The following is a 122,854-nucleotide window of genomic DNA, read 5'->3' on the forward strand; positions in this document are numbered from 1 at the left end:
CATCTAAATTAATATTGTTTTGGTTATATATGGTATATTGGGTATTTTGTTGACAACTTGATTTTGTAAAACTATAGACTGTATGTAAAGGATGAATGTTGCCACCTTTGCATTACTTAGCCTTTTGTGAACTCCAGTTTGGAAGCCTTTAAATTAAGCATCTCCAGAAGTGGATATATTAGGCCAAGAGAGCAGATAATGAAGTTAAAAGCTAATATTAGCCACCTTGTTTATCAACAAGATTTCTTGAACAAGTTCTTAGCGCAAACTAATGCACAGTAAGCCATATTATTTGTGAGACGAGTGCATTAAAATGCTCCCAAAGGTAAAACGCACAATAAAACATGTTCAAAAGGCCCAATTCAATGACTGGATTTAGCAAAAGTGACTACTAGCATTCAGTTAGCGACCTAGTCTGTACTTACCGTGTGCTTAATGCAAAAACCTTTCACTGCCTAAATGGACAACAACACATTTCTCACCTCTAGCGTCTGTTTGGCCCTTTTCCTCCCCCAGCACTGAATGCCAATACTTGCACTCAACCCGAGTGTGTTTGGAGTTCCTTCCACAGATGTCCCGGCCTCCATGTGGACTACAGAGAAGCTTCTAGCTCAACCCTGTGGCTCCCTTCCTCCACTTCAGACTTAGCTCAAACTAAACACAGTGCTTGATGACTTCCAGATTAGGCACATGACAAATAGTGCAATCTGAAGAGCGCAGCAGAAAGTCAGGCCTGCTTTGCTGCCACAGGCTTTTACTTTTCGCTTCTCATTTTCCTTTTGAGTCAGGAAAAAAAAAAACTTAAAGAAAAGAGCCAGAACTTGTGAGCTTTGTTTCCTTTCAAACCAGGAAGAGGAAAATTTCAGTCTCACATGTTGATAAGTCATGTTAGAGAGGGACTTACACATGATTGTATGAGAATCTGGTTCAAATTTAAAACTGAAAAAGCCTGGACTGATGTCAGATTTTACCTTGACACACACAAAAAACTGTTTTTATATTGATAATTGTTCCTGTCCCTATATGTAATGTTAATAAGGGTGGTTTGTAACGAGAAACCTCCCTCACTGCTGCTTTACTCAGATCCAAGAAGCTAATTAGTGACGTTCTGCTCATTGTTTTAATATTTTGGAAATAATAACGCAACTGTAATCATCCAGGGGCAGCTGACAGTCAGAGGAAGCCCATGTGACAGCACGGACAGAGCAGCCAACAGCACATTGGGTTTTCACACACTCCTAGAAAATGTTTCAAATGCATTAAAGAATGGCTGTTATTTCTCCTCTGTGCCCCTTCCTGTTGGCAGTGAGTCTGGTCTGCTAAAAGTTTCCTCCTTTGCGAGAGTGTCGTCCTGCTTTATTTCACGCAGATCTGTTTCAGACTCAGCAACTTGTCGCTGATGTTGGAGGACATCTTCAACTTCATAAAAGCGTTCAAGGGACTGGATGGAGATAATTTCAGCTAGTTTTTCTTTGAAAATTGTTGTTTAAAATCATCATTATAAGAATTAAAAGACTTACAGGTGGATATATTTTTTAATTAAAGTGGTCAGCAACAATATTCAGGTAGGCTGTGGTTTACAGCAGGTCATCTTAACCAGGTCTAAATGCCTATATGCACTGCGTTGTTGCCATGTGGTCTAATGAAGTGGCCACTTGAGCAGCTAGCTGTCAGCCAGACCTATGTCAGTGCGAATTAGCATCTCAGTCTTTACTGAAGCTGAAGCAGAGGCGCAAATGTTACTTACATTTTTACACGTAGCAAAGGGACTTATTTTGTCAATCACATAACAATGAACTGGTTTCCAGCAAACATTTAAAGACTCACAGATGAGCCATGTACACACAAAACCCAATTATTCTTTTTAATAATTATTATATTATTATAAACCCACTTTCTGTTGGGTCCAATTCTTTTATAAAGGTCAGAATTGTTTCAAATGTCTTTGTTTAGTAGACATATTTCTGCCCGTCTTTCAGTATATGTCGTTCATTGTAGTAAAACATTTGATATGATTTGTCTTCCCCATTGTTTCACTTTTGATATACGAGTTTCCTTTTTATTTTCACAAAACATGTTATTAGATTTTCAGCATTTAAAAAGTTGAAACTTTGATCTCTGTCCGGAATGTTTTATTAATCCTAAATTGTTAAACAAAGTGAAACATTGTTCCTTTAGCCTCTTCATATTTAGTACTACACTGAGTGTTGTTATTTTATTGATAATCTTACAGTCTTTCTCAGATGTGGCCCCTTTCTTCTGCCTACCTACAGTTTGAACCTCTTAAATGAACTCAGATTAATTTTCTTGTAAAACAAAATCTGATGCTGTTGGCTGGAAGTCACTCTAGCCATATTTACTCTGAGGTGACTCTGATCTTTACATCCTTTGATAAATACTGACCTCATCTGGTTTTCGACAGATAGTGCAAGCTCATTTCCCCCCCTGCTTTTTTCCCAGCTTCAAGTCTTATTCTTGGAATCTGCTGAATAGTTTTGCTTGACTGAGGGTTAAAAATATCTAAACTTATCCCGGGCTTTTGTGCAACTTTAATGCAATGTTGTTGTTGTTTTTTTTAATCCAAAAAACATTTAAAGCTGTTGTTAGCTGGAGTGGATTTCAGTGGGGATGAATCCATCACTTGTCTCTTCGTGAGATTATTTTTTTTTTTTGTGTGTGAAATTCACAAACAGCTGACAAAAACAGGAAAAATTTTGAATTTTTGGAAGACTTTATTTATAATCCACAATCTGCATACTTGTGGTTCACCATAAGCAGCAAGGTGGTGAAATGTTAACCTGCAGGATAAACCATTCACTTAAAGTCCCACTCAGGAAAACTAATAACCCACCTCCTCTCCTTTTATGGCATCATTCTCTTCTCTTTGGTTCTCTCTCAGTAACAAAAGGTTTGTGGGTGGGTGGGGAGTCTGTACTCGTAGCCAGTGCTCATGCTGTGCTTGAGTTGACCATGTACTTAATGACATCATGCAACGTTTTTAAGGAAGTTTGGTACTTTTGGCTCACAGCTAATACTTTTAGCCAGTAGTTAATACTCATTTGAAAATTTGGTCATGCTTAATATATTAAGACATACTCTTCTTAGATGAGACCACATTTTTAGCACCTATGAAATTTGAAGTTTTTCATAATTTTTTTTTTTAAACAGTGCAAAGGATTTTCAACATAGCTTTTCTAAATTCGTTTTCATTAGAAATCATAAATTAACAGAACTGACTACGAGAATTAAATTACTAGGGTCAATATTATTAGCCTCCTGAGAAATGGCTCTTTTATTGAGCCACAGCACAAACCACTGCTGTGCAATGATGAATTTTAACTTTGCAATGCTCAAAGCTGGTAAAACCAAGTTAAAACTGAGGGTTACCTTCCAATTTACACACAGTATAAAAACTTCAGCGAGGGTGTGAGCTGTCACTTGTCATCATGCCAAAAACAAAAGAAATGACTTTAGACTTCAGTTTAGAGAAAAAAATTCGTTGATGCTCGCAAAGCAAGAGATGGATGTACAAAGCTATCACAGCATTTCAAAGTGTCAAGAACTGAAGGGAGAAATTTCATCAAGAATCAAGAAAGAGTCGCACAGTACAGAACAAGTCTCGCAGAAGTAGGAAGCCAAAGATTTGAAAGACTTGGGAAAGAAAACTCATGAGAGATGAGTCTAAAGACCCCAGAACAACTGCTAAGACACGAGCGAATGACTTAGCCAAGTTGGGAATTACAGCCTCAAAAAAGATAGTCACTTAAACCCTGCACAGTAATGAACTGTGAGCTTACAGACCAAGAAACACTCCACTTCTGAAGAAACAATGGAGAGGTGTAGAACCCAAAGTCACCATCATCACAGGGGTGAGAGTGTCATTGCTGTCAGGAAGGACTCATGAAGAAATTAAAGGCATGAGAAGATTCTGAAAGAAAACCGATCAGCATCAAAACTTGATCTGGGCCATTGCTGTGTCTTCCAACATAATAACGACCCAAAACATACGTTGGTCCTTGTGAGGAACTACCTCCAGAAGACCATTAAATCTGGAGAAGCTTGAGAGAATTACCAAAGATTGGACTGGGATTGACAAGACAATATAAGAAGGCAATAAAAAAATCCAAAATAAATTTAGGATGTTTGGAAAGGCTGTCTAATAATAATAATAATAATAATAATAATAATAATAATTCCTTGCTCTGTTTAACAGCATGGAAATTCTTACATTTTCATCTATATGTCTGTGTGTGACACAGAAGATAAGTATAATGGGTACCTTTTAACGTTTTTCTCTACAATGCAAATATGAGCATAATTTCATACAAAGAGAAGCCATGAAACATATAGAAGAAGAATTTTATTCAGCGTTAATACAATAAATATACAAAACTCAAACTACTGGTCATGCGATTATAGGTGAAACCTTAAAATTGCACAAACATTTAGAGCAGATAGTCTACCATTTGTAAACTGCACAAAACATACACACATCCCTTCATATTTCATCTCAAAAACATTGATATATATTAATATATATAAAATTTAAGAGATGTGGATCAGCATTTTAATTTTCATTGTTTTTATACCACAATTCATGACTCTAAAGCACAGCTTGAAGCCACAGTCGGTCTACAGTACAACGCACAGTTCACATTGCATTGCAGCTTCATGTTTATATTAAAACTAACAGCAAAACCTGGAAGTGTAATTCAGCCTGATGCTTTTTAACTACTGTACTGGCCCAAATTAAGCCAGTGTGTAGGGAGAAAACAACTTAAAGAAATACAGAAAAGGCAAGAAGGAACCCACAGCCAGACTGTCCTGCACACACATTAAAAATTAAAGACCCAACTCCCTCCGTCCACACCCACCCACCCACACACACACACACGCACACAAAATGCAAAATCAAGGAAAGTGCTTTGCAGTTTGAATAACACATAGAAAGACAGATTCAAAGACATTTTAGCAGGTGGAATTGTATTGTTAAATCTGATCACAAAAACGAGAGAGTAAAAGAACAGATGTGGTTGTAGTTTTGCTTGACTTCCAAAAAATTAAGAATACACAAGTGTCACAACACAACATCAATGTACTGGCCCCTTTTGTCAAATTTAAGTCACTTTTATTGTGATTACAACATACTGATACTGATTTACAAGACATACTTAAAACCAGAGGCCTGTCAAATTTTGTACAATCTTGTATAATATTTAACCTCGTCATGCAAGCGGAGAGCATCCTGAGTAAAGCTGAGGTAAATCTCCAGCACTGAAGGGAAGCTAGAGACGAATTACACTTTCCTTGCTGATAAATCGTGCAGCTGTGTGTATGGAGTAGTGGCTCTCTTTAGCAAAGGACACAAAATGGTAGGCTTCAGGTGAAAATCAAGCTGACTCAGCTAATGCAATAAAAAAGCAAGTTAAGCATCTAGACTACTGAGCAGGAAGGCCTGAGGGCACTGTTAGAAGTATCTGTACTGACTGCCAACGTCAGAGAAAGAACCCCAAGTCCAGATTTAAAATGCGACTTGCTGAGATATGCAGATCAATAGAAGCAGAAGATTTCAGTCAAATAAATACTTGACAATTACCTTTAAAGTGATACTCTAATATCAGACACTGCTTGTGGATTGTAGCTTTTGCAGAATGACAATTGTTGTCTGCTTAGATGGCAAAACAGTGCCATCAATCTGTGATCACAATCTACTTCTGTCCATCCCTGTACTAACGACGCAGACTATAAACGATGGCGTAGCCACTGTGATGTTGCCCACTGCTTTGTCAACTCTGAGTTTTGAAACTTGATTGTTAGCACTTCCACAGCGCCAAAGCTGGATTTGGAGCCAAAAGTGACCATATTTGGATGAAAGGGTGGAGTGGCTGATGTTAGCGAGCAAGTAAAGTTGTCGCGGCTCAACCCGTTTCTTGTTTAAAGCTACAAACACGTTAATCTAATGGCTACACTTGGAGATTTTACATTGGGAATCTATGGGGGCTGACTCGCCTTTGGAGCGTTTTTGGCACTTCGGTGTGTTTCGGCCCCGGAAGTTGCCGTTTGCCTAAAATTGAAGGGTTAATTATATTATTTTATTTCTTGCTTCATTCTAATTGTAATATTTCATTAATGACAGAAATATCTTCCTTCTGTTATTCACCAGTCTCCACCGGTGAGTGCTGATACTTGGGTAGGTAAGATTTTAGATGAGATATCACTTTAAGGAATTTCAGGCTAAATACTTTTTACATACCCAATTCTAAGTTGAGCGAAGAGAGTAGAAAGCAAAGCAGCGGAGTGGAATGCACAGCATTCATCTTCAGCAGTATAAATTTCCTCCATTGGGGGTCAGCAGTGTTAAGCCATACACTCATGAAAGAAGAAAGCACCGAAACAGATCAAATAATGCTGCTTTAACTCAAAGATAACTTCCTTTTGCCAGATAAATAAATAAATTCAGAAAGAGAAAGTGGTGATTAGGTTGATAAACACACAGAAAGCAAGCATCTGTTCATGGTGAGAAATGCCCAGGTAACTTCAAACAGTCGGTTCAGCTACATTAGAATCTGCCTGAAGACGAGCAGGCCTCGAGGACAGCAACAACATTTAAAAAAAGGCACACAAACCTTCATTTAATTGGCCATACATCCACACAAACCCTGAAATCCACACAGAGACAAGAAAGTTGAGCACTCTAGTTAAAGGACTCCTAGAGTGCACGGTGTTGCAGGAGCAGGTAGACTGGGACAAGAGAGCCTGTTTGAAGGTTGAGAGGCTAAAGATTGTAGATGAGTGGATGTTCAGCTGTAGCACCCCCACAAAAACCCCTTCAGTAGTGTCAGAAAGATGGGGAGGGGGGCGTAACTTGTTCAAACAAGGCAGTTATAAGTGGAAGCTGGATACAGAGGAGGGTCAGATGAGCGAGCTCTCTGCTTCAGACTTGCTCCTTGAAGGCTCCTTGTGCAGCCCTGGAAGCAGCATTAGCAGTGGCCGTTTGTACAGTTTTGTTAGACATGACGCCCGTGGCAAATTCCTGCTGTGCCTTCTCAAAACTGGCACCGGTGGTACGGTACATCCCATGGACCTGAGGGGAGAAGGAAAGGCGGAAAAGAGGGTAAAATTAGGGCCTGAAGAGTCTGTAACAGACATCACTCAGATATCTTATAGGCTGACTGTGCATTTACCTTTTTGAACATGATGAGAGACAGGACAGCCAGAGCGGTAAAGAGAGCAGCAACGAGGATCATTATAATGCCCACTGGGATGCTTTTATTCAGGCCAGTCAAAGCTGAGATCCACCCGCTAGGGATAAGAAAATCATTAACACACAACAACGACGTGACAACTAACCAGTCTCACTACCATCTCAATCCTCTGAGAGAACTACTTGTTTAAAATGCTGTAGTTTACTTGGGTGAAGTCACACACCAGGAGCACTCAAACTACAGAGGGTAAAGCAAAGACCCGGCCTCCACACTACCTAGACCTAAAGGATGTGCCACCATAGACACTTACAGTGGCACAACAGGGACCTAGACAGTGTTATCCATGTGGCATGTTGTAGCTGTTCACTGTAAATACTCACTAGACTAAATGTATATTCTAATAAAAATTTTTTTTAAATGGTTCTTAACTAATGCAGGGTTTCCTCCTGCTTTCCTCCTAAAAGCAAAACAAAAACTGCAAGAAAAAAAAAAAAAAAGACAAGTTCAATATCTAATTAACACAAATATAGAAATATTTCAGGCTTGGTCTTAATCATCGCATTATCTGATCAGTTCATGAGATCTACGATATAGAGTACTGATACTTTTCTCAGTATAATACTAAGACCAAAATCTAGACTAAATGCAAAGCCAACCACCTCACTAAGTAACCCCAGATGTGTCTTTGTAACATCTGTCTTACCTAAAAATGTCATAAAAATACAATGCTATGGAAATTTATTTTAAGTCGTGTTATCTTACCTGGCTCCCCAGCCAGCGATGCCAATAGACTGGATGACATAGATGCCAATCTGACAGACGTAAATGAAGAAGAAAATAAAGAACCTGAACGAGCTGTCGATCCTGTAGAAAGATGAAAGTGGAGGATATGAAGAGCACAGTGGGCACAGGAGGGTCATCGTGATTGTTGTACTTGTGGACACAATTTTGGATCATGTTGTTTACCTGAATGCAGCATAAAGCGGTCTGTACCAACAGACAAAAGAACACGGCGTGAAAAGCAGAAGCCAGAGGATCGACAAGCCAAAGTCCACACCTCGGTTTCCATCCACAGCAAACCAGGAGAGGCAGGCGATCAGGTTTGCAAGCAGAGTCCCAGTGTGCACTGAAAGGTCAAGAGAGAGAGAAAAAAAATACAGTAAATATGTGGAGGGGGACTTCGGCTTAAGTGTGACGGTGTGCCAGAACGGCTGTTTAAGTGTACATGCCAAAACATGGAAAATAAGCTGAAGGAGAAGTGTCCAATCAAGTCCTACCAAATCAAGCCTTGGATGGAAGAGGAGGAAACACTGAAACTTAATATTTAAACATGTAACACAGTGCAGGACTGGAAACAACATACGCACACACACGCGCACACAGTTAATAATTCATTACCATTTGCTCTCGAGGGCCTAACAGTGTCTGCAAAGTTAAAGGTATTACACATTCACTGAGTCAGTTTGACTGCAGGGATTTTACAGCACAGTGTGAAATATGACAATAGCCCGCTAGCTGACATAGCAGTGGTACCGAGACCCTTCACCTGAGCTTGAAAAAGATACAGCCGGTTGATTTAAAAATCAAAGTCTTTGTACTTATTAGTAAAAACGACTGAATTCTGTAAACCAGCCTTATAGCAAATCATATGATCAAGCTGCTTCATCAGGTTGCAAGACTGCGGCACGTGCATTTGTCATGTGGCTACTGAATTCTACTTGAAGTCTTGACTCCACCCCCCACATACACCAACAGAGAGTATTTTTCACCATCAGGAGCTATGAGGTTTTGACTCGGGGAGTTGGTGGATTAAACTACTCAGGACTGCTTTAAATGAGTCATCTGAAACAGCAGATTATCAGCTCATTAACAATTTCATTATTTCAGCAGATGTGGTTCTACGTGTTTGCACGTATGAACGTAGTTTAGAATGCAGTTTGCTAAAAAAGTTTGCTAGTATTAGCTGATAATTTAGCACAAATGTTTAATGCAAACAAGGCCACTTCATTGGCAAGTGCAGAATCAATGGGTGATCTCACAGTGTCTAAGTCCATCTTTTAGATACAGTCTGTGGGGAACATGCATAAAACTATGTATGCAAGCAGGAATAAAAATGCAGATGCTATCTTTTTATCAGATACGTAAGTTTATAGTCATTTCGAGTCCTTTCTTTAGTTGTAAATGGATATACACACCCTCTCTTGTCATTTTGCACAAAAAAAAAAAGAAAAAAAGAAAAAAGGAACTAAAGAGCATGAGTAATCTGAGCTGCAGTGGCCGTCCCTGTAAGTACAAGTAGGCCACAGGTGATGCACTACTTATAGCCTAGCTCTGAAATCCAGAGGATAAAAAACTCCAGACTTGGTACAAGACAGCAAATTTCTTCTGTCAATTTTAAGAAAAAGTTTACTTACACATCCAGAGGTAGTACATGATTTTGACTGTCTTCTGAAACTCTACGGGAATGTCTACAGTAATATCGTGGTAGAAACACGGAGCCACAGGAAACCTCTCTGGGAGAGGAGGCCAGTTGTTTTTCCTGCCTACAATAGCAGGAAAAAAAAAAAAAATCAAAGTCAAGCTTGTGAGTTACTTCAACATCTTTTTGAAAGTGTCGCTCAGGTTTTACGTGCTGCTCTTCTGTCAGATGACAGTTAGCAGTTACTGAGTGCAAATACTGATTCCCGCTTATTTTTTGTGTGCATGAGAATTAACATTTAAATTAACATATAGTCATTGCTTGGCATATAATGAGCCATTCTGTGGATTTATAAGCGTCATCATTATCTGTAATGCTTTGCTATGACAGCACTGATCTGTGGCTGTGTTGTGATGACATACTAACCCCCAGATACGTTGATTGACTGCATCTCTCGCTCCCGGCGGTCCAGCTCTGCAGCCTTATTTTCCAGCTCTTCCTGTCTCCTTAGCAGCTCAGCAGCTGCCTGCGACTGCTCCTGCAAACACACACAAACAAATGTCAACACATTGGAAATAGTACACAAACTTTTTGGCCAATTACTTTCCCCCTCCCTGCTCACTAGAAATGCTCCATTTCTACTTTTGGAATAAATCCAATTCTCTGCAGAGACAGCACCAGCAGGAGAACAGACATCATAACAACACATTCCCCAGAGTCTGCTTCACAAACGAGATGCTCAATCTCAAGTTATTTCCTCCACCAACCACGATTTCCCTCTGACTCTGTGTCTACTTCTGCTACAAAGGCCAATCACAGATAGAGGCGGTCTCCCGCAGAGCCACTTTTCTGTCCACAAACTCAGTGTGAAATCAGCCGTGGTGTTAATACATTTTCTCTCAGTCTCTGCTGGTGTTGCTGGACTAAAACAATAGATGCACCACAGTCTGCTTGCTCATGGTGACACGTAATGCTCTCACCTCAGTTCCAATAGCTTTGGTAACTCAATCAGCATTTCTTTGTGTAAAAATAAGAATGCCTTTGTATAATCTGAAAAGAAAGTGGCAGAAACTACAGCAGCAGCTGTAAGCATAGCCAAAAGTTCTACTGAAATAACTGCTGTTATTTGGCTGTATACCATCAACACATATACCTGTGGTTGAGCTTGTGAGTAGGCTGGGGGCTCCTCTGTGGGTTTCATGATGGCTGGCTGAGTGCTGACAGCAGGGCCTGTAGTCTTGGGGGCCATACTTGCAGGTGTCTATAAAGTACACATGGTTAGAGCAAAACTACATGATTCCTATAACTGCTAATGATGTGACCTCACAGTTAATCAGAGGTTTGTATTGCAATACTCAAAACACAACTAAATCTCATATTTTATTAGAGCATTAATAAAGATGCACAGCAAAAAAATAAAAAAAACAAATGAAAGCAACAAACGGTGAAGAGCACATGTATGGAAAAAAAAAAAAAAAACGTACAATACAAATTTGTGAAATTGATGAGGTTGTACTGTAGAGAGAGAGAAGCCTGTGTAAGCTCTTAAGAGAAACAAAAATGTTTGAGCCAAGCTAAGCAGTGATACAATATCCATGCTCAAACATCTAGTGCCCAACCTTTTGCAGCCATATAACAACATCTTTTCAAGGCCATTTCTTCACAAAGCTTCAAAAAGCTAAACTGACCACAATACTTCAGTCTCTTGGCTTCCAAACTTTTTATTGAAACAGTCTTCTTACAGCCCTTTGTCACTGATAAAGTTGCTTCTCAGATGGATTCAGTCAAATAACATTTAGATGGCTGAAAATGATTACACTGATGCAGTCACATATCTTGCGACTGCTGAAAGCGATCTTGAATTCCAAGGTGGGAACCACTGCTCAATGTTAGGATTTAGTCTTATGTAACTGCATGTGTGTATGTGCTAAGATATGTGCAGTTGGAAGGCACAAAACAACAGTGAAGCTGTTGGCAGTGAAGCTATCGAAGAATGGCTGAGCCTGTTGGGCTGCACGGGTAAAGGCTTAATAATCGGGGTCTTGCCAATGGACCCTAACCCAAGGTCTGAAGGATTCCTAGTATTCCTCTCCTGGGGAGGATAACAGAGGTCCCAAGTTTCTTACCCATCGCCATCTTTTGAATACTTTGCTACTGGAGACCCTACCAGGGGCAAGTCAAAACTCCAGCTCAATAAGGTGGCAATTCTTAGAGTGGAAGCTTTCAGGACACATGTCTTGGTGGCTTTAGGAGCTGAGCATGTGAACCACGTGATCACTATGTTCTAGCAGTTGCCTATATATACAGACTGGGCAGCGACTCATAACAAGACGACAGCTACAGACAAGAGAAAGAAACAGAGACAGGGTGAGATTAGTGATTTGGAAGAGGCTCAGAGTCGAACAATACTGGGATGGATATTTCTCAGCATTTAGATAAGGTGTTCTGGCCATGTCTAGCTGAAACAACAGGGCAGTGACATCAGCAACAAAGAGAGGTCCGGTTTGCCTGGTCTGTACCCACGACCAATAACATAGCTAAGTGCATAGAATACATGTCTGAACTATACAAAACTGTAATTGTATATTCCATTATTAGCTTGGGATCCATTAATATGATGAAATATTTTATTTTAAAAAAAACCCAAAACTAAAGCATAAACTGAGACTGAATAATCATCAGCTGCTCTTCTCTGACTGAAGAGTGTGGCATTTTACAGATAAAGCACAACTCTTTGTTGTCACACTTGTCTGCCTTGGCGGACAGATGTGGGATTTATTAGTCTTTTATTCTGCTGAATATAATTTTAAAGGAATGTGATTTTCACATGATGTATTACAAAGCTGGAAAAATAAGTAAAACTTTAGGCTCAAATACCTACTGAGTAATTCTGGTGGACCTACCTGATCTTTAACCTCACTGCTACTAAATGCAAATATCCAAGTACTCACCGATTTGCCATCTGCAAAGGGATTGTACTCCTCTAACCCTGGAGGAGATGTCTGTCTCACTTGTGTCACTGATGGATCCTAAAAAAAAAGGAAGAAAAAAGGATTAAAAGGGAATGCTTTACATGAGATAAATGTAATTGAGTAATACTATAAAGCAATACATTTTGTTTGATCTGTCTTGTCTTTGTGTTTCAACCAGGGATAGCAGTAGAAATCCCTACAGAGTAAAACCCTCCATTATTCTGCTGAGATCCAGGCCAAAGCTCTCTGTATTCAAAATGCAACAGGCCTATAATTCAATACTGGCAAAGACAAGATGATTCCAATAATTTTCACGAGAACGTCATTATAAATAGCCAAGACCACGAGTTTCTTGAGCTGCTCTGGCAGCCAAAGACCGAAATAAAAAGACATACTTTGGTTATGCTTTGTGCTCCTAAACTGCTAAAGCACTCCATGCTTCTTTTAACTACAGTCCTAATTTGCCAGACTGACATATCAAAACTACTTTCAAAATAAAGCAAGCCACTACTTTATATTCTACCTCCATTTGCATGCAAAACTCCTTTTTCCTGTCAGTGTCAGCTAAGCTACACTGTCATACATCTCTTTTGATAATAAGCTCACCATCAGCTGCCGTCAGTCACGCACGAATTTCAAATTGTTGCTCAAGATTAACATCTAATCCGTATAGTCCGAAGTGCTGTCCTTATCCCGTCTCAGTGCAGTCCTCTCCGTCTCCCTGACTCTTAAATTTCCACACACACACACACACACACACACACACACACACACACACACACACACACACACACACACACTCTAAATATTTCAGGGCCTGTCGTGTTTAAAATTTAACGCTGCACTAGTGCGTGGCTGGACAAACACATACTGCAGATTCAACGAAGTCTTCATTTTGAAACCTCCAGCTCTGGAGTTCCTGCTCCAGAACATTAAAAAACAAAAACAAAAAACAAAACAAAACAACAACCCCCCCACCCCCACCCAAAAAACACAAGGAGAATCAGCAAACGTGTGTTCACCATGATCTTGATTAAAGTGCAGGATTCAAAAAAGGTGCACAGTTCAACCACCTGACAACACCATATCTAAGACTTCAACTCTCTGTGGTTTCTACTCATTTCACGTTTGATTAAGCTACAAACCTTACAAAGTGAGCTCTTAGCTGCCTTACAAAGTTTTTTTTATTCGCTAACATAGAGCCTAATGTCTGAGCCCACATCCAGAGAAATAGGCCAAAACAGCCTCAACAATCTGATGTAGGGCTGGGCGATATGACCCAAAATTCATATCTCGATATTTTTTAGCTGGATGGCGATATAAGATATATATCTCGATTTTTTTTTTTAAGCCATAAAGTAAGAACAAAAAGAGAGTTCTTAGTCAAAGCTGTGTCCCAGATGTCACACAGGCACTTTTATTAACATACAGCACAGATGTACATGAAAAATTACTCAAAATTAAATTATGAGAATTCATTAAATAATAATGCTCCATAAATAAAAGAAAACAAGGTTGTTTTTGTGCTAAACAAAGAGCTCACAATTGTGCAGTCAAAATGTAAACTAAAAGACGCTGAGCGTAATAACAAAGACAGATTTCACAGCTGCTCTGTTCCCAAGTTTTACTGTGTGACTGATAGCCTGGAGTTTGAAATCCGCTTCATAACCACCTCTCTTACAGGTGCCATTTATGGTCCTTATACACACACAATACGGTAATATTACGTTGATGCACAGTACGTATCACTCCGCGAAGCTCCTCGGTAGCCGTAATGCGCCGACAATCTATCAAGCGGTGCAGCTCCGTAGCTTACCAAAGTCGTACTCAAACATTTTTGACAGATTGCTGAGCGCCGTGTACCACATAAAATCGGTTCGCGGCCATCAAGCACAACCAGAATTCATACATAAGGCGCGCTATCAACTTTTGAGAGAATGAAAGGATTTTAGGGTTAGCGCTGTTAGCTCATTAGCATGTTTAGCTCGTTAGCACGTTGACGCCGTCCAGCCCCACGCATGGGGCGATGCGCAGTAACTCGTTAACGGAGATTTGCCGTGTCCGTCTTGTCGCTGCCTGCACGTGAAGCGATGGGGGAGGAGGGGGAGTTGTCTTCAGTGAAGGCGAGGCGGAGTAACGTTGCGTAGAGACAAAAGTGGACGAAAGAGAGGCAAACTTGCGGCTCCACAACTATAACGTAACATAGACTATATCGATATAAAGGATATTGTCACATCTTATATCTCGTATAAAAATATATCGATATGTTTTAAAAACTCGATATATCGCCCAGCTCTAATCTGATGCATGACTGCGAGTGATGAAGCTTAGTAGGAAAGGAGCCAACGAGTACCCTGGAACCACATGTCACCATATGATTTCATGAACTATTGAACATAGCTCAGAGAAGGGAAAAAGCTCCCATTATCCTGAGGCAAGGCAGCCAGAGCCAACGCATGACAGAGAAGTGGGAGGACAGCAGGGCTTCAGCACTCGTGTTAGTATGTTAATGAACCCAATTAATTATTCACTCTCCTTGCGTCTGTGTGGTCAGCCTGTACCATCTTCCCATCAACGCTTGGTTCTTTTAAGTCTGTGCAATGAATCAAACCAACTAAAATAGATTTTTTTTAATATAGTATTCTCTGACAAAAACAAACAAAAAACACACATGCTTTCCTTGTACTGTGTAGAACCAAGCAGGCACAGATATATCACAATTAACAAATACATTGTCTGAGGTTAAAGAACCACAGGTCTAATTCTGGATTAGTCTGATTCTGACTCAGAAATTAGATCTGTTATTTATGACAAAAGGCTGATCCATTTAGTTCAGCTGTATACTGCTCTGTTTTATACTGCTAAATATCAGCAGTAGTGTGCTGTGGCTACTGAGAGGAAGTTAACAGCAAACTACCAACAAATGAGATGACCGGTATAAAAAACTTAGATAACTGTGGCTTTGGCTTCTCTTTTTGTTGTTATAACACTTGCAGGGAAGTATTTACTGCATTTACAGTAGAACAAGGTGTTGTCATCTATCAATTACTGCTATTTTACTTCCTGCTTCTTACCAGCAACATAACACGTGTTGTGTGTGGATGTGCACAATATTGACTTTTAGACTGAGCTTAAATTAAGCTTACTGTAAATAAATTACAGGATTACTACAAATACGTGGGTTCAACCACTAGTTTAACATCAAACAGATAACACCATTATGTGCATTTTGTAAATTATCCTCATTTAAAGAGCATAATTTATAATGTTCTTTGAATGAGCAATATTATTTGAGGGCTTCTAGTTTCCAAATATGAAGTTTTACTCATGTTATTTGTTGTGTATGACAAAAAAAGTTGATTTTAAGCTTTTGATGGACATAACAAGCACACTGAAGATGTTACTGCTGAGTTCAAGAAACTCAAAATGACGTCCAGATGAACAGAATCAACTTTTGGAGATCTAAATGACAGTCCATTTATTTATCTTTTAAGCATTTCATAGAAAATACTAAAAACAGCATTAAATGTTTAGATTCCCAATCAACTGCTAAAGACATAAACCCAGTTTGGCTGGTTGATGTTAAACAAACAAACAAACAAACAAACAAACAAACAAACAAACAAACAAACAAACACTTCTTTAGCTTATTCTTAGCATGCTCCAATCAAACAATCAATGTTAAAACAATCAATGTGGTCTTAATGAAACTGAGGGAAGCACCTCGTGATTATTTTAATTATTAAATAGTCTTATGTTTTTGGTCCATTAATGTTAGAAATTTCAGAAAATAGCAAAACTTGATTGTTTTGATGAGTACACCTGATATGAGCAGAGGAGGATAGGCCTGGAAATACCAAGGAGCACATGATCACATGAATGCTTTCATTATGACACAACACTGTGTGAGCGTAAACACAAGACGTCTTCAGTCAGACGCCTAAATAAAGACAACAGCACAATAAAGGCAAGGGAAAGGATGTTTGTCTCTGTTTTTACGTTCCTACACAGCATTACATGATCAGGTGATCAGTTTTTAACATTATCGTCTCCAGGTTGGCAAGTTAAGTCAATCACTCTAACGTAATGTCAAACATAAAAGAAACAATACGCAACATCTGAGCATAAGTTGTTTAACTAGGTCGTAAATGTGAGGAAATATGTCGAGCAGGTGGGAATTTAAAGGGATGGGGGATAATTATAACAGAACCCAGCGACCCAACCTGCTTCAGTTTGAATCAGAGCCAACACCTGGAAGCATAGCCTCATATCTTTTAATGTTATGTCACTTCTGCCAGTCAGAGTGCGGCAACATTAAGTGACAGTTCAACTGAAACCGAGCGGGAGGGTTTTGGCAGCAGCTAATTTAAAGTCGCCTTATCAGAGCAGGTTTATTCAAACCAACCCCATGCCAGTCTTTCCTAGCCACGCAGTCTTAATGTAAAATGATACGGCAGCTAAAGTTAAAGTGGCTAATGTAGGCTGTTAAGGTTACCTGAAACGGGTTGCTGAAGTCCGGGTCCGCGAAGGGGTTGCTGTCGAAATCTGACATTGTCCAAATAGGACGACTTATTCCGCTAAATGTGTCTTAAGGCTAATATTTATAGCCAAAGTCGGCGCAGAGAGTTACAAAAGACCAACTGTTTCGAACAAATTGTAATAGAAAAGACAAGGGCTGAAGTCAAACGTCAGACTGTCCAGGTGGGGGATTGGTCACCAGCAGCGGAACACACGTGACATAACGAGACGTCAGGCGGAAGTAGGGAAACGTAAAAAAAAAAAAAAGATCCAAAAAGTAATTTTTTAAAAAAATAATGTTTTATTTAGAAATAATTTAACGCTTTACTCACACTCATTTTTACATTTTGTCATAGAATTGTGATATTTTATCTGCGATTAAATGTCAGGTCGTACATCGACTTATCTACGTAAAATGAAAGAATTAAAAATATCCCAAAGTTATTTTAAAAAATAATATTATTACTTGGAAAATATTTGATTTATTTTTTTATACCCGCACTCATTTAGACTTTTTGTCATACTTTATTACACTTAAAGTGTAAAAATAAAGTATGACAACAATAGCACAAACTTCAGGAAAACTCACTTTTCTTGAAAATATCCTGGTCTTGACAAAAATGTTGCTGTTTTGACCTTGTGGACTTTATCGTGATACTTTGGCTATTCAACATTGTGGCAACATCTATTTTTTGGCCGAGTCTCTTCTAGTTGCCATAGATCTATGAGCTCTCTGCCTCTGAATCCCTGTCATGTGACGCTCACTTGTCCAACTCACACTTCCGCTACTGCGTGTAAAAAGTTGGGTGATACATTAAAGAAGTTTTTGCAGGAACTTTAGCGTCAACATTAAGTTAACATTATCACCAACTTTATGAACATTTCATAGCTCGTAAGAAAAGGCGAGTAAGTTTTCTTTGTCGGCCGTTTGCCTTAAAGCTCAGCATGTCGACAGGAGTCTCATACAACGACCAAGGAGGAGCGGAGGCTGCGGTGGAAGCGGGTCAAGAAAGCACCCCGACCTCCTCGAGCACCGGAGCTGCCTTCGGACTGTTCAGCGCCGACTTTAAAAAGTAAGCTAGCTCAGCGTGTGTTCCGTTTCTCGTCACGGTGGTTGTTTTTGGCACAGTTGGGTTGTTTTTGTTGAACTCCATATGGCTAACTTCCAGTTTCGTAGTCTTGAAAAGAGGCCAGTAGCATCCACAGGCAGGGCAATGGTGGCAAATGACAGCCCCCTGTCTCTTCTGCAGTAAGCAAAGCTGAGCGATAAAATGGCAAGACATGGCTTGGACGTGTTTGTGATCACTGAGTTTTCCTTTTTCTGGTTGGTTTTTCCAGTTGCTTTGCACCTTTCTGTGTGCTCAGGGTGTACTTGTATTGCCTGTTTTTTGCTGTTGTTTTTTTTCCATCTCGTGGTTGTTTTTCGTATTGTAGTGTACACTTTTTGTCACGTTTTGTCATTTTTGCGATCATTTTTTTTACTATCTCCACCTGATTACTTTGTATTTTACTGTGATTATGAATTTTGGTGGCTCTTTTGTGTATTCATCTCTGTCCGCTTTGTGATTGTTTGGGTTAGTTAGTTCAGTAAGGCTCCAGTCATTGCAATCACTGCACAGGGAGAGCTTGATAAAATATCAACTGCAGTGGCTTCATCACAGAATCTTCGGATACCGGTATTTATTGTGAAACAGCAGAAAGTGCTTGCATGTTTTTAAGCGGATGCTACACACTTCACTGTTAAAAGGGACGCAATCCTCCCCACTGTCGCAAAGTGGGTGGTTATAGTGGAACACCTGATCGTTGGAGTTCTCTTCCAAATCTTTCAAAAGTTTTTACCAGTTTAAAGCACTTTAAGATGAGAGCTGCTGTGAATTTGCTGGCTGTAAATGAACAAGCGCTGGGACACACGTGTAGTCCTGTTCCTGCAGGTGGATTGCGCTGACCCTATTACACAGTGGTCAAAAGGCTTAAAGAAAATGTCGAAAACTTCATTTTTTTATGCTCATTAAAGCTGCTGTTATCCAGCTCTAAGCAAGTAAAGGAATCCTTGGAAAGATAAGTTTGTTGTATTTCTTGTCTGTACTTTATTCACCTCTTTCTGTCTCAACCTTTATAAAACTGTATGAGAATATTTCTATGTTTTATCTACAATTCAGTTTACTGCTGTATTAGCTACTTTTTTTTTTAAACCAATGTTTTTCAAATGTCATACTGGGCCTATTGACTTGTCAACAAGTAAGATGGTGTTTTACTTATATCGTTGATCTTTGTTGCATCAGTTTTGTGCTGCATAACGCTTAGTTTATACTTCTGCTGTAAATCTATCTAGAGCCTATGATGTAGCCCACATAAGTGCCCCATACATTTGCAAGCATTTATACCTGTGCTGAAAGTAAATGATCAAATATGGAATGATGATAAAATGAAAAGTTTCAAAATGTATTTTTTATCATGAGAATTTCTTTGTTTTGCACAATAACTAGCAAAACATAATATACCACCAAAAAAAGGAAATAAATACTGGACCCAGAATTTGACAGTCAGTACATTTCTTTCTAAGACCAGCAAATGGAGAAATGCTATTAAGTTGCCTTCATAAGCTTGTGTTGCTCATGTATTTTAAGTTCCATGTCTGCATTCTACCACTAGAGGGCAGCCAATAACCAGTTTAATCATCTTTTGACTTTGGAAATTTCTTGCAAATTCTGTGACTATGCATCTCAGTTGTTCTAGTGTAACAGTCTGTGTTTGAAGGTACATACACAGGGTACCAGATTCTCTGGTCTAGACTTGACTGCAGTACTTAAAATCTGAGGAGCTCTAACTTGATTTAGACTTATGCATTAAGCCTATGTCCCTGCGACGTAACCGGAAACCCCTCTTAACCATACACTGCATCTACTGTGCTTTAGTAAATTTCCTACTAAAGCATAATTCAGGCCTCAGTCTGTTAGTAAGTTTTATACATTCATAAAAGTTTTGGGTCACAGTTCAGCTTCTGATTTGATTTTAAGCGTTTCCTGCAGGAACCATCCTCATGTATCCTTTTGCTTTTCATCACTGTAGATCTTGGTTTTCTGAAATGTTTCTTATTAAGTTGAAATAAACCTTAACACTGTCTCACATGATCATCTACCCAGTTGGGGGAGGTTTGGTCATGTGTTTGGCCACCTCAGGGCCAAGCTGAGGGACCAGAAGAATATGAAAGGGCTTGAATGATCCTTCTGTTTGTATGTCTGTCTGACACAATTCACAATGACCAAGTCTGTGAATCCAAAATGCATTTTGTGCTAGTGCCATTATCTGTGTCTCATATTAGTGCTGCACGCAAGGCTTGTCAACTTCACCATGTCTGTGCTTGGAGAATACATTGCATATTTGTTCATTAATGTTTTAATAGCTGAGGATATATTTAGAGTCCTTTTAAAATTAGATCAAATTTGGAAGTTTAGTTAAAATTGCTGAATGTGTGTTGCACGTGATGAGAGATGCAACTTTGCTCTAATATGTTCTAGTGTTTAAAGGGCGCTTGTTTCTGTTTGAGAGCTCTGTGCTAGGGTTCAACAAATCATAGAAACATAAGGCTAATTTATTATCTGAGACCAAAGAGATGTCTCACTGTGGCTGAGCAGTTTGGTTGTATCGACTTATTGTATTTCTCTGTGTTGGAAGCAGTCACAAAAAAATAAAAGGAGCGATGGATTTAAATGGAATTATACTATTTTCACTTCCCTAATCTTGGGAAGTGCTGGAAGATTGAATTTTGTATTTGAGGCTGGTTGTGCATGTTAAATGGTTATTTGGTATTTCCAGCCTACTGGCATTAGTCAGGAGTAGAGCAGGGCGATATGGCCAAAAATATTTATCACGATATATATTTGAAAATTTGCGATAACGATATAACCGACGATATAATTGATGCGAGACAAAATACAACTCCACAACATTACTAGCGCAAAAAGACAACCTTCCATTTATTTTCACTTAAACAAGAAGCTGGTTTTTATGTACATTAAAGCTTTATAAAAATGTAACAGTACAAATGCAAATTCCTTGCTGAAAGTTTAACCAAAAGGCATTTCCACTAGAAATGGGCTGACATGTCCTGAGCATAACCATGTATAATATCCACTGAAGTTAAAAAGAGGTGCTTTGCAACATTAAACTGCAGTGTGCAGTACGCATTTTTCGGACCATAAGGTGCACGGGATTATAAGGCACATTAAGCGAAACAAAGCAGTCAGATAAATCAAACTTTATTAAACTCATTCTTCTTGCTTCCTCCATTTCTGTACCATTGATTCCTTAATGTTGAATTCTCTGGCAGCTGCTCTATTCCCATGTTGTTGCAGTATATTAATGACTAACCTCGTATTGTGGATGGATTATCTCAGTTGTTCTCCTGACTGAAGTTTGGTCCGTTTACAGCATCCTGCCATGCGATTGCATTTGTCTCTAACCATGAAGAACCTTCACGTTAACTTTTATAAGTGGAAAAGTGTTAGTGTTCGTCCTCCAGCTTCACTGTTTATGTTATGCTAACATAGCTGTGTCGCTAGCGATCACGTAGCACATCATTATATACCAGCTAGCCCAACTTCAGTAACCCTACAAACGTCACTGCTGTTTAGTTTCCTGTCTTCATTTATGTTGCAAGTGATAGCAGAGGTGTACGTTTGATTTTTTTCAGAAATCTCTCAGTCAGAACATGCAATATCATGCTTAGGTAACTAGCGAAACTAGCGAGCTAACTTCTGCTAGCTTCCTGCTAACTTCTAACTCCGTTAAATGTAATAACTTTTGTTTTCATGGATGCCTGGAAGTTAAACTTTATAGTTACACCTGGTAAAGCAGCAATGCTGATCGTTTTATTAAAGATGAAAGAATTTAGACAGTTTTTAACTCTTAGTGATGCTGCAGTGTTGTTTGACCTGAAGCATACGGAGTTTAGGACCCAGATTACTCCCAGATTTAAGAGCATCTTAGTCCGACAAATACGACAATAACAACGGCCGCTTGCATGTTCTGCAAAAAAATGTGCTTTGTTGTGTATCTGACGGACAAACACCAAACCAGTTCCACATCACGGAAGTTGCACCATTTTTACAAACCAATTCTGGATCATCTGTTTCACTCAACAATGGGCCATGTGCGTATGAAAACAAAGGCACTGCGCATGCGCGTTTTACTCCCATTCTATCGCGATATTTCATTTTCCTATCGTTGCCTAACATTATACCGGTATTACCGTATAATATGGCCCAGCCCTAGTCAGGAGTCATGCAAATTTAGCCTTGCTACTCTTTTTTTTTTTTTTTTTTGTATTGCTGCTGCCAGTTTATCCCTGAATCAGCTGATAATTCCCACTTGCAATTTTTTTTTTTTTTACAGTTATTCTTTTATTACTGCTGTTCCAGTATTGTAGACTAGTCTTGCTTTTCCCAACCTGTTGATAATGTGGATCATAATATTTTAACAACCTTGCATCGTAGATTTAACTTCAGGGTGATTCCACGTAAAATAACCAAATGTGAAAAAAGTTCACATCTGATGTCCTCAGGGTCAGCTGTTTATTCTTCCCAGTAACTTCAGCTCACAGTAGAAAACGGTACCATCATATTATGAATATTTTCCGAGTTGCAGCGCTTAAAGGACATAGAGGTGCAATGAAATTTAGTGCTTTTAAATTTTGCCAGCATTTTTCAGCCCCTTTGACATAAACTATGTTATGTCACATGATATTGATGCTAAAGTTTGGTCATAGCAAAAACAAAACAAAATCATGATTTTGCTTTTAGGATGGGACCATTGGTGTGGGTGTGTAATTGAACTGGTTACAACTGCTGACGACAGATTAAATGTGCTTTACAGGTTTGAAAATTTCACCGGAAGAGCTCCTGTTCTTACGAAGTTATGATGGCTCAAAAATGCTGGAAATGCTGCAAAATTTGGCACCCATTTAGTAACCACCTTTTTTTTTTTTTTTTTTTTTTTAAGATCTGGCACTTCAGACTCTTTTCCATGTTAGTTTAAATTGATGATGATTGAGTGCCAAGAAATATTTTCACCATGAAAATATTTTATTTTCTAATTTTATACAAGTTATTTTCTATACACATCATAAGGTCTGTGTTCAGATTTCTGCAAAAAGGAGAGACTACATAATAAAATGTGTTTGCGTTCACGTATTACAACACAGCATTAAATGAGATGGATACACATGTGGCCTGTTTGTGATAAATATTCATTAGGAGACTGCCATGGGTGTATTATATTCTAATCAATCTCAGCAGTGATGGGGAAAAAAGATTTGAAAAGCTAATAATCAGCCACACGTGATGCAGCTCTTCTTCTTTCTTTTTTTTTAACTATTTGAGTTGTTTAGGTTTTCAGTGTAAACAGAAAAAAATTGGATGCTATGTTTTTTTTTGTTTGCTTTTTTTTTAAAAAGGAAAGAAAATTGGATATTTCTGTCGCTACCAAACACAGATTTGTTCCGCTCATGTGCAAATATGTACTATTGTACTTAGTGCTCACTGAAGCCTGGATTATACTCTGTTGTGGACACATACAGCTGGTGACCCGACAGCCAAGTAGTGATTGCCGTTTTATACTTTTCATGTTCACGGGTCCACTTGGGTCCCTGTGTTGTGAATTTCGTCCACAGAGAATTTATATTACAATGCACCAAGCAAGCATGTGCCCAGGCGGCGGATTACAAAGAACTATAACGGGAATAACTTTTTGGCCGTTAGGTCTCCTGCTGTCTGTGTTCTGCAACAGAGTATATTTAAATGGTTACTATAGATGGTGCAAAGGATCAATTTAGATTAAAGTGTAGCAAGCACACACTTTAATTGTGCATTCTTTTTGTGACCATCGTGTGGTCGTGATACCTGTGTTTGCAAAAAGATGTCTGGTCCCATAAAAGTGTAGGAAGGTTGACTTTGTAAACATTTGTCGATGGGCTCAGTTACTCATTGTAGTTTCTACTAAATTCAGCAGTAAGTTGACTGTGGAAATTATCCACATTATGCTCACTGGCTAACAACCTGTCAATCAGAAGTCCCCAGCCAATGAGAGCGTGATTTCAGTCAGATTCATCCATGGCTTGTTTCAAAACACAGAAGATGGCAACAGTGAAAATGCTCACCTTGAGACTTTAGAACAGGACTTCAACATGGTAGCTATGTCCTTGTCCTTTTTACTTTCTATCATGTTACTCAAGAAAATCTTTTGGAAGAGGGAGCTTTGGATATACCTGCCAAAATAATCCTCTGTCATATTGCGTGTGATGAATGTGATACTGTGTAGAGCAAAAACTTTTCCCAATTTGCGCCAATGTTGCTTACGAAACATTTCAAAGTCGAGTCATTACTCAGTCAGGCCCTCATGTTACTCATCTACTCCGGAATAAAGTCCACATTTCTCCCTCTTCAAAACCCTTTTGTACCATTCACATCTTCAGGAGTATTTCCTGACATTCAGCTCGGTGCTGTTATCTTTGATGTCGGCCTGTCCTGTTGGCATTGTCAGTAAAACTTGGCAGACGCATGTGCTCTAAGTGGTGCCAATTTAAAGTGATTATTGTGCAGTGGTGGTGATGAAAAGTAGCTCAGTGTTTACCCACCAGAGATAAGGCCCTCCTTTTTCCTCTAGAGGGAAGTGACCATAGTCACACAGAGGCAGAGTCACATACACAACCAGGAGCCAGGTGAGACAGCTTTCCATATGAAAGTCAGCATTTTTCAGAATAGAGGAGTAACAGTTTAATATAGTAATGGCTAATTAGCCAAGTAAGTGGTCATTACCCTCAGGCATAAGGATGACTTGCCATTAGTGAGCTGACGGGGCATCTTGTGACTTTTTTTTCCCCCTTTGCCCAACAGAAGAGGAAGGGAGTACCGGTGAATGACAGTGACAAAGCAGTGGAGCCTGTGCTGTTTTTCCACAGTTCCTAGCTTTGACAGTTATGAACTGGACAAGAAGACAGCTGTAAATAAAGCCAAGAGAACTTGGGAGTACACTCTGAAGGAAAGTAATTACCACAGCTCTCTTTGGTCCGTGGAAATTCAGTCAGCCGTGGTTTTGTGGACTCTGTTCTTTAGACAGCTAACACACACGCACAGACACCACTGAATGGACTGCAGCGGTATGGACGCTGGTTTCTCTTCTTTGCGCTCGGAGGCAGCAGGAGCCATGAGGACAGTGTTGGTGTCTGCTGAGAACTTACAGCTTACTCTGAAGCCTGAACTCAGTCAGGAAGAACAGTCACTCACACACACCAACAGTAGCCCTAAGGACTCACACAAAGCCGGGTACTGTAGTAAGACAACACAGGTCATTGTTTTCTTGTAACATCTGACAGCTAAATATATGCGTTTTCCTTTAAATAACACTGAAATCTTTAGATGTAACTAATACAGGTAACAAATTTTTAAAATGATGACTATTTGTGGATGGAAACTGAATTTTCAGATTACCATTACAAATTATTCCTTTAGAATTAAGATTATCATATGAAAAAAAAAGTATGAACAACAGTCATTGACTTGAGTGCAGTCTTTTTAACTTGGCAATGTTTAAAGTGGATTTAAATAAAATACTGAAAACCTATAATGAATTAAAAGTAAAGCTGTTTTCACTCCTGAATGCTAAAAAATGTCACAGGATCAGGTCTAGTTGTGACCAAAGTTGTAGAAGCGTAGATGCTGTTTTCTTTCCCGTCACCTCTGAACTAGGCCGATGGCTTCCCCTCCCTGAGCTCGGTGCTGTCAGAGGTTTCTTTCTGTTAAAAGGGAGTTCTTCCTTCCCAAAGTTGCCCATTCTCACCTTTGGAAAGACTGCTAGGCGTTGGTGAGTTTGATGCCTGGGTGTTACACAGGCGAGTTCAGCATGTCATGGACTTTGTACAAGGGAGCAGTTAAAGACAGTTTAAAGTTTGATCTAAATGTTTGGACAAGTTCACATATCATGGTAGCAGATCTGACATGTCAGTGTTTTTAACGAAATGCTTGTTAACAGCGTAAATTGACAGTTTTTATATCATTTAACAGTGTCACCATTTGTCTATTACAGTAAGATATAAAGTAAAATCAAGGTTGTTGGGAATTTCATTAGTTACGTTTGCTTCTCAGTGGTGTAAACTGACTAAAGTGATACTGAAGTCATACCAAACAATATCAGATATTACAGATTCACATGCAGTGGAGCTTTTTTCAAATTTAGTTCAATCATTTTGAGGCTCTATATAAAATATTGTTAAGGTTTCAAAGATTTAGTTGCTGTCCTACAAAAACTATTTTTTTTGTTTACAGATTAAGAAACTAAAGTTTGACCTTTTTGAGCTTTAGGATATAAAATATAATTGCTCATTTTATCCTATGAGACATCCCATATGGAAAAGAAATAGTAAAAACTTATAAAAGACTTGCATACGATGTGGCCAACTTCATATAGTGAATCATATAAGGCTTATTTGATTTACTCATGAAAGTGGCCACTTTCTCATTACTTTCATATATTGTTTTAGTAAGTATCCAAAACATACAAGTTTCATTTATATCATTTTTCAAGGGATCTTATATCTGTTTTCACTCTTTCATTTGTTTTCATACAAGATTCACACAAGACAGATACAAACTTTGTAAGATTTATATATATCTTTTCCATATGGGATTTGTGTGAAATAATTAGCATGTAAATTCCTGAGTTCGAGATAAAGTCTTGACCCTTGACCTTAGATCACCAAATTGTAATAGGTTTTTGCCTAAATTCAATTTGGAGGTTTGTGTTTTTCAAATTCACTTAATGTTTTTAAGACATCGCTTCCTCACAATGGGCAGACCCAAAGCTCATAAACACAATGCATCTGTGTCAGTGATAAATAATGTCATGCATCTGGATTGCAGCTCAAGCGCCATGTTGTTGAGTCACTACTGCTAAATATTGGCAGATTTGATCTTGTCATTAATTTTGATCATTTTGGATAAGCACCAGGTTATTATATACCTAAAATAAAACAGAACATATCTGCACTCCTTATTTTTGTCTGCAGCTTGCTTTCCATCCTGCACAGCATCTCTGTGGAACAAGCATCCTGTTGTGTGGGTTGTTTTTGAGCAACATTGCCTGGTTGAATTAGTCAAGGAATTAATGTGGTGATCATGTGATTGCTGAGTAGCATCATTGTTATGATGCAGTTGTGTTGTTGTTTAGGACACCATTGTTGCTGCATTGTGAGCAGACACCTCATCCATTTACATATTCTTTTGTATTTGTGCCCATGTTATGTACAAGCATGAGTTATCTTCAAATCTAAAAACTTATAACCCGAAACCCCAGGGGTGTTCCTCCTCTAGCTCAGCAGGTAGAGCAGCTCATCTATTAATTGGAGGGTTGGTGGTTCAATCCCTGGCTGCTCAAAGTGCTTGTCTGCTCTCTAAATAGTGAATCTGTAAAGCACTTTGAGTGCTCAGGTAGAGTAGAAAAGTGCTATATAAGAACCAGTCCATTTACCATTTACGATCTTAACCCGAGGCTGTAACATTCCAGTCTGCGTTGATCCAACATGTAGTTACGTTTTTCTAGAGGTGCACAAACTGTTAGGCGGATGATTACTGCTTAAGTTGCAACCTAGATTTCCCGCTGAATCATAATTCGGACATAAGTAAAGCAACTAACCACTGACTACAATAACACCCAGGATGTCTTCTGTCCTCAGGAATGAAGACCTTAAAGAGATGTTGGAGAGCAACAAGGAGTCGCTCAAACTGGAGGCCATGAAGAGAATTGTCGGGGTGAGTGCATCACAGGAATCCACTAAAGCATTTCTTTTAAGTAACTGAGCTGTTTTGTGCTGGTAATAATTTTTTTTTTTTTTAATTGTTTCTTTCTTCTTTTTTTTTCTCCAGCTCATTGCCAAGGGCAAAAGTGCCTCTGAGTTGTTTCCTGCTGTGGTGAAGAATGTTGCGAGTAAAAATATTGAGGTATGACACGATTGAGAAATAACGCGCACTACTTCATTTATTTTAATGCAGTTCACTGTTATGATTCATTTCGTTCTCACGCAACGCAGCACGTGACTTCCCAAAGCATGACGCCCAAAGGGGGAACTTACAGAACAATAGTTAGATCCACTGAGAATCTTTTTCTTGCTTTAGACGCATGCATGTGCTTGAACATTTAAAGTTAGTGTTTCTACAGAAAGCAAAGCAAGGAAACGGGAAATGGTCGCAGCAGATTGAGATAATATTGTTAAATAGACTCGGTGTAAGAATACAGTCTGTGTTATGGAAATAAATACCTAATACATCTCTTCAGTTGTAAGAAAATGCACCTCTTTGTTAGGTGTATTACATTTCAAGCAAGTTCACAAAGTTGCACTGACTTCTGTGTCTTAGACCGCAAAGTATGATAAAACAGCAGCATTATTATGCAGAGCTAATTAAAATTAGATTATTTCTCAGCCCTACTTTGAGCCATAAATTGGTACAGCAGTAGCAACAGCATAAATATTCTGTAAAGCTGCTGTGAGCTTGCGCCAACATGCCACTGAATCCTGCGAGCCTTGGAAAAACTCAACCACCGCCTATTCCAGTGAATGACCGAACATTAAGCAGCAGCAGCTCAAGAGGCGCTCCCATGCCCAGAGCCTGTGAATATTGATTAGCAGAAGCAGAATAATCAGGTAGCATGAGAGGCAGCATGTAAGCCGGTGTGGAGGGGGGTCCAGCCAGGCCAGGCGCTGTGTGCGAGGCATGCAGCCGAACCAGCTCGTGGCAGGGGTATGGGAGCAGGTGGGTGGATGTAATTGGGGGAAGAGAGCTCCGAGTCACATCTTCTCTCTCCTGCCTCATACACACCAGCTGCTAAGGTAGTGTGAGGTCCTGGTCTGTGCTTTCTCTCTCTTCTCAGTTTCTGCTCAGCTACAGTATGTCGTGCTAAAAATGGCCTCTTATTTCGCTCCCGCCGTCATCCCTTCTACTTCGTGTCATCTCGAGCTGCCCATGAGCCCCAACAATTAGAGCGTGAGCGTAACTGCACAAGAACATGCAGTTTATTGATAGCGTTTCGTGGTTTAATGTTGGTGCTCTTTGTTTTATTTACTGAATTTTACACTGAAATTCAGGGACAAAATAAAATAACACGAGATGGAGCAAGTTTCATCTGTACTGCACGTAATTGCCTATTTAGCAGTTCAAAACGAAGTCCGTTGCATGCTCTGTGGTCACACAAACCCGATCCTTGAGGGCAGATGGGTTTTGTCTCCTTTTTTTTATAGTGAGTAATGCCATTACTTTCAGCAGTAATGGCCTCAATGATGATTGAGAACTGTGCTGTGAAACCACAGGTCAATACTCGTTGCATTAGAAAGCATGGTGCTGATTACCAGCTAAAGCGCTTGGTGATTTGTACCTAAAATGTAACCTTAGACCTGACCTCCAGCTTAAATCAGGTTATAAATTAAAAATAGTTCCTTAGGTAAATCATTTTTCATAACCCTTTCCTCCCAGTTTCATGGTCTCCAACCCAACAGGCTCATAGGAAGAAAATTAGCTCCGTCTATTCTCTCTCGGAATAGCTGATGTGAATCAGCAGGCAAAGCACCTTTGACCTCTAGTTAAACCTGTCAGAATCCAGAACAAATATTATCTCAGGCTTTCCGGTGAGCAAAGAATAGGTGAGGGAGCCAAAGCACAAGACTCGGGAGGGAAATATAAACACATAATACAGCTCCTCTGTCTGAAACCATTCTCTATTGAGAGTGCAGGTTTTGAAATTAAAACAGGAAAGCTTTCCACCTCCATCGACCCGCCCCCAACCGCCAACCCCCAGTCTTTTAAAATAATAAACTCAAATTTTTCCCTTAGAAAAATCAACGTAAAGGAAGCCGATTTTTGTATTGTGTTATATTTTGTACTCTTCTTGTCTGTAAAAAAGCAAAACGGTGTGTCCTCACACAAACCTGCTTAAATTTTCCAACACAGCTGGTTTGCTTGATTAGTTTCATGTCTGCTGCAGTGGTTTTTCTTTTATAGCCGTTTCGTTTTATTGCTGTTTTTGATGTCATTGTTCTTCGCAGCTCAAGAAACTTGTGTACGTGTACCTGGTGAGGTATGCAGAGAAGCAGCAGGACTTGGCATTGCTGTCTATTAGCACATTCCAGCGGGCCCTTAAGGTAACATTCAGTCTCTCTGGATGCGGATAGATGAATGTGTTGATGATCAGAGGATGATAAATGTCTCACTTCTCCCTGCTTTTCTCTTGGTGCTGGGAGGCACTGTTTTTGTTGTGGCACACTGTCTCGCTGACAATTTGTTTCTGTGCCAGGACCCAAACCAGTTCATCCGGGCTAGTGCTCTGAGGGTTTTGTCCAGTATCCGCGTCCCCATTATTGTCCCCATTATGATGCTGGCCATCAAGGAGGCTGCAGCTGACCTGTCCCCATATGTGAGGAAGACTTCAGCACATGCGATCCAAAAGCTGTACAGGTAAAGACATCAATGGTAAAGACTTGTAAGTTTTACTGGCTCGTCTTACTGCCTCAACAGTGAACTGAGCAGTAAATGCAGTGAAGGTTGGGCAATGTTGGCATAAGGGGCTTTGCCCCGCTTTTATCGCTCTCTTATCTTAGTAGTAGGTGCATGTTTGATGATCAGTGATGGTTCTTTAGAAAACCTGGCACAGTTTTGCTATTTATCTGCACTGCTTCTGTCAGATTCTTGAAATTCCTTCATGCTCTATATACCGTAGACCTCTTATGCTTTTCCTTATGTTCTGTTCTATATTGTAGAGACTTGGCAAAAGGCTTTGTGAGTTTATTCCAGTGTACACATAGAAGACAGAAACCGCCCTTACAAAGTGATAAGTTTGGGGTAATAAGTTTACTGTGAGCTGTAGAAGTCCATACATTTGGAAAAAGCTTCAACACATTTTTAAAATGCCTGTCTTCAAACAAAAAACACCTCTAAAATAATCGTTGCTACTTGATTTTGAAGCCTGTATGGCATGGATCAGTCAAAACTTTGCTCTACGTGAGGCTTATCCTATCGTTTTCATGTGCCACTGTCTAGATGTATTGGATTTTTAAAAATGTTTTTATTTTATGATTCCTACGGCAATCGTAGGATATTTAGTGATTCTTTTTGGTATGATAATGTACATTTGGAATTGTGTATATATATTTGCTGTTTGTTACCTGATTTTATGCAACTCGTAGGCTTTGGGGAAGCCTGTTTCACAAAGAACGATCTTATGTTCAGTTTGGAATTTGTATTTTAATTGATTTTTTTTAAATAAAATGAATGAAAACTGAATATAGGGCTACATACTACTACTCATATTAAACATGGCATGCAACCTGTTTGTGTGAGCACAGCAACTTGTGAAGAGCTGCCAATCACAGGTAAGCGGTTTTAGGAGGTAGGGTTGCCTTAAAAGGGGAGGGGCTAAAACAGCTTGTTTCAGACAGAGGATAAACTGAGGGCCTGTATCAAGCTCTGGATTAGTAGTAGTTTCGGGCTACTGGATTTAATTGGTTATGAAAATGTTTCGTGCTGATCTAACTGGTCTCTGTTAATCAAAAGCAGCTACTCTCCTGTCTGCTAACATACCAGCAGTGTAACCTAGAGTGTTTTACAGGTTAAAAATATGGTCAATGATGATGTTTTACAGTAGTCTAAAGTGAAGCAGTGACGGATTGATGCAGGGAGTGGCTTTGGTTAAACACGCACAGACATCTTTGTATTCTGAACGCACAGCAGGGACATGATTTAATTTGTTAGTCTGTATGTGAATAATTGCCATTCTGTAGTTGACAATTAGTTTCCAACCTCTTTGTCTTTTGTCCTCAGCCTCGACCCAGATCAGAAGGAGCAGCTGATCGAAGTGATCGAGAAACTATTGAAAGACAAAAGCACGGTAAGCAGACACAGAGTACCGTAGTGGTTCACAGTACACCTCCCATGTTTGACAACGAAGACCACTGGAGGGCGCCCCAGTCAAGTGATTCTTCTCTTAGCTCTCCATCCCACAGCTCATTCGGCAATGCCACGGTTTGTTAACACCCACTTAAACCCACACATCTTCAGATGCTCCTTGTTAAGTGTCCATTTGGAAGGAATTTTCGCACTGATGCTAGTGTCAGCTTAATTTTCTCAAAGGCCAGCTTCTTCTTTTTTTCAAATTTTCTCCCAAAATGGACCGTAAATGACTTGGATTCTCAAATTCTGCAATTTGGCCAATCACAGACACAATGCAGAAGGTGCATTAGAAGTCAGCAGGCAGCGCATTAATTTGACGAGGTCACAGTGAATACTAAGGGTGCTGAAATGCCAATTTCAAATATGTAGACACTGGCTGGAGGATGCAGTGCGTTGTGTTTGCATGTGCAAATCATGCACAGTTTGTTATAATTATGTATTCATACAGTATGCCTACCATTATATAAACAAAGCAAAGCGGCTTAGGCCAAACGGGAATGGGGGGGGGAGTGGAAGCCCAGTACCAGATGCATAGCATATTTAGCCCCAGACGCTAACGAAGACAGATGACTTCTCCCTGTTGGAGCCCACATTGTGAGGCAGGGGACAGAGAGAGAGGGCACTATCATCACACAGACGCACAAGCACATCAGTCGGTGATGAATGGTGAAAAACCTAAATGCAGTGGATGCTGAATAGCTTTCAAGTGAGGCGATGCATTCGACGATGCCATGTAGAATTTACAAGTCCCACAATAATGTCCAGAGCTGAATCGGTGCCATCAGAGGTTCTTGTTATATTATATGTAATGGAAAGGATTACTCCTGCTACTACATTCAAGTGTTAGTGTACTAGCTGGATGGCTGTTTTGTGCTGCCTTCAAAAACTTTCTAGGATCTTTGTAAGTGTGAAATAAAAACCCTGATGATGACATCAGTTGTTATGTATCAGCTGGATTGATTGCGATTGTGAATATTTGTTATGTAGGTTCTGTTATGAACTCAGCGGTCGTACTTACTTTGGGGTGGCAAAGTATTTTTTAATCCTTGTCTCATATTAAGAAAATATCTCACATTATGACTGCCTTAAGTTTACAAAGGCGAATATCTCACAAAATACGTGTGGTCCAAACAAACAAATGTGCCGATCTATGATCTTCATCCCTGCTGAAATCTAAAAGTGAAAACAAGACTGCAGTTTAAATAAAAGGGAACAGTTTTAACAGGTATGTTAACACTTGAACACTATTTTCATACAGTTTTGCCAAAAATTAACTGTATATGTCCAAATTTCAAATTACAGACAGCATTAGCTCTCAGCATTAGAAATCTGGACTATTTTGCTTGTCTACTAGAGACTGAGTTGATTTATCTCAGCTTTTGCTGGTTTGATTTTCTTCATCAAAATCACATCTGTTGATGTTTGCAGACATGAAATGCTAATTTTCCAGGCTAGCCTCTCGATAATGTTGCTTATAATATTGGAGAAAAAGAAAAGGCATTTGGAGCGGTTGTAAATGACTAAAGATTACATATCTAATTCGTAAAAATAACACAGGCCAGATCGCCATCCTCTGTATGTAATTTTTGCATTTTGTATCATTTTTTTATTTTAATAAAAATATCAGAATGTCATTGCTTATGACTAGTCATAACTAGTTCTGGCTTGGATATATGAACATTGGTTGAATATCACATGAATTTGTCAAAAATCCATCTTCTCCTGCTATAAGTTAAAAATTGCAGTTTAGAAAAGAGGCCAATTCCCCAAACTGTGTTTGTCACAAGGTGACTGGAAAGGTCACTATTACCTCTTTTAATTTCGCACGTTCCCACGAGATCAGGGAAGTTTGCTAAGGAGATGTCCTTGGGTTATTTGTCTTGTTGTCCAGGGTGAAACATAGAGGAGACTGAGCCTTTCGAATAGCTGTTCCTAACCCCCGGTAAACCCCATTCACCAACAAAGACTGTTTTTAAAGACCTGGTTGAAAACTCATTTTAATTCCTTTGCCTGTAAATCAGATCGAGTTTTGATGGGGGTTTTTGTGGATGTTTTTTAACGCTGTATCACACTTTGATCAATGCCAGTTGTTATTAGATGTGCTTATAAATAATTTAATGAGACTTGACTATAAAGGGTATCCATATGCATTCATGCCTAGACATTTAGGTGTGCTAATGTTTAATGTAGACGAGTCAGCATGTACAGCAGGGTTACGGATCTGGTTTTACATAACGAAAAACATATTTTGTATTTATAAAGCTATCGAAATTTCAGTTTTTAACAACAACTCTATTGGAACCTTACGTTTTTCTGGCAGCTTTTCAGTCAGATTTCAATTTGTTGCACAGTTTTTCTTCATACTAAGTTAGCTGTGTGGCTTAAAGCTGTTGAACTGGTATTACAATGGTGTTAGTGGGAGATGGAAGCATTTGGTTATCATTCAGGCTATGGCGTTGTCCAGGCCTGCTGACATTTACCTTTACAGATGTGCCTCTTTGGTTAAATGGCTGTGACACATGTGGTGGTGGGTGGGGGGGCTGCTTATAGGCAGGATGGTTTAAAGAGAAAATGGGAAGGCCTGATGACAGAGACAACACAGGAGTTTGTGCAGCTGTTTTACCGTGATGGATCTATTATCCAGCCATTACAAGATAAATGATCGATCTCTCCCGTCCTCTCCCCCCCTCTCCCCCATGCACCTTCTGCAAAATTGAAATGAGAAGAGAAAGGAGGAGCAGTTGGGGGGAGTGGCAGTGGGGGTACTATGATTAGGGGCTAGGTGAGATGCCCATTAATTTAAGAGAAAAAGGAGAGAGGGAGGGAGGGAGAAAGAAGAGAGTAAGCAGAGGGAGGATAGGCCGACCCCACACCGGGCCATCAATCAAAAAGGCGCGCGTTGTCTCTGACGTGATGACCCAGCACTCTGCCTTCCTGGCACCCTAATTAGAATTCATAGCAAAATAGATGCAAGGAAACGGTTTGAGCCCTTCATAATTTTATAGGAAATTTATTGTTATTAGAAGAACCATTTGCTTAGTGTGATTTTTCCATTACCGGCTTGTCATGCAGGGTAGATAATATGGCCGAGGTAGGGGACGGGGAGGAGGTGTATGAACTCCATAGAGTGGGGTGTCAGTTTTGTTGATGGTGCATGTAGTTTACCTTGGAGCTGTGTCTAATGGGGGAAGTTGGTAGAGAATGCACAAAGCCTTGCTGCAGGATGCACGTGCTAAGGAGTGTTGCTTTTAATAGCCTCAGAGACAGGAGAGGGTCAGAAGAAGACAAAAATACACACGACATACTTAAAAATCCATGTTTTACTAAATGCTTTGACTAAGTTAGTCTGCTGTAAAATGTTATTGACACTGATGCTTAAATGAAGGTTGCTGGAAAGATTTATGCTACCGGTCAGACTCTATGAATAGTTTTCATTGGAACGTCTTTCTATATATTACAGTGGTTGTACAAGTGCTTTAAATTCTTTTTAAATTCTGAAATGATTGGATAGAGGTGTGATGATTCAATTTTTGTGGCTTTAACTAATTATTTTTTCTTAAAGTTCCATTTAGACTCATGATGATGATGATGATGATAGGATATAGTGAAACATGGTTTAGGGTTATACTTTCAAACTGATTTTTGTGTGAACTACAATTAAAAGTAAGTATAATAATTAGTTTTCAGCAGTTGTTGAAGACCAGATTCAGTTAACCCGGTGGGCTGATGACGGCAGAAAGTTTAAGCGGTACAACCTCAAAGGTGTGGTTGCCTCTGTATTTAAAACAGAGTGTGGACCTGATGATTGAACAGGCTGACTACTGGAAAGACTTGTCAACAGTTTTGCTATATATACAGGAGCCTGGCATTATAGAACTTTGTACAGTGTATCCGCAAAGTATTAGAAGTGCGTCACTTATTCCACATTTGATCATGTTTCAGCCTTTTTTCCAAAATTGATTAAATTCATTTTTCACCTTATAATTCTACACAGTGCTGCGAATACTTTCTGGATACACTGATGTAAATAATAACATTTTAAAATTCTCAATTTCACTGAAGCAAGTGAAGCAGTAATAGGGGTGACAGGAGTATGTGTTGTTTTTTGTTGGCAGCCTAACTGCTGCATTCTGGGTTATTTGAAGACATGCAAAGGAGGACTGAGAAATGCACATGAAAAATGAGTTGGAATAATCAAGACAGGAAAAATGAAAGTTAGAATTATGCATGTGTCTGTGTGTGTTACTATTGGCCTTAGTACATTAATCACTGTCCGGAGCGCCGTGTCATTCCTTGAATATACATAAAATTCCTGTGCATATCATGAAATATAACTATATATACAGCACTGCAGTATAGTAAAACATACTTGTTTGTGTGTGATTTCTGTGGGAATCTACAGACGGCAGCTATGCACATGCACATCTCTCACACTCACGCAATCAATGCAGGCTCATGACAGTGCTGATGGGTAAATGCTCTGGGTTCCCACAGGGCCACCAGGGGCCAGAAGGCTTTAATTGGGAAGACTGAATTCTGCTCCCTTTCTCTTCATCTTCACCTGCCTGCGATAATGCTGTTTGCATATTAATACACTGCCGTGTCACTCACTCAGCCTTGCAGTCAGTCAGCGAGGCAGCAGGCAGTTGGGTGATGGTGTGGGTGGGAGTGGGAGGTGAGCAACAGTCAAATGGGTTTTTTCCCTTTACCAATAAAGCATAGTTGATTATTGGATCTCTCAGCTGCTGCTTCCTCCTTGGCTTGCTTTCCACATGAACTGAACACTTATGCTTGAGAAAAACACTCTGACTGATGGGCTTCTCTCAAACACAAAGCAGTAGAAAACTTATGTTTTTAAGTGCAAACAATTTACTTTCAATTATCAACTAACTGCTTACAGGATGAACTGTGTATTTTAATCAAAGCTGTAAATTGCCATTGCTTTTTTGAAAGTGCAATTATAATACTTTGCATCCAGGGTCACGTCTGTTAACCAGTGTTTTATTTCTCTAGAGTTTGTGTATATTGCAGCTTAGCCAATTTGCTTAACTAATCTATACAACCCTCATTAACTCACATGTTAACAGTGGAGTGAAATAAATGGGGGGGGGCATTTTCCTCACGAGTTTGCTTCTCTCTGTTCTTTGTTTTAATTTTGATCCTTTCTATAGCTGGTGGCTGGGAGTGTGGTCATGGCCTTTGAGGAGGTGTGCCCAGATCGCATCGATCTGATCCACAAGAACTACAGAAAACTGTGTAATCTGCTGGTGGATGTGGAGGAGTGGGGCCAGGTGGTCATCATCTCTATGCTGACCCGCTATGCCAGGACACAGTTCACCAGTCCCTGGACGGAGGTAAGGGTTTCATGGGCCAAAAAGCAATAGTGATTCACATTTGTAAAGTACCAGTTACATAGACTGTATGTAAAAGATGTGCAAAGCCAGTGTGACGCCACCTGTTGATTTTTTTTGGACTGCACATTTGTGAAACAGTTGACTGCTGTTATGTTTTTGGAGACAGAAGTTACCATATTAAGACAACAGGGTTGGATTATGCTAAGAAGCTTGGTTAGCACACTGCATCTATAAACTGCATGGGTGCATCACACGGGCACAGGCTATTTAGTGCTATCAAACAGACTAATAACTCTCCTTGTACTTCACACCAAACCACATTACTTGATAGCTATTGCCTTTTTAAGCATTCTCCAAAGTGAACCATGAGCTTAAATGCACTCGAGATCACCAGTTCAGTGACTTAAATTAGAGGAAGTGAGGCCTAGCAGACAGTTGGCCACAGCTGCCTGTGTCAGCACATCTGTCAAAGTGGTCCGTGCCAAAAATGGCAGTTCCTGGAATAGCCACTTAACACCAGCTCCGAAAGAGAGTCAGTCTCTATAAACATCCAGGTTAAAAAGCATAAATTTAGAGCATTAAAACACACGGTTTAATGGAGTTATCTGACAAATAGTACAGTCCACATGTTTGTGCTTCATTTTTTATGACAGTCTTACTTATGAATTAATTGGACATGTACAGTTTATAGATGCATCTCACCAACCAAGCACTCCAACAAGACTTAAAAGGCAGTGTTCCTTCAGCTTGAGGGCTGGGCATTTTTAGTTCACAAGAATCCAATAAAAATCATTAATTGTAATTTTGTTAGAGGGTTATTTTTATTAAAATAGTTTTGTGCATTAGTTTGATGTACTATGCTTGTGTTTCAGGGTGCTGAGTTTGATGAGAATAAAGCCTTCTATGACTCTGACTCTGAGGGAAAAAAAGACCAGACAGAAGCAAAGCCTTACATCATGGATCCAGATCACAGGCTGCTGCTCAGGAACACCAAACCTCTACTGCAGAGCAGGAACACCGCTGTGAGTCACTCAAACGCTGACATGTAGACACAAGTTCAGGTTTAACCCTGGGTTTTCATGGTTACTAATGTGGTTCACATTGCCATGGTAACTCATGCTCCATCAATAAGAATCTGTATCGCTGATTGATTAGCATCAGTGTGAGATGCAGAGAAACAGACTGGTGCAGTCGGGCGGTATCTGCAGAAAGATAGGAGGTAAATTTACTGTTTTAGTTTTTGTTAAAACAGTGTCACTGGTCTATAGTTATATGCCAAGTCTCTATGAAATGAGTTGCAAAAGTTTTATTCATGCAGGCCTGGAGAACAGTCGGTAACAGCTGGTCATTGGGGAAAAGGGTATATTCTGCAACCATTTGATGGGTGGATGCTGAAGGTTGCTGGAAGCATGAAATTGGTGGCAAAGAGGTATACAGTACTGCACCAAAAACCCTCTTTGTGATTGCTGTAGTTGTTAAAATATTGCCACAGCACATATTTTAATTTACTTACTTTACTTTTACTTTGAAGGAGAACATTCTTCGTTTCAAGTTTCAGTATAGCTTGGAGAGAATATAGCGAGTGTTTGCAGTGTGTAGGAATTATAGGTAACTGCAGCAGCCTTCTAGCAGCCAAAATGATCATGCAGTGTTTTTCATCTGGAGACAGTGGGCAACATTCAGCAACAATCATCCCTGATCAGTTGGGAAGTGAGAGACCAGAGGTTGCCTGTCACAGACAGACCTCTAGACCTGTTTGATTCAGACGTCAGGCTAACAAACTGTAACACCATCTGTAGAAGCAGTCCCCTCATAAACAAGTTACAGGCTCCATTCACACATTATTATGGCACTTTTTTTAATGGTATGCAAACATGCATAGACTAATACGACTGTTTTTAGTCGAATGAACACACATCCAAAGTTGATGGACATAGTAGGAAACACAGCGTCTCTTTGTGTCTGTTGCCTACTGAACACATCAGCTAATGCTGTTGTAACCCTGGAAGGACACATTTATGTGCAATAACACATTCACTCAAAGTACTACATACAAAGGACACGCCACACACACAAAGACACGAGAATACCTGTCTTAATGCGCCACACAAGCCTGAATAAAAGCGATAAAAACCAGGGTGAGTGCGGGTCTCCATCATCCGGGAGCCTCAAGGTCTCTGTCGCTATGTAGCAGCGGGAAGGAAAAATGCTCCCAAATGAAAGTGTTGATTAAAATGTGACATGCTGTGTCTTTACTCATGACAACACGGTGACATCCTCAATCTTCATAGACGCCCGAAGCCTCTCATTGTGCCTGCAACGACGGACACACGTCCTCCTGCTATTTAAAGCGCTTCTGAAAAATGACTTTTAGAGTCTCTTTGAGAGTGCCAGTGTAGAGCCTGAGCAAATCCATGTGAAGGAAGACGATTTTAGTGTGAGCAGACAGAAAGTAACAAGTTTGTTTTAATAAGATGCTGTGAGATAATCTACTTATTATCTTATTGGGTTGATATTTTTAGGTAGTGATGGCTGTTGCTCAGCTTTACTGGCATCTGGCTCCTAAACATGAAGTCAGTATTGTCACCAAGTCACTGGTTCGACTCCTGAGAAGCCACAGGTAAATAATAATAACAATAATAATAATAATAATAATAATAATAATGATAATACATATATATGTGTGTGTATATTTATACAGCATTTGCGTATTTGCTGCTAGTGACTATGTCCATGTGTGAATGTGCTGTCTTCTTGCTGTTGTGTGCAGAGAAGTGCAGTACATTGTGCTTCAGAACATCGCCACGATGTCTATACAGAGAAAGGTGAGTGCTCATGGATAGCAGAGGGATGAGAGTGTGTTGGGTTGATGCAGCCTGTGTAGTAACACGAGTTCTCTTCAAACAGGGGATGTTTGAGCCCTTCATTAAGAGTTTCTATGTGAGATCGACAGATGCCACGCATATCAAAACACTAAAGGTAGCCCCTGTTTTATTTTCTGCATTATGTACATGTAAGCTCAAATAAGAATACTGAGCTTAGTATTATGTGTAATAGTATAATATTATGTACAAGCTTGACACATTTAAATACTGCCATATTGGCTTTTGAGCCTCTTTGACCTTTTCGTGAACCTAACAACAGTCACCTTTCTGTTTATGATTTTTCCAGTTGGAGATCCTGACCAATCTAGCTAATGAAGCTAACATCTCCACAATTCTGAGAGAATTCCAGGTTTGTTGTTTTCTTTGTGTGATTAGATGTGTTACCTACTTTCCAGTTGGGGTATTACACTGAGTACATCTGATCTTTCTTTTTATTTATTTATTTTTTCCAAGACCTACGTGAAGAGTCAGGACAAGGCGTTCGCAGCAGCTACCATCCAGGCCATCGGCAGGTGCGCCACCAACATCTCTGAGGTGACGGACACATGCCTCAACGGTCTGGTGTTGCTGCTTTCTAATAGAGACGGTAAAAAGCCCTCACTGAATAGTTACCTGAATCCATATTTGCACTTTGAGCTCGTCATTAGAGATGTCGGCTCTGTCCAGTTTTGTGAAGACTTGTTTCGGTTCTCCAGAGACCGTGGTGGCCGAGAGCATCGTGGTCATCAAGAAGCTGCTTCAGACTCAACCCACTCAGCACGGTGACATCATCAAACACATGGCCAAGCTCTTCGATAACGTCACTGTACGGTTCATGATTGTGCTGCTCGTGAAAGTTATCACTGGAGCATTGTGTCTGAAATAACACTGTGACAGGTGCTGCTCTTTGTCTCTGATATGTCACCCTCAACTGCAGGTTCCCATGGCCCGAGCCAGCATCCTGTGGCTGATGGGAGAGTACTGCGAGAAGGTGCCAAAGATTGCGCCCGATGTACTGCGCAAGATGGCAAAGACGTTCACAGCAGAGGAGGACATCGTCAAGCTGCAGACTGTCAATCTAGCTGCAAAGCTCTACCTGACCAACTCTAAGCAGGTGCAAAATAAGACATGCAGAGAAAAATCGTGTGTGTGTGTGTGTGTGTGTGTGTGTGTGTGTGTGTGTGTGTGTGTGTGTGTGTGTGTGTGTAACTGTTTACAGAGCTTTATGTGCGAATAGTTGCAACTCATTGCTAAATACCCATTTCAAGTATAGAGCTGTGAAGCAGTTTTAATGTAATGCATCTTCTAGAGCCACTTGGTGTCTGCAGACCCATTGAGTCAGATGAGGTAAAATTGGTGTGTGAGCTGATTTTATGAGCCCAGACGCTGCCTTCTCAAAGCACATTATCACACCTCTTGCTCCTTGTAATGACAATTCAGTAAAAGATTGGGGCGATAATGCTGCTGTCACGACAGGAGCAGATTTTGTTTTTATGTCTACCTAAATCATTTATGTTGGTGCAAGTGCTCTGTCTCCCTGTGCTTGGGTGAGACGGGGGTTTTGAAGTAAGGACTCTAGCCTTGTGGAGAAGGAGATGCCTGTTGATGAGCGACACTCACATTTGCTCCTGGCTCAGTTCAGCTGGTTGTACACCAGGTTTGCAGGCATCACTGAAAGAGTTCATTGATTTCTAAAGTGTTAGTTGGATGTTATGCAAACGTGTCTGCTTTATGCTTCCACAGCTCTGTCCAAAACAGCACCTCTAATGATATATTTTTAATTATTTTATTTATTTATTTTTAACTGGTTTCATCTTCCTCTTAAATACTTGAATTGTTTCCTTGACATTTTTTGTTGTGCTTGACTTTTTCAAATATTCACAACCTAATGGTCTGTCTTGGGTTGGTCTCCTTTCAAGTTTCTAATCTCGTGGGGACCTGCTGGTTAAGTACATAAAGCATTGAAACACCCACACTTTTGTCCCCAGACCAAGCTGCTGACCCAGTACATCCTGAACCTCGGCAAATACGACCAGAACTACGACATCAGAGACCGAACACGATTCATACGGCAGCTGATAGTGCCCAACGAGAAGAGCGGCGCGCTCAGCAAGTACGCTCGACGCATCTTACTGGCCCCCAAACCGGCTCCAGGGCTCGAGTCTGCCTTCAAAGGTACTTTTAAATACCTTTTCCATTTTCAGATTAAATTTCATTCCTCTCCCGCATCACTGAATACATATTAGCTGCTCATCTATTTCAAACCTAGTGGCTCTATTTCCTGCAGTATGCAAAGTTGATTCAGGCTGAGGTTTTATTATTCTGCTGTGTGTGTGTGTCTCTCTGAAGGGCAGTTAGGTCAGAAACCTTTACCTCACACTAATGAGATGGGTAAATTATTGCGCTCATGCTAACCTTTTTTCCGGCTTTCTCATTTAGCTGTCTTTTCTTTCTCTCCCCCACTTGACACCAGAGAAAAGCTGCCTTCTACAACATTAACATTCCAGCTCAGTTTGCACTTACTGGATGTTTATGAATGTGTTAACGGCCTCTGTCATTCTTAATATTCAGAAGTAGTCCTTTTTTGTGGTTGGCAAATCACACCTCCCAGAGCACACGCACTGATTGTCTTCTTGTGCCGCCATTTGGGAAGGCAGAGCAGGGAGTGTGATCACGTGTTATCATAGACAGAGAGGTGACGGTGCTTGGTGGAGAAGATGCCACTATAAGCTGTTTCCTTCATTTAGAACACAGTGAGGTCATTGCTGCCCCATCCCATTTCTCCACCACTTATTAAACTTTTTTTTAAAAACTTTTTTATTTTTTCCCCATAATTTTTCTTCTTGATACTTTCAGATCGAGACCGTTACCAGCTGGGCACTCTCTCCCACAGTCTTAACCTTAAAGCCACTGGGTACCAGGAGCTCCCAGACTGGCCTGCTGTTGCTCCCGACCAGTCTGTGAGAAACGTGGAGATTGTTGAACCAGTAAGAAATCCACCTTCCTAAACGTCTTTACACACCAGATGTGTAAAATTCAGGAGACTATTTTACGCATTAAAAATGTTTTTTTGGACTCACTTATATTTAATGCGGTCACTTTTTGTTGTTGTGTTTTTCACAGTGGGTTTTTTGAATACACATTTTCTGCAAAAACACAACACACTGAGTGTGTGTATATGTTACATGACAAGTTCAGATGTGTTGCTTTTTTGCCTTTTACACACTCCTCATCATATTTGCAGTATTCAAGATGTGTAAAGAAAAACGTGAGCCAAATCAGACATTCAAAACTAGCTCAAATGTGAGGAAACTCATGCCCTTAGGGGAGGAAAGAGAATGCACCACATCTCAGTCCTGATTCTAGAAGTCATAGGCTCTCTGTTAACATTATGAAGCATTTGTCAGGAAAAAATGAGAAGATCATTGGATTTACCTCCAACTATTACTTGGCTGACTGGAGGGGAACTCCAAACTGACTGTTTTTAAAGGTGACAAGTTTTCCTAATTTCCAGCTGCAAATCTTTATTCTTGTTTTCAAATTACACTTCAAAGTAGTTCTCATTTGCTGCATACTTGGCCTTTGTGCAGCACCTTAGATTATTCTGTGAGGATTTATGAAGTGGTGCATTTTTCTCATTTTTCCCACATTTTATCAGTCAACCAATGACTGAGCAACACAGAAAATATAGAAAAGAAAACGTAGAAAAGATTTATTTATATTTTAAGCATGATCATTTACAACCTTTATAGAATTATTCTTGTGTTTAGTTTAGTTTTTATTTTGTGAGGGACATTATTGCTTTAGCATTTTCTCTCAGGTTTATCACTGTTACTTTGTGTGTCTCCTGATACAACAATAAGCAGCAATAAAGCGGTGGTGTCAACAAACTTAAGTCTGAGCTTTAGCAGAAACATATTTGGGGATTTGGTGGTGACGACATACTGCTAAAAACTCCTTTAATTGAAAAAGCCACTGCTGGTTTTGCTTAATTGAGTACATTTAGGAAGCCTGTGTGGAGTGACCAGCAGCTACACAACGTGCAAAATGTGAACATGCCTCTGTTACGTGTTAGGAATCAGATTTTTATAGATTCTAACTCATGCTTAAATTGCATGAGTTAGAATCTGAGTTGAGTTGGATTCTGTAGTTTAACCGGTCCATCTTCCCTCTGCTGTGTCCGTTTAGCTGAGAGAGTCGGCACTAATAGTTGGGAAGACCAAACAGCCTAAATCTGACAAGTTCTACTCAGATGATGAAGATGAGAAAGAGGAGGAAGGATCCGACAGCAGCGGCAGTGGAAGTGAAGACAGCAGCAGCAGCAGCAGCGAAGGTTTGTTTCTATCTGTCCGATTTAAAGTTTCCCCTTTTATGAGGCCTAGTTAATGTTGTTGGTTATTAGCATAACCAACATTAGCATGACTGGTTGATTTAGTGACACACTCATTATTTGAGGCCATGATCCGACTATCCTGCACGGGGCAAAGCATATCAAAGTTTGGTATCTTGTTTAGAAGCTGGAGGTGTAAAGCACAGCAAAATTTTCACTGCGTTAAAACTTCCTGTGTGTATGGTTCTCGATCCATGCATCCATTTTTATTTTTATTTTTTTTACCATTTATCAAATCAAATCTGAGATGCAGGATCAGCAGTGTTGTAGACACAAGCAAAATAGAACACACAACATTTTACTAAGCATAATAACATTAAACTATACAGATTTGTTAATGTGTTTTTCATTTTGATGTGTTTTCAAAAGTGTTTGATTTTAGAAATGTGTCTCTAATTTTATCCTTCCGTCTATTTTTCTGATGTTTATCCAGGTCTGGCTAACTGATCATTTTGAGAATTTACAAATTTGAGCTGAACAACATTTGATGTTGTTGTGCTTTTGGTTTGGAATATATTAGTGTTGAGCAGCAGTCATTTCAGAGTCCTGATGATTGACAAGCTGTTAGCCAGTGAAGTTTTAGATCCATCCCTCATTCATCACGTGCAGTTGCAAAACAACCAACTAAAACTTAAAGAGGGGCCTTCAGAAATAAGTAGTAGCTGCAGCACAGATCAGAGTCAGCAGCAAACAGTGAGGCTGGTAATTGATAAATAAAATGACAAAAATCGTTTGTATTTGATATACAGGTGGAAATGGTGCCCCCCCCCCCCCCCCCCCCAAAAAAAAAAAAAAAAGCTATAAATGCATACTATAAGGTGCTAATTGACTGTCAGTACATTTAGTGGCTGTTGCTGAAGAAATTAAGATCATAAGTAATATGAAAGGAAATTTCAGCAAAGAATAAAGTCTGATTTGTTTTGGGTTTAATATGTACAGTGTCCATGTGTCTGTACAGAATCGGGCAGTGAGAGCGAGGAGGAAAGCAGTGAGGATTCAGAGAAGACCTCCAGTGATTCTGGAAAAAGCTCCAGTGGATCTGAAAAGAGCTCCAGTGAGTCTGAATCAGATCAAAAGAAGAAGAAAAAGACCAAGAAAGCACCGCAGAAGAAAAGCAAGCCTGCTGGTGACAGGTACACTGAAATCCCTGCTGTCTGTCACAATCTGAAAGCATAATTTTTCTTCCCTGCAAAGGCGGCGTGTCCAGATGTTACCTGCGTCTTTCTCTTCTTCTCTTTCTGGCTTTGCTAATTAAGCAGGTGTGTGTTTGCCAGAAACACGTAGTCAGCAACAAATGTGCCCACGATTCTGCTGCATCCGAGCAAACTCCATCTGTTGAAAGATTCAGCAGTTTATATTATTCATCACAGCCCACTCACAGTTACAGTTCTTAATGCTCAGTTGTAGCTTTCCTCCACTAAACCCCTCAGACTTGATATGTCAGGATTTACATTAGCACCTATAGTGTGGATAGAGGATGCAAAATTTGCTCAATCATATTTTAAAAAAAAGGACATTCAAAACAAAATGTGACAATCAGAAAATGTTGTAAAATCTCAACTTAAAAAAAGGTATAGCTGTATTCAAACTGGCATGTTTATGGATACCGGAGTAAAGCCTAGCAGTCGTCCAGCTCGAAGCCATGGTCTTTGTGCCAGAGTCTTTGTCTCATCTACTTCTAAGATATGCGAGGGGCATGGAAACTAAATCCAGTGGATCTCTTAGAAGGAAAAAACCAAACATTATAATGGTCTGTAGCTACGCAGCCCCATACACAACCAACTGTACTGCACGGTGTATTTTGACATCTTTCTGTCAAAACCAGCATGAACTTTTTCTGCAGTTTGAGCTGCAGTAGCTCCTCGTCTGTTGGATCGGACAACACGGGCCAGCGACCTTCGCCACCCATGACTGTAGTTTGTGTTTTTTAGCACTGTTACTTGGATCAGTTTTCATAGATACTGACCACTGCAGACCAGGAACACCTGACGAGAGCTGCAGTTTTGGAGAAGCTCTGATCCAGTCGTCCAGCCATCACAATTTGGCTCTTGTCAAACTCTGAAATCTTTATGCTTGACAATTATTTTCATCAACTTTGATAACAAAATGTCCACCTACTCCCTAATGTGTTGTCCCACCCATTAGCAGGTGCTATGATGAAGAGATGATCAGTGTTACTCACGTCACCTGTCAGTGGTCAGAATCCTTTGCCTGATCGTTTATGTTTCTAGTTAAAGTCTTCTGGGAGATTCACATGGAGGGAAAAAAACATCATACACACCTGTTACACTCTATATGCACCATCTCCCTCTCTCTCTCACACACACACACACACACACACACACACACACACACGATGGCAGCACTGCTGGAATATTGTTAGCGCGAGTTCCATTAACAAGCTAATCAATGAGAATTTTCCTCCAGTAGCGTAACCCACATTTACATGGCTAATGGATAATGACTTTTGATTGGTCATTTAACAGCCCGGTGTTACCAGTGAATGAGATTTGAGTCATTACTACTGAGTATGCTCACGTACACTCTCTTACACACTAGCAAATTTAGTTTCTTATGCACTCTACTTCATTTGCTCATGGACACACAAACTCACACCGAATGTACCTGATTTCACTGTGTGACAGGCCGGCGGCTGACCCTGTTCTCTCCATTAGAGAGTATAATTAGAGCAACTCACCCCAGTGCTCAAACACACACAAACACGCGCACACACACATACACACGGTAATTAGAGCAGCTCACCCCAGTGCTTCCACAACAAACACAGCATAATGCCCTCATTATGGCCCAGTCATTTCAGGCAGGGCCTAATCAGGCCCACAGTGATTTATATCACTTTTTCCTGTTCGCAGCAAATGAAATCTGTAGGCCAAATTAATACTGGCTTTTCATCATCGCCCAAGTTAAAAAGCCAGTTACCGTCACAATTCCCATCATTAATTTAACGGCTGAAAATCCCAGGCAGGCGGAGTAAACACTCATTATCGGGACAAATTGAAGAGGGACAGCAAGACTGAAAGAGAGAGGAGAAAGATGGAAAAAATCTTTTTGAGTAAATGCAACATTGAATTAACTTCACAAACAAAAACAGATTGATCTTTGTTGTTCTAATCGGGGCTGAAGCTTTCAAGTTGGATGCAAAATAGGAAAACAATAGCACCAAGTTTGTTTTATTTGTTGGCTTCCAGACTGTTTTATATTATGGAATAAATAAATATTTTACTTTTAAGAAATAATGGAGAGTGTTGGGTTTTTCTGTTTTAATGTGTATTCTCTGACTACTAAGCTTATTTTGTTTTCTTCTTCAGTGACTCTGATGAAAATGGCAATGGACCTGTAGGCCAAGCTAGCAGCTCATCCTCTGAAAGCTCCTCAGACTCTGAGTCAGACTCTGAGTCAGACTCGCCCGCACCCAAGAAGAAGACTGAAGAAAAGGCCAAGCCCAAGGTGACGATATAATGCATGGATGAAGTGGGCCTATTTGGATTTAACTGCGAGTGAGAGTTTCTAACTTTGAGAACAGAGGCTGCCAACAGCATCAGTGCAGTTCCACCAAAAATAAAATGCATTTGCTTTTTCCAAAGATGGTGGGGTCGTGGGTTGTTTGCAGTTCGTTGATCTGTCGTTTCAGCCTGGATCAAATGACCCTCAACTACTGCTTTGTTGTACAAGGTTGAGGCTGATTCTGCCCACACCGCTTATCTTCTGTTGGACAGTAGCGCATGCCAAAAATCATGTCGCATCCACTGGCACGCACCACTGTTTTGCCTTGGCTTTTTATTACGTGATTATAGGATTACTGGGGATCGCTCTGTGTCATTGCAATATCTCTAAATTGAATGCAATTGAATTGAACTTCAACTTATTGGTCGCTGTAGTTGCACACGTTTGCAATAATGGCCTTGAATCAGTGTCTTTGTAGAACTTCTTAGACTATTAAAAATACACATTATAAATGAAATTTAAGGGGAGAAAGATCCATTATGCAGTGCTAAAGAGAAGATAATGGTATAAAACAATACAGGAAAACACACCTTTGTCACATTATAATGTATGATATTGTACTATATTTACAATGCATAATGTCTAAATCAGTATAGAGTATGATATTAGGATAATGGCCCTGCTCTGCTTAGCCTTCTAAATATTAATGTGCAGTTCTCGCAGCGAGTTTTTGTTCTGTAGGTGCACAAGAGCTTCTAAATCAGGATTTATACCTTGGGATATGATTTGGCTCCACTATACCACCTTTTGTTTTTTCCCTTCCAGCATTTCATTTGGCCCCTTTCAGCTCTTACAATCTTTTTCTTATCTGTTTTGCTCATCACATTATTTCTCGCCCTCCGTTTGCTTTTCTGCACTATGAAATTCTCATTTCATACACTTTGTCATTTGGGCATGGCTTATGAATTATGCATCTCTACCTTTCTTTCTACACCTCTCTCTCTGTCTGTCTTGCTCTATCACAACACCCTTTAGTAACAAGGTTTCCGTCTCTATTACCACCACCGAGCGTCAGTCAGAGAAAATCTGATAAGATACGGCCTCTAACTTTATGGTTTGTTTTCACTCATATCACATTGGTTTTTTTCCCCCCTCCCTATCTGCTCAGCTTGGGCTATGCAGAGTGGAATTTTATGGCTCTTTATGCGATGTGAGTGGTGCCAGGTTGGTTAGTAGGGTATGGAGAAGGAGCGATAAAAGCCCTCTTACATTTAAGCACTGTTTTATTGTCAACACCGTACAAGCCTGACTCAGTTGCAGAGGGTGGTGAGTAGCAGTTGTGACTCAAAATGACATGTGACCGGTCACTGAAAATTCCAGACATGTTACCCGTGAACGTGGGATGAATGTGTTCAGAGACACTGTTGGTGAAATTGAAATTGAAACCATCATGTTGTTGTGCTTTCTTTTTAGGTGGCAGTGAACTCCAAGAAGGAAGTCTCTTTACTGGATCTAGATGACTGTGAGTTTTCCTACAGTTTCCGCTTGCATAAACTCACATTAACAAGAGCAGCAGGCTTCACAAAAAAACCTCTGATGTGTATTCTATTTCCCCACCGCCCAAAGTAGCAAGCAGACATAGATGATCAAGTCCTGGTGAGGAGAACTGAATTGTACCAGTTAGAGGTAGAAAAAATATTGGACTTGCATTAATCGCTTGGCTAAAAATAAAGTGCAGTTCATTGGAGAACTGTAGTGTAGGCATTCACAACATCACGTTAGAATTTGTAGTAGAGTTTAAATATTTACAACGTGTGGACCAAGAGGCGGAAACCTCAGCTGAAAAAATGAAGCCAGAGTGCCAAAAACTGCAGTTTAGTTCAGACACTCCCAACTTTGCAGCATGGAAAAGCCTTTTTAACTGTATAGCTAGTTTCCCACCTCATAACAGCTCTGAGTGAGGTGAATTTATGTATAACTCGTCCATCTGGAGGATTATGTCCAGATGTCCTGACACAGGCAGCTGCAGCTGGTCGCTATCATCTCACCTACTGAGTCACTGACCTGCAGCCCTCTATTTTGCGCCTTTGAAGCATCTTAATGGATTGTCTTGCTAATATTGCTGTGAGGTAAAGACTGCCCAAGAAGTTTTAGCTTCAGGTCTGTTGAATGAAATTCGAGTGTTTTATTGGTCTATTACTTTGCACTAATTAGCTGATATGTGTATATGTCTGATGCATCTGCACAGTTTATGGAGACAGCTTGCTAACCAATTTTCCTGGAGTTATTTGATAAATCGCTTCTCCTCCAAATGAGATCATCTCTGGCTCCAAAAGCTAACAAAGCATTGAGGTTTCAAAATGTGTTCCATCTTTTATACTCTCTACAGGGAGTGCAGAATTATTAGGCAAGTTGTATTTTTGAGGAATAATTTTATTATTGAACAACAACCATGTTCCCAATGAACCCAAAAAACTCATTAATATCAAAGCTGAATGTTTTTGGAAGTAGTTTTTAGTTTGTTTTTAGTTTTAGCTATTTTAGGGGGATATCTGTGTGTGCAGGTGACTATTACTGTGCATAATTATTAGGCAACTTAACAAAAAACAAATATATACCCATTTCAATTATTTATTTTTACCAGTGACACCAATATAACATCTCCACATTCACAAATATACATTTCTGACATTCAAAAACAAAACAAAAACAAATCAGCGACCAATATAGCCACCTTTCTTTGCAAGGACACTCAAAAGCCTGCCATCCATGGATTCTGTCAGTGTTTTGATCTGTTCACCATCAACATTGCGTGCAGCAGCAACCACAGCCTCCCAGACACTGTTCAGAGAGGTGTACTGTTTTCCCTCCTTGTAAATCTCACATTTGATGATGGACCACAGGTTCTCAATGGGGTTCAGATCAGGTGAACAAGGTGGCCATGTCATTAGTTTTTCTTCTTTTATACCCTTTCTTGCCAGCCACGCTGTGGAGTACTTGGACGCGTGTGATGGAGCATTGTCCTGCATGAAAATCATGTTTTTCTTGAAGGATGCAGACTTCTTCCTGTACCACTGCTTGAAGAAGGTGTCTTCCAGAAACTGGCAGTAGGACTAGGAGTTGAGCTTGACTCCATCCTCAACCCGAAAAGGCCCCACAAGCTCATCTTTGATGATACCAGCCCAAACCAGTACTCCACTTCCACCTTGCTGGCGTCTGAGTCGGACTGGAGCTCTCTGCCCTTTACCAATCCAGCCACGGGCCCATCCATCTGGCCCATCAAGACTCACTCTCATTTCATCAGTCCATAAAACCTTAGAAAAATCAGTCTTGACGTTTCAGCTTGTGTGTCTTGTTCAGTGGTGGTCGTCTTTCAGCCTTTCTTACCTTGGCCATGTCTCTGAGTATTGCACACCTTGTGCTTTTGGGCACTCCAGTGATGTTGCAGCTCTGAAATATGGCCAAACTGGTGGCAAGTGTTATCTTGGCAGCTGCACGCTTGACTTTTCTCAGTTCATGGGCAGTTATTTTGCGCCTTGGTTTTTCCACACGCTTCTTGCGACCCTGTTGACTATTTTGAATGAAACTCTTGATTGTTCGATGATCACGCTTCAGAAGCTTTGCAATTTTGAGACTGCTGCATCCCTCTGCAAGATATCTCACTATTTTTGACTTTTCTGAGCCTGTCAAGTCCTTCTTTTGACCCATTTTGCCAAAGGAAAGGACGTTGCCTAATAATTATGCACACCTGATATAGGGTGTTGATGTCATTAGACCACACCCCTTCTCATTACAGAGATACACATCACCTAATATGCTTAATTGGTAGTAGGCTTTCGAGCCTATACAGCTTGGAGTAAGACAACATGCATGAAGAGGATGATGTGGACAAAATACTCATTTGCCTAATAATTCTGCACTCCCTGTATGGTGTGGGACTGTATTTAACCATATAGATGTCAGTTCATGTATCGGCTTACAATTTGTAGGTAATCATCCTGTAGAAAACCTTTGCTGAAACTCATCTCACATGTCCGTGCACACATTTGCTGCACGTTTATCTGTGACTGATGCAAGCTATCAAATATAGAAAGCAAAAATGTCATTAACTTCTGTCTTGGACATAACTCAGTATCTGTGGAACTCAAGGGAGGCATAAAAGACGAATGCTTACAGGGATTTGTAGGATGATGATGAAAAAGAGCTCTAAACTTTTTGTTCATTTCTTCAGTGGCAAAAAGAATTCAGAGTGTTTACAGTTCCAACTTCCAAAATCAATGCAAAGTAAAACACCACAGTTTTTATGTGATATTAAAAAGTGCCGTTCAGCTTGTGTGGAACAGGAGAATCACAGTGTGAGGAGTAGTTTATGTTAAATTGTGTGTCTAACTCTGCATCCAGATAATCTTCATGTTTTGGGGTTTGAATCAGGTTTTCCTAAATTACTTTTTGACACAAGATCCCATGACCCTGTTGACATTTATATCAGTATGACTGCTCACGTTCAATGCTGAAATATTTTTATACGTCAGTTTGCTCTGACATGTTGTGACGTGACTTAATAATAACACTGGAGTAAAAGTTAAACAGCCTTCAGTTGCTTTCTTTTGTCATAAAGTATTATTATTATTAATATTGTAATTATATTTTAAAAAGTAACTTTGTGTGCGACATCGCTGTAGTACCGTAGCTTTAATAATCTTTACGTTGTTGTTGTTTTCTTTGCGTTCTTTAGTTTCTCCTGCACCCACCAACGCACCAAAGCCTTCTGTGCTCTCTCAAAGTCTGCTGTCCGACCTCGAAGGCCTTTCTCTCTCCAACATCTCCTCCACTGTGCAGGTTAGTGTGTGTGTGTGTGTGTGTATGTGTGTGTGTGTGTGTGTGTGTGTGTGTGCGCGTGTGTGCATGCGTGTATTAGATGCACACAGGCTGACATTTCCTCCATCAATGTGTGTTGAGAGTCAGTCGTTCCTTTCTGTCTGACACTGACAGTACAGCAGAGCAGCATATGAGATGGTGAAATGAGCCTCACTCCCTTGTGGAACATTTCTGCTCCAGACGCCAACTATTGACCTTTTCTGCCTTGTTATATTTATAGCAAGTCAGGATGGTCCAACAGCTCTCGTTGTTTCCTGTATCTCTTATAGTCTGTCTTTCTCACCGTCACTGTCTTTTGCACTTCCACACCCTTGATCTCTATTTCTCTCTCGTCTCTGAGTCCATCCCCTCGCTCTCTCGCGCGCTCTCTCGCTCTCTCTCTCTCTCCCTTATTTCTCTCCTCCTCCTGTGTCACCCTCCATCTCTCTCTGTCAGATGTTGTGTCCCTTGTGTCCTCATGTTGTGTATATCTGATGGTTGACCTTTCCCAGTGTGACGGCTCCTTTCTCTCCTCAGTATATGAGCGACTCTGCATGTCTGTGTATTTTGTATCTTGTCTCCCTCCTGGGAGGGAAATGTCCAGACTATTCTTTGTGCTGTTGCTGTGTCTTATTTTGTGACACAGCTGTATGGAAACTCTGCTCTTTGACAATGTCACATCAGAAGGTTAGAATCTAATTGAGTAGTTTTGTTGTTTGTGGGCTGTGAGTAATGATTATCGTTCTAATACAAAGCTATTTATTGATTTCAACCTTGTAAGCATGGCATAGCTTGCTTTTCCCAAAGATATTAGTTGGTGAAATAAATAACAGATAATCTATTAACGTTTTTTATTTTTATTTTTATTTTTTCAGTGAATGAATTCCTTAAACCGCTTAGTTGTTGTTATATTTTATTACTTCAGTGTCTAGTTCCACTTGTTTTTGGGGATTTTTATAGCTTCTTTGTACATGCAAAGGGTAATTTACTACTTCAAAAAAAGCTGAAGCTGAATTACCTAAAGTTTTTAGTCTAGGTGTTTTCCCCCATTACTTCTTTGCCACTATAATCCATTACTAGAAGCTCTTCTACTAACTAACAATTGCCTTTTGCTCACTTTTGTCACCCTCACCAAAAGTGACATCAAAACTGCTCACTGTGCTTTAGTGTCATTTCAACTTGTCATTCACAGTTTTTGTCCCAGCTCAAAGACGTGAGCACGATTTTTGTCGCACTTTACTGCGATTTCAACGACAGGAGCTCAGAGATTCTCACGTTACACAGAAGCAGAACAACAGTAAAAAAAAAAAGAGGAGACAGTCAGGTGAAGTGTTTGAAAAACAAAAAACAGTTGCTGTGCTTCCTGTTTTGACTTCGTCTTGCATACAGTGCTGATACAGAGGTTTTTATGTGAGTGGTGAAACCTATTGTTCATGAGAAGACTGCAGTGGGCCCTCTGGCACCACAGCACCACAGTTGGCACGCAACACAATGAATACAGTGACTGTAATCGAGGCATAAAATAACTGTATAAATGTAATTTGTTGACTATAAACGTGAACCCCGACTCTTCCTGAACTACTGGCATCCAAGGAACTGAAGACTGAAGTGGATTGCTATAATAAAGAAGGGCTGAGCGTGGGTTACTATGTTTTTATGTTGCATTTTGGTTTTTTTTTTTTGCTTTTTGCTCTGTAAACTCCGCTGACTTTTTGTTGTCATCACAGGCGTGTAAATGAGCTTCCTTTGGTCTCTTTAAAAGTGACTTTAGGCTGTCTCTAACTTTTTGTACACCCAGATTTAACTGTGTGTGTCTGTGTGCGCACTCCCAGCTTATGTGAATGGCCTCTGCTGCTGTGCGTTGGTCTGTATTCTAAGTTTGCCCGTCAGTTCTGCTCGCCTGTCAGTCAGTATGATTGACAGCTGCTCTCAGGCCAGCATTTATGCAGCACAAGTCTTGTTAGCCAATCTCTCCTCAGGTGAAGGCCAGGGAGTAATAGAGAATAGAAATGCAGATTAGAACAGGGAACTTTTTGCACATCAACATCTGATTTAGAGTCAATTCTATGCATAAATACATGATGGGCAACGGGATTCATAGACAAGGGTAAATAACCTCACCTTTATTCACGCACGCCCCTCCCCATGCATGCTCTTCAACAACAGCTCTTTCCCACACCCACACACACACACGTTGGCCCCAGTGTCATTTCTATTTCTCAGCAATCTGCCCACAGAGGCAGCGAGTCTGTCTCAGCTGAGTGCTCGGGCCTTTTTAGAGAATTACTGCATGGTTATCAAAGGCATTTAGATTAACCCTGGCCACTGTCTTTGACCCACCTCCTCCTCTGTCTCCTCCTCCTCTCCTCAGCTTCTTCATGCTACCGCTCTCTCTAATAACATTTTGACATTAGGATCTCTCACAAATGCCTCTTAAATCCTCCCCACCATCGCACCTCACCCCCAAACCTCTTCCGACCGCTGTCCGTGTGTGCGGCGGGGTGGCTGAGGCTGATAACTTTTCATTCATAATTAGCAGTCAGCGAATGGGGCTGCGCTGGGGGGAAATTGAACTGTCAGCGGCGGGGCGCGGGGCATTTGACCCCATCACACCCAGAGGGGGCCATCATAATTTGTTCATTTGGTGTCCATCAGGCGGACGCCGGCTCGCCCCCTCCTCCTCCCTCGCCTCCCTCCTCACCCTTCTGACCTCCCCCGTAGTGGGCGCTCTGGGTTCACATCTAATTATGAATCAGCAAAAGGACCTCGAGCGCCACGAATATAGAAGCTCCTGCCCTCCAAACCTCCTGCTGCCACTCAAACTGCGGAGATTGCGGCTTAAGTAGGAATAAATGCCCACACGGAAGCAGCCAGTCAGTGTAGCCAGCAGGTAGTTTGGGAAATGTTTGTATTTTAATGGCGACTGCCTTAGCCACTTCTTGCTTATTAATAAGTTTGTTTCAGGCGCAATTCATTTTTCTATATCTATTTTTATATATATAAGCATTTTATCTTTTTCATATAGGTTTTGTTGACGCCATTGGTCTGGCGTGATTAAGGTTATGACCGTGTTCTCTCAAACCTCTAATGATCATATGTGTGTTTTCATTAACAGTTGACACCTAAACTTGTCTTAGCAAAAACACTTTGCCATTTAATTAATGGGGGCCACTGCTGTAAGCTCTTAAATCTTTATTTTTACAGTTATTAACATAATTGCTAGGCTATTTTTCTGCCTTTTACTGTCCATTTCTCACAATACATCATGTTTTCTCATCCTCAAGTTAAGGTTACAATAGCATTAAAATGCTTGTGAAGATTTGACCTCCATAAATAATTGGACTTTAATAAAATATGTGATTATAAGTGTATTTTCTGAATTGAACTACAGTACGTTTTTCCTATTGTGTTTCTCAAATAAATGTGCAGCTGACACCTACATAGCTAACTGTCAACTGCTTTCCCTTAACCAGATGTTAAAATATTAATTAAAATGACAGTAAAGCATAACATCTAAATCAATTGTAATTGACTTGCAATTGCTTCAGACTACAAGTCACATTTTTCATATACTTATAGCTGTTTAGCCATGGATGTGAGACAGACAGCTGAATTACCAATTAACCTAGTATGCATGGCAGTGGGACTTTGGGAGAAAGCTGGAGTACCCACAGTGGCAAAGAAAAGCCCCACCTGGGGTATGAACCAGGAACTTTCTTGCTGTGAGGCAACACAGTTAATCCCTACAGCACGGTGCCATGCATAAGTAGTAGTGGGTTACTATTTGTGGGTGACCCACAATACCATGTGGGACAGTGTGACAAACACAGACATAAAGCAAATGAGAGTAGGCAAGGCAGATGTGCTGTAACTTGATATGATGTCAAGTTTTAATGGCTTTTTGCTTTTAACATAACAAACCTAAGGATACAAGAATTGTGTTCCCCCAGTAGTGTCCAATAAAGAAAAAACACAGACAATATTTGGGTCAGCAGTGCTTTGTAGGAGTTGAGTGCTTGAATGGCTGACAAGTTTGTTTGAAGAAGTGAATAAGGTAACCGCGTCAGTAGTACACTCTGTCTTCTCTGCAGCAATGGCTATGTTAGAGGAGCAGCATGTTGAGTGCTTAAAAGTAAGTGTTGAAGATTTAATAGAAGCTCTTATCATGAAAGCTTTGTGACCAAATCACGAAGTCTTTCTGTGAATAACAATGTGTACTGTTGGGAAAATATCCAAGTATATGCGAGTTGCTTCCTTATTCTTATGCCAGAGTAAATGTATACTCTTATCATCCACTAGTATCTGTGATTTATAAGCACGTGCATACATCTGTTAGTATTCTTTAATCCTGATCCGAGTGTCTGTGAAAGTTGTGTCTAGTTAAAATTCATGTTTTTGTATTTGGCTCTGAGTAGAGCTGAAATGATTATCTGATTAGAATCGGTCATCAAAAAAGGTTTCGGCACACAATTTTAATAGTCAAATGGTTCAAATTTGACGGCTGCAGCTATTAAATCTGAACACTTGCTTTCGTAGTCTTCAGTTCTAGTGTTTTGATTCAATTATTGTCCAAGTTATTAAGTGTTAATGCAGAAAATAATCAGTTGCAGTTGAAGATCTTTTGACTATGATGCTAATTCAAAGAAAGTGTTGACAGGCTGTTAACAGCACTTGCAAAACTCGATGAAGGACACCTCTGTTTCTGAATAACAGTCCTCTATTATTGCTAATAGTCTTTAATGGAAAATTTCAAAATTAATCATTTTAGAATACCTAATTTACAGACAAATTGGCATAAATGAACTAACCTCTGTCTATATGCGCCAGAGAGACTTCTTGTTACATTAAAGTAGTTTTAGGAGGCTGTAGTAACATTTATTTAATTCAATTTGCAGTCAAGGTCCTTGTGACGGCCCTCAATTAATTGTCATCTCCTGACTGAAGGGAACAATTAGGCCCTAAAGTCAAACACATGTCCCTCACCTTAATCCTCACAACTCTTGTAGAGCATAATGGAATCCGGTGTCTGAAAAACAGAAATGGATTTTCAATATATGCCCATACATCTCTGTACGCCTCACCCTGCTTTCTTTGAAATTGGCCTTCTAATACACACAGCACAAGGCTGCCCGGCTCTGGTTAGCCCTTTTGAATATGTCAGCGGGATTTTCAGGTCATTTGCCAGAGAGGATGCTGGGAACGTGTCGTCCGGGTTCTGAAGGTGACTGGTGTCTGTGTCATCCATCACGGGAGCTTCCTTTAAGTTGATGCATAATAGAGCCTCTCAATCAACTTCCTCGCTCATTGTCACCTCCCTCCTTCCTGTCCAAGGTGGAGACTGAGAGCCAAGCTCAGAGAGGCGGGGAGGGAAAAAAGGCAGACTGACAGAGAAGTCAAGGTTACATTCCTCTTCCCTTCTTATTTACACTTGAGGTGTTATGGGCTTGCACCGCATAACAGGACAACAATGGATGGAAGGGTGAAGCGGCTTGCGTGGGCACTTGTGTCAGGCTCTAACTGTCCGCTGTGTCAAATTGGTGATAATAAGCAGTTTGAAACCCTGTCCTATCGCTGTCCGTCCCTCCTGCCGCCTGCTTGGGGCGAGGCGACAGATAAGACCTTGAAACAGGATGTGTCTGTCAGGGAGGTAAATCTCTGCTGTGATGGGGTGGCAAACATTACGACGAGCTTTATCGACACCGACTGCTCTGACACATCCAAAAGTGGCCCAATAAATTTGCGGGCCGGCGGTGGCGTGACGGGCGCTTGTGGGGGCAGAGCAGCGTTACAGCGCAGCAACAAATGTTTGTTTGACCTCCTTTAGAGACGGCGGTCTGGGGACAAGAGACGCTGCGAGCATGTCACGAGGCCGAGGGGAGATGATGGTGTTGTTGTCAGAAGAGTTTATTCTGTATGTGTTCGTGGTTATGGATTTGTTGATACTGGTGGCAATAAAATACATAAATGGCCAAAAGTCTTTTGTTACTACTGAAGAAGTAAATAATTGAAAATAAGCCACAGATGTCATACTTAGTAAAAGTAATACTTGATATAATATTTATTGAATCCTACTATTAGCAGTAGATGAATGTTAAAGCTCTGATGTTTACTTACCTGTATACTTGCAGAGGCACTTACCTATTTAAAGGTGACTGTTTTAGCTTTTATTTGTTTCTGAAATGGCAGAGTTGAATCCAGTTGAATTCATTTTTATTTATATTGCGCCAAATCACAGCGACAGTCGCCTTAAGGCACTCTGTAAGGTAAAGGCCCTAAAACAATAGAAAGAAAACATATGACTTTCTATGAGCAAGCTCTTGGTGACAGTCGGAAGAAAAAACTTTTTAACAGGAAGAAACCTCCAAGAGAACCAGGCTCAGGGAGGGGCAGCTATCTGCCATGGCCGGTTAGGGGTGAGGGGAGGGACACGGGGCAAAAGACACACTGTGGACGAGAGCCAGAGATGAACAGTAACTAATGATTCAATGCAGAGTGGTATATAAACAGAGAGAGTGAAAAGAAGTGAGTGAAGAACAAATACAGTGCATTATGGGAAGCCCCCAGCAGCCTAGGCCTATTGCAGTGTAGCTAATGGAAGGGCCTAGGAAGCATAACTAAGCCAGCAGTCTCAGCAAAGGTCTACAATGAGGTGATTATAAAAGCAAAAGAATGAATTCAGTGTATTACCATTTATCTGACTCAGCCAACAGCGCAGGCTTCAGACTGATCTTTGGTTTCTCCTCTTGTACCAAGGCGACATCAGCTTGGAAGGGATTTACGTGCATCTGAGGCAGAGCTGAGTTTACCTGAGTCCACAAGCACTGGGTTCTCTTTCTGGGCATCCTGGACGTTATTTGAAGTTGCAGAATGTCATGGTCACGGCGTGGTCTCTGGTTGACATGCTGCTACTAATCTGTGGATGTCCCTTTTAAAGCAGGGGTGGGAAACTCCAGGCCTCAAGGGCTGGTGTCCTGCAGGTTTTAGATCTCACCCTGGGTAAACACACCTGAATCACATGATTAGTCTTTTACCAAGCTGCTGGTGAACTTCAGGACACATTGAGGAGGTCATTTTGCCATTTGAATTAGCTGTGTTGGATCAAGGACACATCTAAAACCTGCAGGACACCAGCCTGGATTTGCCCACCACTACTTTAAAGAGATGAGAGCTACTAGCTAACCTTTAAGGCCTGGGAAAAGAAACTTATGTCCCATGGGTTAATGTTAATCCAGGGTCAATCCACTGTGTACATCAGATTTTAGGCTCAATCTGCCGTACTCGTTAGCTGAATAAAGCTGTTAAATTTTGTTTGTATAGTATTTGTTGAAACATATAGAGTTTTCTGTCATATATACACTAAAGTGATGAGTGGCCACATTGAACAAGTTTCATATGATGGTCAGTGTATAAGTGATCCCTGTGAGCAAAAACTCTGAAAACTTGATTTCAGATGTTTTTTTGTTTTTTCTTTCAATCTTTGGTTTGTATGATGTCACTAAGAGGAGATATCCTTAATGCGGTCATCTCAGGCACACAGCTCTGGATGTTAAAGGGAGAGGTACTGAGAAAGTTATTCTGAGCCTTCAGTCTCATAAAGCTTCTCTAATAGTCCCGAGATGGAGCGTATGCAGTAGGAAATAAGCAAAGAAGACTATGATGCTGTCTAATTTACATTTTGTGTCTTTGTTTGTTCATCAAATTTATCCAAACTGTCAGACTTTTTGCTTCTCAGCACGTTGCTCCAAGAGTACAGCGATAGTGTCTGATTTCGTCTGATCGCTTCCTCGAAAGCGAGCACATTCAGACTCGTCTCGGCAGCTCTCGTCGTATGTCAAAGCGATTCTTCATCCTCACGCAGCACATGACAAGGCGAAGGATTCCTTTTACATTTCCCACCCAACTGAGAGTGCTCTGGCAGCGCGTTCTACTTTAATAAAACAATGCACGCTGACACTACTCAACACGCTGAGATATACCATCAAGCCCGCCCCTTTCCACAGTTTCCTCGCATTATATTCTTAGTCATATTCAATTAACTCAGTTAGTTGAAACACCTCGCTTAATCATTTATTTACAGGATCTGTTTTTCTTCCACTGCTTGTTTTGTTTGTTTTTTTCTTTTGCCATTCATTTTGTTACTCTTGTGACTTATTTGAGTTTTTTTTTTTTTTTTTTTTAATCTCTTTCAGGTGATAAATAGATTTTTTTTTTTTTTTTTTTTTTTTTTTTTGTTAAGTCTCTGTACTCATCATTATTTTCACCAGAATGACATGCATCTGTTTAGGCTCTGTGCTGGTGTGTGAGTGCATTCAGGTGCTAATTGTTTCAGAGGGTGTGAAAAGGCTATATCTGTCTCATGTTTTTAACTAATTAGTGCTGTCATTCCAGACAGAAGAGCCTTTGACTTCTATTGACTGTTAAACTACTGAAAGCTGTTATACTTTGGAGATTTTTTTTTTTTTCAAACTTAGTGTTTTTTTTCCTCCTACAGCAGAGGTGTGTCTGGTGTTTGTGCACATGATGATTTTCCCCCCCACTTTGCATTGTGTAGTGTACCACTGCTGGCTGTCCTATCTTCTCTTTCGAGAGCATCTGATAAAAATCTCAGCCGCACCGGTTGTTAACAATTTTTATTCTAGTAATGAGATGTTTAATTTTTACATTTTTAAAAAAAAAACATTCAACCACACTCTTCCCCCTCATTTCATGTCTGTATGTTTTTTAAGTTAATGCTGTTTTCTGCCTCTGAAAAGGTAAAAGCCCCTTTAAAAGGCCAGCGAATGGCAGTTTTGGCCCATGCAGGCACTTGTGTTTCTTTTCATTAGAGGTTGTTTTTATTCAGCCTGGGTTGACTGAGCATCCAGCCCATTTCCACCTAACTGGGCTGATTGGAGGGCATTTCTTAAATGTGCTCCTCTTTATCCTACAGAGTTAATAAAGGGAGCTTTGGGGTAGGAGAGCGGGCACCCAACACTTCGTCCCACATCGCTAAAAATGCAGCCTTTTGGCCGCTGATTGGATGAAATAAATTGTGTGAATATAGGTGATGGGCAAACCGAGGATTTGTATTAATTTGACTTTTTGTGTTGATGCATTTGCGCTGTAATGTACAAAGCAGTCTCTGGTTTTGTGTTGATTCAGGAAGCTTTACGCTGTTGGGTAATGTGCTGCATTTGCGGTTTTGTTGGGTGTTTGTTTTTGTTTTTTAATCATCAGCAGGCTTTGGTTCATTCCTGCCCAAACTGGAGTTTATTACTATAATGATCATTTTTTTTATGATTTGATTTTTTTTTGTCAGCATTGTTTGTTTCCTCAAAATGACTCCAAAAAACCCACATTTAGAACCAGTGGTATATCCCTGTTTTATATGTCCTTCCAGGTCACCACTTCATCTTTTGGCCCTTTGAAAACCTATGAGCTGCTTCACCATATGACAGGAAAAGGTCTGTCGGCCAAGTACCATTTCCCCAGGCAGCCATGTTTGTACCAGCCCAGTATGGTTGCAGTACAAGTCATACTGACCAACAGCTCAGACCACGCCCTGGAGGAGATCCATATAGGAGACCAGAGCCCTGCAAGCCTGAACATCCACTGCTTTAACACCATTGGTGAGTTTGATTTCAGTAAATACTCCACAGTGGGTCATCACAAACCCAGTAAATAGTAAGCACACTACTTATTTTTAATCAGGATGGCACATTTTCAGCATTGTCTTATAATTAAAGTAGGTCATGGATTTACATCAGTGCTAACAAAAGAAATTCTGTAATTCTTCTACACTAAGGATTACAGTTTTAAATCTGTGCTAATGATGTATCGTCTCCTGAAGTGTTCTTCCTTAGCATGCTTTGTTGTGCTTCTGCAAGCTGTTTTTAGTTGCTTATAAACAAAACTTTTACTACTTTTAGTAATTTAGTTACAATACATGTCTCGAGGGGTTTCACTGGAAGAAGCTTTTTTTTCTCACAAGCAAAAAAGATCAGTGACCCAAAGTGTGTGAGTGGCAGCGATAATAAGAGCTGTTAGAATTCTGCAAATACTAACAAAAATACTATCACTGCTTCCTTTATTACTTCCTTTAGCTTTTAATACACTGGGCTAGCTTTTATTACAAGAAAGGAGATAATTCTATCCCTTGTACTTTTAATCTGGCAGATGTGCTGAGAACCTGTCAGGGAGCAGTGCAAGTTTACTCAGATTCTCTGCTCTTCTCTTTTGCTCAGTCCTGATAAGTCTTTCTTCACACCTTGTTTGAGTCAGCAGCCACTTCAGTCTGAGTTTAGGCCTCCTAGAGTCTGCCTGTAGGACAAGCAATGACCATACCACAAACCTGACTTTTAAACCAGAACAGCACTCTAAGCTTTAGATGTTTTTCATGTTGTGTAAACTCATTTAAATGTTTTTTTTTTCTTCTTGCCGTTTTATGTCATCCTGCATTAGTTAAAGTGTTTGTGGCAGTATTACTGTCACTGAGTCCTTGATGTTCTGGCAGCGGTGGTGAGGTCTTTGTTTTTCAGTCAGTGGATTAACCGTTGGTCTGGATAGTGACTTAAAAGAATTCCTTGATCTGACCAGTACACTCACAATCAGGTCACTCCTGATTGTGCACAATCATCTTGTGCAGTTGTTTGTTTTTGTTAAATGGATATTAATGAATGTAATAAAAAAAAAAAACTGTAACCTCTCATCAGCTAATGACACCATCTCATTCCCTGAGCCTGAAAACAGCCAACGTTACTTCAGCTAATCCCTTTTCTAATCATTACAAACAAACATACACTCACACCTATTGCCCTTACACACTCTTGTATGATGACTACACTTGGTATATTCCATTTGTGTAGACACACACACACACAAAGAGAACTGCTGTGCGTCAGAGCATGTTAAAACTGTCAGTTTCGGGGAGATTGATTGGGCATTGAAGAAACTCGAGCAGCCAAACAGTTTCTAATTTGGATCAACTGAGCCCGGCGAGTGGGCGGCTGAACTTTATTTGGATAATTTGCAGAGGACGAATGCAGACAAACCTTAATGTGTGGTGAGGAGAAATACATGACACAGTTTGTATTTAATATGAAATCTTGCCCTTTTATTACTTGATTTGTTTACCGACATGTTCCTAAACCAATTAACAGCTTTTCTGTTAACTCATTTGGAACAAGTACTTTACATGTAGCTTATCTCAATATGGCCAAAACAATTATTGTAGATTTAGATTAGTGGATATGTACATTACATGTGTAGGTGTAATGTAGATTATCTTCTTCCCCAGTCCGTGTTAGATTATCTCCAATTTTTACCCTGTGTTAGAATAAAAAATTTTAAATACTAAAACAAGAATAAACTGTTCCTTTGCTACTTGTTTAGAGGTCCTTACACCCAGCTGAGTGTTCACAACCCAGTCGATATTCTTCTTAAAATAAAATAAATAGCTAATAGTAGAGCTGGGCGATATAAGATTTTTTCTTATCATGATATGTTTTTTTTTTTCATTTCAGGCGATAACGATATCTATCACGATATAAGCCAAATAACTATATTTGTAAGATTTAAATGTGCTGTTGCTCACAAGTAAAATGTGAAATAATCAGCAGCTTGTTTTGATTTAAATATTTATTTCCCATAATAAGTTCAACAGGGTAGATGTACTTAAGGAACATGAGACTTTTTCAGATAAATAAAGGCAAATATTGCAAACTACACAAAAGGCAGCCGCTAAAGCGTTTAAGTTTCAAAATAGAACAAACGAAACAGACTAAATTGTCAATTCCACTTAGAAACAAAATATTAATTCTAAAAATAAATCTTAGTTTGTTTTACAGAAGAACAGACAAAACTCACTAACTTTTGTCAATATCAAATAAACTGAAAACTCAAAGGAAATTCTCAATCTCTCCTTGTTGTATAGCTTAGCTTTTCAAACAGTTTTAACAGTTACTTTAGTCTGACAAAAGCCGAATGACGAATTAGCGCTTCCAGTCAGAGATTGAGCATGCACCGCTTTATTGCATTTCCAGACTTGCTTTCGGCACAATTTACAGTGCGCGCTACTCTGTTTTTTGTCAGACTTGAAATAGCAGAAATACCTTCACACTACGGAACTTCTATGGCTCTTCCGTTCAACAATCTCTCCGGCGTTGGAACCATCATCTGTTTTCTCTTCGGTAACCTTCGGTCACGCTCTCGGTTGATTTTTCTCTAGTCAGCACACTCATTTCCTCCATTACCCGGGCGGCACGGCGGCTGGCTGCTTACCAAACAAATACACATGTGCGGCTTGGCACTTGTGCTGTACGTAACAAAATCACGTGACGTGACGCTGCGGCTGTGATTGGTTCGGCTCTGCACTATTTAATTTGGATTGGCTGTTCTTCTTCTTCTTCTACTTCTTTTTTTTCTTTTTTTTGTTTTAAGAGGACGAGAGATGAGGCCTATCGCAATAGTTTAACTTTTCTATCGAGAAAAAGTTATTTCGCAATACATATCGTTATCGTTCTATCTCCCAGCTCTAGCTAATAGTGCACATTGCTTATTTATTTGTGTACAGACTCAAAGACCCTAAAGACAAAGCAAACACTTTACTTGATTTAGAGCCCATCACAGAAGGCTGGATTGGAGGGCGTCCATGACGGCTCTGTTTTTCACTGGGTTTCCACTTCCTCCTCCTCTTCTATCTGTGGAAAGAGTTGTACAGTAAACGGGCCTGCTCCACAGAGAGAGAAACGCAGGCCGAGTAGGGAGGCGTGCAGGATGTTTCTGTCTCTCTGTGTTCTTCTCATCGTTAACCTCCCACTCCTCCTCTTCCTCCATCACCTCTAGCATTCAGCTGTCCAGATTCACTCTTCAGCATTTTTGGCTTTGCTTCACTTCTGTCTCTCTCTCTGTGCTCCCTTTGACAAGCCTGTTGTTTTGGAAATATGCTAGTCCTTCATGTTTTTTGTTTTTTGTAGCTGAGGCTGAGGTGTGTGGAATGAGATTGAAGGATAGATTTCTCACACACGGTGGCCTTGCTTTGTGAAGTAGAAAACACAAGTGGTGTGGATGCCTGTCTGTTCCACTCTGCTGCTGCCCCCACCTCCCTTCTCTCCACCTTCCCCACACTGCACACTGTGCCCTTGTCACTCACTGATTCCTTTGCTCCTCTTGTCTTCCCTCCCCTCTTTTCCACTCTCAGAGCGGTTGGAGCCAGGGGCCTCGGTGACGGTATCCATGGGTATTGACTTCAGTGATTCGACACAAGCAGCCAACTTCCAGTTGTGGTAAGACAGCCTGACATCCACTCATATTCAGTCAGGTGTGGTTCCCCCCCACCCCCACCCCAAAGACCTTCAGTTGTACATCTTCCTCACCACCTTTTTTCTGCTCCTGTTCATCATCGCAGCACCCTTACATGTCATTTTCTCTTATGTTCCTTTTTCCTCTCTTTGTGTTCTTTGTTAATTCTCCTTTTCCTACCTTTCTCTGTGCCAGCACTCCCAGGTGAGACATCAGGCACAATTGATCCTGGTTCACTGGAATAACAATTATTCCTCCAGTAATCAGCCCTAGCCCAATCAACCTGCTGAATGCCATTGGCACCGCTGTGCAGCCGATCAATAACCTTATCAGAAAATCAGTTTGAGATTGGGCGGACGGGGGGATCAATGTGGCCCAAAATGCCATTCACCCAGCATGGTTTACAAGATGATCAGAGAAACATTTCATACACAAACCGAGCATACATACACAAAAGTGCACAGATGTCTTAAATTATGCAGCAAAAAAGCAGTAAAGTGTTTTTGTTTGTTTGGTTTTTTGTTTGTTTGTTTTTTTTTGGGGGGGGGGGGGGGGCATTTTTGCTTATTTCTTTGTAAGAATCTGTTTTTGCTTTTTCTTCTGTAAATAAATCATTTGCTACTGTGGTATGTGTGTGTTTATCCTTCCTCAGCACCAAGGAGGACCAGTTCAGTGTGTCCATCCAGCCTGCTGTAGGAGAGTTGTTAATGGCCAGCACCATGACAGAACAAGACTTCTGCAAGGAGCAAGGTGAATTACTGTGTGACTCAAAGATTATTGTCGAACGAAGTAAAAGTGTGTCTTGTTTTTCCGTTCTGTTAGCTGAAATGAAACAAGGTGTTTAACACACAGAAGCAAACAAATTGAACCAAATTGAATCAAATCACCATATTTTGAGATGGAAATGTCAATTCATGATATATACTGAAATTATTATAATCTCACAAGCACATTAGCAAAACTGGCTGATGAATTTGAGAGAAGCAAAAACATTTAATAGATCATATTTAAGATTTTGCTGCGCTTATCAGCAAATTTCACTTTGTGTATTACCTTCAAATGAAACCATTTAAACTGTTTTTCCTCTACTGAGGATAGTTGAGTTTTTCAGATGTTGTACTGTCAGGGTGTTAAAATATTTGGCATCAGGCACTGCTCGAAGCAGTCAGGAGCTCTGAACGGCTCAGAAACTGAGCAGACACGGTCAGAACAGCAAAAGAGATTTTAGCCACCTGAAGGAAGCCGTAGGTTTTTGCTGTATTTAGAAGATTTCTGCTGCTGCAACTGCCATCAGGCCACGCTATGGCAAGATGTTTTTGACAAATCAGTAATGAAGCTTCACAGAAAATGAGAAATATGAATGACTTGATTGGTTAGTTTGCAATATTGTGACTTTGTTGTTCTGATTGTGATTGATAGATAGATACAAAATACACACACACACACCACACACACACACACACACACACACACACACACACACACACACACACACACAGGCAAATGTTAAATTTAGTCAATCACTAATCAGCATTTCCTTTCCTTTTCTTTCTTGGTCATTAAAACACTGCTTGCTTCTTTGAGGCACTTAACAGTATTTCCAGCACATACAAACACCTGTAGAAGTGCATGCTGTTGTCGCTATTGAGACTGGAGAGTGTACTCTCATATCTGAGCCATCAGTGTGCTCTTAAGTGCCTCCTAAATGCTGCTCCTGCATTAATTAAGTTTCATTCAATGTGCTTTTTTTTTCCTTTGAGTGCCTCTGAAATGCAGACAAAAGAATTTAAAAAGAACAACTTGCTTTTCAGGACCATTTTCTCTCTAGCAGATTTATCATTCTTAAAACCAAATGAGTGGAGTTTAATTCTTATGGTAATAGGTTTTTAATATATTTGTCTCTTTTATTTTTACCTCACCAGTGATTTTCTTTTAAACTGCTTGCTCATTGCTGAGTGTTCATGAACCAACCAGGGAGTCTGTTTTTGCTTTATTGATGAAGGCATTATTTCATTGGGAGGTTTTAATCTTGAAACCTGATTCCACAGTACTGCACAGCTAGGGTTGTGTTTTTTTTTTTTCTATACTTGACTGTGGACTTTTGTGTAATTTTGCACTTACTGATTTAAAAATGCCGAACTATATTTTTATTGGTGGCTAAACATTTTGATCTTCTCAGGTAAGCTCCAGGGCATGAATGAAGCATCTGCAACCATCACCATGGCAACAGCTAATGCATCCAGGCAAGCCATCAACAAGCAGGTCCTGTCTGTAGCCAACGTAGGAGAAGTGCCTTCCAGTCAAAACAACTTCAGCAGGTAAAGGTCATTCACATCTCCATTATTATCAAGCTCTTTTTCTTGCTATAGATTGGACCTGCAAATAGATTTGAGATTTTCTTATATAAGCACTATGATTTTTTTTTTTTTCAGATGTGTGTTTTTTGGGTTGTCTACCACCAACAGTTGGTTAGCTTAGCAAAAAGACGTGAAATAACGTTTGTGTGCCAAGTCAGTACAGACTCGGATGGCTTTAGCGTTTGGCTTAAGGGTCACTGTTAATTGTCCTTTACCAAAGTTAACTTGAACTGTAGTTATTCCTTCAAATACAAGGTGATTTTATTTCATCACTTAAGTCTTGTTGAGGTCTTATTTTCAAGGGAGAATACTAGTTACATAAAAGATTAAAAGAACCACTGTGACGACACCCACTGGATTATGGAATATCAGTTTGAAGCCTTGAGATTACACATGGCACACTGCAGCAACTCAATTCATTTAGGCATGTAGTCAGGATGTTCTGCTGAACTTCAAACTGAGCATTAGAATGAGAAAGAAAGGTGATTGAAGTTACTTTGAATGTGGTATGGTGGTTGGTGTCAGATTTATCCAAGTCAACCAGCTCTAGAGTTTAGAGAAATGCTACATCCAGTGAGCAGCAGTTCTCTGGGCGATAATGGTGGTTGGTGCTAGAAGTCAGAGGAGATTGAGCTTATAGAAAGGTGACAAACTTTTTAACAACGTTTTGCATAACAGCATCTTTGAATGTGCAACAGATTAAGCCTTGAAGCAAGATGGGCGACAGCATCAGAAGACATTCCTGTCACCTAAAAACAAGAAACTCAAGCTACAGTTTGCATTGGCTCACCAAAATTGGATAGAAGATTGCAAAAACATCGTCTAGTCTGATGAGTCTTGATTTCTGCTGCGATACTTGGATGGCAGGTTCAGAATTGGGTCTAAACAGCATGATGGTGTTGGTTTATTCTGTCTGATATCAATGGATCAGGCTGATGATGGTGGTCTTATAATTCTACTTTTTTCGGACACTTTGGGATCCTTAGAAGCAAGTGTTGTTGCTGTCTCCATCCCTTTCTGGACACTTTGTGTACTCAAATAGCTCCAGAGCCACCAGATCTCAATCCAATAACACCTTTGAGATTTTGGTCCATGTTACCGTTCTGTTGTTCCACCACATCTCAGAGGAGTGTTTCCTGCAGCTTGTTGAATCTTTGAAGAATGTCGTAAACGTCAAGGCAGATGGTGAAAGGAGATCCAAGTAAAGTGTACCTAATAGTAAAAGAGTTATCACGTTAAAGTACATTATAATGAACCTTTCCCCCCTAATATTAGTATTACATTTTGACTGGATGCTGCATTCTAAAAAAACAAACCAACACTTACGAGCAAGTCTTTCCTCACCAAAAAAAAAGATGTTTGTGCAGCTAACATCAACGATAAGGACTCATATCAGACATTTAGTAGTCTTACACTACTGTCTGCGAGTTGTTCCCGGGCGCCCGGTGCATTTTAGGCCGAGTTTGGTTAAGCAGCGTGCATGTGGGTGTCACTGAGTGGAAGTGCTTGTTTGTCCCCAGCAGCCTCACATAGACATGCCAGGGGAATGCCCTGAGAAGCCTGGCTGTGTAATTGGTGTACACAGAGTGTGCTAATGAGCTTCCTCCTCTGTCACGCACACCCGAACACCTGATAGATAATTACACCTCCCTCTCTCCCTCTGTTTCCTGCTCCGTCTCTCTTTCAATTCATCTCTGCACCCCCATCTGTCTCTCCCTCTGCGCTGCTGTCTCTCTTTCACTTCCTCTTTGTCTTTCACTCCATCCCTCTGCACCGCGCTCCGACCTCCTCACGGTCTCTGTGTCTGTCTGTTAATACCGGCCCGTGTCTCTGTCTGCTCATCTCTGAGTGATCTTGTGATAATTTCTTTATGGATTAAGGCCACAATAGAGGAGAAATGTTGGAGAAGCTGGCTAAATAAGGGACAAGCGAAGAAGAGGGACACATTTGCACAAGGGTACAGGGAGCTGAAAGAGTGAGTGGAAATCAATGTTAGCCAGTAGGAAAGACGTGCATCCAATAAGCCCATACTTCATTCAGAATAACCGATAGCTCAAATGACTCCACGCTATCAATCTCCCTGCTGCATTTGTGACTGCTGAAGAAGAGGACAGCGTCCCAGCATTACCCCGTACCCTTCTAGTGATAAAGACGCTCTTCCATATGGTCCGCTGCTGTCCATACGGTGACCACCTCTTCCACACTTGCTTCCCATGGAGGTCTGTCTGATGGAGAAGGTGGTGTTCCTCTCTGACAGTCTCCTCAAACATAACTGACATCTTTGACAGCGTGATCTGTAAGAGGTGGTTATATGTGGTAACCTAATAAAATGGAAAACATATAATAATCATAAAGTGATTTGGCAAGAGTAATGCTAAATGTGCTTGTCTAGTCTAATCACACACACACACACACACACACACACACACACACACACACACACACACACACACACACACACACACACACACACAGAAATGGACTGGTTCTGTAGTGCTTTTCGACTCTACTTGAGCATTCTAAGGGTTTTATACAACATGCCTCTTTCCAATGAACGCTCAGGGTTCAGGATACTTTTTCATGCAGACTGGAGCAGCCAGGAATTGAACCACCAACCTTTCAATTAGCAGATGACCTGCTCTACCTGCTGACCCCACTTATGAATGCGTTGGGACAGTTTATGGTTCAGTAACACACAGGATGGAGGAGCTCAGGAAGTGGACTGCTGAACTTCTCTTTACCTCCTGAGCTGCTCCTGAGATGCAAAAGTGATTTTTTTTCAATACAGACTTAACATACAGTTTTAAGGTTAATTATGAAAATAGTTTTGAAAAGCACAAAAGTGCTGCTTTTGGCTATTCAGATGTAGATATTTTGTTTGGTCGGCCAGACAATGAGCAGTCTGAAGTTTGCAGATGTGTCTTTCTTTAACAATGTCAGCAGACTGCTTTTAATCATCATTTCCCAACCCTGTGGTTTCGGAGGTAGAGCGGGTTGTCTGCTAAAGAGAAGGTCTGTAGTTTGATCCCCAACTATTTCTGGGCAAGATACTGAACCCTAAGCTAATTAATCTGTTGAAACAGTTTGTATAAAGTAGTGAAACTCGCCCATCAGAAGTCCAGCATTTCTTCTGAATCCCCCAAACAGTCAAATATATCTAGGGCTGGTCACTGATTTCTAGAATCTATTCGATTACGATTCACAAGGTCCCGAATCGATTTGATCGACGATTCGATTCGATTTGAATCGGGGAAATTTTGCCTCAGACAGTCAAAAATATTATAATTCAGATCATGCATCAGCACATTTCCATATTTTTGTATCTATAAAAAGAGAGCTGAAGCTTGTGAAACTTTATCAAAGGTGTGAGCATCACAGCAGATGCCTTTGTGTCAAAGTAGCTGAGGATAAAACACAGAAAAACATGAAGGTGATTTTCCTGGCCTGGGATTTTATAAAAATATTCTGCAGTAGATCAAAAACGAAAGAAAACCATTAACCAACATATGAACATTACCTGATGCTGCTGAAGTGAAGCAGAGCAAAGTTACAGAGGTTTTATTAGAGATGCAGCTAAGCGTTTTGCATAAATGTTTTTTTTAAGTTTAATTTTGTTCAGAAGCCTATTGAACAGCAGAAATGAGGCTTTCTTTTCAGAAGTAAGTAAAAGGAAAAAACAGCGGCCGGCAGCGCTGTAAACAACGGTAGACTTGTGCATAATAAGCAAGAGAATAATGCAGAAAACAGATTTTTAGACAGGAAACTGTTCTTGAAGTACACTGAGAGAGAGAGAGAGCTGTGCATGAAGTGTGATTTTTATCGTGATGGAAGCAAAACAAAAATAAGAAAGAATTCATGACGATGTTTATGTGAAGCGTAGTTTGGATCTTCTTTTGCTGCTGGTTGAGTCAATATTGTTTGGAGAGAGATAAAACCTACAGCTTCAGAATCAGCGCAAAAGGGGCGTGAACACAAAGCGCAGACCCGCCGAAACATCAGAATCGGCGAGCTGTCGTCTTTCAGCCCCGACCGTGTCCGTGCCGTCGGGTGAGAAAGGCGACATCTCACTGATTCTGATCCGTCGGCAGGTCCGAGCTTTGTGTTTACGTCTTTGTGCAGGATCCGTGTTCCTGCTCTCATTTACTGTTTTAGCTGTTTGGTGGTTGTTGAAATTTTGTGAGTTTTAACCTGAGATTCTGGCATCTCAGGCAAAATAAATTTATATTAAAAAATCGATTCAGGATTTTAATGAATCGATATCACGTTATCCAAGCTAGAATCGATTTTAATCAATAAATCAATAATCAAAACCCACCCCTAAATATATCATGGAGCCTGGTAAAGTGAAAAGCATTTGCAGTCTTGTTACAGTCCAGTGTCCTGCTGGGAGACCATGTGGATGTGACTTACCCAACATTAGACGGTGGTTTTAATGTTGTGACAGATCAGTGCATGAAGCAGTGTAAAGCAATAAATCTTTATATTTCAGAATCTGCAGTGAAAAAAAAAAAGCATAATATTAGCACCGTGTTTGAGCACTGGTGATCATTTTACTTGTGGTATTTGTGTGTTACTGTTTCCCCCCTGAATAACACCCCAACCCACACACACAAAGCCGAGTGATCGATCAGATCGGATACACCCACTGAGAGCTTATTGTAGAGGTCACTCTGCATTAAATGTGGTATGTGAGGTGACCTCCAATCCAGGCCCTGTTTTTCTGCTCTGATCTCCCTGGAGAAAGGACTCTCTAATCTTGGTAAGATCACACAGGAATCTCCCCTTTGCAGAGTGAGACTTGGGCTTTAATGTAGAAATAATGGATGGGATTTCAATATGAAGCCCAAGAATGATACAGTTCACAACACACTCTTCTTGCTCATGAGGCTTTGTGTTATAGATCACAGCGCTCTAGTCGGCACAGGTGCTTTTTAACAAAGTAACAGCCTGCCTCCTCCCAACCCCCCCGCCTCCCATCTACATCCCTGCATTCCCCTTGTTTATCAGCAGGGTGCAGCACTGCTTTTCCCAAACAGGCGTGAAGGCTGAGCGGAGGTGGAGGGGTGGGGATGCCACTGAAACACAAAAATTGATTGCTGGAAAGGAGGATGGCAATAAATCAAGCAGGAAAGCAAATGTAGAAAACGCTGTTCTTGTTTATGTCTAAACAGGCGGAATAGAATAAATGTGCTCTATTTTTCAGTCCGTTTGAAAGCAAATTTGATCGAATTTTGCATGCATTGCCAATCCCTCCTGTTAGAGGCTAATTTTGAAAAGCAAAAAATAAATAAATAAATAAAAACCTCAGGCGCTTGATTTATAAGCTGTTCATTCTCTTTACTTTACAATTTGATATTATTATTTTTTTTGTCTAAACACTGGATTTTCCTCTATTTCACTGAAGTTGTCTCTGTTTAAAACCGGCCTAATTACACAAATGTCCTCTGTGGCAGGTTTATTTTATCTTTTATCTTCTTGTTCTGGTCTGTGTTTGTCCTCTGCTGTCTGTCTGTCCCTCTGCCCTTTGAGTGCAGTGCTGCAGTTTGTCTGTATGGCTTAGCTCTGGAGATGCGCGGAGGGTTCCTGGTTCTAACCGGGGCTAATAGCTTTGGCCATCTGCCTGGCCGCGGTTGAGTCTGCTCGCTTGTGTTCAGCTCTGGTCTGGCCTCACTGACCACTCAGTTGAAGGACACTTGTCCACCTGGCCAAGAACCAGCATGGCTCTAGCATCCAGCTGTAGTCTCCACACAGTCAGCTTCAGCCTTTCTGATTTTGGTGAAAACATACATGATGGTTTTTGGGGTTTTTTTTGGTTTTTTTTCTTTAATCAAACATGGTTGCATGTTTAGTTGAGATGCGGGTGAGGAGTGTGTACTTAATCCATTCTTGCGTGCCGAGCCGTATCCTCTGGGCCTTCGCTGTCTTCTCCGCGTGAGGCTGAATGTAAAGGTGAAGCCGACGTTGTGTTTCCAGTGACGGGGTGGAGGGGAGGCAGATGGCACACACAGGCTCTCTGCACTGAGGAGAATCACAGATAATTGGAGAGTGATGCTTAGCCGCAGCCCTGCCGATCGATGCCAATCCACCTGCTCTAAGTCCAGGGGTTATGCTTTGCTTTTCTTTCCATACACTGCAATTAATCCAGTGTTTAGCCCGATATGTGAAGAGTGCAGGAGAATACCAATGACCCATTTAAGGCGCGCTTGACCTTAATCTTTCCCCCTTTTAGTCCTTAAAAACGCGCAGAGATTGTCTGATGTTTATGGGGGGGGGGGGGTTTGTTGTTTGTTTTGTTTTTTGCACCTGCACACAGCTACAGACGGCAAAGTGAGAGTATTCAAAGCAAATACGCTCAGAAATCAAACCCAATCATGTTTCTTTCAGTCGCTCTTATTACCACACGTGAACAAAAGCCCATGGCAGCGTCTCCTGAGACGAAATAAAAGCAGCCTCGGGGTAGTGTTAACTGTCGGAGTAAATAAAAGATTTATATCCTAAATCTATTAGCAAAGCCACAGGGACCACATAGACACCTTAGGCTGTTTGACAGTGGGGGGAGGGAGGGTTAGGGAACAGGGCAAGGGACAAGCGTTTATGTTTAGATTTGTTCGTGATTCTCCGGTGAAAAAAGAAGAAAACATTTCCTTAGCACAAGTAGGATTTTGTTGTTTTGATTGGAATGCAGTGCAGCTGCAGACACATCCTGCACACAGCTGGAAACCTAGATGAATACACATGCCCGGAATTATTTAAAGAAATAAGAGCGGGGCAAAAGAGGTTGGTACTTTTGCAAGAGAGAAATTCATCCTCTTCATGAATGGCTGCTGTTTCCTGCTGAAGTGGCTAATATTTTAATTAAGCCTGAGGAGGACTCTCTCTCTCCTCCCTGAGAGCTCCCTGATAAACTCCCTCTTCTCTGTTTATGGTAATTTAGCAGCATCCCCAGAGACACACCACAGACACACTGGGCTTCATTGTGTACGCATGTGCCCCCCACCCCCCTTCCCATCTTTAACGTGTGCGCGCTAATTGGTGGATGTGCTAGTCGCTCCCACCACGCACCCTCTGTGACGGCGCCTGTTCACGGGCCATCCTGTGGGGGCTCTTCACAGGCTTTAGTCAGGCCTAAGTGGAGCTCTTTGTGGGCTGTTTGTCAGGCCTAAGCGGGCTGCCACGGGGGGTCTTTGTTGCGCGATGTAGTGCTAAATGGAGGCAGATGGCTGAGAGTTAGCCACGTGAGGCTCAGAGATGCAGAGGGCCAAAGGGGGGCAGGAGAGGGAGCCCGGCACCCTCAAAGAGGGTCACACTGGGTCACAGCCCCTGTCTGCCTCTTGTTAGCCCTCTCAATGGGGACCATGTGTGCACAGATATGCCCCCAGTCTACAGGGGATGGTATCCAAGGAAACGGGAGGCTGAGAATTCTCCTCACTGCCCACAGGGAGTTGGTTGGACGGAGCGTCCCCCATACTGGTCTCAGGGCTCCCACACACTCACAGACACTCGGAGTCCATAAAAACAGGAGAAATTGAGTTTGACTGACTGCAGGGCGTGTCTCCTCCCTAATGAACTGTCTGTTGCATTGCTCTCTGTATTTCCTGTCACATCGTTTTCCTCTTTTGTCTCATTGCCTAATTTAGGGTAATTACAAGGTGTGAGATGTTAGAGAAGCTTCCATTGCAAAGATTTATGAGTTTGGGGAAACAATGCAATTATCATTTATCATCTATCAGTGTTTATGTGGATCTGAAGGGGTAAAATGTTAGTAAAGTTGTTGTTTTTGTGCGTACAGTAGAGATTAATAGATATATGAGCTGATATCACAATAACATTTTTAAAAAGATACTTGCTGACATCTGTGCTAATGTTTCTGTTTCAGTTTTTTGCAGACAAATGTTCAGATGGTGTGATTAATGTTTGAAAGACTTTAAAATTATCGGGTATGAAATGACACAAACTAATCAAGCAGACAAAAATGTCAGCGCTGGGGTCAGCGATCAGCTGAATCTGCATTTTTAATTGCAGTATTGGCTTAATATCTTTGTTTACTTATGGGGGGCAATGTCATTCGCCTGGTTTATCTGTTTTTATCAGCTCTACACTGGACAGGCTCAAAGATGGTCATCAAATAAGATCAGTAATCATAAAAATTATATAAATTTTTATTTATCGGTGGTATAGAATTAAACAGTCGCTCATAGGATGACCCATATGTGCCTTTTAAGGTCCCACTTTCAGCCTTGCACTTCAGTTCCTGGTTTCTTCTTTGGTTGTTTGAAACTGATCCAAGTGTTCCTCCTCTCCTGCAGGTTTGCTGGGCAGACAGTCAGCAGCAGAGCTCTGGTCTTGGTGTCTCTAGAACTGAGCGAGTCCTCGGGAGCGCTGCTTACCATCAACACAGAAAAGAGCGTCATGGCCTCCATGCTGCTCCAAGACCTCAAACAAGCCCTCGCCCAGGCGTAGGATCCTCCCCTCTTTTCATCTCGCTGTAATAAAAAATAAACGGGGGCGACGCTTAATTGAAGATTTCACCAAAATGCAGAAGAACCATAGCGAGAAGTGTTCACAAAGAATGAAGTGTAAACAACTGAAAAATGCTATTCAGTGTTTATTTCTGTGGCCTATGTGTTTGGAAACAGAATATCTTCAAACACGAGAATAATTGAAATCTTAAATCTTTAGAAGCCTCATGGAAGTTAGAATAAATTAGAATTAAACTGAACTTGCTGTCGTTGTGTTTAAGTATTTCCAGACACAACTCCATGGTAAAAATATCCGACTAACTGGCCATTTTCCTCGGCAGTAATTACTTAAATCTCATGCTGTTTATGGTTTGATGAAGCATGATAATGTACCAACATCTGTACATACATTTGGGGGGAAGAACTGCATCACCGCTCCACTCACAGTGCCAACATGTCTGTGCCTCTGCGATGTTTCATTCGACTTCTTTGCCACCAATAACAGGCGAGAGGGGGGGATGCTCTGTGGCATTTTGACCCACAAACACAATGTCAAATCATAAAACTGTATGAATACCGTGACACCAAACACTGATTTAGTTTTACATTCTAGCCTTGAAACGTTACCAAATCACATTTGTTACAGTGCCTGACATTATCAAGAAAACCAAACATCAGACTCGGATGTCCAAGAGTGTTTTTTATCTGTACTGCTACATCTCAACAATAAAAATGTGACTTTATTAAAACTAAGCTGTGTCATGCAGTCTAGTCATTTAACAGAATGTGGCTGAAACAAAAATTGAGCTCTAATTGGCAGGCTGAGGCTGGTAATGTTTGCAAAAGCCCCTATTTGTTTGCACTTGTTTTAAACTAAAGAGGTTGATTCCTCTTGAATCACTGCCCTCCTACAAGCTAAGGTCATTCACTTTTAAAAGAGAGTGCATTATATGTGGAAGCAGAGTCAGTATAAACATGAGAAGAACACCAAATTTAGTTGTAGCTTAGTTGCAAACTGAGAAAAGTAAAAGTAAGGTGCAAGATTAGGTGCACCATAAAAAATGTTTTATGGTAATTTTTGCAGCAAGATGCATGAGGACTTTGTGTATGTACAGCCATGAAAAGGCTTCAACTTGACTGTTGAGCAAAGCTGCTTCTTGCAAACTAAAACCTCTGTGCCGTCTGAAGGCAGTTCTGCCGTGTCGCTCATTGTTGAGTAAAGTTGTGCAGATGTACGTGATGTGTTTGAGCACTGAGGAGGCCGGTGGCGGAGTGTGCTTTTGCGTCTGGCTGTCTTTTCCGGCTCATAAATAGCGTCTCTCTGAGGGCTGTGGTGAACACCTGTTAGCTCATCTGTCACAGGAGCTCCACTCGCATCCATCACCTCTCCCTCTGTACTCATTCCCTGAGCCAGCTGTTCCCATTACACACACACACTGTGTCAGGCCTGCCAGACACACACACCTTGCATTTCATCATACAGATCCACACAGAGAAGGTTTCCAAAAATACTTGCATGCTTTACAAGTTTTCACACAAAAAGAAAGACTTTCTTTCAAATGAGGCCCACAGGAAGCAGTGGGTTGGGCAACTTGTTGGTGATTATATGATTGTGTCTATGTGACTGGCTCTGACACAATCAGCCCAGATTTCTGCCTAAAAGAAGACTCGTTTAAGTTACAATTTCATTGTGTGTGTAAAAATCGGATTCGTCAGAGGCTGAATGAGGATATCTATATCTGAGATAGTGAGTGACTTAGCTGGTAAACTAGAGGTGTTAAATGAGGACAGAATCATCCACTCATTCAGTAAGTCAAGCACCTAACCCTTTAAACGTGTACCTGTCCTTGCTAATGACTAGCCTCCATTGGCAAGATATTCACAACCATATGGACCTTTTAAATAAACAATCATCATAACACACAGGTGATGCTCAAATTACAATTTTCTTCTCAGAGTAACAAAGTGAGCAGGTAGCTCCTCCACCATTTCAGAACCAGAAGCAACCATATTTGGATGAGAGAGTGGGGTGCAAACAAACAAGCTAGCACTAGCAAGCTTAGCAAGTGGTTTTACCAGATAGAGATACCTGATAATTAGTGCATATAGGATGAAATATGTGGAATATATGGAACATATGAATAAAATAAACCGTAACCAAACAATTATCAGGTAACTGTTTTTTTTAAAGCTTCAGAAATCACTAACACCATCAACATGACCGAGAGGGTCAGATTAGCTGATGTTGAAGCCTAGAAAGCAGCTAGCGGTGGCTACAGACTGAGCAGCCAAGCCTGTAATAAAGGGTTTAATAGAGTTTAAATGACTGGGATCTTAACATGTTAGATGCTCCACATGTTAGAGCAGAATTTTAGCGGCATGACTGCATGCAGGTTAACAGTCGATGTGGAGAGCAAAAGAGATATTGCTCTTAATGCGCTATTATCTGACAATGAAGTAACTTTCTTAATTTTTTATGATCTAATTATATTCTTAAACAACACTGATGGATAGAACTTGAGGATACCTGCTGGCTCCCCCAGAACCACAGAAAAATTTCCAGTTGCCCCCCATACACTCAGTCAGCAGATTACCTTACTGACTGAGATATTTCCCAAAAAAGAGATATGTGTTGGTTTTCACAAAACAATATTGAATATTAAAGAATATTATTATAATTTTGTGATTTAGGTTCAGTCTGAAAACACTAGAGTACAAATCCTGAGGTTATTTTAAGTAAATAGCCCATGTCCATGTCACAGTATTGCGACTGTAGTCAGAAGCCACGAATACCTGGTTGGTAACATGTCATAATGTCATAATGTGTGATAGAAAAGAACCTTCAGCGGCCTAAAATATAAACGGGTGTCAAATCTAGTTGCTGAACTCCTGATCGTGTAGGTGACGTTGGCGTTAATATGTTGGTGTATTATCGTACGATGATGAGCATAAACGGAAGAAGAGAGCAGCAAATGGTGGAAAGGTTTGAATAAACATTAGAGCCTTACATCAGCGCTTGTTGACTTAAATAATCCCTTAGAAAGAGACTAATTCATCTTTCGTTTATTAATTTAATTTTTAAAATTATTTCCAGCTAAGGAAATAACTCGTTTAACATCCTGGTGATGAATAGATGACTTTTGTCTGACTTCAACTTCATAATGTGCATTTAATTAACGGAAGCTTAGCTGGCTCTGGTTTATTGTCTTTTTATAGCTGTGCAAACAGAATCACTTTGGAAACCTCAGCATAACAACAATATAAGACTCACAGATACTAGAGCAGAGCCGAAGGCCCCTACATATAGGCCAGGTGCAGGATAACTGATATTGTGAAGAAAAATGTCATTATGCTGTCAATAGGTTGTATATGGACATTTTTAAGTAACTGGACTGATCACATGTCAAATCATCAGAGGTTAATGTAAACACAAGGATGATTGATATCGGATAAATAGCTATGAAATCTTGTACAGACACATTAACTGTGGTGATCATCTTACTTTCAATAAGCAACTTTATTTTCCTTAGCATGTGGCCATAAAGCAAATACTAAGGAAAAGAGCACCACTGCACTGGATTTTCTATCAATCAATATGCGACTGAAGTAGAGACTAGTGATCATGTTACACCTCCCAGCAACCTCGAAATCCAAAGCTCATCTATTGGCCAACTGAGGCTGGCTCCTAAAGCGCGTTGATCCCAACAGATTCAGATGTTCAAATGCTCAACTTCAAGCATCATTAAAGATTTTCTTTAGCATTTTTAATTCATATTCTGGAACAAAAAAAACAAAACAAAACAAAGCATATGTATAGTAATTGTGTGGGAACATGACCTGCTGTGAACTGCAGACATTTAAAAAGTTTGTGCTTCAGCTTTAGTGAGTAAAGCTTTAGTATGTCATCACTAATTATCTGATATCTGTGTGTGCGTGTTCCCTACTGAGTCCCTAGTTCCCTAATGAGTGTGACTTGCTAGCTAAGCTTACTAATGATACCATTAGCATTTCACCTTCTCACCAAAATAAGGTAACTTTTTAGGGTAAATAAAATGTAGAAAAAAAAAACAACACATGACAGAGGCTAAGATGCTGACACTGAGATTAAAAAATGGGTCTGTGCTACTCTGTGCTAGTAGCTCATCGCCTGCTAGATTTCAATCATATAACTTTGAAGAAAGAATGCTAACAAGCTAAACTAAAGCAGACATGGTAATATAGCAGAATAGAATGACCTTTATTTTCATTGTACAACCTCACTTGGGCTGACAAAATCAAGTCGTCATAACATAAAACATTACATTTTCAGGGTGAAGACTTGGTTTAAGGTTGGATAAGTTTCTAGAAGATGAATGTAAGTCAGTGCCATGTGCTCTGAAGTAATGGAAACAACACTGTGTGTGTGAGTGTGAGAGTGTGTGTGCATGCGTCTCCCAGTGTTGGCACCTGCTATAATGGGCTCTGTGGAGGGAATGGGAGAACAGGCGGCTACCTCTCTTCCCCTTCACCTCTCCCTCAACACTCCTGCACGGTGACAGCTTGATTCGGTTCCCCTCACTGGGCTGCAGCACAGTGACATGATGGGCCTGTTCACTTGGTCTTATCACAGCCTCTGTTTGAACAGAGCAGAGTGAGATGAAGGGAACGATGGCGCAGAGAAAAAGAAGAGCCCGGCTCGGGAAACGCCTGTCTGACCTTACCACCGAGAGCGACTTCTCATTAGCCTGTGCAGTCTGATCAACCCCTCGTTCATCTGACAAGGAGCCACGGATAGTGCAGACAAAGATACAGCACGCATAAGCAAAGATGGCAGTGGCAGTCCAAATTATTCCTTCGCTACATTTCGAGTTTTAGTTCTGTCATAACAATAAAATTACATTTACATTTGTTTAATCAACATGTCAGCTTCTCATACAGACTCAAACAAAGCAAATAGTACTCTTAGCAGCTCTTTCTTTATCATCGTCTGCCACTTATTTGATTTATCAGTACCTAAAAAGCCATTCACAGACAACACATGAGCTCTCTCGCTTTATAACCCTTTGGAAGTCTTTACTGTTCAGTTATCTTTTCTGGTGTGCTCTCTTCCACTCTTACAAAAACCAATAAAGGTCATGTTGTGAATTATAGTTATCCAACACTTTTCATATCCCCTCTCATCCACGGGTGAAGGCTGAGCTCTAACAGCACGGATGTATTATAAAGTGATGGTAACATATTCATACTGTATACTAGCCGTAACTGGGACTTCTACAGCTATGACCCACTGGTTTTTAATGGGTTTTTAATGACATCATTAGAACCACAATGATTCTCACTATTGCCATCCTGTTCACCATTATTGTCACCACCACAATCATTATCACCAACATCACCCATTGCCATAATCTTTGCTATCATCATCAGTGCTGTCTTCATTACCATCATAGTCACTATTATCACCATTATCATCATCATCATAAACAACGCCATAACCAGTACTATGAGTAGTAGTGTAAGTGGTTTGGAAGAACTATCCCTTACGCAACATTTTAAGCGCTTGGTCAGGCATTGGAGTTAAATGTGCACACACACATAATAATATATGTATATTATCCAAGTCATTAGCTTACTCGCTAATGGCTTGCGATTGATAAGTTAATAGCTAGTAAGTGTGGGTTTCATAATAAGATCTGCCTGTTGCTAGTCACTTCCTGTCTCTAGAAACACTCATCTTGAGGTTTTAAAATAGGACTTCACAGCAGCTGTCTCCATCTCTTTAACTATCTGTGGTTTGCACACATGAGCCCCGGACAGTGTCGGGAGAATCCGATTAGAGACTGTTGGCCTTCTTCATCTGATGCACACGACAGGTGTGCTTCAGCTATGTTCTTACTACTGAAAATTCTTTGGTTTAAGTGGGGGAGTTGTCCGGGCACAGCGTGGAGGCTACAAAACACATGGTGACCCCTCGCTTGCTGTGAATTAACCGGACTACTACCTGTGCTCATCTCACATGGGTGATCAGACTTCACACAGACTTTGTACCAAGGTAATGGCAGATTAGAGACTATTTAATGTCCAGGCCAAGTCCCTCAGACATTTCTGGTGTCACGTTTACCCTTGTTGAGTAATCTATATGGGGGAAAAAAAATCAGGGTTGCACAACAGCTTCATGTTTCCGAGGGTTCAGTTGTTGTTATAGCAGGTTAACGTTATCAATGCAATACATTATCAATGGTTAGAAAAAGAATAGGGGAATGCCTACAGTCAGATTTGAGATATTCATTAAGATATTTTCCCCCAATATTTATTTATCTTTTTCCTTTTAAGAAGCTGATTGAGATCGCCCATTGGCTGATTCCAGCCCTCAGGCCATGTTTGGCTCACGTGTGGCCTACAACAAATAATATCACATAAGACTTAAAGTTCTGAAAGTAAAAAATGTTTCAGGAAAGTACATTATGTCAAAAATAAAGGTGACACTTCTTGTAAAGAACCTCACATTTTGTTTCGATTTTTCAGTTATTGCCGTTATTATCCTTAAAGGTACAGTGTGCAAAATCTCACCACTAGATGTCAGTAGATTGCAGATGGCAGTCGGCTAAGTTCTGTTTCCTGACCCATCCCAATTTAAGTGCATAATCCTGGCTATGGTGGCTGCTGTAGGACAAACAACTCGTTCATCTATTCAGTTTTTTTAATACATGGTAAAATGGTAAATGGCCTGTATTTGTATAGCGCTTCACTAGTCCCTAAGGACCCCAAAGCGCTTTACACACTCAGTCATCCACCCGTTCACACACACTCACACAATGGTGATGGCAGCTACATTGTAGCCACAGCCACCCTGGGGCGCACTGACAGAGGCAAGGCTGCTGGACACTGGCGCCACCGGGCTCTCTGACCACCACCAGTGGGTGAAGTGTCTTGCCCAAGGACACAACGACCGAGACTGTCCAAGCCGGGGCTCGAACCGGCAACCTTCCGATTACAAGGCGAACTCCCAACTCTTGAGACTCTTAAAACTATACAGGGCCCAATCACAACAACAGTCACCTCAAGGTGCTTTATGTTGTAAGGTAGACCCTATACTGTACTGTAGTGAGTCTGAGCTGAGTCCTCTGTTTACCTCAGCTGGTGTCCACGTCTATTCGCTGTGGAAGAGGCTATACAACTTTGTGAAAGGAGTTGGATATGAGGCGATGAGTCAGTAAGTGACTCATTGTCATGATCATTGACAATGATCATCATCGACAGTGATACTGAGATGAGTTGTTTAGGTTATCCTGAATTTTTCAAACATAAAATGTAGCTATTTTTGCTGCTGTTAGCTACTATTAGTGAAACTTTCTTTGAAATGGATCCACTTCAAAGACAGTTAGCAAATAAACTCATACAATGTGAGAAGAATGTAATCAAAATGTTTATCAGAGGGAAAGAAACTCGAGCCTAAAATTAGATGATATAATGTTAGCTCATAACCAGCTGTTGTTGTTTAAGACAGGAGGATAGCGTGCCTGATCTGCTGTCAATAAATAACTGTCACAATATCGTGACCTGACTTTAATTCAGGAGATGAGGCCTGAGGTGTGGAGGAAGAGGATGAAGTGGAAATGAGGGAGGAGAGAGGCAGAATGAGAAAGAGATGATAAAAATATACACGTACAAATGTTAAATGGTCATATATAGTTTAAAGAGGTATTTTTAAACTTTGAATTAAAAGGAACTTAAACCGATCTGTAACCACAAACCTTAAAACACAATTAAGTGGGATGGTGATGTTGATCTTACCCACGTTTCTATTGTATAACCTCAAAAAAAAAATCACCTACTGTGCCTTTAATGCTGTTAGCCCATGAGTTTAGCTTTAATAATTCTGCTTTCTGACACAAAGAATGGCCAGACATTCCTAAGCTTTATAACCACAATTATTACCCAAGCTTCGTGAAAGAGAGCTGACTTAAAAGAAGGGGCGAGGAAGTGAACTGAGGGGCTGGACCAAGACCTAGTATGAGATACAAAAGGAAAGTTACTGGAGTCCCAGAAGAGTCACATTACCTCAAAAACGTTAAGCTAAGAACTTTAAGCAGAGTAGATTTGCTCCTTTCTCAGATTTAGATTACATAAATGTGGTTTGATCACTAAGGCCATATTTTATAGATTGACTTACCACAAGCTGTTGTTAGATGTGTAAAAACAATTAAGGGTGACAGAAGACTGATAGGATACAAACAAAACAAAGCTTAAAAAAATGCTCAGGCCTGGCAGATTAATTTATGCCCAGTGGGCTAGACTGCTGTGGAAGTGAAAAAATATTCTGGGTGGTTAAATTGATGCCTGGATATGTTAAAGGTTTCCAACTCAGGGCAATGGGAGATCATTTAGGACGACGATGATATTTTTGTTTTCTTTTCACTTTAGCAAACACATTTAGAAAATCTCCTTAAACTCAGTCAAAAACTCCCATTTTTACTACGCTGTTCACTTTGGAAGTGTTATTTTCCAGACAGCATATATTTTCACTTTTCACATGTATTTACAACACAATTCTTTCCTTAGATTTCATTTAAGTTGCCATAAAAAGTTAATTTAAACAAAACGATGTCTATAATTTCCTTGAACTGACCCTTTAAACTATCTCATGAAACACACACATATGCACGCGTATTTGATTTGTTTCTCAGGCTGATTGGTAAAAGTCTGCAGTGCATAAACAGCAACTGATCATTTCACAACACGCTAATGCAGTTAATCCTCTGGAAACACAAAATTATGCTCCCTTGATGAGCTGAATGCACTTAAAACACAGACCCGCACAGCAACGAGAAGATGTGTGACATCTGAGGAATAGGTGTCATATCTTCGCAAAGACATTTTCTTTCTTCTTCTTCCCTGAAAACAATCACAGTGTAACTTCAGTAGACCCATGGGAGCAGTAATTGTGGTGATTATGCTTAAATTGATGCTTCACAGCTATTCCTGTGACTCCTGTATTGTAATTTGATTTTTTTTTTCTCCTACTGAAGTTTCTTTTAAATGCTTCCTTGGAGCACAGAGACTAATGACTACATGTTTGCCCAGTGAAATGTTCAATCAGAGGCTCATTATGAGGACAGACACATTCAGCTCTGCTGATTTGATTTTTCACTTTCTTTTTTGGTTTCCCACATTTATCGATCTACAGTCCAGAGGAGATGAGGAGCGAAGGGTTTCTGATAGGTTACTTGCTGAAATATGCTTTTAAAGATGATGATGTAGTCTGAAAAAGTACTTACATGGTATTTCATAAGTGACACTATAAATGAAATGTGTGATAACAGTTAACAGGTATTTTCTATACTAATATATTTTTACTTTTTTAGTGAAAATAAAATACAAAGTAGAATACATATATCGGTTTGTGCTTGTCTTTTAGATGTTTCAAAAATAAAAAAAGTGCCTTAATCTTAGTAAAAAGAGTATTCGCTGCCCGCTTGACCACAGTTTGGTCAGCCGTCTCCTGTTCTACCGTATCCCAAAGCTGCTCTGTTGGATTGAGATCTGGTGACTGTGGAAGCCGTTTGTGTACATTATCATGTCTGAGATGATCTGAGTTTTGTTACACGGTGTTGAAAGATTCCTACCCATCAGAGGATGGGCACACTGTTTTGACAAGGACTGGGAGTAGTCAGCAACAATTCTCAGGAAGGCTTGGGTGTTTTAGCAATGCTCAGTTGGTACTAAGGGGCCCAAAGTGCACCAAGACAATATCCCCCACACAGTTATACTACCACCAGCCTGACCCTTTGATATAAGACACGATGGATGCAAGCTTTCATGCTGTTTATATCAAATTCTGATCCTACAGTCCAAACGTTGCAGCAGAAATTAGCACTCATCATACCAGGCACTGTTTTTACAATCTTCTATCATCCAATTTTGATGAGGCTGTGCAAATTGTAGTTTCAGTTTCATGCTCTTAGCTTACCGTCTAACTCAGCGGTCCCCAACCTTTTCTTTTGCCATGGACCAGTTTATGTCCAACAATATGTTCACAGACCAGCCTTTGAGGTGTTGCGGATAAATACAACAAAATAAAACCAGTAGCGGTACCCAAAAAAAGAAGATTTATTCATAACACACGGTAAAAGACCTGGGGAAACTGAGTTAACAATAAAAATGATAAATATTTAACGATAAAAACCCTTAAAACCATACATTTCACACCCAAGCCTCAACTCTCGTGGCCCGGCACCAAACAACTCATGGACTGGTACCGGTCCATGGCCCGGGGATTGGGGACCACTGGTCTAACTTGCACTCAGTGTGGGCTTCTGATGCTGTAGCTCCTCTGCTTCAGTTGCTATGTGTTCAGGTTGTAACGAGTGGCTGTTTAAGCTACTGTTGCTTTCCCATCAGGTTGATGCAGTCTGTATATTCTTTTCTGACCTCTTACATCAACAAGGGTCTTTCTCCCAGAGAACTGGTGTGCAATTGGGAAAATCCCAGTAGATCAGCAATTCAACACGACATGTTCAACGTTACTTAAATCACTTTTCTTCCTCATTCTGAAGCTCGGTTTGAAGATCAGCACCTCGTCTTGATCATACCTAAATACCTAACTGCACTGGGTTTCTTTCATATGTTTGGCTGAGTAAATGTTTGCATTCACAAGCTGTTGAACAGATGTATCTAAAGAAGTGGACAAATAAGAGTACGTTCCAATTTGTTTTTTAAAAAGAAAAAAGAAATCACAGTGAATCCCATTTTTCACAATGAGTTTTTTTCTCTCTCAAAATCTCCAGAAATCTCCACGTGACCATCCAGTTTGATTTCTATCAATACTGCGAACATTTCAACAGGTGATGTTTGCTCAGATATCATTCAGGCTGCAATTTGCCGAACATTGAATTCTTAAAAACATGATGATTTTTTTTTCTGGCTGTTAAATTTCTAACGTTCCAACAAAATGAAACAAGAATTCAATATGGCTTCAGATTTTCTTCTGAATTTCGTATTCAAATTGGCTCATATGTAGGTACATAACCGCTTGTTTTCATCATTTATAATTGTTATACAACAGAATTTGTTTTAACTGGGTGAGAAAACTGAATAAGATTCATTGTGAAATCTGCCAATAAAAATAGTTGCAGTTTCTCATCTGAACTGAACATTTTAATATGATTTTCTTAAAAGAAAATGTGGAACATACTTGAGGTTTAAAGGCCTATGCTCTAGTTTACCCACCCTTCAAATGAAAAAGAAAGCCCGGCCACTTGCTAATTCTTTCAAAGGCGACGTTCTTCACCTTCTATTTTCTTATTCTTTCAAAAGAAGCACAGCTCACCGAGGGCCGTCTTGCAGGTGCTTTTAACAATTGACTCATGCTTGTAGTTCCCCCTTGTTACAGTGAAAGCGTGCACAAAAAGAAAACACATTTATGGTCAGGCTTTAAGAGAAAAAAACCCCGCCACTAGCCTTTAATTAGCATTTTATTGCACTTTAAAAACCACTCAAGTGCATTAAAAAGTGATCACGCAGTCAAAATGGAGATTGGCTGCTTTAGTAGTGACTAGGGGGTAGTGGGGGAGGTGGTGGGGGAGGTGTGTGGGTGGGTGTTTTTAAAAAAGGCTTGATTGTGTGTGTCTTCACACAGGGGTAAACACATTTTGCACTGAGATACACTCTTTTGCACGCACCGCTGTGATTTATTTGGGGATACACACGCAGCGCAGTTGACAGGTTAAAATGAGTTAATATAAGTTAATAAGTTAAAAGGGGTGAGAAGAAGGTGAGTGCTGTTAAAGTGCTCCGCTGTCCTATTCGCCACCAATTTGCCCCCATAAAGGCTTGCACTAAAGCAGACTCCATCTGACATAGTGGCATATTAGTGGTGCAAAAAGACACATAAACCTCAGTGATTCACGCGCACAAAAGCCCCCTCGCCAAGTCTCTCGACGCTCCTAATGAAGACCTGTATGTGACAGCGAGCGCACAATAAAGCACAGCGAGCAGAGTGCCAGGGCTCTCTGCCTGCAAACACTTTGCATCTGCATCAGCCTTCCGTTCCTCTCAATGATTATAAAAGCCAGAGCGGAGCCTGGAAATCAGAGAAGAAGTGCCTCTGTGTGTGTGTTTGTTTCTGCTTTCAGTGAATGGGATGTTCATTCAAGGAATTTAGTGGCATTTAGAAAATTGACTGTGCCCTTCCTCATGATTTGGTTACTGACAGCGGTCGTATCTGCTGTTTTTCTTCTTGTTACACAGTGCATTATGTTTGCATGAGTTTATTTCCCCTTAGAACACAGTGAATTTCTGCAGTTATTGCTAATAATCGGAGCTTCAACCACGCAGATGAGAACAGTGAGGATTTGTACCTTTTGTTTATTGGTCTTAATGTGCATTCTGGACTGTCTGCCTCTAACACCTCCGGGAAGTAGAGAGTTTACACTTAACAATTCACTGATTAACTGAGAAAATAAACAGCATCAAATTATTTTTGTTGGTATTAGCATCTCTTAAATCTTACTGAACCTACCTGCATTTATCGTGAGGTTTACCAAATGCGCTCTTTCATATTAAAAAACATATAGATTTTGCCAATACTTAACTACTTTATGAATACACCATGATAAAACCTGCCAAATTTGTGATCTCTGACTATCTTCTGACTTAAACTCATAAATTTATAACTGATGAGCGCCAAGGTAAAAAAAGAAAAAATCTATTGTAAATAATAATAATGAAATAAAACATTAAAAAAACATAAAATAAAATCTGACTGCATGGTTTCCCACCGTCAAAGTCAACCCCCCGCTCATGAATCATCATAAATATCCATGAACAGAATCTGTTTTGTGGGAACAATGATAGCAGTTTCTTTTAATTGTACAAGCTTTGCAAGTAAATACAGGAAACGTCTAATGGAGATGCTGCTTGCATGGATCCAAACATTTGAATCACTCCACATAATGGAGTGACTTCTAGGCCGAAGACTGTGTATACTGAGTGCTACAGGGGGCTGATGGTCAGCTAATCACCGCCATGCGTGGCACTGACACTGTGGAGCTGCTGTGAAGCATTTTTAAGTGTTGTGGCCCGCAGACTCGCGCTCACTTGTTTGTGATGCGTTCACGCATGACTACTGCGCAAATATGGAAACAAACCTCTGCTCAACTGTTTCACTGTGCACCGCTGAATTCTTAAACCCCGGCATGCTGACATTGCTGTGCATCAGTGTTAACTTTAGATGATGTGAGGCTGAAGAAGATGTATTGACCTCTAGTCATTAGATGGAGAAAATGAACGCCTCCCCTCCCCGTGGAAATAAGATAGTGAAGGCAATTTCAGACTGAAGATGGAAACGGAAAGGGTAATCAGCTGATAATTCTTTCTCGAGGAAGTTAAATTCACTACATTACTTTTTTCCGAGCTGCACTGTGAATGAATACGGAGTGTGTTTGATAAATGCATGAAAAGAACAGCTGCTCTTATCAGATAACTGTAACTATCACTTTTTTTTTAATAATTTTTTTTCTGCTCTACCTGAGCATTCAAACTGCTCATTGACACCCATTCATACAAGCGCTTTATTTTCCCTATGCATGCTTTCTATATAACATTCACACTCTAGTGGATGAATCAGAGAACAGCTTGTCAGAGGTTTCTTCCTGTTAAAAGGGAGTTTTTCCTTCCTCCTGTTGCCAAGTGCTCCCTCAGACTGAAAAAAGGGATTGCCCATCTCTTGGATTTATGTAAGCATTTATGTATTTAACACAATTGCATCATGCTTTAAAGTTAAGCGTAACTATATAGTGTAGATACTACATGATATGCAGAGAGGGTATATTAAATTGTTCATATCATGTTCAAGTGAAGTAAGTCAATAATAAAGCAATGTTAAATCTTGCAACACCGCACGTGATTTTGGCTCGCGCACTTTGGATCTTGGTTTGAGGAAGGCATCCATCTCATTCAAGTTGAGCAGCCACCTCTACTTTTTTTTTTGGAATACTGAAAAAAAAAAAGAAAATGGGTGGTTGTTTTATTTACAAATTTGTACAAAATAATTTCGTGTTTCTATCTTGAACGTAATTAAATCATGTAGGATCTGTATGAAATTCAACAACTTAATTTGATCTCGTTGAGATGTCATGATACAGTCTAGTAAGAGTGGTTAGTTGCTAGTTATTAGAGTTAGGTTAACTGGTGAATGTAAGTGGAAATGGTTGTTTGTCTCTATGTGATAGACTGTTGAGCTGTCCAGGGTGTACCCTGCCTCTTAACCTATCACTTCGGGGTTATTTCCCTGCAACCCAGGTAAAGAAAGGAGGAAGGAAGTTGTTGCAAATCCATTCAATTTTTATGTTAACCAGACTCTAGACTTTGTTGAACAATATGTTAATATGAAGACAACATGTAGTATTTAAGTAACCAATTAGTATTGGGGTAAAAGTTATTGAATAGTGCTGGAATAAAATGACAAATTTGTGAAGGATTAAAATATTCCAAGAGCTCAACTTACTTCATCTAAACATGTTTCAATCATGTTTTATAAACACAAAATGCACAGGTTTATTAAATATGAATAAGTTGTGTTGCTTTAACTTAAACAAGTTTCTGCCAAAGCAAAACATCTGTGTGCAACTAATGTCCACTATTGAATTAAGTAAATCTAACATGCTCTTTTTTTCAGTGCAGGGTGGGTCACCTGATTGTTGAGGGTTTCTCTATAGCTGGTTCTTCACCTGACAATATAAAACACCTGGAGGTGACTGTTGTCGTGATTTGATGGGTTATAAAAAAAACTGAATTGAATTAAATACAGTGTCTTCCTGTCCATCTTGGGCCCACACACGTTGCAGCTCTTCTTTTTGTTGTTACTGGATCTGGAACATCCCAGTATCAGGGATAGCAAAGTTCAAAATCAGATTTGATGGCACATGAGTAACCATCATTTATATTGGCTCTGGTTGCACCACGCTGGCAGTCATGCAGGGTGGCCCAGAGTGTACCCTGCCTCTTAACCTATCACTAACCTATAACCAATCTTTGGGCAAGAGGGCCAATCAATTTCATAATTTCACAATTTTTTGGCATCCATATTTCTCTCCTTAATGGTTGCTGATGAGCTTGTTTTGTAGTTGACAGACTCTGAACTGACAATGCTGCTATAGCTCACCTGTTAAGCTGATGACCCATGTCCTGAAGGTGAGTGACCTCACTGCAGGGCCTGGATTATACCCCAGACCATTTCCTGTGTGTCATCCCTCCTCACTCCCCACTCTCCTGTCTAAAGTCTGCATTGTCCTGTCCAAGAAAGGCGAAAAAAGCCTCTTGCTCTGAAAACTCTTCCTCTTTATCATGTTCCAGATCTTTACTCTCTTCTAAAATCACTCCTGTCTGAGCAGGGACTCTTTTTGGCATCTTGATCGATTAAGAGCCACCCCAGCAAAGCTATTTGTTGTTTCCCAACTTGAAATTTGCAGCTGGGATAGAGTATGAGAAAACAAAGGCTGGGTCCGGCAAGTGTAAAACGTGTGGCATTGTAGGAGGAAAAGGTGTAGGTGCTTGAAATGTGACAATGTTCAAACATTGTGAAGGAATAGCAGCTGCACAAAGAAAACATACACATCGTAAGAGCAGGGTGTGAAGGAAGACAAGAGAGTGGAGGGACACCGCGTTTCCACACCTTTCTAACCCGAATGCAACGTATGTAATGTTAACGTGTGCATGTGTGGCAGAAAATAAGCGAAAGGCAAGGAACCTGAAGATGAAATAGTGATCAATCACATCATTTTTTCTTTTAGTTAAATACTGAAAAGAAAAACCACAAGATTAGATTACAAGAAAAAAAAAAAAAAGACAAAAACTTTGCCTCGTGAATGCAGGCTGTGTCACAAGCACTCATCAGTATCTTCCCCTGGACATAAAAATGTATCATCTTTAACTCTTCCTCTGTCCCGCTCTGCAGCCCAGCGCTGTAATGCACCTCATCTGAATGCTAATTTACTGTTTAAAAATCCTCCCTTTATACGCAATGGGGGGGGGGGGGGGGGGGGGAGATGAATTTGCTAGGAATCACAGATGTAGAGAGAATCAAACCTGAACTCTCCTTCTCTTGCAGCTCTGAAGGCCGCTTAATTAACCCCCAGGCGGGGCAGGTTTCCTGGCAGCCCATGGCCACAGGCGGCGGACACTGCTCTCAGATTTAAATGCGCATCTCATTTCCACGGTGCTGATCACGCACAGACAGGGCCTCTTTAGCGCAAAGAGAAAAGAAATAGTTGGGGGAAAGAGAGTGTTGCAACCTCAATTCTTCTCCTAAATCCAGCATCTAATCCCCTGAGATGGCCTTTGAGTGGGCGGATCTAGGTCGACCGGAGTCACTTTTTTGGGGGGTGGGCGGGGAGGCTAAACGCTTTGGAAAGATCCTTTTGTTTGCGCCACGCACACAGCGGAGATCCTTTGAGGCGGCTTAAATAGAAAGCAACTGGCCTTTAATTGGAGTGGTCTGTGAGCAGTTGTCATATGGAAATATTTGAATAGAGATCGTGTGCAGCACTTGAGCCCAAATCCACTGGCGGTTTGGAGAGTTTGAGGACAGCGAGGAAACTGAGGGATTAGATAAATGGACTCGTTCAGCCAATTAACAATTTAAGCGGCTTCAAGAACATGCTGGTTAACATTTGAAAGGAGTTTAAAGGCCCGGCCCCCTCAGACCGACACCTTTGTCACATGTGCTAATAACAGATGTGTCATAATACTGCGGGGGGATTACACGAGAGGGCGGCGGTAATCTTGTTAGGTTAAGATTACAACTGTGATCTGGACGCGATCGTGTGGATTTCGGTTTCGTGCCTCGCGAACGCTATTTGAAGTTCACAGAGAGGGACCCAGTGTTTGGTTTAAGTGTCAACTTGTTCCATTTAGTTTCATTTCTCATTGAAGATGATTTCATATCAGCTCGCCGGGCTGACAAGGTTACACGCTGCATTTGTTTGAGTTTGGCATCTCTAATCATGGCGTTTCCAATTGTGTGATTTATGTTCGCCGTCCAAATGCGGACTATGATTACGAGGCCTGGTGGCGAGCGCAGTTTGGATGTCTGTGGTGGGCGAATGCGGGGGGTGGGGGGTGGGGGAGTAAATGGGCGTTTTATTTATCACCGGTGCCACAGCCCCCCTGGAGCGGAAGAGCGCCCTCCCAAATTGAAATATAGCGGAGTTTACTCTCCTGATTAGGGCTCTCTCCGCCGTGCGCAACCCAAGGCTATCATCAAACTGCGAACAGCGGCGCGCTGACACCTAATTGCGTGTGGATTAATGTGGCCCAGAATGACAGCCAAGACACCCCCTCCCCTGCCCAAACCAGTCAGTGCACCTCCTCTGTGGGGACAATGAATTCAAGAAAATCACTGGATTTACGAGCTTCTCCGAGAAATAAAGTACACATTAATGCGTCTATGTGTTGCCTCATTTGAGATCATTGAGCTAAGTGTTATCCACTTCTTAAAATTATTATTATAAAAATAATAATAATAAAACAAGTGTGGACCTGTGCAGCAAGCAAACATAAATCTGACTAATATCAGTTCTGAAAACATCTTCTGTGATCCTTGAGATTAAGTTGCCACAAGACACAAATCTACAAAACTATTTCAGCATGAAAGCAATACAGTAACCTATATTACAACAGCAGCCTGGATCTGGTTCTGGTACCTGTTGGGTGTCTAGGTATTTGATCTTTAGGCTTTAAAAATGTGTAATTAGCAATAAAAATAGACATGATAAAAAGTTTTGTTATTAAGCTTTCTAAACAAAGGATGCAAGCAATAATAAATATAATTGACAGTGTAGTACTTGCTCAGATGTTGGAGATCACAGATTTCCTCACTCAGCTTCATCTATTTGACTTCTCAGACCTGAACTTCACCAAAGCTCTGAAGGTTCCCTGGTGCACATTTTACATGGCATTATTAATATAGATGTTATAATAGCCGGATATTGTAATTTTTAAAAATGTAAACCCCCAAATCAAGAAAGAACAGAGCCAAACTGGACTACAGACTGAACATGTTTAATCACCACTGACTGTTGTTTTCTTTTAATAAATGTATTGTACTCATGTATTGTCAGCAAGTAAATTACTTAGGAAAGAGTTCTGCGTTGGGTAGTTTGACAATATTACATTACACAATTAAAATAAAGATTGGCTTTATTATAACCACATAACCCCAGAGTAAGTCTGCAGAGGTTAAAGTGACGAGTATCTTAAGTTTATTATTATAAGTGCTTCCTCCTCCTCACACTCACCGATATTCTTCTACAACTTGTTGCCAGAACAACAAACACCATACAGTTACTGTCGGTACACTGCTGGTAATGTGGTAATTGCAATTACAGTAACTGTGTGTTTGCTTTTTTTAAGTACAGTTGAGTACCACTGTGTACATTATGTGTCTACATCATGTTCCTGTTGAAATTAAATTTTATTCTTATGAATTTATAAGAATATAGAATATATAAGCATATATAAGAATGACAATAAAAAACTCATTGAACTTGAGTTTGTTAAAGGCTGATGAACTTGGATGATAATGTGACTGTGATGTCTAAAAAGCAGATGATTTTAAGATAAAGTCTGGGTAAGATGAGATCCACGGGGGGAACAAACATGTTCACATGACTTAACTACTTCTTTAGTAATGTTCATATTTAAAAAGATATAACAAATTATTATCATCTTATAAGTTACAAACATTTAAAGGTTTATACGTGCAATGAATACGTTTATTACAGTTACAGGTACATTAAAAATGTTTGCACATCCTGATTTACTGTCATAATAAGAAAAAAATCAATGTTGTGTTTGGATGACACGTTAAGTGTTAAATAGAACTTTATATATATCAACCAACCAGCTATAGCCAAGGAACATGTCTTTATTACCATTACAAATAAATACATAAAAAAATCAACTGTAAATGTGCAGGAAAAATAAGGTTGATAACTATAGCACTGGGTTTTTTTTTGGGTCTTTCATTTTTATAGCGCATGAAAGATTAACACCAATAACAAGAGAAATACTGATGTACTATCAATAATCACATAAAATTATAATTCCTCTTCTTGTACACTTACAGAATTAAAAATCTGATATCTAAACCAACAATGTGAGCTTCCTCTGGTTCATTGGAAAGTCATGGATAATGAAGAATTCCAGTACAACACTTTTTACTGAACTCCGTGATTTATAGCACAGAGGGATTGGAAATGTATAGATATATATTTTCTAATAAACAAAACTTCCTGTTTATTTCTTTTACTTTCAAAACTGAGGGCTGTTTATCTCACTTGTTTGTTTCCCATATGCTGAACTTAAATGTAAATAGGAAAGGTAAAGTTGTGTTATCAAAAAAGTGACCCCACCTCCACTTTTTTTCCCTCTTGAGATCAAAAACCTCCAACCTGATGGTTTATGTGTGAGTGTGCGAGGTACCTGCCTGGCTGGCCAGCCGACCCTGGAGGCAATCACCTGAGCGTTAACATACAAACCCTCCATAAAGCACCAGCAGGCTATGACCTTTACTATAATTCATCACACGGCGCGAAGACAGAGGGGCCCTTCACAGGCCAGTAATTTGATTACTATAACATCTGTAACATCAATAATGTCCGATGAGATTGTTTTGCGCAACCAAACATGCAGAGGCCATAAAGGATTGCTGTGGCGGGGAGGGGGGAATGAGGGTTTGTGACATTTAACCGCGTGCAGCCAGTGTATAGCTTTATGAGTGGAAGATGATGGTCGTGCTGATAGTGATGACGATGGTGATTCAGCATGATTTGGCATCACCTTTTACGCACAAGTGTCAGTGCGGGTCAGGGATGTAGACTCAGTAGGAGTAGGAGCCCTTAGCCACGAAGTCGTGAATGAATTCGGATCACTCAAAAACAAGCAAAGCCAAATTATTGCGCATGGCCTAGAGAAGGGTGAGCAATTAAGCACGCGCTCCCGCAGAGCTGTTTGTGACGTAACAGCGACAGTATGAGAGAGAGGGAGAGAGAGGGAGAGATTGTGGGATATAAATGTTTTGCTTAACCAGAGGAAACACTGTGCCCGCTAACCGATCGTCGAATCCATTAAGCTAATTTATTAAATGCAATTTGCCGTGTGTCATTGAGCTGAGTAATGCCGGGGAGAGCTGAAAACGGGGGCGACAAAGGGCCATTGGGCGGGACAGCGGGGATGCAAAGCCCTGACACACGGAATTAGAGAGGAATTAAGAGACTCATTGAAGAGCTGCTTCCAGGATAAACAGCACAGCCATCAGACAGACAGACAGACAGACTCAGGGAAAAAAAATCCAGCGGCCTCTGAGCCCCTCAGTGGATTTCTGCTCTCTTTTCCAAGGTAGTTTGATTATTGAATTTCCATGTCCAATAAAGCCTATATTTAGCCAAGCATACAGCTTTGATTTGCAGGCGCTTATTCCCACTGGCGACCATGCATGATTAGCACTTCTCTCTAGAAGCTAATATGCTCGAGGTTGTTTTCCTCCACGCACCTTGCATTAAATCATCTTCCAGTGTGTTTTGCAATCCTCTTTGTTCTGCTCTGCAGATTCCTTTATTCCGCAGGTATCCCCGGTGTCACCAGGAGGCATTCAAGGCCCCTATTTAACCCACAAATGCAAGCTTGACATTTTCCCCCCAACTAAATAGTTTTTTTCCTCTCTCTTCGAATTCCTCTCTCAAATCCTGAGCAGGCTTTTAGTCTCACCCGTCACAAAAGCGTCTTATGTTTCATCGTTTTGACCAGTGCAAAAAAGAAATGTGTTCCAATTCCCACACTGGAGAAATAAAAAGAAAAAAAATCTAATGCGCCCCGGTTATTAGCTCAGGCAATCTATTTGTGTGTCAGAAAACAAGAAGAGCAGAAAAAAAAAGAATATATAGGCTTTCTTTTTCATTACCAAACATTACAACCTTATTTCCATCACTGCACCGTTAAGTAATTTGCGGGGGAAAAAAGCCAACACAGCCTGGCGGCATTTTCGCTGCGTGTGTTTAAACCCATTACTTTGCCTTTTAATCAAACGGCGCGCTGGTGTCAAAAAGCACTATTTTCTCCATGCATCCCCCCGGTTCCAGTTCACTTGGTGACCTTGAAAATGTTTGCTCTTCTAAACGTCTCCCTTCGCCATCCCCTGCATCCCCTCTGGGCTCCGAACCTCTCATCAATCTCGGGGAAAAAAAAAAAAATTATATATATATATATATTCGCGGATTCATGGCTGGACAGCCCGGGCGCGGTAATCAAGTTTAAGATGATGACGGTGCCGACGATGGTGTGGGGCTTTGAGGTGGAGCCATGATTAGGTGAGCAAATGACCTCGTGGGATTATCAAGATACTAATATCAACAAAAAATATATTATAGTTCCAGAAAGGCGCGAGTTAAAGCCCCCCCCCAAAATGATTGATCGCATTCATTTATGTCATTTAGATTTATACGAGTTTCAAAAGGGCCCGGATTATTCATGAGAATTTGAGGAAAGGACGACGACAGGAGACTTCACCTGTGCTCATGCTATCTATCTATCTATCTATCTATCTATCTATATATATATATATATATATATATATATACAAATGTGTGTGTGTGTGTGTGTCGATTAGCCCAAAGAATCAGATGTAAATTAATAAAAGGGAATAACTGTTTTGCTGTCACCATATCAGATGATGGACTAGTGCTTCAATTACACTGCTGATCGGTTGATTTAACCCTGCGAGTGCAAAGGTGAGAGAGAAGCGCGTGGCCAGGCAGCACGTGATACTCTACTACTAGTGAGCGTGCGCGTGCCAAAGCGAGACTGATGTTGGGAGGGAGGGGTAAAAAGAGGGAGGGCATGATGTGAGTGTGAGTGGAACAACATTGGGCCGTATGATTTATCGCAATGGGAACGCGGCTCCCGTTTTTTGGTGCCCGGCCTGTCCTAACGCATTTCGCTCCAGCCATCAGCTATGATTAAACACCTGCTTTTGCGGGGGAACAAAGCGCACTAATCCAATATGTATTTCTGACATCTTAAATATCACCCAATCCCCTGACATCACAGGCTGGGCTTTTTCCAGGGGATGGAATTCTAAAACATATTTTTCTAATTTATGGACGGACTATAAATCAAAATTAAGGCCGGCGCACAGCGAAATATACATCAGTGCAAAAAAAAAAAAGACTGGAAAAAAAAAACTGACGATGAAGGAGGCTTTCACAGCTATCGCACACACAACACTGAATGCCCTTGTATGCTCTCTCTATCTCACAAACACACTGTGGTGCCTCTTGATAGATTCCTTGATGTGTCACATTGTTCGTAGTGAAATACTGATCCAGTTTTTTGTGATGATGATGTGTAACATATATATTTATTTGGTCAGAACCTAATGGCAGCACACAACCTGCTTTGTGCTAAGAGCCCATTCAGCCATTTGAAACCCTTCAAATGTTCATTTAGCTCCACAAATCGAATCAGGACTAGTGATAAGTCACTCATTCGCGCCTTTTAAACGTGCTCTCAGTCGATTAGACACAATTTAAAAGCTAAACTGGACAGGGACCTGTGGGCTCTTCCTTAATTAGTCTGCGATTTACATCCCTCTCTGTTGCCTATACACACCATGCACCATGGGGAGCTTTCATCGATGGTTTCAGAGGCACATTTGGTATTGTGTTGCACTTTTTATCAAGTAGCTGAGTACTTTTACATGGTTGTGAAGTACTTGTAATCCACCTAAGGGGATCAATGCATCAATACATGCAAAACCTAAATGGAACATAAAACGATGCCAACACGATGGCCGTGACATTAAATAAATACTTTATTTCTATTTCCTGACAATTTTCTATTGGAAATGTCAAGATATTTTGAAGATAAGCCCATCTTAGTAACCTAGGCACCACAAATGTTGCATTTTTCTATTGTAAATGTTAGCAAGACACTGATCATAGTCAGATTTCAGAAACATGGAGCAAAAAATTAAGGTGTGTTTGTTAGTGGTTGACATTTGGTTGACAGTTGTAGTAAGATGACACTCATCAACAATCCTGCCATTTCTTGTACTGCATTGGTTTCAACCCCAAGTCGGCCTTTTACATTGTTTCAATAAATATCAGCTTTACTTCTTTAATTTAAGAAAAACCAATTTTTCTGTCATTGCTGCAAAGTTGCAGCAGTGTTTCCAAAGGTAATGCTGAATTTGCCCCCCGGGCTCCCCCACCCTCCCACCCGCGGTCACTGTCCCCCACCCCACCGCTAAGGTGACGCTTATTGTATGTGACTCTTCAATTTCGCTGCTTCCCTGCATTTACAGCACATTTCTGCCGCTGTATTACCGCACTATGAACTATCTCGACAACCGCTGTTTGCACCAGGTAATGGATTGTTTTTTTCCTTATCCTCTGGACCCCACTGCTATTGTGCTGAGAAGCCATTTCTGCCACAAAAAGAAGAAGAAGAAGAAAAAACACCCATAAAGCACAAACATTATTCCATTTGTTCTTTTACTTGCTGCTGGAATTCATGCCCTTTGTGCTGTCCTAAGTAGCTCTGTGTAGAAATTAGTCTCACCGTGGTGCTGATTCCATCACAACAATGACCCATTCAAGGAATACTGAGAAACTAACCCAGATAATTGTTTATAGTGGCCTTAATTAATGCACTAATGACTGCATTTCATGCCTCCTAATGAAAATAAAGTATATTTTCAAGCATATAAAGTTTGTGGCCAATAGGGCGGATAATTGTCATAATGTCTTCTTATTGATATTTATGTAAATAAGCGAGTTTCTTTAATCCAACAATTTGAATCTAGTGAAAATGTTCATTACAATGCACACACGGTGAATCAATGCAGCATTAAATTTTAGCACCACAGACAGCGCACTTTAAGCTGAGGACGTATTGGCCAATTTGCATCTAAAACGACTCTGTCAAACATGTTTTGGTAATGCGTTTATGAATGTTATTCAAGCATTAGTGTTGTGGATAAAGAGTGATATTAAGGTGGGTTATTTTCCCTCATAAACACATGCTTCAGTTAAATAGTCTGGACTGGGAGAATGTTAAGTCCTTTAAAGTGGGCTGAAGTTACAGACTTTAGTGCTGACAAACTGGATAATATCCCTACTTGGCACACAAATAACAAAGTCAGATGAAGACTTTGGAACATAATAGTCCCGTTGGATCTCTTCTGGGCTTTTGGGCTTTTTTGTAGGGAAGCCAGTAACACAGCAGGTGATCCGTTTCTCTCCTTCAGAAATGATTCTAAAAGGTTTTGGGGAAACAGGTGGCATTAATTAAGAGAAGAGTGAAAAATGTTGACGTTCCCATCCATTCAGCGACTTTTATGTCAGACAGCACAATTTAATGGTGATGTCGATGTACACAAAATGAATCCTTTAACTATGATTTTCATCTCCCTGACAAATTGGGTTTCTTTTGCCTAACATGTGTCCCAGTGAAGCTGTTTTTCATTTTTCACCCTTGCGGCTCCCATCATCCACCTTTCTCCTTCCTAAAACTCCTAGTACTGAATTACTGCAAGTGTCCTTTTCTGTCTCATCTCATCTCAAGGCTTTATCACAAATATGCAATGTTAAAAAGCAGTGCGTTTGATTTAGTATTGCAGTTAATCAATTAATATACTTTCACGTTACATTAATACCAACTTCACTTATTTCACAGCTATCTATCTAGTTACTTAAAAAACTCTTACATTAATAATTAGCTAAATTTACCCTTTTTAAGCAGGAATTGGCATTAATTATAGCTCATTACTTTATATAGTGCAGTATTGGTGCTTTCAATTGAAGATCAGTGTATTCACATATGTGTGCCAACCAAAGACATTTTACATATACAATTTACAAGGTTATAGTTTACTTGTACTTCTTTTCATTCTTTGAAAAAAATTAATTCTACTGCACATAATTTGCGAATGAGTGGTTGGTGAATATTCAAGGTTTTCCTAAACCTACGATGAACTCATCACATAGTTATATGTTAGCATAACTTGTAAATCACTAAAAACCAGCAATCAGTGACTGGAACTTAAGATAATTATAGATGAATAATAATATAATCAGAGGCATAAGTAGCTTTTATAAATTATTGAGGTCCAGATTTTTTTTACTCTTTATGCACCATAATAAAAATGCTCCAATGAACAGTAGAAAAAGCTACACTTTAGAAGAGGCTGGGTCCTGGAGTTGCAATACAACCAAAACTTAAACTCAAAATCAAAACCAGAGACAAAGAAATATAGAAGATGACTGTTGTGTTTATAAAACAATGAAAAAAAGTAATAAAAGTTATTTCATTGCTTGAAATGAAAATGGCACGATGAAAAAAGTTCCTTACTTCCCTGTGGGGTTTGTATAATTTGTAGAATTCCCAAAGAGTCTTTCACATTAAAAGTCACGTTGAAAATCAGACATTGATTCATGGCATTTTTTACTGTCTTTGTTTAAAAAAGCATACTGAAGTTCAGACCTTGATGACATCGTAGGTGGTTACAACCATGAATATAATTATATGTACATGACTCTAAATAATACTTTTATAGAGTGAAATATAACGTTATAATAGAACTCTTAGATTATCCAAACATCTCAGTCACCACTGAATACATGTACTTTTACATTTTATTTCTTTTATATGACATAATAGTGAATTTTTTTGCATGCATTCACCATTGGTGGAAAATAAGTTATTAGAAGTGCTATAAATACACACACAGGTATATTTTGCACCAGGAATCGCTGTGCAAAAATTAAGGATAGGGATGAAATCAGCTTTATGATTATGGACTGAGATGATTGAGCTTAAACTAATGTGCTTCTTTGAATAGTGGCAGTATTATTTTTTTGACAGTGACTGACTGAATGTGAGAAAGCTGAACCATACTGCACACATGAACTATAATCAGGTCATCACGTGTGATTTAATAAAGTAACATTTTATACAATATTTTGCTCATTATACTAAATCAAAAACAATGAAACAAAGTATCAAATACTACTCATATAGTAGTCACCATTTGTTCTAACTTGAGATGATAAAATGATAAACTACTGGCTACACAGTGATGCCACAATAATAATAATAAAAACAATAAATTTAAAATATAAGATGTTTATGTATCATCAGTGGCATCAGTGCAGTCACACGGATAAAGTAATGAAATACTTCTTGCACAGCTGCATTTTTAAAAATACACGGCATTATGTAAATTAATGTGTTTGTATATATTTTCCAAAAAGCCACATATAGTAACAACACATGTACAATGTCAAGTAACTGCTAAAACATTCAAACACAGGCATCCATGAATCTGTGTGCAAGAGAAATGAGAAGTGCGTGGGGAGATGATTTTTCATTTGGTGTTTCGCTTCAGCTCTGCCCCCTTCTACAGAGGATCCAATCAATCTGCCAGCTATTAAGTTTGTTAATTGATAATGCATACTAATTAGGCTGTGCGCAGTTACTTTGGAGACTCTGAGGAGGTAATTGTAGGCACGAGTCCAAATGGAGTTTAAAACAGCCTGTGCCAGGTAAAAATTCATTAGGCGGATAGATTGGAGAGGACGAGGAGTGGGAGGAGGCGTGGAGCAGAACAGGTGGAGGTGGGGGAGGGAGGAGGATGGGGGTCAATGCTAATGCCAGTCTATGGAGAAATTTCCCGCCGTGATCCAATCATTGTTTCTTTGCTGCGCGGTTCAACACTTATGGAAAGAATTTGTTGTTGTTCTATAAACTTCTCCATTCAGCTGGGAGGTCAAGAAAGAAACGCTGAACTGACTTTTCTATTCTGCGTAAGTGAAACTTGTTTGATCGTTTCAAACACTGCAAAATATGTCATTCTTTGGAACTCACATTTAGGGCCGCGGTTCTCTAACTCGCTTCTCTCCAGCACCGCCTCCTTCGCTTTGTTGCCCTGAGGCTTGTGTGATTGACATCCATTTAACATAATGAGACCTATCTTTGGGATCCATGCGTGACAGCTGTGAATCAGCTGCTAATTGAGACGGTTGTGGTGTGTTTACTGTCCCCTTTTGGTGTCAGCCCGATGACCCTTTGAACTGTCTGTCAGTCTCCTCGACAAATGAATGTGTCCCTCACCGTGAGAGGCATGTCTGGGGATCATGTCAAAAGCATGTTTTACAGCTCGGCTCAGTGTCTTTGTCACTGAGACAGAGTGACAGAGATATACTGTGCAGGAGTGGAAATAGATTTGGCTTAGAAGCATCTCCACATCCCTTTAGGACTCAGAGATTGCAAATGGGAATTGTATTATAGTGGACAAGAGTGCATGGATTGTTGTACTATAACTCACTTGAATCCAAATCAGCGGTATAAATGGCCTACTCCAGAGGGAACTTCTGCAGTAGACAGGGCCTACATGGAAAGATGAGCAACTGTAAGCAGACCTGAACAAGTCTGAGCAGAACAGTTAACTAGATCAAAATAATAAGTAGAGAAGAGTAGCTCAAAGAAATAGCTGAAATTATTAGCTAGGGGTACAGATAAATAAATAAATAGACTACACACATATGGTTTTCTACTCTGAGCACTCAAAACACTTTCCTACTTCCTCCTTAACACAGTCATTTTATTTTTGTTTTTTAAACAAATTCAACATTCACAAACACATTTAAATAGATGATGCTATGATGATGATGCTACTTGCAGCTAGCTTGCACAGGGATACTTCAAAAATAAAGAATAGAGGAGCCAGGAATTGAACCATTAAACTTCTAGTTAGTAGACCGCTATCTCCTACGGCAAAATTAGGAATTAATGTTTAAATACAGTAGTTACCTAAAACTTAAATAAAATGTTATCAATTAGCTAACTAAAGTTATAGCTAGAAGTTGAATTCTTTAGCAATATCATTATAGATAAGCAAAGAGAAAAATAGTAGCTAGCTAAAATTATGAATAACATGTAGCTTATATAGTAGCTGTTCAGTTCTTTAGCAATATCATTAGGCCTATGAATAAATTAAATATAGTAGCCAGCTGACTAAAATTGTGAACAAAATATAAATTACCTAGCTAAATTCACGGCTAGCATGTCAGTTATTTAGAAAGAATATCATGGATTAATAGTTCAAATTGCAGGATAAAAATACTGACTCAGTTATCTAAAAGTGCTAATGAAATATTAGTTGAACATAGGAAACAGGTGAAATTGGTCGCTAAAAACTACAAGTAAAGATATGAATAAAATAGTAGCTAAAACCAACACCGTAAAGTATGTATGGACTGTTAATACTAATAAATCTAGCAATTACTGAAAAAGGGTTGACTAAAGGTTATCCAGACCCAGTTTAAAATGACTCCAGCTGAACTCATTTGAACATGAAAGATGTTGAGGGAGCAGACATTCCTGAGTCCATCTCACAGGGCTGAGTGAGTAGATAAAAACAATGGGGACCATCGGCCTAACTGAAGAGAAAATAATCCAAGTACACACAAAAGCAGGCATCTTGAGTACAGTGTTGATGGGACTTTTTCTGTCAGACAGTCACCTTTGTTTTTGTCTGTTTCCCTGTTTTTGTAGCTGACAAAGTGAATTAGCTATTCTGCTGCTGTAATATGAAAAAGCAGGACAATTTATGGCATCCCAAACTCGATGAAGAGAGACCGTAAACTCTACAAATTGCTTTGATGTTCTGCTGTTGTCACATTATTTATCCAGCAATATCCTCCATTTTAAATATCGACGGCCGCCTTTTGTTGCGTTAATAATAATTCATAGTGAGAGATTTCACTTGCAGTGTGAGCCTATCCTTCACTCTTTTCCCCCCAGTGGTCACTTGTTAAATAATCTCTCTCTTTCTCCCTCTCTCAGTTTCTGTTTCTCAGTTTTGTTTGTTTCACGCTCGCCTCACGGGACACCCAGAGACAGACAGCCTTGCCAGATTCATTTTCTGATCAAAGCTGTTTGATTTGGTCAATTTTGCCACATTGGAGACGTTCTCTATTACTGAGATAAATAGCCTCGGGCTAACTGTCAACGAAAACTTGTAAGCTAATAAATTATTCCAATTTCTTCCAGCTGGATTTCTCTTGGGAGTCAGCCTCTAGGAAATACACTTTTTGATTAGTAAATTTCTGCCCGAGTGTGTGTGTGTGTCTGTTTGGGCGTGCAAGCATGCGCATGTGTGTATGTCCGGACATTCGGATGTGTCGTTTTTGATTAGCGGGCAGGCTTCTGGAGTGGAAGGCGGCAGAGGGGGCTGTCAGGAGAAGGAGGCCTCTAATGCATTATGCATTGACAAGGCTTTGGATCCTGCCACCTTCGCTGGCACGCCTGGGAGAGGAGGCTGAGTCTGGCTCACCTAAGGGGCTGCTGCTGCTATATGCTCTCCTCCTCCCTTCTTCTCAGTCCTCACTTGTACTCGTGGGAGAGGAAACTTTGACAGAAGCCAGCCCCCGCCGTCTTCAGCACTTCTCCCCTTGGACAACCCCCAGGTGTGTGCTCTCTCTCACTCTCTCACTCTGTTTCAGACTGACGCACACACAAACATGCACATTCAAGACAAACACACACAGCTAGACTTTCTTTTCTCGCTCTTGGCCTGGAAATGGGCCGATGGGCAGAGAAAGTGTGTCATCAGCAGAAACGGACAGAGTGAGAGGACATGACTGATAGGCTGGAGGAGAAAATTGATCGGCTCCACGTCTCCGAGCCAGGCGGTCTGTCCTCTTTCCATCGCTCCATCCCTCCACCCCCTCCCATCCTCCTCCTCCTCCCTTGGCCTGTCTCCTCACTCAGCTAGCCCTGGTGACTCAATAAGGCTCAGCATGCTCCACATCTCTAGCCCTGCTCGGCTGGGTTTGGGCCGGAGCAGATAAATAGGTGTGCATGTGCGTACGAGCACCAAAGCCACACACACCATTCATCAACCTACCAAAACTGTCCCTAGATGATTACCTCTTCCAAGCTCCCCAAAACCAGGGGGAGGGAGATAGAAGGGGGGAGATGGTAAATGAAACTTTTGAGGGGTCAGTGGTTTTGTACTTTGGCTATTCATCTTCTCTCTCACCTCGCAGGGCTGCAGAACGGCAGGAGTGCTGCTGGGTAATTACCTCTCAGCGTGCCGCACTGCTTCATTATGTCCTGCAACTCCAATCCACTGAAACATTTGTAATTTAGTCTGGGAAGCTTCGCGCAGGCCATGCTGAGAGCAAGATGGTTGTGTGTAGATGCCTGCAAATGTGTGTGTGTGTGTGTGTGTGTGCGAGAGCAGCCGTGTATGGTGTCTGTGTGCCTCTGAGGGTAATATGTGCATGCATATTATTGGTTGGGATCACTTCTATCTCTAGCTAGCCCATTTAGGAAATGATTTGAAATTTAATTCATCAGCGGCAAAGATTGCCCATTATTTTCGATGAGTATTGTTTTTCAAATCTGCGATTGAATTTGCATCCACCAATCCTGCTAGAGTGCCGTATACATGATGCTTATGGAAGAACAACTTCATCTTAATATTGTATTATTTTGACACGCTCTGCAACTAGTACTTGAGGTAATTGACCAAAACAACCATTCTTCATGCTTGACTTCAGGAGAGACTCTGGAAATCAAGCTGGACTACAACAGCTATGTCTCCAAGTTCCACATCTTACCTGTCATGACCTCTAAACCAGGAATGAACCCCTACCATACACACAGACCAGTCATAACATACCTCCAGCCCCCACAGAGCTGTCGTCCATGCTGAGGCCCGGCGTCTCAGATGTGGACTCAGATGAGAGGACTGATGGATGAACAGGCCTTTGTTTTGACAGAACCGACGGGACTGAGGTTACAGTCCCTGGCACAAGTTGTTTTTTTCATATCTTCTCTCTGAGAGAAAACACAGCGCTGTCACTCAAATGTATATGATACGTGTTTTACCTCTTACTTATCTCAAAGACTGCTCAAACCTTGTGTACCAGGTGCAAGGGAAATATGCTTAAGAATAAGACTCTTAAAGCTCACTGAGCACTCAGTACTTAGAAATACGTAGATAATTTCATTATTTTATCATGTTCTTTGTGCATCATTACTTTGAATTTGTCAGCAACTAAAGCAATGTACTACTGCTCAAAGAATTAAAAAAAGTGTCCAGAACTCTGGGGTCCACTTTGGTGGAATACTCACAAATTGTGAGTATTTCAGATAGCACTTAACTCAATAAACTAATGTGTTTTAATAAGAATGTTGATGTATGTATGTTGATCTATAATTTTAAATGACAGTAATGAAAACACATTAGCCACTCGGTACTTCATGATTTCCCTTCACAATTTGTATGATATTGCCCTAACTCCCTGATAGATGCCATCCATCCATCCATCCATCCATCCATCAGTAGCCTTGGTCTGCTCTGGGGGCTTCTGCCAGTACGACATGGGAAAACCTCTCCCTAGAAGGCATTCTCCCTTGGGAAAAAACTCATTTTCATTGTTTGTAACCGCAATCTTATTCTTTCAGTCATTACAGACAAACAGCGATTCACATGACCTCAAAGAAAAACAAAATCCAAATGATCCTGCCTGGGACCAAGGTTCCCAGGAACCTGCCCTGGAGCCTGGCCTGGGGTGGGAGATTGAGGGTGATTGGCTGGTTGTCAGGTCTTCGTTCTTGGGGCCCAGCCAGGCGCAGCCCAAAGAGGTAACATGGGCCTGCCTTTCTGCAGGAGGCCCGGCAGTCCGAGCCCCAGCTTCTGAGGCTGTCTGTAGAGACAGTGGAAGATACAAGTCTTGTACCTGCCATTTTTAATTAATTTGACTTACTTTAACTAACTTAAATTTGTTGGAAACTGTTTTCATCAGCAGTATAATGCACATTTATTGATTTATTTAACTTTATACTGTATATAAAATAATCATAATCTTTGGATCTGAAACATAAAACCAGTGCAGAAGTACCTTATACCTGCATTTTTTCTAATTTCCAGTAAGGCGTGACCCCTATGGTCGGCAAAGAGAACCCTAATTCTGTAGAAGTCTTGAAGAATGTCATATTTTTACTCCATCTCTAACCTTTAAAACTTTACTAATGAGTTTATAGCCTCTAGCAGTTTCAAGTCTTCTTTAATGAAACACAGTGTTCATTGTGTATATCTATGCCCATTTAAAGTAAAATAGACAAGAAAGCAAGGAGGTGGCCACCTCGAAATGCCCCCCCCCCCCCCCCCCCCACACACACACACACAATCACACACACACAATCACACACACCCTCCCTCTAACTAAGCAACTCCCAGACAAGTCCCTATTAGAAACCGTTGGCCTCTAATCTGCTAATCAGAAAACTCATTTTTCCCTTATCCATGAAGTCCCAGCAGGCCACAAGCGCACACACATTATGCTTCTTCACTTGGATGTTTACACACACACACACACACACACACACACACACACACACACACACACACACACACACACACACACACACACACACACACACACACGGTGTTGTTCCTGTTAGAGGTGTGGCCTTACAGTAGGAAGAAGACCCCACTTCAATTCCTCCTCCTCTCACCCTCAGTGGAGAGGAGAGAGTGTAGGGAGGGCAGGAGCAGCCAGCTGGGTTGTAGGAGTAATAAAGAAGGAGAATCAATAGGGCATGCAATGGAGCCAAGGTGCTGCCATTCATCACGCCGCCTCCCTGACTCCCATCATTCATCATGCTCAATGAGGCAGCAAATAGGAAAATGACTATTTGTATCAAACACATCTGCACTCATCCACCAAGGTATTTTATTCCCATTAACTCTCAGAGTAAAATACGCACAGGGTTGTTGTTTTTCCCCCCCTCCCTGTGTGTGTTTGAGTGCGTGCCGTCTCTGTGTTGCATGTGTCTCTCTGTTTGTAAAGAACGGTCGTGAAAAATTTCTCGGGAAAAGAACATATTTGTGGTGGCGTTAGCTTCCGTCCCTTTTTTGTCTCATTTCTTCTCTGTCTTTTTTTTTGAGGGGGGACTTTTTATGATTTCACCACACCCACATCCCCACCCACCTCAACCCCTCCCAGGTCTCACATCCGCCTCCCCATCATCCTTTATGAGCTGTCACTGGTGGATTCTTGTGGATGTCTTTATTCTTGAACGGGAAATAGAGGAAACACACACACACACACACACACACACACACACACACACACACACACACACACACACACACACACACACACCAGCATGTCGATCCTATTTGCCTTTTGGGTTTACACTCCCATAATAAATCTCTGCGGCTGACTCTAAGTGCTGGTTGTATTATTCCAGAGCGGCTTATTCACGCCTTCGCTCTATAAATTACCCGTGCCAGGTAAGATGGTGGTGCAGCTCAGCAGCTAAAGGCTGGATGGGATGCAAATGTCGAGGACTATCATCATTATAGTGTAATACCCCATGAAATGGTGGGATCATTACAGTCTATGGCAGGATCATTATCGTCTATGAGCTTTATGAGGTTCTGGAGGTGGGGGTGGCAGAGAAGCACGATACGATGAAAACAGGCTCGTGTGCACGTACGCTCGCATAAACTTGTGCCTCCTGTTCGAGCTTTTGTGATCCAGCCCCTCAACCTTTACATTAAACCAGTGCTGTTTGTTTTGAGGCTGCTCCCCTGGTGGCAACCCCATCACATCATTATGGGCCCACAATTTTAATTGGATCTGTCAAATTCTAATTAGTGTGGATGATCCTCAAAACACACAACATAAACAACCAGATTCTCATTAAGATCAAAATAATGCAATATGAGCTTTGAGGGACTCTTTTTTTAATTTAATATTAATAGAGTGGCCAAACAGTAGGTAGGCAGTGAACAACTGATCAGCTGAGCATATATACTATCTGTATTTCACAAGGCCTGTAGGTAACATTTTAGCATTTCTAAATAAAGTTTTAATAAATATCCTCTAAATCTTTAAGTCATATACAGCAAAAGTCCTTTAACTGTTCTGGAGATACAGAGCAGTGTAAAATATGCCTTGATTAGAGATTATAGTGCTGACAAATACTGAAAGACAGCATATCTGTTTACAATTACATTATGCTTTTTTATGTAATTCTAGACTTAAAGAAATTAACTTGTTGTTTATTTTTTATGATACCGTATAATTAAAAATACTATGAATTTAAAAGGAGGAATAACTGATTAAAGTTAAAGCTACAAATAACAGCTAAAACAACAACAACAAAGCCCCCCAAGAAGTTAGTAAAAAAGTTTTTTGTAATCATGTTTTTTTTTTTAAATGATTTTGATCCTGATCTTTTTCTTTTTATATTTTTACTTGCCTTCATACTTAGAGCAGAATGAAACCAAGTTCAGATGAGGTGAGGCCGGTGGTAAAGTAGCTCTTCACTTCTTAAATAAACTGCATCCTTGTTTTGGTTCTTAGAGGGTGACTGCAGGACTCAGAGAGACACTGATGTTCAATCATATATAGAACATAACCTGAACATGCTTTTGAGATCAATCGTGGGCCATTTAAAACATACAGACAGCAGTTTTTACACTGAGTAATGATTTGAAAGAAAATTTTAACTGTTAGTCAGCTCTGACATAAATCTTTAAACCAAGTATGTTGTGTTCTTGAGTAAGTGTTCCAATTAAAGCAGCAAGATATTAAGGCTGCAACAGTGACTGCGAACACGCCCAGCCTTTGACATACTGTAAGTGTTGCTAAACATTTGCAGAGCACTAATGCACACAGAAGTTTCTGATTAGTGTTAAGAGCTGACCTTATCACAGTTCTCACCCAGACTCATTTTGCTGCTGTGCAGCTAGATGTCCCAGTGACATCGTGGAAAGTCAAGGGGAAATCTAAACTAAGAAGATGTAAATTAAAAAATATATACTTACTTTTTAAAAACAGATTAGTGTAAATAATGCAGCTACATCTGCTCTGGTGGACAATGTTGAAGTTGTAACAAGTTATCAGAGGAAAATATGATGTTTGCAATGTTTGCTTTAACAAAATCGCCACTGCCCACCTCAATCAGGGACATTGTAGTTGAGGGAATGGTGACTGACTGCCCGGGGCCTCCAGTGGAGGGGCCCCTACAAGCATGGAATGAAAATTTGTTTTTGTTTGCAAAAAAAAAAAACTGTGAGCATCATAAGTTGCAAAGTTGCATGAATAAATTGGACAAAGCTGGAATATCACAAAAAAAGAAAAAAGCACACATAAAAAGAAATGGGAGGCAGAGAAAGCAAACTGAGAGAAGTCAGCTATAACACTATAACTGTTAAATGATGCAGCACAACTGAAACACATGGTTCTTGCACACATGGGTCTGAACTCATATAGTGGCAACTAAAAATTATTGAAAGATTTGTACCGTTTTAACTGAAAGTTGTGCAACACCAACATTGAGCAGCATTAAGCTTTATTGTGTGCTGGACCAGCAGTTCTCAGCTGGTGTGTTATAAGGTAAGCAAAGCATTCTGCAGAGGCATTTTAAAATACCACAATGACGCGGCTTCTTAATTAAAAAAATAAATACGTTTGCAGTTAGTTACTTGAATGCTGATTTGATTTGTTTAGTGCACAAACGTACCCGAGTACACGCTCGTGAACATTTTGATGTATTACTAAATCACCCAGAATATCCACAAGTCTAATTTAGTGCAATATATAGCAAATGTAACCACTGACAGAAAATACAATTTATGTTTCAAATCACTACTCAACAATTTAATCTAATGCATTTTAAAGTACTGCTATTGGGTCTATTTAAACAAGAGTTTTAGTGTTACACTTTCATAAACACAACTATGATTGGACATTTATTTAAACTTTAAGATAATTGCTTTGTTTCTAATTGTTATGGTGTACCTTGACCTCTGACCTCTGATGGGCATAAAAAAAACTCCTGTATTTTTCCTTCTGTGTAGCACAGTGAACAAGAAAATGTGATAGAGGATGATGAAAGTGCATTTTTAAATTATTTCTATCTATCTATCTATCTATCTATCTATCTATCTATCTATCTATACACCTTTTGAACTGTTATTTGAAGATGATTCTTTTTGTCTGTTTCTCAAAATAAAACATGTTTCTAGTCTTGCTTAATTGCATTTTTCATGCTGTATAGTATTTTCTCAGTGTGAAGGTTATAGACAGAGACAGAGACTATGTTTTTAGGGGCTAGAGTTCTATGCTATGCCACTGTGCATAACTCAGCAACCTAATGTTACTGACTTAGAAATCCAATTACTGAAATATGATGCTTTAAATTACAACATTATGGGAATACATACGTTTTAAATGGTAATGTAAATGACGTTACTGCAGGTAAATGTTATTGTGGTCTTTCTACTGAAACTGATTACAGATAATAGCCTGCTGAATGGTAGGTTATGTTTAAAGATAGCAATTATCGTTGTGCCAAAAGGGTGCAAATGGAGCTATAGGCATGTCTTAAACAATATTAATAAAAGTGTTTTTAGTGCTCAACAGTGTGATCAAACTTTCTGACCTTTTCTGCCAATGACCTGGAGTCTAGTGGTCTACCCGCATATACATAGCTGAATTTTTGTCAAATTCTTTAGGGACAGTTTTTATTTGTACAATATGCAAAAACACCTTTTGTGTCTTAGCATAGACTTTAAGTAATAATAATAATAATAATGATAATAGGGTTTACAGAAAGATGGATTTATCATTGACATGACATGATAACTACTTGCATTTCTAACAGTAGAACTGTGCTGCTCCAAAAGTATATTTAACTTCAGTGAATGTAACAAATAAATGTGCTCAATATATAAAATTTAAAAACAAAAACAAAAACGTGATATTTAAAGGTGTAAAATTAAATGATTTTATGTTTAATGGAAAATCTAAATTTGTGTTTGTGTCTGCCATTATTCCAGCTGTGAACATTATCATTATTGCATATTACACATAGCTAAAAAAACAAACTAACCCTAACTTTCTCAGATGCTTTCTTGCTTAAATGGCATCTAAGCATCTTCCAGTATGATCAAACAGCTCTTTTTGTTCCTATGACTAACTCTGGCTATTTTAAACTCTCAGTTATCTTAGACTGCAGACATAAAGTTCTGTAAAAACCTTTCTGCTTTCCTCTTTCTCTTTTAAATCACCTCCATTTGGCCTGCTCCCTGTGCCCTACTTTCCCCCGGCTCCTCGGGGAGCAGCTAGCAAAGTCACAGACTGCAGGAACAGACCTTTCAAATTCATAAAATTCATAGGATTTTTCACAAATGAATGAACACAATTTTCTACCAATTTCCTCATTATGCAAATATGCAAAATATCGCATTTAGGCCAATTAAGGCTCCACACAGTTCCAAATTTAACCGTTTAAGCCGTAATTGCAGAAACTATCAAATAATTACCGCCGCTAATTGTGAATATTTGTGACAGATACAACAAATTCTCACACAAATTACATTTTATTCAAGAAGCCACTGAATGCCACTGCAATTTCTTTCTTTTTTTGTGTAAAGTCTAATTTAACGTACATAATAAAGCAGATTGAGTGCTTGTTATCGTATCTGAACAATTCATAAGGCTGTAATGCGGAATGATGAAGTAAATTGGTTAGAGATCGGCGCAGTATTTTACTGATCTTCTTCACTGGCCTTTTCATTTATGGGAAGAATGTCTCCCATGATTACTGTAGGTGTCACAAAATCCTTCAGTCTGTGATAGAAGCTAGTAAGTGGGATAGTCTCTCGTCGCTAAGCCTCACCCCTCCTTTCAGAACTGCTGCTCTCTATATTTTTTTGATGAAACAAGCCTGTTAATAACAATATAATAAAGCCTTTTGTGACAAAGTCTGTCTTTCTTTCTTTTTTCTTCTTTCTTTTTTCTCCCTTTTCTATAATAAACTGCAGGGAGCACTGAGCTCTGCATTCAGGGAAGGTCATCTTTGGACGTGGACATTTATCCTACCCCCAGTAGTAGACACAGGCATTTATAACTGTCTTGCTGGTGACCCGTTAGTGGATTATGGATGTCCCCCTCGGGCAGTGATTTGTTTAATCCGTGGAAATGGTCCTGGTGCTATGTAAACAAGCCAAGTGCGGAATGAAGGTGGCCACCCAAGCGTAGCAGGGAGGCCCTATTTGTCAGGAACCCTTCAAAAATATGGGGATGGTGCTGGAGATGTGATGTCTTCATTTTATACAGAGGGCAAAAAAGACTCAAAGGCTATTTCAGTGAATTTAATAGGTTCTGTTCTGTTCTTAGCCACTGAGTGGAATGAAAGTATTTTAGAGTTAATTATCTGGTTAGAATATATTTTTAGATTACACTGAAGTTAATTAGTTAACATTTGCAAAGTCGAATTATTTTTTTGTGTGTTTTCTAACCTTGATCAAAATGACTTCATTTATCTCACTGACCTTTTTTTTTTTTTTTTTTTTTTTAATTTCTTGTAGTTTTATAGGTTTTCTTATGCCAGTACTGTTATTTAAAGATATATTTCAGGATTTTAGTATCTGTCTTTCTTGCTGAAAATACAACAACCAGTAAGTTGCCAGGTGGCTAGCATAAAGGTTGCTAGCAGAGAAAAACAGGCAGTCTCAGCAGAAACCATCAAAACTGATGTATTTAATCTGTAATTGTATCTGTCAGTGCCTATTCACTTTAGCTGGTTTGCATATCTATTCACACTGATGAAGGCTGTGACGGTAATGACGGTAATACTGAGATGAGATGTTGAGGATAGCCTACACTTTTCTGTCAGTAAGCGCTGCTGTTTTTGTCCGTGTTAGCTGCTGTTAGCTAGCGTTCATATCAACTTTAAAAAAAAAATGTATGGAACATTGTTAGACTCAGTCATTAAACTCTCATACAAGGTGTGAATCTAATCAAAATGTTTAACAGAAGGAAAGTGTGATTTGTAGGGCATTCGAGCCTAACATTAGCTAGCATATTAGCTTATATATGAGCTTATAACAGCTGTTGTGAAGGAGGAAGAGGATGAGGTTAAAATGAGGGAGGATAGAGGAAAAACACATGATGACAAAAAAGTTGATGAAAATATACATGTACAAATGTTAAATGATCATATATAAAATACTGTTTGTGTTCTTTAACTAGCTTTAACTAGCTAAGTACATAAAATTTCCATCTCTGCCACTGTGTTTAAGATGGCAGGGCAACGTGGTGGCTCCCAGAAACCGGCTCCTGCTCGTATTTATTTTTTCGTGGATTAATTATAACGTCATAAGACCAGACCAATTAATGTATATTTGTGAATACAATGTTCTTGTTTCCTATTAAATAACCTGAAAAAATTACTTGATGTACCTTTAAGTCTATTTTACAAATTATGATCTTCCTGAGTTCCAAAAAGGACTATTATTCAAAGCATGCTCAAGCAATTTCACAATCAGATCAGTTAGATCACTCGTCACACCTGACTTTTAAAATACAAAGTCATCGTGTTAGCTAAGACCAGGCTTTATACTGTCTTTGATCGGGCAAGGACACTCATTTATCACCTAAACAATACATGATATTAGTAGTCTTGCATTCAGTTTCATTTTACATGTTTGGATCCAATTTACATGTGAGGATCATAAAGGTACAAGCAAGCAGATGAATACCACATCTGATCCTGCTTCATAACCCCTCAGTCACCCTCTTATACACACACACACACACACACACACACACACACACACACACACACACACACACACACACACACACACACACACACACACACACACACACACAGGATCCTCACAGAGAATGATTTTGGGAGTGAATATAGATGAAGGAAGGGATATTAAGTCACTCTATATAACATCCAGGACACAATGCTGCAGTGATTGATGGGGACAAAGTGGGAACAGCAGGACACAGGGGGGGTGGGGGGGTCCTCAGCAGACAGGAACAGTATATATGGAAAAGGAAGGAGAGGAGAAGAGAGAAAGAAGAGAGTGAATAGAGAGAAAACACATTTCGGGAGGGACCAGGCAGACTTTGGAGTCTATTTGTATGAGTAATCAGACGACCATCTACCATCCAACACACCCACATACACACTCACAGCTCTCTCACCCTCTCTCTCTGTCAGCCGTGTTTACTCACTGATTTTCTCAACAAGACAGCCATTGACACTGGATGGATGGGGCTAATCCGACACAGAGAGGAACAGCTCTGCCAGGGTTACAGGTCTGAGATAGAGCGCCCTAGACACACTCTCTTCACCTAATCTTCCGGCAAATATTTATCACTATCAATTTGGCGTGACTCTATGACATTAAAATACCACGTATAGATAACCTCTTGCTGGAGAATCGATTGTGGACTCCTGCTGGCTCTTCCAGCCCTATCTCCCTGTACAGCAAAGGATCAGGTGGCGAAGGTCAGTAGTGGCACATCACACCTGATACCAAACAGGTCATCCATGCTACTGATGCTGCTGCTGTGCCCACGGAGGCCCTATGCATTTTAATAGGGGTTTTATTATACAGCAGTGAGTCCCAAAAAGAGATTCAGGTGCCAATTGAGTTCCTAAGGAGAGGGGAACACCAAGGGCTAGATGGCAAGAAAACTGAGGAACTCATCACAATGGAGTTTAAAAGCCACGGTCTATGCATTTAAACAATTCAGAGCCTCCTTATTAAAGGTGGGATTTACAGAGTAACACTTACCTCAACACTGTTTCATATATTGCTTAGATACATCAAAATACGACTCTGCAATAAACTGACAGATATTACAATATCAGTTTAACAGGACGAGGAAAACCATAATAATTATTCATGACTTTATAGAAGTTTTCTAACGTGCTTTTCTAAAATAATACATTCATGTCATTTTTTTGTTGATGTGTGGCTGTTTTCTTTATTATTATATTTAAATATTAGTCCAGTTCAACTAATTTGCTGTTTGATTTGCATCCCCTCACTGTCAGCCGTATCGACACTGTGAAATTACAGGTGAGAAGCTGGACTGATACTTTACCCTCAATTATTTGAAGAGTCAAGATGTAGTGACTCTGGTCAGTCAGAAAGAAAATCTGTTTACAGCAATGGTATGATTGGATACAAATATTGATATCTGGCACTAGTGCATCAATAACATAATGCAGGAGGAAGTATGACGTCCAGCCTTATTGATATTTTGCGACACATATTGTCCTTATTTTTGGCACAAACTCAACACAAACTCATGCATAAAAAAATTAAGCCCATCATACACACACATTCATATATATACATATGGAAAAATTGTAGCTTGAGATACAGCTGTTCTACACATTTTTCTTTGAGTGTGTTTTTTTAAACAAACAAACAAACAAACAAACAACCTTTTTTGGGTTTTACCATCACAGAAAGGCTTTATTTCCCCATAGCTATTGTTGAACAATCATTTTTAAAATATTTTAATTAGTTTATTTGTAAACCTATTATAAACCTACATAGGTTTTTATGTTTTTATTTTCTGTGCTAAATGCATTGAATTTAAGTATCATTAAATGTGCTATATCAATAAAACTGCCATTGCTATATGTGTAGTTTTGAGTAATAAGGTCACTCGAGTGAGAATACTTTTCATGTGCTTGCACTGTGTTTGAGAATTAAACAAATTCTGAAGTAACTTTGACTGCACTACATCGTGGTTAGTTACATTATAGATTTTAAATAAACAAAAAATATATATATAACAAAAAATCTGTGCTTTTTGTATAATGACACATTATACAAAGGGCAGAGATACAAATTTGGGTAATGGATATCTGACAAATGAATCTTACATGCCTAGATGTCACTAGTGGCAGGGTTTGCTTAATTTGAGTGAAATAGCACTTTAAGGTCTGTGGGAAAAGAAAAAAAAATCACATTTCACTAATGTAGGTCTAGGAGATGCAAACAGCCAATACAAAACAATTGTCTTTTGTCATCACGGCCACAGAGGTTATTTCTCCAACTTTATTAAAATACAGAGAAAATCACATAAAGCTTCTGAGATGGAGGGTGTGTGTGTGTACTCTCCGGACAAATGTTCACTATGAGAATACCAGCTCTTCCTCTCGCTTGTCGCTAATTGACCGACAGCGTTCATGCGCACATTTCTCACTAATTTCGCATTTGCTATTCCAGCAGTGGCCGAAGCGCGTCTCGAGGAATACATTCCACCCTCACGGCAGCGGAGTCCGTCATCGACGTCCCCTCCCCTCTTACAAATGTGATGTTTTGTTTGATAATCAAATCTCTGCGATTTAGACACACACACACACACACACACACACACAAGCTTTCACAAACTGTTTCTTATAGAAAAAAACCGCCAGCATTAAATTTGGGATTTTTCGATTTTTTAAAGCCAGTTGGAGAAAATGTGCGCGCATACTCTGATTTAAAATATAAAGAGTACAAGGGCGCAGAGAGACATGCGCACAGGCAAGGCAACACATTTAGAAAACTCCAAAGTCATCCAGTTTGCTCTAATCATTACAATTAGTCGTGAATTATCACCGGACTCTGACAGACGTTCCTTGTAACTCTCTTTTATTTCCACCCCGCGCTAATCAGCGGCTCTCATTACAAACGCTGATTAAACTGCAAATTACCCAGCAGCGGCCCCGTCCGCGCCTACCAGTGCCTCGCTCAATATCAATTAAGTCTAGCAGCCCGTCTGTAGTCTCACGGCGCCTCCAAATGCTTGATAGTGCCACTTATTAGTTTGGAAAACTCGGAAAATACCAATAATCAACGGCCATGAAGCTGTAGGGAAGGAGCCCGGGGTTTTCCCACCACTCAAATGCAATCACAGCAGCTTTGCCCAGTAAAGGATTTCTCCTCCGCTGCTGAAGGAACACCCATCATCTTTTATTCATGTTTACTCGGGAAGACGAGGGAATAATATATACTACAGGAGCTTATATCTTTAGCTTAGAAGAAAAAAAAAAAGACATCCATGGCAGATCTCCAATTTAGCATCATTAGATCGATCTGGTTGCAGAGAAAATGAAACACTCTCTACCCTCTTATGCTAACCGATTTAGCCTTGGTATAGTACAATTTAAGAATAACTAATTATAATGATTTTGTATTGGAAGAGAATCCCTGTCTTGCCCCATTAGTGCTGCTCAACAAGAGAGCTTTGAAAACATCTACACAAGCAGTGGAAATAGTATTCACACTACTTTTTATATAGTAGGGAAACATGGAGGTAAATCACTACATTACTAGCACAAGTCTTCAATTAAAATAAATTCTATATTGATTAATCATTAATAATCCAATGATGATAATAATAATAATACCATAGTAATGAATTATTTTTCATATGATGCTGGGTTTTTTGTACTATAAATGCAGTAGGAAGTGTCATATGCAAGTATTCAAGTACAAGCAAATTCCACTTAATTAGCGTGTTTTAACATAATTATCATATTTGTAATCATATATTAAACACTGCTATGTAAAAGTATCAAATAACTTACCTTTACCATGTTAGTTTAGCTGTGGTTAAACTATGTTTGGTTTCACATTTGGTTGTATAGCAATATGTTTATTTTATCATATTTTGGGGACTGAGCATGTGCAGTGATTAATGAGTCACCATGTGCCAGGGTTTAAAAGTGCCACATCTAAATGAAAATCTTAAGTTCAGGTGGTAGAGTATCAAATGTAATCACATATAAACTAAGTCTGCAGATTTTTGGCAGCACAAATATTAGTGCCGTAAGTCAACACAGCATGTAGATTTTATCCACTTGTACATATTTTGAGGCAGGATATATAAAAAACAAACTAACAACCAAATTAAAAAATAGATATTGTATATTGAATAAAGGCAAATTGCTTTACAAGAAACAACACCACCCCTAGCCTGTAAGTCTTTCGACCTACTGCCTACAACAATTAAATGGTAAATGGTATCACATTTACTTTATGCTAAGGTAAAAAATATTCCATTGTAACAAGTAAAAGTCTTGAATTCAAATGTAAACAAAGCAAAATTATTACATTTAAGAGAACTGTACCATAATAATAATAAAGTTTTTCTTTGGACGTTGGCTGCCTGTTCACTCATTTTCAAGCCATTCCTTGAATCTGACTGCAGACTTCAGACTAATATTTTTCTTTGTTTGTTGAATGATTATGAATCGTTCAAGCTTAAAAGAGGCTCCTAACTCAAGGAGTCAACCAGTGTTGTGTCTACACACGTAATTGACAACTTAGCAGAGAAGTAATTTTATATATACCTTTAGGCACTAGCACTAAACATTTTGAGGAAACTAGACAAAAGAAGAAGCATCAGGCTTAAAAGATATCTGCATCAGATATACAGATCTGAAAGTTACATCCTTAAAAAATAGGAAAAAATATAGCATAGACCTGACACAGGACCTAAGAGATGCATCTGACCCTTCAGTTGATCCATCTACCTTAGCCTCATCAGAAATGGTCTCAGTGGAAGGGTGGCTGTCGAGAAGCCATTCTTAAGAAAAGCAAACAGAGAGAAAAGGCTGAGATATGCCTAACTACACGAGCACAGGACTGAAAATCAGTGGTAAAAACATCTTTAGTGAGCATCTAAGGCCTTCTGTCTTCTAGCCAACATCCAAAGAAGAGCTTCAATAAGCCTGGAGAATTATTCCTGAAGATTACTTCAAGAAATTACAAGAAAGCTTACCTAAGATATTTCAGACTGAATTGTAATAACTCTGGGGGTTTTTTTTTCGCCTCGTATTTCCATTTAAGTCTGTACCTAGATTACCACCTTTACTTTACTACTTTCCAAGCAAAATATAATGAAATCAAGGGTGGCTCAAGAGTTTTTCACAGTACTGTATGTTTGAATTTCTACATAATTTGAGTATGTGCACATTAAAAGATCTATATGACCCAAAACTGGGATTTATTAGATGAAGTGGAATTGCATTATGAGACACAACACCATCACTGCAAACCTGATTACTGCCTCTAATCCAATTTGACCTGATACATACAACAATCTGTTGTGTGGCCCTGTTTCCTTTTATTTCACTTTATTCTGAATGTTTCTTACTTAAATTATGCTTGTGTGCATAATTCTATCAGTGACAAGATTCAATTAAATTCACCCTAGTGCATGAAAAACAAGACTACTGAAGCTGTATTTAGCACAGTTTCTCTTTTATGGATAATGCGGGACATTAGGTGTCTTTTTGCATTTTGTGAGAGTGGGTCTCACAGGTGGAAACTTTTTCTCTTGCTCAAATAAAAGAAGTTGTACTCCTTTCCCAGCACTAACTTCACAAGTGTGCTGCTGTTCCAAAGCTTTTAATGTGCAAGAATATTGTAAACCCTTAATGTTATTGGGAAAGCTGAGGTCTCTAGTATATAAATATATATATTTTGATACAGGCAGCCATGTAAAGTACTGTGAAATTGATTCATTTTGTTATAGATCACACAAATCAATATTAAATACACAAAGATTCAAATGATATTGAATTTTGTGTCTTTGTAACACAGCTTTATAAGGCATGTCAATCGTATCATTTAAGTGATCTATTGGGTAAATAAAAAAAGGCTGATTTTGAGGCTTATAAACCTTAACTTACACACACAATATTTGTGTATACACAGTTTAATTCTTAAAGAAACTAAATATACAAATCTTGTGAAAAATAGCAAGGAATAATATTATGGACATTTCTTTCTTTTGCTTTAGAAAAAGAAGATGCATTAATCCATGCAAATCTATAATCTGACATCAT

At 40.0% G+C, this 122,854-nt stretch overlaps 2 protein-coding genes and 1 long non-coding RNA gene across 5 annotated transcripts; 1 reads left to right on the forward strand and 2 right to left on the reverse strand.

The window, feature by feature from the left end:
* Window positions 1-4,345: 4,345 nt before the first annotated feature.
* On the reverse strand, window positions 4,346-17,347 carry LOC147326280 (secretory carrier-associated membrane protein 1-like). Of its 2 annotated transcripts, XM_086301418.1 has the most exons (10): window positions 17,092-17,347; window positions 13,203-13,323; window positions 12,576-12,653; window positions 10,778-10,885; window positions 10,051-10,162; window positions 9,620-9,748; window positions 8,172-8,331; window positions 7,968-8,069; window positions 7,185-7,302; window positions 4,346-7,084 (listed from the first exon to the last, which is right to left on the reverse strand). In XM_086301418.1, exons 2-10 carry the CDS (start codon window positions 13,203-13,205, stop codon window positions 6,935-6,937), a joined length of 960 nt encoding a protein of 319 aa, XP_086157544.1. In that variant the 5' UTR covers window positions 13,206-13,323; window positions 17,092-17,347; the 3' UTR covers window positions 4,346-6,934. The 2 variants fall into 2 exon arrangements, with proteins under 2 accessions (XP_086157544.1, XP_086157543.1); XM_086301417.1 differs by lacking the exon at window positions 13,203-13,323 and having other exon boundaries at window positions 17,092-17,338.
* A 515-nt stretch (window positions 17,348-17,862) lies between these two features.
* On the forward strand, window positions 17,863-77,878 carry ap3b1a (adaptor related protein complex 3 subunit beta 1a). 2 transcript variants are annotated; one of them, XM_086301420.1, is made up of 27 exons: window positions 17,863-18,187; window positions 27,841-27,916; window positions 28,031-28,105; window positions 30,202-30,297; window positions 30,450-30,610; window positions 31,973-32,039; window positions 37,273-37,455; window positions 38,328-38,477; window positions 39,978-40,075; window positions 40,226-40,280; window positions 40,363-40,434; window positions 40,627-40,689; window positions 40,794-40,926; window positions 41,036-41,145; window positions 41,257-41,433; window positions 42,308-42,494; window positions 43,176-43,306; window positions 44,508-44,652; window positions 45,668-45,842; window positions 48,039-48,177; window positions 49,648-49,696; window positions 52,910-53,013; window positions 62,411-62,639; window positions 66,209-66,293; window positions 66,962-67,059; window positions 68,489-68,627; window positions 76,973-77,878. In XM_086301420.1, the coding sequence occupies exons 1-27, from the start codon at window positions 18,060-18,062 to the stop codon at window positions 77,124-77,126; spliced, it is 3,279 nt and encodes a 1,092-aa protein (XP_086157546.1). In that variant the 5' UTR covers window positions 17,863-18,059; the 3' UTR covers window positions 77,127-77,878. The 2 variants fall into 2 exon arrangements, with proteins under 2 accessions (XP_086157546.1, XP_086157545.1); XM_086301419.1 differs by lacking the exon at window positions 17,863-18,187 and adding an exon at window positions 24,840-25,435.
* On the reverse strand, window positions 76,840-105,542 carry LOC147326282 (uncharacterized). Its single transcript, XR_015130437.1, has 3 exons — window positions 105,478-105,542; window positions 104,487-104,548; window positions 76,840-77,149 (listed from the first exon to the last, which is right to left on the reverse strand). It is a non-coding gene; the product is annotated as an uncharacterized LOC147326282 (long non-coding RNA).
* Between the last annotated feature and the right edge of the window lie 17,312 nt (window positions 105,543-122,854).

The sequence above is a fragment of the Aulonocara sp. 'chitande type north' Nkhata Bay genome, linkage group LG7 (assembly GCF_057382095.1).
Source record: "Aulonocara sp. 'chitande type north' Nkhata Bay isolate Kocher_YH1m ecotype deep benthic linkage group LG7, A_spYH_male_GT1.1, whole genome shotgun sequence".
Classification (NCBI taxonomy): Eukaryota; Metazoa; Chordata; class Actinopteri; order Cichliformes; family Cichlidae; genus Aulonocara; species Aulonocara sp. 'chitande type north' Nkhata Bay.

Excerpts from the sequence above, each read along its gene's own strand:
- LOC147326280 (XM_086301417.1), bottom strand. The coding sequence starts at position 17,148 with ATGTCAGATTTCGACAGCAACCCCTTCGCGGACCCGGACTTCAGCAAC. Across the intron at positions 8,070-8,171 it reads CCGCTTTATGCTGCATTCAG|GATCGACAGCTCGTTCAGGT; the intron begins GTAAACAACATG and ends ATCTTTCTACAG. Across the intron at positions 7,303-7,967 it reads ATCGCTGGCTGGGGAGCCAG|CGGGTGGATCTCAGCTTTGA; the intron begins GTAAGATAACAC and ends TCTTATCCCTAG.
- ap3b1a (XM_086301419.1), top strand. The coding sequence starts at position 25,257 with ATGGACTGCAGCGGTATGGACGCTGGTTTCTCTTCTTTGCGCTCGGAG. Across the intron at positions 28,106-30,201 it reads TTGCGAGTAAAAATATTGAG|CTCAAGAAACTTGTGTACGT; the intron begins GTATGACACGAT and ends TGTTCTTCGCAG. Across the intron at positions 41,434-42,307 it reads ACCTGACCAACTCTAAGCAG|ACCAAGCTGCTGACCCAGTA; the intron begins GTGCAAAATAAG and ends TTTTGTCCCCAG.